Source organism: Cetorhinus maximus, chromosome 13, assembly GCF_964194155.1.
Source record: "Cetorhinus maximus chromosome 13, sCetMax3.hap1.1, whole genome shotgun sequence".
In the NCBI taxonomy this organism is placed as follows: domain Eukaryota; kingdom Metazoa; phylum Chordata; class Chondrichthyes; order Lamniformes; family Cetorhinidae; genus Cetorhinus; species Cetorhinus maximus.
This window is the reverse complement of record NC_135891.1, coordinates 42,641,137-42,785,315: the sequence shown is the minus strand read 5'-3', so window position 1 is coordinate 42,785,315 and position 144,179 is coordinate 42,641,137. Positions and strand designations below refer to the sequence as shown.

Below are 144,179 nucleotides of genomic sequence, written 5' to 3'. Positions count from 1 at the left end.
TGAAAAGGTGGCTTACAACACCTCTCCCGACCCAAGAACAGAGGCAGAGCAGCATTATAATAGAAGCCATGCCTCCACAAGGGCAATGATAGAGAGGACCATAAGTCTTCTGAAGATGCGCTTCCGATGCCTGGACCGTTCAGGGGGAGCACCACAGTACCCCCCAGAGCGGGTGTCACTGATAGTAGTTGCATGCTACACTCTACACAATCTGGCACTGGCAAGGAGGGATCCGTTGGAGGAAGAGGATCTTGAGGCAGCTCCACAGGCCACAGAGGATGAATCCAGTGGTGAGTCAGAAGAGGAGCATGGTGAGGAGAATGCTGAGGGTGTGGAGGCAGACCTCCCTATCCTTCAGGGAAGCAAGTACATCAAGGATGACTTGATCCAATGCTCTTTCAGCTAGGCTGCCAAAGATCTGCTTCCACCTCATGCCAGTGCTGCCGCCTCCATCCTGGATGTCTGAAATGACCCTTTCATTTGAACCCAAAGTCCATTCAGTGCAAGTCCAATAAAGTTTAGAGCCACTCACATCCAGCATTACATACTGGCATACCCTACACCAAAAAAGTACGAAGGTGAAGCGTACTTAGGCCATTATGACAAAAACAAAATTTATCTCATTTTGACAATCCAAAAAAATTAACTTAACCTTCTCTGGTCTTAATTCCCAGACCAGTAAACATAAACCAAACATTACACAACAGAAGGTCGCCCGTGAACAGTCCCTCTTCTGCTCATGGTGCCTTAAACTTATGTTTACGCGTGCTACGTCTTGTTGCCTCTCACTTCACTGGCAGCAGCATTGGAGACAGCCTGCTGACTCTGCTGCCTTGTTGGCCTTGAGGACCTTGGTGGTCATCTTCTGGCCAGCGGAGCCTGTGTTGGCCAAAAGATAACCATCAATATTACACTCCTCCTCATTTAACTCGGCTATATATATTATATTTTCAAGTACATACTTTTCAAGAAAACATAATATTTACACTGGGTAAGGAATTTCAGGTGGTTTCCTGGTACGTCTGGAACGTCGTAGCTCCACAACTTCAGGTTCTTTGTCAGGAACCTCCTTTTCTGGAACTGCCTGAACATCAGGTGCTTCAGTAGGCACTTGCAGTTCTGTATCCTCAACTATTACAGGAACGACAGGCATGTCAGTCCGTATCCTCAACAGGAAATGCAGACTCGGTCATGGTCACTGGTGGAACAAAATCTTGGTGATTTGTCTCTCTCTTCCTTGAATGATCCACATGTTTACGGATGATTCAGCCTTCCACCTCCACGTGGTAAGATAGAGGTCCAGTCACTGCACTTATTTCACCCTGTAACCACTTTGGTCCTTCCCCGAAGTTCTTCACATATACCGGCTCTCCCACAGTAAATTTCCTCTCACGACTATGACTCCTTTCTACCTTCCCCTCTAAATTTGGCATTTTTAAGCTCAATCTTGTTCTGAGACATCATTTCAACAATAGCTCCGCAGGTGTGACACCTGTTGTTGTGCGCGGGGTAGTTCTGTAATGAAAAAGAAAGCATGCTAAAGGCAAAATACTGCAGATGCTGGAAATCTGAAACAAAAACAAAAAATGCTGGAAACAGTCAGCAGATCTGACAGCATCTGTGGAGAGAAAGGCAGAGTTAATGTTTCGAGTGTGTATGACTCTTCTTCAGAGCTAAAGAGAAGCACAAAAGTTGTGAATTATATACTGTTTAAGGGAGGTGGAACAGGGGAAGCTGGATAGAAAGCCAGCGAAAGGTGGAGGCAAAGGAGATATTGTAAAAGATATCATAAACAAAAGGTCAAAGGCATGTTAATGGTGGTGATACTGGCTAAAGGAGGTGTTAATGGTGACATTAAGAGTACAAAGCAGAAATGTGATAATAGCCGAATCAGGGTAAGCACTCTGGAAAGGACAACATGAACAAGTGACAGATGGCCCTAGTGGGGGTGGGGTGAGGGGAAGGGACGGTGGTGGGAAAAAAGATCGAAAATATGCTAAAAGGTGGAGATAAAACAATGAATAAAAATGAAAATAAATTTTAAAAATAATAAGTAATAAAAATAAGTGGAAAAAAAAAAATAAAATAAACATTGAAAAAAGGGGATCAAAAGGGGTGAGGATGGAGGAGAGAGTTCATGTCAATTAAAGAGTTCATGGTCTGACATTGTTAAACTCAATGTTAAGTCCGGAAGGCTGTAAAGTGCCTAATTGGAAGATGAGGTGCTGTTCCTCCAGTTTGTGTTGAGCTTCACTGAAACGTTGCCAACAGGCCAAGGACAGACATGTGGGCATGAGAACAGGATGGTGTGTTGAAATGGCAAGCGCCAGGAAGGTCTGGGTCATGCTTGCAGACAGACTGAAGGTGTTCCACAAAGCGGTCTGGTGAATCTAAGGGAGAACAATAACATGTCATTAGTTTAAATCATCACACTGTCACTGTGCATGCCAGGCACCCTGGTGAGACAATGGAGATCTGCATCATGGTGCCATCGTCTTTCAACGATCAATGGGGACTCCAGTCCATCAATGATGAGACTACACAAGAATTTAAAAATAATGGAAATAGGTGGGAAAAGAAAAATCTATATAAATTATTGGAAAGAACAAAAGGAAAGATTTTTCTTTTCCCACCTATTTCCATTATTTTTAAATGTATTCCACCCATGGTTTATTTCACCCCACCCCCACTGGAGCTACCTTGCTTGTCCTGCTCTCCAATCTTAATTAGCACATTCTTTTAGAATGTGCATTCAGTTTGGGGAGAAGGCCAAAAATCGGTTTCACGATGTCATGAAATCAGTTTGCGATTGTCCGCTCTGCCTGTCAATGGCGGGTCATGTTTCCCAACGTTGGATGTTCAAAACCTCATTGTAACACATCTGCATATCGTCTTAAGCCTAGCCCACTGAAATAATACCCCCATATTGAATCGTCCACCCATGCCGACGTTTTTCACAACAGCATATATAAGGCGTGCACTTGGGGGGCTTCACTTCAAGAGGAACTCGGAGGTGAGTGCACAGTAACATTGCACAGCGCTCACCAGGGTCACCTGGTGGACTTCATGGTTGAGACGCCGCGCATTCAGGTGAGGGCACAGGTGAGTTGCTTTTTCCCAGCTGGCTGACAGTGTGGTGTCAGGGCAAGGGCTGCATTGCAGTTGAGGCGACATGGGGGGGTCAAGGGCTGCACTGCGGTTGATGGTGGTGAGTAAGCATATGTGTGGTGGCGGGAGAGGGAAGCGGCCGCACATTAGGGAAACCTTGTATAAAGTGACCATTCCTCCGCAGCTGAGACAGTTCAGGTACAGCCACATTGACATGCTTGGAGTTGGGCCTTTAGTTTATCTGCGCATTCAAGCAACGCAGGGCCACGAAATTGCCACCAAGAGTTCCAGAGCTTTTCACATCTCGGGCACAGGCTGAAAACTAATGAGTGTTTTAGTGGACTGCAGGACAGTTGGACGACTGGGCATGTTGTACAATCTCCTTGTTAAAGCTGGTCATGGAGCAGTCACTGGTGGAGGCGCTCACAGCCCCTTACAATGTCATCATCCCAGCTTGGACCAGTCTCCCCAGTGGTTCAAGCTAACAGTGCAGCCTTGCAGTGCAGGTTAGGAGAATGCCTGTGCCTGAGCACAGTATGCAGTCCAATGGGCAAAGCTGCTGCCAATCGATCAGGTGGAGTGGGGTGGAAGCGGGTGGGGTCTTGGGCAGCCATGCAGCGCACTAAACTCTGGCCATCCAAGTGGTTGCCAGCACTCTGAGGGATGCTTTAAGGGGTCTTCAGACTTAACCAAGAGAGGCTCTTAGAACATCCAAACTAACCCACGCGTCCCCTCTTTCATCCTGCAGGAGGAGTACATCTGGAGCATGGAGCCCGATGACTCGTGGTGTACAGAAAGCGGAGCCGAAGGAGAAGAGAGTGACAGAGGCGCCTGGCTGGGCAGAGGGGGGAGCATCACCCTCAGGAAGAAGGGACGGCTGGGGCTCCTGCACACATCACTGAAATGCACAAAGTCGTGTGCCGTCGTGAAGATGGCATCTGTGACCTCATGTATGCATTTGTGGTTGGAGGCTTGTGAGCTGTCGCAGGCTGGCGCCTAGCTAAACCAAGGGTCTATAGACACCGCCTTTCATTCCTGCAGATGACTGAGAACCAGTGTCGCCGAAGACAGCACATGTCTAGGGAACTGGTCGGTCACATCTGCCAGCTGCTGCAGGATTTGGTGCAATGGCGACATGGAGGGCATCCACTGCCAGTGGCTGTGAAAGTAACCTCGGTGCTCAATTTTTACACCAGTGGCTCCTTTTAGGGCTCCACAGGTGACCTCTGTGGGATATCACAAGCCTCCAACCACAAATGCATACATGAGGTCACAGATGCCATCTTCACGACGGCACAGGACTTTGTGCATTTCACCCGGGACCAAGAAAGCCAGGATGCAAGAGTGATTGGATTTGCCCAGTTCGCAGGATTTCCACAGGTGCAGGGTGCCATCGACTGCACTGTTGTGGCGCTCAGATCTGTGTTGCAATAAGGGGTCAACTATGTCAACCGCAAGGGATTCCATTCGTTGAATGCAGCTGGTGTGCGACCACCACAAACGCATCCTGCAGGTCTACATACAGTTCCCGGGGAGTGTCAAGGACTCCTACATTCTCAGTCAGTTTCAGATCCCTGAAGTCTTCCAGGTTCCAGAGGGGCTGCAGGGATGGTTCCTCAGGGACGAGGACTACCTGCAGAGTGCGTGGCTGATGATGCCTGTGCAGCGGCCTCAGACTGCAGCAGAGTGAAGGTATAACGAGGTTCATGCTGCAACTCGCAACTTAGTGGAGCAAACTATTGGGATGCTGAAAGTGAGATTGCAAGTGCCTGCACCGGTCTCGTAAGGCCCTGCAATATAGTCCACAGAGCATGTCACACATCGTCATCACCTGCTGCGCCCTTTACAACCTGGTGCTGCAACGGAGAGAGGAGCCGGCTGAGGAGGAGATGGATGTCTCTTTCCATGAGGAGGGCGTCAACAGGGATGAATGTGAGGGGGTCCTCAAAGGTGACAATGATGGGGATGAGGCCATGCCAGACGACGGCAGGCATGTTCGTGAGACCCTCATAGCTGCTAAATTTGAGGAGAATGATGACAACTTGCAGTGAGGAGACACCATAGACTCTCACATTGCACTTATGAATGATTGACTCCTGTCTGACTTATGGCAGCGCACATACCCTCTGTGATAAGGTTCTTGCCATGGAGACGCAGCAGAGGCCCTAATAGTTCTGTTCCAGGAGGATGATAACAACCTTCAGTGAGGACACTCCATAGATCTTCACATAGCCTCTGTGAATGTCTGACTTCTGTTTGGCTGAGGACATCTTGCTTCTGCTCTGTGATCAGGGGTATATCATGGAGATGCAGCCATGAAACTTTAAATGCACCTGATCCTCTGTCAGCCTTCAGCATCTGACCCCTTCAGGAACACTGCATCACTGGTCACAGATGCTGATGAGATGGGGGCCAGCCCCACATTAAAGGTGCTGAGAGCACACGGAGAGAATGATGGAACTCTGTGACGCCTGCCCACAACATTCTGGCAGCAATGACCAGCACCATTGAGGTGCAGGCATCAGTAATCTGTCCAATGAGTGTGAAGCTGACCATCACTTTGGTTTGAAGGTTACACAAAGCACAGGGAAGAGGCCCTGGTCTGAGACACCTGCCTTTATCCTGTACAGGAACCAAGCTTTCACATCTGAGTGACACAAACACTGCTCATCAGAACAAGGAGCCATAGGCAGGGAGACATTCTTGGGAGTTTATTTACAATAGTGAACATTCTGTATAAGTGATTAACACCTGTACAGAGGCGGTGCAACCACGCTTTCTTAGCCTTCCTAATCCTGCCGCTGCGTCTTATTGCTCCCCCAACATCAGCAGCGGTGGAGACAGCCTACTGGCTGCTACGCCCTTTCTGCAATGATTTTGGCAGATGTCGTCTGGAGGGCCAAGAATTGGAAGGCCCTGGCCTGCTTTCAGGGTCCTGCTGTGTGGCAGTGGCATCCTCCTCGGACTGTGGAGCTGGAGCAACTGGGGTCACAGGAAGAGGGGATTCGTATGGGCCAGACATCCCCAGGGACACTTGGGTGGATGGTCCCAGGGTGTGCACCTGCTGATCCTCCTCCCTATGGCTGCCTGAGGGCCCCTGGCTGGCTTCTTGAGGAGCAGGGGTAACTGGAGTGAGATCGAGCTGCCCAGCATCCCTCTTGCATACACACTATTAGAGAGCAACTATGGCGTCAGTGATGGAGTTCAGCCCACGCAGCAGTGTAGGACCGATGTCCTGGACCAAGTTCTCCATGGCAGCCTCCTTCCTACCAGTGTTGACTCAGTGCAATGCAATGCCGGCGATATCACCTCAGTCTAAGTGCAGACGGATTCCTCCATCGTGCCTTGCAATCTGAGGAGTGTAGTGGACATCTCTTCCTGATATTCCCGAGCTTGCCTTTGCAGCTCCAGCAACTGAGCTGTGACCAAGTCCAGAGGCTCGTCATCTGACATGGACTCAGCAATGATCTGTCTCCAGCAGTCCTCCGAGTGCCGGGGACCTGGGAAGTCCCTGCCTCTGCCTGCTGTGGATCAAAAAGTGCAATGTGCTCACCAGACTGTGATCCCGAGGCTAAAGCTAGGTCCCACAGAGGTGTGTGCCTCTGCGCTGGTGGACAGTGTGGGTGAGCGCTGTGACGGGACTTTAATGAAGGTGCCTTTAGGTTCTTCCGGGGCTTGATTGGAGGGCCTGACTTGTGGACCCTGTCAGTTGTTTCCCAGGTGTGCCTGCGAAAGCAAGGAGAGGTAATTAGTGCACGGCAGGGGACTGTGGAACAGGACACATCACTCAGGGCATAGTTGTCTAATGGATGTTGCACTGCTTGATCCTCATTTGGTAGAGCATCGCCAACCTCACCGTCAGCACAGGAATGGTCCAGATCCTCGCCAGCCAGCTGAATGACTCTGTTTTCAAAGTCCTTGAGGACATTGATTTCAGGCATTCCTCCACCAGTCTGCGCTCTCTCCCTCTTGTTGACTGCAAGCTTATCCTGCATGATTGGGGATGGAGGGGTGTAAGCAGGACACCTGCCAGGCCAGATGATAAGTATGCCTGGCATGTGTGGGTGGTGATTGGTCCCATGAATGGGATGAGGACAATGAAGGTGTGTGTGAGAAAGTGAATGGTGATGTCCCTTGAACTGGCAGTGAGTGAGATCCCTGTGGATGTGTGATGTGTTTGTGAGTGTGTGAGAGTTGAGAGTGATTAGAAGAGAGACTTACCCTGGTGGGATGGAAGAGATCATTCATCCTTTTTCAGCACTAAATGGCTGCCCTCTTTTGCTGGGCATTGGCACTGACTACCACTGCCACTGCCTCCCATGCTAGATTGGTGATGCTGCTGCCCATTCTGTGGCCAGAGTGGTAGAGGACATCACAGTGGGCCTCCAAAAGGTGCCAAGGATCACGTCATTAAACCTGGGGGCTACAGTCTACTTGCCTTTCCTGGCCATGTCTTCTTTGCAGCATCTAACAGTATGTCAGTACAGAGATTCACATATCAGTGATACTTTTGGGAGTCTGCTGGCACACTTCCTTTGCTAGGAGGAGTCTCCACTGGCATTATGTGTGACAAAACCAGGTTATTGAACCATTGTTTGTTGACAGAGTTGTGTGGGTGCCTGTGAGTGGACACAGAGCATCTTTTTGCAATTTGACATGCCTGGAAAACTCCACCCTTCTTTCATACACATCCAATAGAAGGATTCCGATTGGAAATCCCATTAGTCCCAGTACTGCTTCTGGAAAGGGTGGTGGTTGGGGTTGAGGTGAAGGAGGATGTAGGGGGTGGGGGGGAGGAATGGTGTCTAGGAGTAAAGTTTAGAAAAGCCTGGTTTAAGAAATACCCCAAATCCAACTAATTGCTGTGTTCTTTTCACAACACCCCATTACATCTGCCAAGCAACTCTGAACATTCACTAACAATGGATATTAGTCATGCCAGGTATTTTACATAACTAGAAGAGCAAAAATGGGCAGAAGTTCAGGCCCTAAGTTTGAATTCAATTGAAATACTGTCTCATTGAAGACAGGCATTCCCAACACTGCTAATTCCACACGCAGGGAAAAAAATTGTCAGGGCACAATCCCCAGGGCATGTCTGGCAAAGCAGGTCTTTTGCAAAGACCATTCTGCACCATCACCCACCCAACACCCTCCCCCCATCCCCGACCACGTCCTTCCCTACCCAAATAACATCAGGAAGCTAGCATAACCTACTTGGAAAATCCTGTCTTGCAACTTTAGTGCTGCCAGTGATTTTATATTTCTCTACATGTGTCTCTTTTTCTCTGCTTAATATCAATCTTAAAACTAATTACAGCACATGTTTTATTTGCTCAATTGAATAACAAAATGGGCATTATGATCTAGAGCTATAAACTTTACAACACAGCAGACCATTCAATGTCACTGAACAGTATTCCATTGGAGTGCATGTGATTTCCATTTGTTATGCCTGTGTGCCCAATTGATTCTCAGGCCAATTGCATAACATTGATTGATTGCCCTCAACCAAGTGTGTTTCTGAATGTTAGAAAAACGTTGATGGAAAGTGAAGGAAGAGAAGTCCTTCGCTGTGATCTCCAATACAGGAACAAATTTAGCTGAATTATAAAGTATTTTAAACACGCATTTTAGTCTTGAATCAAATCAAGTAATTATTATGGATATTTTGTTTGTATTCAGTTTTCAGGATAGTGTGTTTTACAATATTCGGGTGGTTAAATGATTTAAAGCATTCTAACATACTGCTAATGGACAGTTTTCATTATCCCACACTGAAGAGAGAGCCACTTGTTTTTCACAATTTACATTACACTTAGACAAGTCTTAGAGTTTTCTCTGATGATTCATGGGAGGTAAATCCTGATTTAGTGCAATAGGGCGTAGCGAATCGATAGCCCATTTTACAACTCTCCCAATATTTATTTCCGTTGACTTCCATAAAGTTGTAAAATGAACCGCTGACTCACTATTATTCATTTTGCACCATTTCACAAAGTCAAGGTCCAGAATCTTCCCCTCCCACCAGTGGGGTTCATGGTAGGTGGGGCTGGAGAACATGAGGGGAGAAAAAAAATCAGTTTCCCAACAGTGAAAAATGGTGGCGGCAACTGGTGGTCCCGACTGTCATGGCGGGGTAATGGTGGGCCGCTATTCCCACTGACGGTTGTCGAGAAGTGGATTAACATTCATTAATAGTATTCAAATCAGCATCAGACCAGAATATTCCCCTGCCCTGCACATCCTGTGCCTTGCCAATGGGAATTCACGCCAGTCCAATTCACAACTGGACCAACTGGTTCACAAGGCAAGACAGCACTTACCTGAAAAGCTGCGGCCTGGATCACCAGAAGGCCACATGGAGGTAAGGTATCTGACGACCAGGGCTGGGGGGAGTGAAACCGAGGGTACTGGTGGAGGGAGGGCACTGTAACTGTGCGAGGGGGCAGTGGGATACGGTGAGTTGGGAGGGTGAGGGTCCATCTGTGGTGGGTATAGGTCTCATCTCCATTATTGGAGGGCTCAAGAAGTTTAACACAGATCTTGGGAGTGGACAGGGTCATGGTGGGCACACTGAAGAGAGAGCCACTTGTTTTTCACAATTTACATTACACTAAGACAAGTATGATAGGTGTGGGCTCACTAGGGAGGGAAGGCATTTGAAGGGTGACAGTCATGGGCTCTAGGGTGATTGGGGGAGGTTCAAGGGTGACAGGTGAGAGGGTGAAAGTAACACTGGGGGGAGGGGGGCGGATGGCGATGGATGTGAGGGGGTGGGTTACAGAAGGAGGGTAGGTGGTGTTGGGGATAGCTTGGAATGTGACACGCATCATCCTCAGGCGAAGATGGATCTGGGTGTCAACATCCTCAATGTCCAACAGAAAAAATGGTAGGTGAGTGGAGGGTCATCGGGTGGGCGGAGCTGAAAGTCAGCTCAACTGACCAATTGAAGGAGAGCACTGATAATCTATCCTGACAAGGCAAAAGTCTCACTATAGCGTCTGGAGGTGGCAGAGGGAAGGGGAATAGTGTGACTCGGAGGCTTCTCGCACATGGCTCGCAAGAGCCTTGGCAAAGAGCGATGCCTCCATATGCAGTCATGATTCAGGGGGGCATAAACCAGCCTTGGCCACCCCACCCCCGGAAGTTGGGGGAGTGGTCGGGGGAGTGGGCACATGTAAGAATCCACCAGCAGCAAGAAAAACCCAGCAGACCTCTGTGAATTGCAATGATTCATTTTTTACAAAGGTGCAACAACTATTTACAATGATTGTACACCTGTGCCATCAATGTGAACTTAATACTTCTTAATTTTTCTTACCCTACCACTACGTCTAGGTGTTTCCCAGACATCTGCAGCAGAGGTGGAGGCAGCCTGCTGACCACTAAGCCCTGTTGTCTCTGATGACTTTGACGGGTGTTCTCTGCAGGGCCAAGGCCTGGAGGGCCCCAGTCTTCTTTGGGTCTCCTGCTCTGGGTCAGGTGCACCCTCAGTGGTCTCAAAGGCTGGAGCTGATGGAGTCGCAGTCAGAGGAGACTCGGAACGTGTGGACATCCTTGGTGAGTCCTGGGCGAAAGCCCCAGGGGTATCCGCCTGATGCTCCTCTTCCCTTTGTGTGACTGAGGGCCCCTCCCTGACTCTTTAAGGAGAAGGGGCACTTGAAGGGAGGTCGAGGTGCCCCATCCCCCTCTTGCGTAGCCACTGCAAAAGCTCACCCATGGCTACAGTGATGGGGTGGATGTCTGAGTGCATCGCCAGCAGAAACTGGATGTTCTGCCGGACCAGGTTCTCCATGGCGTCCGCCATCCTCCCCATGGAGATTTTGATGCACTCACATGTCAGAGGTGCTAAATCAGAGAGCAGGTGGACACACTTCTCCGCTCCACGTGCCACTCTGTTGAGGGCCTCTGACACCTCTGCCTGATGTTCCCCTGTGTCTGGCTGATACCCCAGGATCTTCTGCATGACCACTCCTGGAGGCTCATCATCAGACTTGGACTTAGCAAGGGCCTGTGCTCCAGCAGACCTCTGAGTGCCAGAGACCTTGGCTGTCACTGCCTCCTCCTGCTGTGGACGCGTGTCTGTGAGGTGACCACCAGAGTGTGAGGCCAGCCTCAACTAGATCCATGAGGTGTGCATCTCTGGGCTGGTGGAGGGTGCAGGTGAATGTTGTGATGGCTCCATAGGTGAAAAGTTGCCCTCGTCCTCTTCCGAGGTCTCCTGCAAGCCGGGGCTGAATTCAGTTGCAGGATCTGGCCTCACTCTCTTCCTGCTGGCACCTGTAATGGAAAGAGGAGAGAATGAGTGACTGCCTAGGCTGCCTCCTACATTGTACAGAGCCTCACCCTTGGGTTTTGAGAGTTGCAGAGATTAAGCATGCTTCTTCACTGGATGGCTGGGCAAGGCTGGCCTCGCCATCACCACAGGCAGGGTCACTTTCCTCCCTGGCCAGATCGGCAGCCCACTGTTCATACTGTGTGAGGGGCTGGGCGTCAGGCATTCTCCCCGCCGCACCGTCTTCTCCCTCTTGCGCCTGTTGTGTGCTGTCTTCTCCTGCATAAAGATAGATAGATGGATTGTGAGCTCTTCTGATGCAGGAGCAGGTTGCATGTTGCAAATTCTGTGGCTGGGAAGTGACCTTGTGACTCCCCAAAGCCAGTCCACCATCTGAAAGGGACAAGTGAGGGGTCTGTGGGAATGCTGACTACTTGCCTGGATAAGTGTAGCTCCAACAGCACTCAGGAAGCTGGGGCACTATCCAGTACTATGCAGGCCCTTGATTGACACCCGTCCAGCACTCTCACATTCAGTCCCTCCACCATCGACCCAGTAGCAGCTGTGATTGCTACGTGAACAATGTGCTGCTACTAGTCCTTAAGGCTACTTTGGCAGCCCCCACCAGACCCGCGAGCAGCATAGATGCTGGCTTTGCTATTGATGCCCACACCCCATGACAGATTCAGAAAATGGTGAGGTAAGTATAGAGAGTAGAGTGTTCACTTACCCTGGCGGAGTGGATTAAATCATTCATTTATTTTCTGCACTGCAGGGCAGTCCTTCTCTGCACTCCTGTGGCACTGACCACCCTGGCGACCACCCAGGCCACTGTGATGAGTCAGATGGGCCTCCTGCTGTTCCTCCTGTCGTCCACGGCCTGAAGGAGAGTCTCCAGGGAGGCATCACTGAACTGTGGGGCTGGTATTTGCTGCTTTCTGGAAGCCATCTCGATGTCCTGGACTCCTGGCGTGATGGATTACTTGCTGTCCGGGACCTTTTAGATATGGCGCCCAGACATGGCAGCGGGGCACACAACTTCCTGCCCGCCTGGCCACACCTTGCAACATAATCCTCCAGGCTGCATATTTAATTAGGTGAGCAGCACATGATTCGCCATGCTCACCATGGCACCCCCCTATCCACCCACCGCTCTCCAGTGGGAGTCCCTCCAACTTCCTGCTCCCGCCATCGGATTTAGGCCCAGTGGAAGTCCCGGCCAAGATCTACAGCAGTGGGTTTATTTGAGAGTAGGGGACGTACCAGGAAGGCCCCACAATTGGTCCCCACTCTGTGCTGAGATTGTTGTAACTCTTTTGAGTCAAAACAATAAACTAAATTAACAAAAACAAGGGAGAAATCAAGCACAGCCCCTAAGTCAGGTCAGCTGTAAAATCAAGGAAAAACTTTAAAGGAACCTTACAAACATCAAACTAAGATGTGATTAAAGGGGTCAACAAAACACCCCAGTCCCCGCGGTGCCCACCGGGCACGGAAGGCCTCGATGGTTCCGGCAGACACCGCGTGCTCCCTTTCCAGGGACACCCGGCCGCGAACGTAGCCGCGGAAGAGGGACAAACAATCAGGCGGGACTCCCCCCTCGATCACTGAGATTGTTGTAGTTGCAGTAACAGTAAAGGCATCACAATTGGTCTTAGTGACCCTGGATTAGGGAGATGAAAACAAACGAGTGATACCAACTGAAAGTAAATGCTTCCTGCCTGAAAGGTGCAAGGAAATTTACTAGACTTCTCCTGACTGCCACCATCACAGTACTGGCAGAAACCCCAGACAGACACATAAATCGGGTTTCCATTGAAATTGCGGAGGTTAATTGAACATTTCTGGAATAACTGTCAAAATTCACAGTGAGGAATGTAGAAGATACTGAAAGGAATCCAGGGAAATGCATTGCCAATGCCCAGTAGTTTATTATCATGTATTATAGTGAAATACTTGTTTTTTTCACAAATCTGTTCTATCTTTCCATTCAATTAGACAAAAGTCTCTGGGTTTGAACTTTCAGTTTAACTTCCTAAGAATATCTTAAATGAGGGGTTGTGTTCATGGAGTTGTCTTCATGGAGAGCAGATCCCAGAAATTGCAGCTGCACACTCTGTAATTTTCTATCGACTAAAATTCATGCACAGAAAAGGACAGGCTGTGCACCCACATCTTTTTTAGATGTTCTCCCTACAAGGAGAATCGTTCCCTTCTGTGGGCTCCAGGTCATGGAATCATCCTTAGAGCTGAATTTTCCCAGAATTGCAATAAGTGCGGTAGCGGGTAAAATGGGTTTTCACACTGTATCTTCCCGGCCCTGCCTCATTGTATATTCACTCCTGCAAACCACGCCATTCCCATGCTGGGCGGGCTCTCATTCACCCACTCACCATCACCTCGCTGTTGCATCACACTGGCCGCCGTCTTTAAAAGGCAGCTGCCAGCAAAGCGTTCATTGCCACCAGCTCACCACCACTGTCTGGGAGACATGGCCAGCAAAGGCAAAAAGACTGCAGCCCCTCGCTTCAACGACTGCTGGATGCCGCGGAGGCCCAGCGGGATGTGCTGTAACCCTGCTCTGGCCGCAGGCTGGGCAGCAATGTCACCAACCCGGCTTGGGAGGTGGTGGCAGACCACCCTGCAGAGGAGGACAGACACCCAGTGCCGCAAAAGGATGAATGATCTCCTCCGTTGCGCCAGGGTAAGTCACTTTTTTCATCATTCTCAACTCACACACTCACAAACCCATCACACATCCACAGGGCCCTCACTTGCTGCCAGTGCAAGGGACATCACCATTCACTCTTTCACACACACACCGTCATTGTCCTCATCCTGCCCGTGGGACCACTCACCACCCACACAGACCAGGCATACTTATCATCTGGCCCGGCAGAAGTCCTGATATACTCTCCCCATCTCTATCCATGCAGGACAAACCGGCACACAAGAGGAGGGAAAGGTCGCAGACGGGTGGAGGGATGCCGGAAATCAAAGTTCTGACAGAATTCGAAAACAGAGCCATCCAGCTGGCCAGCGATGACTGGTACTGGTCCTGTGCTGACGGTAAGGTTGGCACTGCTCTACCAAGTGAGGATCCAGCAGTGCAACATCTATCAGACAACCATGCTGTGAGTGATGTGTCCTCTTTCACAGGCCACTGCCATGCACAAATTATTTCCCCTTGCTTTCGCAGGCACATCTGCCAAACAGCCGACAGAGTCCATGACCCAGAACCTCCAAGAAAGCTCTGAAGAAACCTCTGAAGAGGAATCAGAAGGCACCCTCCTTGTAGTCCCGTCACAGCGCTCACCCACACCCTCCACCAGCGCAGAGACACACACCTCGGTGGGACCTAGCTTTACAATCTGGTGAGCACATCGCACTTTCTGATCCACAGCAGGCAGAGGCAGGGACTTCCCAGATCCCCGGCACTTGGAGGACTGCTGGAGGCCAGAATGTTGCTGAGCCTGAGTCAGATGACGAGCCTCTGGACTCAGTCATGTCACAGTTGCTGGAGCTGCAAAGGCAAGCTGGGGAACATCAGGAAGGGGTGGCTACTGCACTCCTCAGATTGCAAGGCATGATGAAGGAGTCCATCCATCTTCAGGCTGAGGTGATAGCGCAGGCATTGCAATGCACTGAAGTCAAAACTGGTAGGATGGTGACCGCCATGGAGACCTTGGTCCAGGACGTCACTGCTGCGTGGGCTTAACTCCATCGCTTATGCCATAGTTGGTCTCCAAGAGTGTGTACATGAAAGGGGTGCTGGGCAGCTTGATCTCACTCCAACTACCCCTTCTGCTCACGGAGTCAGCCAGGGGCCCTCGGGCACTCATTGGGAGGAGGATCAGCAGGTGCACGCTCAGGTGACTCTGGGAGTGACTGGCCCATCTGCCTTCCCTCTTCCTGTGACCTCCGCAGATCCAGCTTCACAGGCCGAGGAGGGTACCACTGCCACAAAGTAGGACCCTGAAAGCAGGCCAGGGCCCTCCAAGTCTCGGCCCTCCAGAGGACGCCCGCCAAAGTCATCACAGAGAGGGTGTCACAGTCAGCAGGCTGCCTCCACCTCTGCTGTCGATGTCCTGGGTGCACCAAGACATAGCAGCAGAGTTAGGACAGTTAAGGAAAAATAGTTGCACAGCCTGGGCACGGGTGTTAATAACTTGTACATAATGTTCACTATTGGCAATATATTCCCGAGGATATCTCCCTGCCTATGCAGTCCAGGGCCTCTTCCCTGTGCTCTGTGAGGCCTTTAGACCACAGTGATGGTCCAGCCTCACACTCCCTGGAATTACTGATGCCTGCACCTCGGCGGTGCTGGTCATTGCTGACAGAATGTAGCAGGCAGGCGCCACAGAGTTCTCTCATACTCTCTGTGTGCTCTCAGCATCTTTAAGGTGGGACTGGCCCCATCACTCCTGAAGGACTGGGGTGCTGAAGGCGGACACAACATCAGATGCGTCTAAAGTTTCACAGCTGCATCTCTGAGATGGCCCTGACCAAGGAGCTTAAGCAAGCTACCCTCAGCCAGACAGGAGTCAGACATTCTCAAAGGCTATTTGAAGATCTATGGAGTGTCCTCACTGCATGTCGTCATCATCCTCCTGCGATCGAGCACTATTAGGGCCTCCACTGCACCTCCATGACAGGAGCATTCTCACAGAGGGTATTGGCGCTGTGATAAGCCAGACTGGAGTCAAACGTTCACAACTGTGATGTGAGGATCTACGGGGACACCTCACTGCATGTCATCATCATCCTCCACAAATCTGGTAGCTATGAGGTCCTCTTGAATGCATTTGCCTCGTCTTGCCAGCCTCATCCCCGTCGTCGTCCTCCTCATCGGAGGAGATGTGCAGCTCCTCCATCTCCTCCTCAACCAGCTCCTCACTCCGTTGCAGCACCAGGTTGTAAAGGGCGTAGCAGACAACGACGATGTGTGACACCCTCTGCGGACTGTATTGCAGGGCTCCACCAGACCAGTCCAGGCACCGGAACTGCATCTTCAGTATCCGAATAGTCTGCTCCACCAAGTTGCGAGTTGCTGCATGAGCCTCATTATACCGTCACTCTGCTGCGGTCTGAGGCTGCCGCACGGGTGTCATCAGCCACGGCCTCTTGTCCCCAAGGAACCAACCCTGCAGCCTCTGTGGATCCTGGAAGACTTCAGGGATCTGCGAGCGACTCAGGATTTAGGTGTTGTGCACACTCCCTGGAAACCATGCGCACACTTGCCGGATGTGTTTGTGATGGTCACATACCAGCTGCACGTTCAGTGAGTTGAAGACCTTGCGGCTGATGAAGTCCAGAGTGTAGCGAAGGAGATCTGAGCGCCACATGAGTGCAGTCAATCGCACCCTGCAACTGTGGGAATCCCGAGATCAGGGTGAATCCAATGGTCCTTGCATCCTGGCTGTCCTGGTCCCGGGAAAAATGCACAAAGTTGTGTGCCATGGAGAAGATGGCATCCCTGACCTCATGGATGCATTTATGGGTGGCAGATTGTGAAATCCCACAGAGATCACTGTGGAGCCCTGAAAGGAGCCATTGGCATAGAAATTGAGAACCGCAGTCACTTTCACAGCCACTGGCAGTGGATGCCTCCATGTCCCCTTGGCGCCAAGTCCTGCAGTAAGTGGCAGATGTGAGCCAACAGGTCCCTAGACATGTGTAGTCATCAGCAACACTGGTTCTCAGTCATCTGCAGGAATGGCAGGTGGCATCTATACACACTGGGTGTCGCTAGGCGCCGAACAGCCATGGCAGGAGCCCTTGCTGCCCCTTCTTCATGAGGTTGCTGCTTCTGCCTTTGCGTGACCAGGAGCCTCAGTCGCTCTCTCCTCCGTCTTCTACAGTCTCTGTAGACCATCAGGCACACAGCTAGGTCACCAGGATCCATGATCCTGACGTGGTCCTCCTGCAGCATGAAAGAGACAGAGAGATGTGGTTATCATGACTGTACCTAGCACCTTTCCTGGCCCCTCAACACTTCCCGGCGAGTGCTGGTCACCCCTCAGATGGCCAGAGATGAGTGCGCTGCATGGCGGCCCTGTCAACCTGTGACATGGGGGACACTGGCCCAAACCAGGTTGCTGAGATTGCAAGGGGACTGTGAGCGCCTCCAGCAGTGACTGCTACATGGCCAGCATTGGCAAGGAGATTGCACAACGTGTGCAGTCCAACTGCTCCGCCGTCCAATAAAGTGGTGGAGGACTCGAAGTCTGTGCTGGGGGAGTGTGTGGTTGTGGTTGTGGAGGGGGGTGCTGGGTAAGATATGGAGCATTTGGTTGCCTTTTGGTACCTCCGGGTTACTTGCGTGGGCGGGCAGGCTAGGAGCCCGACCCCAGTCATATCACTGTGGCTGCGCCTGATCTGTCTTAGTTACAGAGGCATGGTCAGTTCATACAGGTGTTCCTAATGTGTGGCCACTTCCCTCACTTGCCTGTGCACAGGATGCAGCGCCAGGGCAGCACTTGACTTCCCCACCCCACTCAGCAGTTGCCTCCCAGACTGGCCAGTTCTTGCCCCCAGACACCCCCTACCCCTCAGTAGCTGCCTGCAGGGCCAGGCATCAGTTTCCCCTGCTCCCCTGTGCCCCTGAGGCCTGTAAACAACAGGTGAGCTGTGGAGAACACTGCCGCTCACTCACCTCAGTTCCCCCAAAGTGAAGGCCGCCAATGTAACCTGCGTGCTGTTGAGAAACACGTTGACGTGCTTTCCCACCGACATGGACGGACGATATGGTGGGGTTCCAAGAGCCTGGTGGGATGGCCTTTTAATTATATGCTAATGTATTACAATTAGTTCCCCGCCAACCGATGGTGGGAAACGTGGCCCACCGTCAGTGGGCTGAGCACAAGATCGCGCCTGCCTTCACACCGTTGTGAAGTGGGTCCTGCCATATTTTCCACGCATGCCACACATCACGCCCGCCGCCAGCGGGCTGAGAAAATTCCGCCCTTAGTATCTGAGCATTCTAGGACCATTAGAGCAGGGATAGACCGTTCAGTTTTCAGTTGCTCAAGCCTGATCCACGATCCAATGGGATTCTTATTTTAACTCAATTTATTTACCTTTTTATATCTTTATCTAGTAAAAAATCTATCAATTTCAGGTTAAAAATTATTATTCGGCTAGCGTCTATTGTTTTTTGTGGGAGAATTCCACCATTCTACCATCCTTTGTGTAAAGAAGTATTTCTTCACTCTCTCTCCTGAATGGCTTGGCTTTCATATTGAAGCTATGTCAATTTGTCCTAGTCTCCTCCACCAGTGGGAAAAGTATTTATCAATCTAATGTAGGGCTTAGTAGTCATTTTATGATTTTTTTAATGATGTTGGTTGTCTTTTTATGCCAAGACCAAATTGCAAAGTATGACAGTTGATCTTATTTGGAAAATGTCAAGGTGCAATTGTTAAATAATGTGGTTAAACAAGCTGTGATAAGGACAGAAGTAGTTAAGCATTTGATAAAGTAAAACATGGTCTGCCTGGCATCTTATGCTGAAATAGCAATTACATAATATCATGGTTTATAACATGTTGAAGTTTAAGGAACAAGTCATTGGGCGGAATCATCCAGATTTGCACTAAGTGCGGTAGCGGATGTGAAAAATGGCGGATTTTCGCACCATATCATGTACTTCCCGCCTCATTAATTATGCAACCACAGGAATCATGACATCTGGCTGGTGGGTGGCCTTTGAATTGCCCGTCACGCCATTACCTCACCATTTCCTCACTCTGGGTGCCATATCTAAACTGCAGCTACGCACACAGTTCTCAATGCTCGAAGCCCAGGATTGCTCCATGAAGACATGGTTCTGAAAGCCAAGAAGAGTTCAGTGACCTGTCACAAGAATGCCTTTGGAGACCCACCATGATGTCCTCCACCTCCACTCTGGCTGCAGGAGATCCAGCAATCTCATCACTCCAGCTTGGGAGGCGGTAGCAGTGGTGATCAGTGCCAATGCTGCACAGAAGAGGTTGGCCATCCAGTGCAGAAAGAGGATGAATGATCACATCCGTGCTGCCAGGGTAAGGCAACCATCTCATCACTCCAAACTCACACATTCACAAGCCCATCACACATTCACTGGCATCTCACTCACTGCCAGCTCAAGGGACATCAGCGCTCACTCTCTCACACACACCCTCACATCTCCGCCTAGTCTCACTTCTTCTGGAGACTGTCTCCTCAGCCTCCACTATCTTGAGGCCACTTGCACAGATCAACACATGCCCCACACACACTCTGGGATACCCCCCTTCCCCAGTACCACCCTTGCCTTGCTTCCTTTGCCTGAGGCCTCTTCTCCCCATTCCCCAAGTAAGCCCTAGTCCTGCAGTCACTGAAATAGAGACCTGCCTGTGAGCCCCCCTAAAAGTGATGTGGTGCTGTCTGTGAAGCCTGGTGCTGGTGACCACAAGTGCTGCCCGAAGCAAGGTAGGCGAATAAACCTCGAAGTCCCGACCGAAGAGCAGCTCACCAAGTGCATGTCACTTATGTATGTCGACATACCTGGATGATCCAGCATGTGGGCAGGGGGTGGGGGGGGTGTGGGGGTGGGGGGGGGGGTGATTTCAGTGAGCAGGACTTATAATGAGATGCTAAAGCATAGAAATTAGGTTCCTGACATGCGGCGGTGGGAAATGTGGCCCGCCATTGTTGGTTGGAGCGGACGGTCGCAAACTGGTTTCATGGCGGCGTAAAACTGATTTTTGGCCTTCTCACCATATTGTCTGCTCATGCCCGCCTTGATGCCCACCTGCCCACTGCCAATGGGAGTGGACGATTCTGCCCATTATGTTGAGAAGCTAATTAATGGTCTAACTATATGTACAATGCATTGTGAAAGCAAATGCGGACACATATCTTGTAAAATGTTTAGAATTTGTTGTACTAGGAAATGTTTTGAAATGCTATGAAGAATGTGACCTTTGGAATCTTTTGCAAAAATTGTTAAGAAGAGAACAGGGAAAGGTATAAGGCCCTGTGGACTGAAATGTAGAGATTATTACATCAGGCTAAGCTAAGAGAAATTTTAAGAGAGATTGGGATATGCCCTAACATGGTAGACCACCAGAAAAAAGGATAAAAGGTGAGGTGATTTGAGACGTCAATGCACACCGACAGAAGTATGGAAGATCATCAGTCAACAGGACACTTGAAGAGATGGTGCCACAGCTATCGGGGAGGCAAGGACCAGAAAGACACAGCTGTACACTGATGCCTACATTAAGTACCACATAGTTCAACCTGTGTTGCTTAATAAATCTATTGTCACTCACGATCACAGTCTGTATCTGTGTGATCCTTAGTCACAAATAAGTCTCAAATCTACGAATATAACACTACCCTATCAAGTCCTTTCAACAGCACTCCAGGAATTCCTCACCACACAGATTGGAGAGGCTCTAGAAGGCAGCTTGCTACCACCTTGTCAAGGGTGATTAGGGAGAGGTAATAAATGCTGGCTTTGGCATTGATGCCCACATGCTGTGAATGAATAAAAGAAAAAAATACTAAAAACCTCAATCACAACATCCATTAACCTTCTATATCTCAGAGAATACAAAACTATTTGAAGTAATCTCTCCTCATGATTTAATCCTTTGAACCCTGTCAATATTCTGGCAAATCTTCCCAGCATTCCTTCAAAGGTGAATATGTCCTTTTTTAAGGTTTGGTGCCCAGAGCACACAGGATTCTGGATGTGGTCTAATTAGGACTTTGTATAGCTGGAGCAAAACATCCTCAACTTAATATTTTAGCTCTCTAGTTATAGAGGCGAGTATTCTATGAGCTTTTTTGATTTTTTTTTGCAGCTGATTGCTACATTTTATTGATCTGTGCTCATGAAATCCTAAATCATTTTGGACCTCCACTATTCCTAGTTTTTAATCGCTTAAAGAATACTTAGCTCTTCTAGGCGCTCTGCAAGCTTATGGTTTAAACACTGACTTTTGTAAATTCAAGGCCTGCTGTGTCTCCTATTTTCTTTACAGCAGAGGGTAGGATTGTGGGTATCAGCCTGGGGAAGTCAATTTGATGTATCAGATACAGACTCTTCAAACCACAGCTCTGGTTGTGCAGAGAAAGCTTTATACTGTTCTTTTCTATTTTTGATTTATTTCCAATATTTTCTATCACTTTTTCTGTGATTTCCACCTTCTTGACTATTCACACTTGCTTTGTTCCTTTAACAGGCTGAGTTTTAATATAACTGAGCTGCTCGCACGGTAATGTGCCGGGAACCCATTTAAAATTGGAAAGGGTTTTGACGTGGCTCTTTAACTCAGGCATGGCATTCATATCCTGCTTCCAGGTTTCCAGACCAATTACAGAGGGCAGGCATGATGACAACCAAAATCTGTCAATGAGACATTTCTAGTCGAAGGGACCATGGTGGGGTCAGAATGGCTGAACTGTACGTTGATCCCTCAGGCTTCAGCAATTACAGGATTGGGAAGGAATGTGGGAAGGCTCAAGCATGTCAAAAAAGCTGATCTTCTGCTTATAAATCCTTTGCCGGGGCATCACCTCCTTTGAGCTGGATCTCTGTGTCAATCCCCCTCTGCCCTGTGGAGTGGCATGTGGCTGAGGCGAAGGCAGCTACTGCTGCTGTTGTTGTTCCTCTGGCTGCTCCTGTTGCTTTTGGTGTTTCTGGTGCTGCTCTTTTTGTTTCTCATCAGAGGTCCAAAGTAGAGATTGTCACAACGACGGACATGATCACTAAGTGAGAACCACCTATAAATTCACCAGCCAACCAAAGGCACATTGAAATGTTTAAAAGGGACCTGTTTTTTTCAAAATACAAGTAAAGAAGCTGATTAAAAGATGGCTGCCACAAGTCACCTGATGGTTGATACTGTAAAGTTGATCATTTCTCTGGAGAGTCTACATAAATTGCACTGCAGACCTGTTAGATGGAATTTCACATGATAGGGAGGGGGGGCAGGGTTGGGTGTCAAGAGGGGTGAGAGGGGTATCATGGCCCTCTTTAAACAGAGACTCTTGAAAGGAAGGCATTTAAAATGAAAAGTGCTGGACTTTTAATCCATTAATTCTGTGAAGACAATGGGAATTGCTACCCAACCGATTACACCCCACCAGACATTCAAAACCTCCTGTGAAGGATGAAATAACCCACCTCCTATTGATTTATATCTCAAAATGCGTCAAAATATCTCTGAGATGAAAGATCAAAACTGGAATTACTACAACAATGGATGCAAGACATGCTAATTGAATTCCCTTCTGGGAATATACAGAAATGAGTTTAAAATTAGCTCTGACAAACAGAAAAAGAACAAGCAGGAGGAAAAGAAACAAGACTGTCATCTGAAAATACAGCTGGAAGGGAGCAGTAAGATCTTTCTCTCTTTCTCTCTATCTGGAAGCAAAAATTATGTCTTCAACAGAGTGCAGACCTGAACCAAGCCCACTCTAGAATTCTACTGGAAACCACCTAATTTCAATGGCCACAATGCTACACAATCTATGCCTCACGGACAAGCAAAGGACTTACTCGTATATTCTTTTAACTTTTATTTGGGCTCTTAGCTTTTTTACTTCTGGGGCAGAATTTTACAACGGCAGGATTTTCCAGTCCCACTGAAGTCAATGGACATGTGAATTACACACCTCCACCACAACAGGGCCATAAAATTCTGCCCCTGACCTGTGTGTATGTTATTGTTGTGTCATTTATTTTTCTACGGTTTGAGTAACTAATAAACTTACTCTTTCTTTGACTCAAGAAAACCTGGTTTGATTAGCTCCTGGTTGAAAGTGAATACATTTGGATTGGAAAAGGTATCTATGGGGGAAATACATTTTTAAAAATCTTTATTGTGACAAACCGAGGGGGCTGAAATAACAAGGGGAGCCAGCTCATTCCTCCTCACCCGGTTGTAACAAGCCATTCCTATGCTGCAGCAAAGGCTGACAGCAAGGAAGATCAGGTCAGGGTAGGTGAGGTTCAAGTTGATGAAATTGCATCCAAAAAGTTGGAAATCACCTGTGAAACAGTGAAATCAGGCTCTCAGAAGTGCTATAAGCACAAGCCTTTCACAAACGTGGGCCACCAGCTTTGTAGTTCCACTATATAAAGCCTTTTAAGTCCGTCTGTTTCAGTAGACAATGACTCCTCACCGTATATTCACCTGGTTGACCCTGACGTGTTCCACACAGCTCAGGAAACCCGTGCACTAGCTGTTAAAGCCAGAATTCTGCATTAAGTGCACAATTATTTGACTACTTAAATATTGAAATTACTTTCCTGGCAACTGGGGGACAGTCGCTGATGGCTGCAGTCTGCAGGCTGACTGTTTAGAAGAGTGGAGCAGAAACGAGAAGCTCAGCTGGCTGAGAAGAGGGCCCAGAGAAAACAGAGGCCAGCAAATCATGAACCTTCACAGTCCACTATCTTCCTCTGTAGCAAATGAGTCGGAGACTCTCATGCCAGAGTGGGGCTCCTGAACTGCATCAGGCAATGCCTAACACAGAGTTGACCACCACAGTGCAAACCAGCATCTTATGAGATGGAAAGCTGATGCAGCTTCAAAGGGGTTTCCTACTTGTCTCCAAAGGCACTCCAGCTAAACCCAGTAGTGGTCAGCATCATGTAGAGTTCTTTTTGGGGCTTTATCCCCTTTGCCCACAACCAAACCCTCATCCCTGTCACCCCTAACCTCCTACCCCTGGGCAGTTAAAATTCTGCCCAATATCTTTTCATTGATTCACTAAGATTATCATGTTAAGGGATCTTAGTTTGTCAATTAAGCATTTTGCAGGACATTATAACAATTACCTTCCTCTCTTATGACTGAGTGACTTCACTTTTCCTAATGTGGTCCTGGGCCCTTTACTAGGCCCCCAACAGAATTTGCAACACCTCATTGCTAGCAACAATTCCTTTGGGCTAATGGTGGCTTATTTGTGGAATTCCTGGGATTGACTGGGAACTCTCCCAGACAAGAACTGAAAATGTAGGTTGCAGATGACAGAATTGTCTCCTCTCCCTGAATGAAGTTGCAGCATCCGCTCTCCACCCTCCCGGGCCACCAGAATTTTGGCCTCTTGCATTATCTCTCCCTTTCAGGTGCTCATTTACTAACTGTTGTTTTTCCGGCATTTTCTGTGTTGTTTTTGGCTTTATGTTAGATGCTCATTTCGAGGATTTACTGATTTTAAGAGCTATCTTTTACAAGAATTATTGAAAAATGTATTTTCATATGTTAATGAAGTTGTGGTTGCATTTCTTTTGTATGCTATTTCTGACAAAATGGTGAACATTTCATTAAGGCTTTTACAACTTAGCAAGAAACAACACCCACGGAAAACATGCTTATGATGCTGCTTATACACAGTGGTTAGATGGAATATTTCCTCATGATTTACAAACTGCATTTCCACTTGATTGCTGAAAGCCTGAAGCAATCTTGACATTTATTTTTCTCTTCTTCAATGGGTCATTCAGCCAGGATAATTTACTTCACCCAGTTTGTATAACATTATATAGTCTTTTGAACAGTGGTGGACTGTTTAAGATATTTAAAAAAATGTATCACATGCAGATTTTGGTACAAATTCAATTTATATAAATATATCTAGGATAAGAGTATCAAACAATACAGTAGATCTTCAAATTAGTAGTCTCTAATAATACAACCTTTGATTTAACATGAAATTATTGAGCTGTCAGTAAATCCCTGGATTCTGTTAACTGGGAAACTGGGTTGTATGCTCCACTGCCTGACTGTCCAAAATCAAGACAGTATACTGGAAAAAAATGAAAAGAAAGGGACATGGAGGCTTACCACTGCAACCCTGCCCTGTTACCATTATCAGTGATCTTCCTTTCTCTTCTCCAGCAGGGAATTTGGCCAGAAGCCTCTTCACCGGTAGAATCAGGAATCTGGCCATTCCTTCTGCCTTCTGCCTTTACACTGCCAGCCTAAGGGATTGCCAGGAGATGAATGGCAGTGAACTCTAGGATAGTGGCAGAATAAAGGTCCCTTTGCAGGGAGAGGATCCAGTCGTGTGCATTGCTCCCTCTCATCTGCTCCCGAATTGCTGAACGTTTTATAAGCCTCGGCTTAATCTGAGGTGGAATCAAGGTGGAAATTCTATCCGTCCAGGGCAAAAATTAAGGTATTGGGTGATTTTCCTTCACTTCAAAACCTTTGCCTTGTGTTAAAATGGGTGCGGGAATCTTTCTACATAATTACCTCATAATTAGCAAATGAATCCTGTGCACTCTATACCTGACCAGACTTGAACATTTCTTCAGATCACATGAAGTAATTTTAGACAGTTACACAATGCAAATGCTTTCACTTATCACCCAGAGGTAATGCAATAAATATGTAGGAACATAAAAAGTTGACGGTGAGAAAAGACCATTCAGCCAATCAAAGTTTATCCTCCAATATTTTAGCTTTCCCATCTAATGCTTTCTTGAATAATCCCAATATTTTTGCCTACTTTTACATTGGATGGTTGATTATTTAACTACTTTTCCTCTTCAGCAGCAGTTTCTATGGCTGGGATTTTTTTTCCTTAGTTAAGTATTGTTGGGCAGTGCCAGGTATTATACCTCATGTGCAAGCACGGCCAGCTACTGCTCAGGCAACTGAAGTCTGCAAAGCTTTTATTAATTCTTAACATTGCTGCTCTGGAATGCAATGAATTGTCTCACAATTGATTACATTATGTTGTGGCATGGCGAATGGTAAATGCCAAGCTGCTGGAATCCCAGAGAGAAACTTAAAACAGCTGCCAAAACATTTTTTGCAATTTGCATAGCGTGGGGAGCGGTTTTAAAATCAGGAAATGCTGTCCCCAGACTACTTGTGACAATTTTATAGTAAAGTAAACACTTATTAAAAGAATAAAGAAAAAAACCAATAAAACACAATTACACTTAAACACACAGATGGCTTCACACAGTAAACAGTATTTTAAAACAGCTCCACAAATCTTAACTTAACTACCCTGGAGCCCTTTTCTGCTCATCAACTATCCTAATAGATTTTAGAGTCTATAGGAGTCCAGTAATTTTTACCACTTTTTCCTCGGGGTGTTCTCTGAGGTTGGCAGCAACTGGTACTTTCAATCTGGCCTTGTTCACACTGTCTTCTGGGAGTTCTGACCAGCTACCCTACTGTCTTCTGGGAGACCTAAGCAGCTACCCCCTCACATAGGCTTCTGTATTTCCTTAAATGCATTCCTTCCCTTTGATCTCTCTATTATCCCAACCAATCTCTTCATAAATGCTTTCTTCCCAGAATTGATTAAATCGTTCTTTACTTTAGCTCTTAGACCTGTAAAAACAAACTTACCCTATCTTTACCTCACTTCCTTACACGCTTTTACAACCTGCATATACCCCTTTGAACTAAAACAACTCAATTCTGTTTTTGTTTTGGATTTCCAGCATCTGCAGTTTTTTGTTTTTATCTCTGTGTTTAATTGACTGCCACTCCTCTTCAAGAAATGGCTATCTTGAAGAAGTACTGCTCTGTTCTCCGACAGGATTTCCGTATCTCTCTTCTGCCTTGTTCCCCACCTTAAACCAGCTTATATTTCACCCCTCTCCTAATATTACTCAGTTCTGTTGAAGGGTCATGAGGACTCGAAACGTCAACTCTTTTCTTCTCCGCCGATGCTGAGTTTTTCCAGGTAATTCTGTTTTTGTTTTCAATTCAAAACTATTCATGTTATTGCTTTATGTAAAACTCTGATTGAAGTTCCTCTTGGTTCATTAACATATCAACTCCACTTCTTATTGTTGACTTTAGGCCCTTGCCGTCACTCTAGCTCTTAATACAATTACAGCCTGACTTTCAGTACATAAGAAAAATATTACAATTTATTGTTTTCTTGACAATTGGCTTGCTTGCCACTTGTAATTTAAGCTCCCTCCCGTGCCTTTCTAATAACATTGGATGTTGCATTACAATGTTGCTAAAGTGTTAATAAAGGAAAGTACCACAGGTGATATTCTCTATTCGGGTACAAGGAGGTATCATCGCCATGGGTTAATGCTATAATCATGTTTTTAAATAGATAGCTATCCATCCGTGTTTCTCCTTAAATTAGCTGTATTTTTGTTATGGTTGGAAAGTGTAGACTAAAGGACATTATTTTCATATGGTGGTTATACACTATCTAAAGGTTGAATAATAATGCTTCCTATGTTAGATATGCTTTGGTTTGTTGGTGGCACACAAAGGATTACATGTAGACAGTTGCTGAATACAGTATCTTAAATTGCTGTTATACTATCAATGACATGTCAATACATGGTGGTTTCCAGTTCACCATGACATATGTGTCATGGGATTACATTGGCAACCTGACCCCTTAGTGCACTGAAACAAGAGTTAGATGATAGTCTTCAAGAGATAGTATTACAGCACAAGAATTGTTTTACAACTCCAATTCATCATCAAGACACATCTTAAAAGTACTCAAATAATCCACTGAGGTTCGCTAAGAATTTTAGAAACAAGAATTTGTTGTGAGAAAGTAGAAGCAGCCGCTGTGCTTTGTTATCGTAAAAATTAGCTACCTCAATACTAGAGCTCTGTACATGTGCACAATTCTTTTTTGCTGGCCTTGCTAATGGTTATAATTGGAGCAACTTTTTTTTATTCATTGGATGTAGGCACCGTAGGCTCAGCCAGCATTTATTGCCCGTCCATAACTGCCCTTGTTCAGGGGGCATTTAATAGTCAACCACATTGTTGTGGGTCTGGAGTTACATGCAAGCCAGACCAGGTAAGGACAGCAGATTTCCTTCCCTAAAGGACATTAGTGAACCCAATAGGTTTTTACAATAATGGCTTCATGGTCATAATTAGACTTTTAATTCCAGATTTGTATTGAATTCAAATTCTACCATCTGCCATTGCAGGATTCCAACCCAAGTCCCCAGATCATTACCCTGGGTCTCTGGATTACTAGTCCAGTGACAATACCACTACGCCATTGCCTCTCCTAACAACAGTGTGACTTGGACCTGAGGGTCATATCCACACGAACAAATCTTTCCACCTCAACCCAACTCCATGGCCCACACAATTACAATAACATCCACAACATGTGGGGAGACAGTAGTGTAGTGGTAGTATCACTGGGCTAGTAATCCAAAGGCCCAGGTTAATGCTTTGGGGACACTGGTTCAAATCCCACCATGGTAGACAGTGGAATTTAAATTCAATTAATAAATCTGGAATTGAAGGCTGGTCTTAGTAATGGTGGCCATGGGCTGAATTTTGCTGTCAGGGGGCAGGGCCCACTTGCCAACGTGTAAAATGACACGGGATGATGTCAGGCGGAAACCCCAACGTCATCCCGCCCCATTTAAATTCTCAGGAAAGCGGGGGCGCAGCAAAATCAGCTGCGGGCCCACCGACCTGTCAATGGCCAATTGAGGCCATTGACAGGATCATTGAAACAATTAAAGGACCTGCCCGTCCAACCTTAAGGTTGGCGGGCAGGCCAGGAGCCCCGGCGGCAAATAGAAAAAACATGAAACCTCATCCACTGACGGGATGAGGTTTCATGTAGGGATTTAAACAGTTTAATAAAGTTTTAGTGTAATTTATGAACATGTCCCATTGTCACATGAGGGGAACATGTTAAGGAATTATTTTTTTCTATTTTTAATGTTTTTAAAACTGTCAGTGATCTCCCTGAGGCAGCACTTAGCCTCAGGGAGATGTGCGCTGTTTTGTGCGCATGCGCGAAAGAGCGCACTCTCGCTTTTGGGGAACCCCCCCCGCCCGCACAGGGAGCGCATAACACTTCTCGCTGGACGTCACGCTGGGCGGGCCTTAATTGGCAGGGCCTGCTTCTCCAGCGGGGATCGGCTCCCCACCCGACGGAGAGTGGGTCGGGCCCGCCCACCCGGCAGGCAGAAAATTCTGCCCCATGAAACTGTCATTGATTGTTGTAAAAACCCATCTGGTTCACTAATGTCCTTTAGGGAAGGAAATCTGCCTGGTTTGGCCTACATGTGACTCCAGGCTCACAGCAATGTGGTTGATTCTTAACTGCCCTCTGAAATGGCCTGGCAAGCCACTCAGTTCAAGGACAATTAGAGATGGGCAACATCCTTGACAGTGATGCCCTCATCCCATGAAAGAATAAAGGAAAAATACAACATGTTGCAGAACGAAGTTTGATTGCACATTCTCCTAACAATTTTCCTTCTCACCTGTGCTTGTCTGCATGCAGAATAAGACAACAAGTAATGCGTGAGACAAAGCAGATTTGAAGGTAATCTCTCCAAAGTCAGCTGGACCACCTAGCAACCCAACAAGGAGGTAGGGTTCCACCAGACTCTCAAGAGGTCCACTCTGACACACAACACGCGGCCATCTCATGAAACACTGTCGAGAATGGAGATCCTGGAAGAAGCATGATCCTACAGCCAACAACATTTATTGTCATTTAACAAAAGCACTGGTGCTAGAAAGTAGGCTGACACATGTGTCACTTCTTGAGAATTAAAATTTGGTTGGATCAAAATTCAGTTGTGTGAAGAGAGCATTCTTGCTATCATATAAGTTTGTGAATGAGCAGGGGGCTGCAATGGGATCAATGATACTTTATTTGCAGCTAAAGATGATGTAGGAGAAGGTGTTTTGAGTGGCGGAATTGTGCTGGTGGGACAAGGGGAGAACTTCCTAAGTTCTGTGCTGCCAGAAAGACCTCACATACTTCAAGTGACTTGTTGGAAAGTTGAAGGTGTTTTGCCTCTGACTTTCCATAGTTTGAAATTAATAGGTAGAAAAATGCAGGTAATGCATCCATAATTTTCTGATTAGACACCTGTCCCAAGATTTGGAAAGTTTTGCTCATTGTCTCTTGGTGCATTGGTGGGATGGGGACTTAAGAACATTATCAAGAACGAGCCTGGCAGAGAGCTCTAGAAGCCTGTTTACGGGCTTCATCAGCACAGTTGGTTCCTTCCACTTATATTCTTCATTTCTGTGTTGTAATTGGTCAATTTTCCCTCCGGGTGCTCCGTTACACCACTATGGATCGTAAAGTTGTATATCATTGAGCAGATTACGTTGATCTTGCAGACTTCAGCCAAACTATATTGTAGGTCAGCCCAATCGGTCATGGCATCTGAAGCATAGCTTCAATGATGATAGCCTTAGTTGCATATGTCTTATTCTGTTAAATCCCATTGTTGGTTGGCAGTTTACATAATCAAGGCCTTCAATTTTCGGTGGCCTGATGCAATTTAAAGACAGTATATGCACCTCTTAAAGTGGAGGTGCACCTGACTGCAAGCTATCTGAAGGCAGCTCAGGAGATGGCAGGACAAGCAGATGCTCCAAGTGGCCTGTCACTTTACTGTTAATGCAACAGAAGTCCTGGTACAAACCGTCAGCAGAAGAGGAGAGATTTTCTTCTTACCATGTGTCAGAAACATTCCCCATCAGACTGATGGTCATGGATACAGGTGGCCTGGAGGGTTTGAGGGGTGGGTGGGGGAAGGGGGTAGAGGGGTTGTCAGCACCAGGAGCATCATCACACAGACCTGGCTACAACATAGCAAGTTTAATGACCTGTTCATTGCTGCTAGGGTAAAACTCCTAACTCTGATCTTGTACCATTATCTGCTTCACCCTACATTACCTGAAGTACGAGCACTCATAACCCCTTCACCAGCGAACACTAGTACTCTTCTATAATCACCGTACCACACTTCACTCCACCTTCTTCTTCTCCTTCTGATACCGTGCTTGACACCGCTTGTTCTCCACACTGGTAGGGCCTTCACCTATTTACATTTCTGCCATTGTTCATAAACCAGCGCCACTATTCAACCTGGGCACATCCTCAAAGCCACCTCATCAGGCAACCACTAATACTCTGGCAGGGCTTAGAACAAAGAAGGTTAAGAGGAAATCTGAGATAGATGTTCAAAATAATGAATGGTTTTGATAGAACAAATAATGAGAAAGCATTTCCAGTGGCAGAAGGGTTAGTAAACAGAGGACATAGACTTAAGTGGGGGGGAATTTTACAGTCCCGCCGAAGTCAAAGGACTTTTGAATGGTTCGCTGTATTTTACGACCCCAGTCCCGCCATGATGGGGTCATAAAATTCCACCCAAGGTGATTGTCAAAAGAACCAGATATGACTTGAGAAAACATTTTTTTACACACCAAGCAGCTGTGATCCAGATACACTACCTGAAAGGGAATGGAAGCAGATTCAATAACAACCTTCGAAAGAGAATTGGACAAATAGTTGAAGGGTAGAAATGTACAGGGCTAGTGAAATACACTAGGAATAATTGGATAGCTCTTCAGCGTGCAAAGGCACAAGGAACCAAATAGCCTCCTTCCTTGCTCTATCATTCTGATTCTAAAATAAACGAATAGGCCTTTGATAAGAAATTTTACTGCAATCAGTGCTGATATTGCACAATGTGATTTCAACACCAAAACAAAGTTATTTTGATAATTTTGCTGGCCCAAAGCATTAGTGTACAAACCTGTTGAATGGCCAGATATCATGCAAAAGCTGCAAAGTACTCAAGGACATATATGGGGGTAGACATTGGTTTAAGCCCAATTTTGAGTACTGCATTCAGGACATAAGCCTGATCACATCAATGCCCAACCAAACAAGCTCCAAATTGGTTCCTCTGACTAAAACAGAATAGATGTGTTGCCAGCGCTACTCACACCGTTCATCGATAGTTCACCTAAGGGAGGCATCAATATTGATGTAACTGATGGCTTTTAAAGGCAGTCTTTATTTCTTTAAGGAGAGGTGTACTTTGGTCCCGGGTAACTATAACTTAAGATTGTGGATAATGGCAGGTCCATGAGAAGCTGCAAGGGTCCTTGTTTTTCTGGTACTGGCTTTGGATATATTGGTGGGGGACATTCATAGGAGGAGGAACATCAGGAAAGTATCAAGGCAAGTTGCCCAGCATGAGTGATATGTCCCCCAGGTTATGGTTATAATGCTGGAAAAACCTCAATGACCTTGAAAAGCTACCTAAGGTGGGCCTCCTATTCATATTTCTCAGTACATCTACTTAGCCTTGTAATACCTATCGCCCCAGCATTCATAACCCTTCCCTCCTTCGATGGGGCAAGAACAGAGCTGTGCCAGATAGACTGGAACGAAAGATTGGAGGGAAAAACTGTCGCTGAACAATGGGCTGCCTTCAAATAAAATTGGTCCGGGCACAGTCAAGGTATATGCCATTGAAAGTGAAAGGTAGGGCAAACAAATCTAGAGCTCCCTGGATAAAAATAGAGATAGAAATTAAGATAAAGAAGAAAGAGTGTGCTTATGACAGATGTCAGATAGAAAATACAATTGAGAACCCAGAGGAATACAGAAGGTTCAGAGGGGAGATGAAAATGCATATTAGAGAAGTGAAGTGGGATTATGAGAAAAGACAGGCAGCCAACATAAAGGGGAATCCCAAAGTCTTCTATAGGCATATAAATAGTAAAAGGGCGGTAAAAGGAGGAGTAAGGCTGATTAGGGACCTAAAAGGAAATTTACACATGGACGAACGGGCCATGGCTGAGGTAAAAAATTAATACTTTGCATCTGTCTTTACCAAGGAGGTCGATGCTACCCAGGCCATGGCGAAAGACGAGGAAACTCTGTCACTAGAAGGGTTCAAAATTGATAAGGAGGAAGTGTTGGATAGACTGTCAGTACTTAAAGTTGACAAAGCACCGGGACCAGGCAAGATGCATCCAAGGATATTGAACGAAATGAGAGTAGAAATTGCAGGGGCACTGGCCATAATTTTTCAGTCTTCCCTAGACTCAGGGGAGGTGTCAGAGGACTGGAGAATTGCAAATGTTACGCCCTTGTTCAAAAAAGGCTGTAAGAATAAGCCCAGCAATTACAGACCAGTCAGTTTAACTTCAGTGGTGAGCAAGATTCTAGAAACAATTATTTGGAATAGAATTAGCAGGCACATGGAAAAATAAGGGTTGATAAAGAAGAGCCAGCATGGATTTCTAAAGGGGAAATCATGTTTAACTAACTTGCTGGAGTTTTTTGAAGAAGTAACAGAAAAGGTTGATGAGGGTAATGTAGTTGATGTGGTGTACATGGACTTTGAAAAGGCATTTGATACAATGCCAAATAACTGACTTGTGAGAAAAGTTATTGGTCATGGACTAAAAGGGACAGTAGCAACGTCGGTACAAAATTGACTGAAAAATAGGAAGCAGAGAGTAATGGTCAATGGATGTTTTTCAGGCTGGAGGAAGGTTTGTAAAGGAGTTCCCCAGGGGTCGGTATTGGGACCCTTACATTTCCTGATGTACATTAATGATCTAGATCTTGGTGTGCGGGGGATAATTTCAAAGTTTGCGGATGATACAAAGCCTGAGAGTGTTAAAAACTGCAAGGAGGACTGTGTGGAACTTCAAAAGGACATAGACAAGTTGGTGGAGTGAGCAGATAGGTGACAGATGAAGTTCAGTGCGGAGAAGTGTGAGGTGATGAATTTTTGCAGGAAGAACATGGACAAAAATAATAAAATACAGGGTGAAATTTTGAAGGGGGTGCAGGAGCAGAGAGACCTGGGTGTATATGTGCATAGATCATTAAAGGTGGCAGGACAGGTGGGGAGAGCAGTTAATAAAGCTCATAGTATCCTGGGCTTTATTAATAGGGACATAGAGTACAAGAGCAAGGAGGTTATGCTGAATTTATATAAAACACTCGTTAGACCTCAGCTGGAGTATTGTGTACAGTTCTGGGTGCCATACTATAGGAAGGATGTAAACACATTGGAGAGAATGCAGAAGAGGTTTACAAGGATGGTCCCAGGGATAAGAAACTTCAGTTAGGAGGATAGATTGGAGAGATTGAGACTGTTCTCCTTGAAGAGAAAGCCAAGAGGAGATTGGATAGAGATCTTCAAAATCATGAGCGGGCTGGATAGAGTAGATAGGGAGAAGCTGTTTTCACTCATGAAAGGATCAAGAACGAGAGGGCACAGATTTAAAGTGATTTGCAAAAGAAGCAAATGTGAAGTAGAAAAAGCTTTTTCCCACAACAAGTGGTTCGGGTCTGGAATGCACTGCCTGGAAGCGTTGTGGAGGCAGGTTCAATAGAAACAATGTGCAGGGGTACAGGGAAAAGACAGGGCAATGGCACTAGGTCATAATGCTCATTTGGAGAACCAGTGGTGACACGATGGGCCGAATGGCCTCCTCCTGTGTCATTAACATTCTTATTCTGTGATTCTGTGACTACCCTTGACCACCCAACCACATCCCCAACCCAACCCGACTACCCTTTACTACCCAATCACCTCCCTGACCTGACCCATCTACACCCAACAAACTCCATTGACCAGACCTGACAACCCCCCAACCTGACTAACCCTCTCGACCACCTGACTACCCCGGACCTGTTTACCGGCTCACCCACCTACCCACCCTAACCATAGACACCCATCCACTAACCCACATTACCCACCTACCCACTTTACCCACTTTACCCACTTTACCCAATTTCTCCACTTAATCCCCACCCACCTACCCACTCTACCCACCTATCAACCTACCCCCTATCCATTCACTCACTAACTCACTTTCTCACACACACTCTCTCTCTCTCTCTCTCTCTCTCACTCACTCACTCTCACTCTCTCACTCTCACCCACTCACACTCTCACTCTCTCTCTCACTCACTCACACTTGTAAGTCATTGTTGAAGTGCTAAGTTAGTCATCACTTGCATCATTAGTCTGCATGAAAAGCCAATCAAATTGCATCTAATATGCTTCCAAAAATTGACACCATTCAAAGTCATTCAAAGTTTGGAACGTTCAAGATGTCACATTTCAAATCTGTTGCACCTCAGCTGTGTAATGCATACGTGAAGCAAAAAAAATCAATAATTGGTTCAAATAACTACAATATGTCAATTGGACACATTGACTGTTTTACATTCAAAGCATTAAAAAGGCACAGCTGCAATCATTGGACAGGAAAGCAAGAAGTAAGCACCTCAAAACCACCCAGGAAATCACCTTTTTTTTGTTTCAAACCCAGCATCCTGGAAATAGCAAACTAAACCAATCAATTGGACAAATATTTATTCCACTATTCATACCTGCTATTTTCTGACTCAATTTATACAGCTAAAAGTAACAAATAACAGAAATATGTTAAAAGCTTCATTCGCCCTTTTTCATTGTGGTATTTTTGGCTTCTCTGTTTCAGATGACTTGATTAGATGGGCTCTATTTTTCAGCATTCCAGAGATTGTTTTCATTTGCAGTGGAGGTTATATGTTTATGAGGTGCTTTGATGCAGAGTTCCAAGCTGTGACTCGAGTCAGACAGCAAGGCCTAGACTATCTGTTCAAGGTTTTGATCGGTGCAAACTTGAAAGTGGAAATTGCCAGCAGCTTCAGTTACAAGTCCACTAAGAAGTAAGGTGAGAGTTTCTTTTTCATAATAATGTAAATATATGAGAAAAAGAAGAAAGGCTTTGGGAAGGAAATTTCTTATTTGTAAATATTTGCTTGCTAAACAAACATGAGAAATATCCCTTGGGGATGGAGCACAGCACAATTCAAATTATTGAAGTCATGAAGTTTTTAGGTATGTCAAAAAAAATTCATCATAAACAAGTTTTGGCCAACTTGTTGATTAACAATGCTACAAATACTATGCCTGTGAGCACTGTAGCTATCAGCATCAGTAAAAAAAATGTTGCCTTATTATTATCTCAGGGCATCTGTGCCATAAACTGCTTCATAATTTTAAAAAAATACTAGTCGTCATGGGACACGGACGTCGCTAGCTAGACCAGCATTTATTGCCCATCCCTAAATGCCCTTGGAAAATTGCAAATTTTACACAAATAAATCATCTATCCATCAATGATGGTCCTAGGGACTGGGAGAAAGCTCAGAAATTGCACCCTAGGTCCAGGCTACACGAATACAATGTCACAGGAAATCTGGGAGTTTTATTTAAGGTTCTTTAAAGAAGGAGTGTAATTGAACACATCAGTTTTCCATTCTTTTTTCATGTTTTGTTTCATTGATTCCTGTATGTTTATGTATGATTTTGTGTGTGTGTGTTTTGCCAACATTATGGGTTGATTTGCTAAAGTTATTTTTTAATTGAATTTCACCACACCGTCAGGTTGTGTAACTCTTCTGAAATGGTTCCTCAATAATGCTACTTAATTTGAATGAAAATATTTAGAATAAAGAAATGTATCGAATAAAACAAGAAGTCTTGCGTGTAATATGCTTCCAGGGGTTTACACCATTCAAAGTCATTATATGCCAAAGTTTGGAACTGTGATGAAACAGAACCTAACACTGTATGTTTTTATTTAAAAAATCTTTATTGCTATTTCTTATTTTTAAACTGGACTTTTCAGCTGAACAAAGACCATTAAGATTGCTGACCCTTTGTCTGTGAGTTATCATCTGTGAGCCTCCAGAACAAAAGAATTCACTTTTTAGTTCCGGGAATGTTACACTTCGTTATGTCTAAGGAGCTTCTACCAGACCATCTGGGGACTGCACAGCCAAACTTCAAAGTGAGTTATTGGAAAACCATTTGCATTTGACAAACGACACTTTCTAGCAGAGTCTGTGAGACTACATAGACAATGGGTGGGATTTTCCAACCCCGCCTGCTGCCGGGATCATCTGGACCTGCTGAAAGTCAATGGACTTTTGGTTGGGCCACTGAATGTCCCATGGCAGCTCCTGCCATGACGGCGCTGGAAAATCCTGGCCAATGACTTCCCAAACACCAGACCCTCAACAAATAACACTTCTTTCAACCCATAATGGTGGAGGCATTATCAGCCTGAAACACAAAGCCAATTTCCAGACACTGGATAAACACCCTTTGTTGAAGACATTGTGGAGAGGTAAGATCACATGACCTAGGATAAAAGCAAAAAAACTGCGGATGCTGGAAATCCAAAATAAAAATAAAAATACCTGGGAAAACTCAGCAAGTCTGACAGCATCTGCGGAGAGGAACACAGTTAATGTTTCGAGTCCGTATGACTCTTCAACAGAACTAAGACTCTGGCTTGTTGAACAGGTTAATATTGCCTTCCTGAGCTACAAACTCGAGTCTGCCGTTTAACATCTGACTGGCAGGCCACACCGAAGCAAGCCTTGGATAGGCTGGACAGCTGGCCCCCATCTGACCTGACTCTGCTAGAAGTTTTATACATTGGAGAGAGTGCGAGAGGAGCAGTGGGGCCATTAACAGTGAGAGAGCAAGAGGGGCAGTGTGGCCTTTAACAATGAGAGAGTGTGAGAGGAGCAGCATAGCCATTAACAACGAGAGAGCAAGAGGGGCAGAGTGGCCTTTAACAGTGAGAGAGTGAGAGACCATTAAAGAGCGTGGAGAGCAGCTGATTGGTGAGTAGGATTGGTGAGTATTTCCAGTCTTTAGAGTAAAAGTAAGGCTTTAGCTTGTGTTTAGGTCTCGCGTTTTATTTTCTTTTTTTCTCTTTTCTTAAAAATAGCTTGTTGAGTATACTGGTGTGTAAATAATTACAATAAAAGAGCAAGGGATTCTTCAAGTGTAAAGAGCAGGGATACTAGAGTAATTAATTAAGTAATTAAATAAAATAAGATAGCGATTGCAGGACAGGTGATGTGTTGCTGCTGCAGCAGGTGGATGCTGCTGGACCAGAGTGAACAGATCCATAGTAAGTGTTTGCAACTCGAGAAACTTTGGATCCAAGTTAAGGAGCTGGAGTCTGAGCTGTCGACATTGTGCCACATCAGGGAGGGGGAAAGCTACCTGGACACTTTGCTCCAGGAGGCGGTCACAACCCTCAGGTTAGGTAATTCAAATTTTGTCAGTGATCAGGGACAAGAGGGTGTGACTGCAGGCGAAGCAGGTATGGGGACCCAGGGGGTAGTGTTCGAGGATCCTCAGCCCCACAACTGTCCAACAGCTACAAGGTCCTTGCAAGCTGCATGGACGAGAGCAGGGACTGCAGGGAGGATGTCCGAACTGACCATGGCACCATGGTACAAGAAGCCATTCAAGTGGGGGGAGGAAATAGGAATGTAGCAGCGGTAGGGGACAGTATAATTAGGGGGATGGATACTGTTCTCTGCAGCCATGAGCGTGAGTCCCGAAGGCTGTGTTGCCTGCCCAGTGCCAGGGTTAAGACATCTCCTCAGGGCTGGAGAGGAACTTGGAGTAGGAGGGGAGGGATCCAGTTGTCATTGGTACTAGCGACATTGATAAGACTAGAAAGGATGTTATGCTAAAAGAATCTGAACAGTTAGGAGCTAAATTAAAAAGCAGAACCTCCAGGGTAATAATCTTGGGATTACTACCTGAGCCACAGGCAAATTGGCAGAGGGTAAATAATGTCAAGGAGTTAAATGCGTGGCTCAAAGATTGGTGTGGGAGGAATGGGTTTCAGTTCATGGGGCACTGGCACCAGTACTGGAGTAGAAGGGAGCTGTTCTGGTGGGGCTGGCGTCACTTAAACTGTGTTGGGACCAGTGTCCTGGCAAATTGAATAACTAGGGCTATAGAGAGGGCTTTAAACTAAACGAGGGGTTGGGGAGGGTTCTGGAGGGGGGATGTGTAGGCTAACAAAGAAAAATGATATGGCGGCATTGCAGGGCAGTTACTTAGGTATTGATACACAGATTGTGACAGGAAGGGACAGAGTGAACAAACATAAAAAAACAGCAGCAAATAGGGTCAAAGGGGGAAAAAAATGGTAAAAAGGCAAAATTAATGGCTCTTTACTTAAATGCACGTAGTATTCCGAATAAAATAAATGAATTAACAGCACAAATAGAGGTTAACAGGTATGATCTTATAGTCATTACGGAGACGTGGTTACAAGGGGATCAAAGCTGGGAACTAAATATTCAGGGATATGTGACTTTTCGAAAGGACAGACTGGAAAGAAAGGGTGGTGGGCTGGGTTTGTTAGTACGAGATGAAATAAGTACGATAGCAAGAAATGACCTTGGATTGGAAGGTGTAGAATCCACATGGGTGGAGGTAAGAAATAACAAGGGGAAGAAGACACTGGTGGGAGTAGTCTATAGGCCTCTAACAGTAGCTATACTGTAGGTCAGAGAGTAAAGGACATAATGAGGACATGTAAAAAAGGCAGTACATTAATCATGGGTGACTTTAATCTTCATGTAGATTGGAAAAATCAAATTGGCAGAGGTAGCCACGAGCAAGAATTCATAGAGTGTATTCGGGACAGTTTCCTAGAACAATATATTGTGGATCCAACCAGGGATCAGGCTATTTTGGATCTGGTAATGTGTAATGAGGCAGGTTTAATAAATGATCTCAGAGTAAAAGATTCCCTACGAAACAGTGACCATAACATGGTAGAATTTAGCATTCAATTTGAGAGTGAGAAACTTGGGTCGGAAACAACCCTGCTCAACTTAAATAAGAGTATTTACAAAGGAATGAGGGCAGATTTGGCTGGAGTAGACTGGGAAAGGAGTTTAGCAGAAAAGACGGTTGATGAACAATGACAGATGTTTAAGAAAATAGTTCATGACTCATAACAAAGATATATCCCAGTGAGGAAGGGAGATTCTAGGAAGGGGATAAACCAACCATGGTTAACCAAGGAATTTAAGGATAGAATCAAATTAAAAGAAAAAACATGCAATGTGGCAAAGATTAGTGGTATCCCAGAGGGTTGGGAAAGTTTTAAAAACCAACAGAAGATGACCCCAAAAAAATAATGAAGAGGGAGAAAATAAACTTTGAGGGTAAACTAGGGTATAAAAATGTACAGTAAGAGCTTCTTTAAGTATATTAAAAGGAAGAGAGAGGCCAAAGTGAACATAGGCCCCTTACAGGATGAGGCTGGGGAAATAATAATGAGTAGCCAGGAAATGGCAGAGGAGTTGAATAAATACTTTGCATCAGTGTTCACAGTAGAAGACACTAATAGCGTTCCAAAAATACTAAATAATCAAGGGACAAAAGGGGTGGAGGAAATAAATACAATAACTATCACTAGAGAAAAAGTACTAGGGAAACTAATGGAGCTAAAGGCCAATAAGACCCCTGGACCTGATGTGTTGCATCCTAGGATATCAAAGGAAGTAGCTGCAGAGATAGTGGATACACTGGTTGTAACCTTCCAAGAATCCTTAGAATCTGGAAATGTCCCAGAAGATTGGAAAACTGCCAATGTCACAGCCTTACTCAAAAAGGAGGGAGACAAAAAACAGGCAACAATAGGCCAGTTAGCTTAACATCCATCACTGGGAAAATGTTTGAGTCCAATATAAAGGATGTAATAGCAGAGCATTTAGAAATGCATAATATAATCAAGCAGAGTCAGCGTGGCTTCATGAAGGGGAAATTATGCCTGACAAATTTATTATAATTCTTTGAGGAGATAACAAGCAGGGGATGTAATATATTTGGATTTCCAAAAGGTGTTTCATAAGGTACTGCACATAAGGCTACTTAATAAAATAAGAGCCCATGGTGTTGGGGGTAGTATATTAGCATGGATAGAGGATTGGCTAATTAATAGAGTATAGAGAGTTGGGATAAAAGGGGGCATTTTCAGGATGGCAACCTGTAACTAGTTGAGTGCCACAGGAATCAATGCTGGGACCACAATTATTTACAATATATATTAATAACTTAATTGAGGGAAGTGAATATACTATCGTCAAGTTTACAGATGACACAAAAATAGGCGGGAAGACAAGTGGTGAGGATGACACAAAGAGTCTACAGAGGGATATAGACAGGTTAAGTGAGTGGGCAAAAAACTTGGCAGATGGAATAAAATGTGGGAAAATGTGAGGTCATGCACTTCGGCAGGAAGAATAGAGGAGCTGAATATTATTTAAATGGAGAAAGACTGCAGAAAGCTAGAGCACAGAAGGGAGCCCTCGTGCATGAATTCCAAAAAGCTAACATACAAGTTCAGCATGTAATAGGGAAGACAAATGGAATGTTGGCCTTAATTTCAAAGGGAATGGAATATAAAAATAGGGAAGTCTTGCTAAAACGATACAAGGCACTAGTTAGAGCACACCTAGAATACTGGGAACAGTTTTGGTCCCCTTACCTGTGGAAAACTAGACTGGCATTGGAGGCAGTTCAGAGAAGGTTCACCAGGTTGATCCCTGGTATGGAGGGATTTTCTTATAAGGAGAGGTTGAGTAGTTTGGGCCTGTACTCATTGGAGTATTGAAGAATGAGAGGTGACCTTATTGAAACATATAAGATTCTTAGGGGGACTGACAGGGTAGATGCTGAGAGGTTATTTCCCCTTGTGGGAGAGTCTAGGACCAGAGGGCATAATCTCAGAGTAAGGGATCACGCATTTAAGACAGAGATGAGGAAGGATTTCTTCTTTCAGACGGCAGTGAATCTGTGGAATTCTTTACTGCATAGCGTTGTAGAGGCTGGGTCGTTGAGTATATTCAAGGCTGAGATAGACAGATTTTTAATCAGCAAGGGAATCAAGGGTTATGGGAAAAAGGCAGGAAAGTGGAGTTGAGGATTATCAGATCAGCCATGATCTCATTGAATGGCGGAGCAGACTGGATGGGATGAATGGCCTACTTCTGCTCCTATGTCTCATGGTCTTATGGCCTACAGAACTGATTCATCTCTGTGTGCCCCTTCATCTTGTGACATCAACGCCACCAGAAAAGAAAATTTTACAATACTGGTTTCCAACCCACCAACCTCCATGAAAGAATTCCTCATTGGACTTTGATTCTGCACTCTAAAACTTGTGTGAACCAATATTTATTTTCTCTGTGAACTCTGTACTGTAAAACCTTCTTTTCTTTATCCCTCCCTTTACTGTATGAGTGAGGAGAGAGAAGTTGCCGACACTCCTTTTTGCATTTTTCTAACGTATGCAATAAAATAACCTTCTGAGCTAATCCTACCTCGAGTTTTCTTTGGGGTTATTAGTAGAAATCGGATCACACAAAAACCAAGGGGTTGGGAAATATGTCACCACTTGTTCAAAAAAAAAACAATTCAAAACATCTTCTGCTTATGGACAGGTGGTAAGAGCAAGGATCAGTATTGTTTGAACTGACTCCCTACTGTCCATAACACAACATTCAAAATGTCACATGTCAAATGTGTTATCCCTCAGCAGCGTCATGCATACGTGAGACAAAAAAGGCATCATTAGTTCAAAAATCACTATGGGCAGGATATTGAGGTCAGCGAGAAGAACATGTAAAATGACGCGGGATGATGTTGGGCGGAACTCCCGACGTCACTCTACGTCATTTCAATTTTCAGGTCGGCAGGGCCTCAGCCGAATCAGCTGTGCGCCTGCCGACCTGTCAACGGCCAATTGAGGACATTTAAAAAGCAATTAGACTAGATAATAGACCTGCCCGTCCAACCTTAAGGTTGGCGGGCAGGCTGGGAGCCCTGGTGGGCTTCAGAAAAAATATGAAACCTCATCCACGGGTGGGATGAGGTTTCATGTAGGTTTTAAAAAATTTAATAAAAGTTTACTTAAAATGATGGACATGTCCCAACTCATGTGACAGTGTCACATGAGGGGACATGTCAGGGAAATTTAATTTCTCTACATGTACCATTTTTAAATTTGCTGCCGATCTCCCTGCAGGGCAGCACTTAGCCTCAGGGAGATGAGTGCACTCCCGGCTTAGGGAATCCCACCCCCCCCCCCCCCCCCCCCCGCCAGCCCACACAGGGAGCGCACAGCGCTTCCTGGCAGATGTCATGCTAAGGCCCACCCACGTAAAATGGCGGTGCACCCCCAATCGGGGGTGCCAATCAGAGGCGCGCCTGCACGCGCCCACTACTGAACTTCCCTCCCGACAGGACCACAAAGCCATACAATCCAATTATGTATTTTTTTGTTGCCAATAGCCATAACTCTAACTGTTGAATTTGTAGAAGAGTTCTGATGAAGATCTCATCTGAAAATGTTTTGAGATGTAGCCACGAACTCAACTACATCCACACACATTGACATCAATTATGCCGGAATTTACAATCCCGAAATGTGAATTGCAGGACTGATTATAATGACCTTTTAACTATGTAACTAGTTATTTCATTGGCAGAGAAAAAATGATGAAACAAATTGTATTTACAAGTATTTTAGAACTATTGTTTAATTTATGAAAGCAGTTAAAATTGAATACTTGGGAGAAATTCTTAATTTGTATTCAACTTGTATTTATGTTGGTGAATAGACTTATATGCCAATGTGTACAGCATACAATTGGAAAACTGTCCTTACTGCCAAACACTTAACCCTTCAAATACCATAAATAATGTTATTCATCCTGAGTGCTGTTTGATTTCAGGGGCTTCTGATATTTTCCATGCTTGCAAACAACTTATGCATATAAGAGATTGACCTGGCGCAAACAGGAATAAAAACAACACTCAACAAGTTAGGTGGCATCTGCAGAAATAGAAAAAAATATTTTAAGCTATAGTGAGCAATTTACCTGGAACAATTTTGTCAATTTGTTTCAGGATCTTGAAAAGCTCAAGGTTCCTTCTTCGTAAAGGAAAATAAACCCAAACTTCCTAACTTTTCCTCTCAACTGAAATCCCTGATATCTGGAATCATCATAGGACAAGGGAATGTCCTATGGAAACGTATGGGCGTGGTAACATAGTGGCGATGTTCCTGAACTAGTAATCTAGAGGCCTGAACTATTGATCTGGAGATATGAGTTTGAATTCCACCTCAGCTGGGGAATTTAAATTCAGCTAATTAAATAAATCTGGAATAAAAGCTAGTATCGGTAACAGTGATTGTGAAACTACCTAGTTCAAAGAAGAGTGTAGAAGACCACATCTGGAGCAGCACCAAGTGTACCTAACAATGAGGTGACAACCTAGCGAAACTTACAACACAGGGTTACAGTGGAAGCAGCATACTATTGATAGCTAAGCAATCAAAGCAACTGGTGTATGATGGTCATGAACAAGTTTTGGTTAACTTGTTGAATAACAATGTTACAAATGTTACAATTACTATTCCTGTGAAGTGCTGTAGCCATCAGCATTAGTAAAAAAATGTTGCCTTATAATTAAGTTAGGGCATCTGTGCCATAAACTGCTTAATTTAAAAAAAAACATATTCGTTCATGGGATGCGGGCGTCACTGGCTGGACCAGCATTTATTGCCCAACCCTGACTGCCCTTGAGATATTGCAAATATTACACAAATAAATCATTTATCCATCAATGATGGATAAACTGGCTCTATGGGACCGTAAGAAAGCTCAGGAATTGCACCCTAGGTTCAGGCTACCCAAATACAGGAAATGCCACAGGAAATCTGGGAGTTTTATTTAAGGTTCTTTAAAGAAGAAATTGAACACATCAGTTTTCCATAAATGATGAACATTCTTTTATCATGTTTTGTTCCATTGATTCCTCTAAGTATATGTATGATGTTTTGTGTGTGTGTGTGTTTTACCAACAGTATGGGTTGATTCACCAAAATTATACATTAATTGAATTTCACCACACTGACAGTTAAACTAATGAGAGGAGGAGGCTCCATGAACATCCGCATACTCAAAGATGGGGGAGTCCAACGTTTGAATGCAAAAGATAAGGCATTTTCAATCATCTTCAGCCAGATGTGCAAAGTGGATGATCCATCTCAGCTTCCTCCTTCAATCTCCAGCATCACAAAATTAAAAATACAATGAACTCAATTCACTCCACGTAGTATCAAAAAACTATTGAATGCACCAGATACAGCAAAGGCTATGGTTCCTGGCAACACCTGGCTGTAACAGTGAAGACTTGTGCTTTAGAACTAATCAAGTCTTTACTCAATTAGTTCCACTACAGCTACAATAGCACCTACAAGACAAAATAGAAAATTGTCTAGGAATATACAAAACAGGACAAATCCCAGCCAACCAATTACTATCCCACCAGTTTCTGCTCAATCATTATAACCTATTCATTGATGCTCAGTTTGGGTTTTGCCAGGTCCAATCAGTTCCAGACCTCATTGGTCCACATGAGGATAAATGAGCTTAATTCTGGAGGTGCATTGAAAGTGACTGCTTTTGACATTAGGGCAGAAAACAGAGAGTATGCATAAATGGGTCTTTTCTGATTGGCAGGATGTGATGAGTGGAGACCCTCAGGGGTCTGTGCTGGGGCCTAACTTTTTACAATTTATATCAATGACTTAGATGAGGGAAGACATGGTAGCTAAATTTTCAGATGACACAAAGATAGTTAGGAAAGTATGTTGTGAAGAGGACATAAGGAGGTTGCAGGTGGATATAGATATGTTGAGTGAGTGGGCAAAGATCTGGCAAATGGTGTACAATGTGGGAAAATGTGAAATTATTCACTTTGGAAGAATAAAACAACAATATTATTTAAACAGAGAACAACTGCAGAATTCCGAGGTACAGAGGGGTCTAGGTGTTCTAGTGCATGAGTTACAAAAAGTTAATATGCAGGTACAGCAAATAATTAAGATGCTAATGGAATGCTATCCTTTATTACGAGAGGAATTGAACATAAAAGTAAGGATGCTATGCTTCAGTTATACAGAGCATTGGTGAGACCACATCTCGAATACTGTGTGCAGCTTCAGTCTCCTTATTTAAGGAAGGATGTAAATGCATTGGAGGTGGTTCAGAGGAGGTTTGCTAGATTGATACTTGGAATGAGTGGGTTATCTTATGAGGAAAGGTTGGACAAGAAGAATGAGGGGTGACTTGACTGAAGTATATAAGATCCTGAATGGTCTTGAGAAGGTGGACATGGAAAGGACATTTCCCCTTGTGGATGAGTCCAGAACTAGGGGGCACTGTTTTAAAATTAGGGGTTGCCCTTTTTGGACAGAGATGAGGAAAATTTTTTCTCTCCAAGGGCTGTGCAACTTTGGAATTCTCTGCCTTAGATGTGGGTGGAGGCGGGGTCATTGCATATTTTTAAGGTGGAGATAGATAGATTCTTGTTAGGCAAGGGAATCAAAGGTTATCGGGGTAAATGGGAATGTGGAATTCAAAACACAAGCAAGTGAGCTATGATCTTATTGAATGGCGGAGGGGCTGAATGGCCTACTCTGCTCCTATTTCACAAATTCACATGTTTGCATGTCTTTGACTAAGTATGGTATCAAGAAGCCCTAGTAAAAAAGGAACCAATGGGAATCGAGGGAAATTGCTCCACTGGTTGGAGTCATACCGAGCACAAAGCAAGATAGTTGTGGTTGATGGAGGTCAACCATCTCAGCCCCAGGGCACCACTGCAGGAGTTCCTTAGGGTAGTATCCTAGGCCCAACCATCTTCTGCTGCTTCATCAATGACCTTCCCTCCATCATAAGGTCAGAAATGGGTTTGTTCACTGATGATCGCACAGTGGTCAGTACCATTTGCAACTCCTGCAATAATGAAGTAGTCCATGTCAATATGCAGTAAGACCTGGGCAACATTCAGGCCTGGACTGATAAGCTTCAAGAACATTTGTGCCACACATATGCAGACAATGACCATCTCCAACAATAGAGAATCTAACCACCTCTCCTTGACATCCAACAGCATTACCATCACTGAATCACCCACCATCAACATCCTTGGGATCACCACTGATCAAAAACTTAACTGGATCAGACACAAACATTTTGGTTATAAGAGCAGTTTAAAGACTGAATATTCTATGACTAGTAACTTACCTCCAAACTCCTCAACATCCACAAACCACAAATCAAGAATGTGATGGAATATTCTCCACTTGCCTTGATCACTTCAGCTCCAAGGACTCTCAAGCAAGTTGACACAATCCAGGACAAAGCAGCCCTCTTGTTTGGCATTCCATCTACCATAAACATCTATAAGATGGACTCCAACAACTTGCAAAGGCGTCTTTTTTCAGTACTTTCCAAACCTGGCAACCTCTACCACCAAGGGCAGTATGTGCATGGGAACACCACAATCTGCAAATTCCCCTCCAAGTCACAAACCATTCTGATTTGGAAATTTATTGCCATTTTTTCATCTGCCTATGTCAAACTCTTTGAACTCTCTGCCTAAGAGCACTTTACCTACACCACACGGGCCACAATGTTTCTTGATGGCATCTCCCCACCACCTTCTCGAGGGCAGTCAGGGATGGGCAATAACATCCCATGAACGAATTTTTAAAAAAATCCAGACGCCGCCACGCTTGTTCAATGAGAAGCTGAAAGAAGGTTCGAGTCAATGACAAGTATTTCCAGCAAAGTTTGGTATGCAGTATATATGACAATCTTGAATTACGTCACTTGAGTAGGAACAAAGTGCCATTATATGGAGCGTCAGTGAAACAGAGGCGGGCGTGGATTCTCTCAGCGTTCGCTCTGCATGAAGCGGGTCGACTCTTCGGGGAAGTCGTGATTGAGCAGTCAGTCCTCTCCTCTACTCGCCCAGATTGCGCTAACGGTGTTCTTGCAGTCGTCTTGATTAAAGTCGGTGCCAATTTTGCAGGAAACCTTACAAACCTAATATTGGTTCTGAGAGGCGAACACCTCCCCGTTAAGGTAAAAATTCACACCAACTTTTAGTCATTATATCCATTTCCCTGACAGATATTTTTTCTTTAGTTTTCTGTTTAGTTAATTTATTTATTTCGGTTCTTTTTTTTAAAAAAAAAGCTATTTAAGTAACAAAGTCAAATTGCATTTAGTTATTTTTTAAATTAGATTTGTAAAGGATGAGGATGGAAAATAGCATATGGGGAACTGATAGACAAATATAAGCAGCAACAGTGGAAATGAGTGGATCTGAACACGAATGGAACTTGTTGTCTGTATTGTGGATGTATAGGAGGGACTGAAAGTACCTCGGTTACGGCTTGATTTTAATGCTGACCTGCGTTTGACAGGTGTCCCTGGGCGATCAGAGGAGAGACTGTCACTCTTCCACTTTCACACGATATCAAATCGGTGACATTCATTTCACATTGCACTTCGCAACCATTCATGTCCAACTAAAATGAACGAGTTCTGCGACTGATTTTCAGATTCAAATTTGCCCGCAGCACCCCCAACACCAGCCAAAGAGTGATATATAGTGCCTTGTGCTGCAGCTGGGCTTAGAAATGGGGGCCGGGGAAGGGGAAGGTGCCAATGGTGGTAGATATTCAGCAATAACTGCATCGGTGATCTCAGAAACCATTGATTTGAGATGGTCAATGGCAGTGAAAGTGAGAAAAGGTGATGGGCACGTAGGAATCACACTGGGAGCTGGATTATGTGCAAAAATTGTCCTTAAAACTGAACAGGCACAAGAACGCAGAGAAACCACGTAAGTATTCATTAGAATATTAAAGCACCGCTATCAACAATTGGTATCTAGATCAACGTACTTCAGGTAAAACGCTAAGTTTACATCATGGAAGATTTCACACATTCTTGCTGTCCCTAAAATGCTGATTTTTTTTCTGTTTCTTTTTATTCGTTCTTGGGATGTGAGCATTTCTGGCAAGGTTAACATTTATTGCCCTTCCCTAATTATCCTGGAGAAGGTGGTGGTGAGTTGCCTTATTGAACTGCTGTAATTCATCTGATGTAGATACACCCACTGTGCTGTTAGGCAGGGAGTTCCAGGATTTTCACCCAGCGACAGAAAACAAATGGCAGTATAGTTCCAAGTCAGGATGGTGAGTGGCTTGGAGGCGGTGGTGTTCCCATGCATCTGCCATCCTTGTCCATTCCTCAGATTTTGACGGCAGTTTGAATTCACACCTCCAGCATTGCGTTCCTGGAATTCAGCAGTGAAACAGTCTTGATAATGAGTAGCAGCTCATTTAATGTTAAAGAACATGAGTCCCAATTTGAATCAAAGCTCCCAGCTACATTCTCAGTTTCCTCTGGTAAATGATTTGTTATGAGTGGTGATAGATGTATGTTTAGAGGTGTTCACACAGAGCACATTAGGATGAGTGATGCCATGGTTGCTTAAAATTTGTTCTTGGCCATGGAAGATAATTGGCATTCATAGCAGCCAGGTCATGCTGTGGGAGCTGCATGTGGACAACAGGCAGGCAGATAACAGAGAGATGGAGAAAAAAAGTTGGACAATAGAAAGGGAGTAATGAAAGGATTGAGTTTGCAGGTGTACAGATAGATGTTCAGCACCCTTGACCTCTCGGAAGTGCAAGGCTTCAGCAGGCTCAGGTTGACAATGATAGGTAATCATAGACACCCACAGCCTTTCAGAAGAAGCGCTGCTCCTAACTGGACCTGCTTGCTCTGAATTACCCATCAATGTGGAAGTCATGACTGCCTTCAGTTTCCTTCTCTTTGGCTCCTTCCAGAACCATAAACATATCAAGGGTCTCCCAATCAGCTGTACATAAATACGTGAGGCAGGTGATGGATGGATTGTTTGCCAAGGCTGCTAGTTACATCAACTTCACCTGTGACAGCAATAGCCAGAATGAGCAGGCAGTCCGACTTGATACAGGGTGCCATTGATTGCACACATGTGGCAAGCTGAGGACCACTACGTTAACCAGGAGCATTTGTCCACCACAGGAGCTTTCATTCCACCAATATGCAATTGGTGTGCACCCACAAGAGAAAAGCTTCATGCAAGTGTGTGCCTGATTCCCTGGGAGTTGCCATAATCTGCAACAGTCCAAGGTTCCAGACACTTCACTGCGAGTAGACTTAAGGGGTGGCTATTAGTCAGTAAAGAATAGCCTCTGGTATGAGGGAAAAAAAGCAAAATTGTTGACCTACCCAATGTATGTCCTTAAGAACAAAAAATGTTCTGTGTCAAATCAAATTGTGATGTCCTGTGGAGAAACTTTCTTGAGCAGGGCAGCTTCCTGCATCCATTTTATACGGGCAAGGAGGGTGGAATGGAGGATGGAAGTTTCGGTGTGGGACTGGTGTTCTTTTCTTTTTTAGTGAAGTTTGTACTTGCAGACTTTGTTTTCTCCCCTCATCTGTCGTTAAATGCACCTCATTTTCTGGCCTTCACCACAAAGATTTGCACTGCCAGTGGGGCATTGTAAAACTGGCCCTAACATGTCTGCACACAAAATGTCAACAAATCAGGTTGCTTCAACAAGCTAAACCTGGTCTGCAGTTTAATCAGTGAAGATGCACACATTGAAAACTAATTTACTTTGATACATTCTTGTCACATCAGATCCTGTTTCTGAGGCACACAACTAAAGATCAGAATAAATTGTCGGAGAATTGAAATGCACTTGAGAAACATTTTTGCTTTGTAATGACAAATTGCATAATTCATTAAATTGACTGAATAAAAGGCATCATAGTCTACTTCAAGTATTTCAAAATCTTACACAACATTATAACATGTAAAGCATTTAGCTGCTGGAAGCATTGACATTAAAGTAATTGCGAAAATGATTTGTATATTCGGATAAGCGGGCTGTATTTTAGCTTTACAACGCACTGGGAACAGAAGAGTCTGTTAGCACATGGTAAACCCAGAGATAAGTACAGTGGATCAGTCAGTGGCTTTTTAACTCCACACTGCATTATATTCAAATTACTTAGGATAAAACTGTTCCCATAGGTGAAAGGATCGAAAATGAGAGGGCACAGATTTAAGGTAATTGACAAAAGAAGCAATGGAGACATGAGGAGAAACTTTTTCACGCAGTGAGTGGTTAAGGTCTGGAATGTGCTGCCCGATAGTACAGTGGAGGCAGGTTCAATTGATGCAGTGAAGAAGGAATTGAATTATTATCTGAAAAGGAAGAATGTGGAGGGCTATGGGGAGAAGGCAGGGGAGTGACATTGGGTACAATGCTCATTTAGAGAGCTGGTGCAGACACGGGGCTGAATGGCCTCCTGTGTTGTAACAATTCTGTGATTCTCCGATCATATTATTTCCAGGTTTCCTGAACAATTAATGTGAGTGGACATGATGATGGCCTACTGTATGAGGTGATTTCAACTTCATTTTTCAAAGGGACAGTCCAAACATGCAATTTGATGGTGTTTGAGGTTGGAAGCACAACAGGAAGTGCCATAGCAGAATTAAGTCCAGATGTTCAAAGACTGTGCTTTGTTTTAGTGACATCTCCTTGGGTGTGCTGCTGAGGACTGTAAGGGCCTGCAGGATTATACTGTTCTTTACTGAAGGGAGGAAGAAACCTGCCAGTGAAACCAAGAAGGTGAGGATGGAAGTTGGTGCGTGGTACTGTTAATAAGACGTAATGGACAACTGCATCTCTGCAGAAGCAGCTGATGAAATAGGTGAGTTTTCCTGACCAGTTTCTTATGTCTCCCAGACGGTCAGTTAAAGAAGTAAAAACAAAAAGCTAAAAGCTACTGCAGATGCTGGAAATCCAGAACAAAAACAGAATTACCTGGAAAAACTCAGCAGGTCTGGCAGCATCGGTGGAGAAGAAATCAGTTGACGTTTCGAGTCCTCACGACCCTTCGGCAGAACTGAAGTATAGTTAGGAGAGAGGTGAAATATAAGCTGGTCTAAGGTGGGGGGCGGGGGGAGAGAGAAGTTGAGGGCGGGGTGGTTGTGGGGATAAGCAAGCAATGATAGGAGAAGATAATCAAAAGATGTCACAGACAAAAGGATCAAAGAGGTGTTGAAGGTGGTGATATTATCTAAAAAAAGTGCTAATTAAGAATGGAAGGCAAGATACTGATACTGATGATAAATTATTTTTTCAATAATTTATATAGATTCTTCTTTTCCCACCTATTTCCATTATTTTTAAATCTAAAACTAAAACTTTGTTAGTCTTTCCACCCCACCCCCACTAGAGCTGTACCTTGAGTATCCTGCCTTCCATTCTTAATTAGCACTTTTTTTAGATAATATCACCACCTTCAACACCTCTTTGATCCTTTTGTCTGTGACATCTTTTGATTATCTTCTCCTAACACTGCTTGCTTATCCCCACAACCACCCCGCCCTCAACTTCTCTCTCCCCCCGCCCCCCACCTTAGACCAGCTTATATTTCACCTCTCTCCTAACTATACTTCAGTTCTGCCGAAGGGTCGTGAGGACTTGAAACGTCAACTGATTTCTTCTCCACCGATGCTGCAGACCTGCTGAGTTTTTCCAGGTAATTCTGTTTTTGGTCAGTTAAAGAAGGGAGCCAAGGCAGGAATGAGTGGCATCACCATCTTCTGCAATAGTAGAAGAAGCAACCTAGTCAGCACCATCACATCAGTCAAGTGCACCCTTCACCAGCACAGGTACATTCACCTCAGTGGGGCCTTGCACATGTTTAGAGTGAGCAAGTCATTATGGAGGAGGTGAGAGAGACAGAGGCAGCTGGGGTCAGTCCCCCTGGGAAGATAGAGGGCAGACGCCGCCATGCTCAACTGGACAGAGATGCAAATCTTTGGGAGTCGCACATGGGGTGTGTCTTCCTGGAGCAGTGGCGGAAGATGCGCGCCCAAATGTCAGAATTCCCTGAGGCAATTGTGCAAGGTCTTGGGCAGAGCTTGGAGGGGTCCATCCATGACATGTGTGTCGCTTTGTCTCAGGTATATGAGCACATGAGCTTAACCAGCCAGAAAGTGACCATCCTCTGGGAGAGCCAGATGTGGCATCAAGCTGAGTGAGTATAGGAGCAGCACACTGACAGGCACAGCACGTATACCAGATTCTGCAGCATTTAACAGTCAGTGGCACTGATGGTGAAAAGATGTATGAACTGAATATCAGGCTGGTGGTTGCCCCTCTTGTTCAAGGACCACATGAAAGGGCTGAGGCAGGCAGGTAGAGGGGCCACCCCTCAAGGGGCACTGTCATCCTCTGCAGACCCCTTGTCATCGCTGACTGAGGCATTGTCAATGTAGGAAGGCCCTGTGGCTGCTGCTGGTGGGGCAGCCTGTTGTCCACACTGGCACCGCAACAATGTGGCTGGCTGCTACAGGGTTCTCAGCGAGCGAGCAGCCTGCCTCCTCCTTAGCCATTGGGGGAGGATTCCATAGGAGCAGCCACAAGTGGAGGGTGCCATGCTGCTGATCCCACTCTGTGGCTCAGTTAGATGGCCTTTATTATTGGAGGTGATCTGTTAAAATGACTCAGTGTAATGAAAAGGTGAATGGTTGGACACCGACTTGAGCGATTCTAATGAATGATAGTTTTAAGGTACACAAATGATAACGTGGGGGAAGGACGCCAATGTGTATTAGTTGAACTAGTGTGACAGTTGGAGACTTGTCTTCTAGGTAATATGGGGGGCAGTGGACCCTCAGTTTTCTGTGCACCTTACATTCACCCCTCCCTCTGAGAAAGGTGTGTTACTTGTCTTCCAGTACTGGGTATTCTGAGGAGAAACAAGCCTGAATTAGTGTGGACTGAGCCTCTCTTCCATCTTGTTCAATTCTTTGAAGCTTAGCGGACCTGTGGAGTTCCTTGCAAGGCTGGGTCATCCTGCTCCATTACTTCTTCCTTCTCCCCATTCTCCAAGAAAGTGTTCATCACCTCTGCTTCTCCTTCATCAACCTAATACACCTCTCTGAAGGGCCATGTTGCGAAGCGAACAGCAGATCATTACAATTCAAGAAGCCTCTGAGATAGTGCCCTGTAGAGTGCACCCTCTGCCACACCCCTCCCACCACCAACCCAACTGGTCAGGGCACCAGAATCACATCTGGAAAGGATGCAGAGGTTAAGAGGTTCAGTGTCACTGTCACTTTGACTGGTAAGGTGTGTCAACACGCCCGGCAAGGACTGAGGTGGCCTTGCACCGATGCACACAATTCTGCCACCGTTTGCTTTGATAGGCGCATCCTTCAGTTAGCAATACTGATACTCTGTCAGATTCAGGAAGCTCTTGGGTTGTTGTATATCTTATGTGGAAGGTATCACTTTCATTCACTCCCTGCCCCTCGTGCAACAACTCTGTGTGCTTCAGGACCAATGGACTGCATTTGCTGTAGGAGCAGCTGCTCCTCATCATTATTCATCCCCAGTACTTCAAGTGGCTGAGCCTCATGTCCACAGATGGCCTTCCAGAAGCTCTAATATAACTACCTGTATCCCTTGCTATGCCCCGCCTATCCCTGTTGGTTCACCAGTCTTCAATAGGCCCAGTGCCTACTAAACTAACTCTATGTGACTTCTGCACACTCAATGGCCACTGTGTGCCATTGCACAAGCAGCTTTCTGAGCCTTCCTCCTTTCATGCACCAATATTAAATGGGTGCACCTCCATGACTGACTTCCCTGTATGATGCTGCCTGCTACTCAGGGAAGTAGTTGCAACTGTCTATATTCCCTGTGGCTGCAAACCAAAATCCTAACAAGCTTTTAAACTGGTTTGTTTTCATGATGAGTTGATGAACTGTCCTGTTCGGTGAGATGCCAGTGTTCAGGTCCCAGTGCCTCTTCCAAAATCCCTAGGAGGCAGGACGATGCCAGAAACTCAGCATGCTGCTTGAGGATTTGAAATTCTGGCCTCACCTGCCTCCGGACCTGCCTCAGCAGCCAAACCAAAATTCAGCCCTTTTTGTCCTCGGGGTAACTAGGGTAACAGGGTGACCTGGCAATAAAATTGGCTTGGTTAGCGTTGCCCATATCCTGAGAACATTGATTTTTAAAAAACTATTATCTTGTATCTTTTGTTGTATCTACAATGATCGTAACACGATGATTTGCAGCCATTCTGAGTGATACTTGATTCAGTGGAATTATCATTGCCTTAGATTTGCATTGTATATATCTGTTTATATACCTGCAATATTTTATTTGCCTTTGCAATTGTTTATTTCCAAAGCTCATGGGAGATAGTTATTGAGTAACAATGTTGCAAAGTGGCTTTGCAATTTAGGTTCATAAAGGATATAAATATATTAAGCCAGCACGAGGATTGGTGTATGCTGTCAATATAGTTTTAACGCTAAACTAAAGTCCACACAGTCCCTGATCCACCAGCAAAACCTGGCAACAGGTAGGAGTGTGGCTTTTTTGTGAGGTAATGTTTACTATTGTAGCGGGGGAGGTGAGTGGGAGTCCAGCGTCCTGACTTCTGACATCGGAGTGGGGCCAGAGGCCCTCTGCGGCGCAACAGAGGCTGTTGGCCCAGGAGCACGACGGGCAGGGGAATGGGTCAGCCACATGGGCAACCCCCTCAGGACAAGAGGTTAAGTCTTCAACAGGCTGGGGGCTGAGCCTGAGTCTGGAGCGTGGGCTGAATAAGTGTTGGAGCCTAGAGCCTTGTGGAGAGAGAGGGAGAACAGGGCAGCAGTCAAGAGCAGGAGCAGAAGTTTGAGACTGGTGAGTCGCAGCATTGAGGAGCCAAAGCCACAAATAGGGCTGACCAAAGCCTCTGACGGTGGCTAGAAGACGGGGAAGTGGAATTGTAGTGGGGGAACTGCTGCTGGAAACCTAGGCACACTGCCTGGACAGCACCCTTGAATTCAAGAGGCCACGAGGAGAGGGAGATGCCTTTCATGTTAGGGATACAAGACAATCTGGATCACACGGTCACGGGAAATTTGCAATTGGAGCTCCAGCAATCGAACTCTGCTATCCAGCTGATTAAAGGTCAGGAGTTGAGCTCTTGATGGTATGTTGGTGGATCTGGAGCACTGGCCGTGAGTGTCCATTGTAAATAGTTCATTTCCCTGAGTTAATGTAATGTAAGGCTATCCTCCTCACTATTTGCCACCCAATCTATGTTCGTGTCCATAGGTTCTGGAAGGTTGAGCATATAATGAGCCAGTGGAACAGTGATGAAGTGTGTCACTGTGTGCACGCTAACTGATCCACTGTCCTTGTTGTTCGTTTCAGCATCATCAAAGCATGGCCGCCAGGAGGAACTGCAGATGCCCCTCTCATACCTGAGGCCCCTCAAGTGTCACCTGCGTCACACCATTTCTGTGAAACAGGCACCAGCGCAGATACTAGCACCCCGGTGGGCTTTGCAACATTGGCGAGTGTCCTGGGGCACAGTGGAGAGGGCACTTCACAATTGCTGGAGGAGCTGGCAGAAACAGAGAGTGCCGATGGTGATAGTAGTCAGAGGACTGCAGGGGACCAGGCACATGCTCAGTTGGTGCCTGATGATGTGCCTCTGGAGTTGGCCGCGACGCAGCAGCTGCAGGAAATGCGGCCGGGTGTGCGGGAGTTTCTGGGAGTGATACATGAGGCTGTGCTTCACTTGCTGTCCATGGTGGAGGAGTCCACGCGGAGCATCACTGATGCAATGAGCCTCATGGCAGAGCATCATGTTTCCTCCATGGAGAGAGTGGCAACTCTTGTGGAGAGGTACCTCCAGGAGAACAATCAGGTTCTCCTGGGGTGACGCTCGGACCTGCAAGCCCTCACAGCGCCAGTGGCCACAGCTGGTTAGTGCCAATGTAGGAGATGGTGTGGGCTTCAAGCTTCCCAGCTCGATGCCCATCCATCGACAGTGAGCAGGGAGGTCTGGAGCGACCTCACATCAGCGCAGCAGCTGCCTGTCGTATCTGTGGGCTCCTCTCATGGCGCTCCGGATGAGGGCACCAGCTGCTCCGCCCCTCTCCAGTGAGACTGCTCATCGGTTGAGGCTGCAATGACTGGGGAGATGCCAGCTGTGCAACTAGCAGCTCCCTCCCAGGTGGGCCCAGCACAGGCTCCATGGGCCAGAGGATGACCGTAAAGGTCATCAAGGCCAACAGGACAGCAGAGTCAGCAGGCTGTCTCACAAGCCATTCCGAGCGATGGGGCAGCGCCAAGACGTAGCACCCGCAAACAAAAGCATAAGGCACCTTAGGCACACCAGGGGTTTCTCACTGGTGTTCTTGTGTTAGTCCGAGATTAGGTACTTGTAATCTTTTTCTGCTTGCTTAACGTTTTGTTTTGGATTTGTGAGAACATTTTGAGAACAACTTGATTTGTAAAATAAAAATCAGATATGTGACCATGGCTGAGGGTGGTTCCTTTGTTCTACATGTGTATGTTTAAGATAAATGTCATGAGTGTTTGTTTGGACATTCAAGTTTATGTCCAAAGCCCTTAGTTCCTGCTGATGCCCTGGCAGATTTAGCACTTAGGTGCCGAGTATGGATGTGCCAGGCAAGGCTGGTCCTGCTGATCCATTTGTGTTGACCTAGCTGAAGGTTCATTGGATTAAAGTTTCCCAGGTGTCACTGCCTCCCTGGTGTAGTCCTGGGTCAGTGTTTAGCCCCTCAGTATTTCCCTGTGCTTCCTCATCCTCAGAATCAGTGCTGGACTCATCATGTGCAGCCGCATCCACTGCATCAACGTCTTCATCGTCCACTGCGTCCCCCCTTTTCAGCACAAGATTGTGTAGAGCGCAGCATGCTACCACTATCACCAACACACCATCTGGGGGTACTGGAGTGCGCCTCATGAGCGGTCCAGGCTCTCTCCACCACAGCCCTTGTGGAGGCGTGGCTCCTATTGTAGCGCTGCTCAGCTTCTGACCTTGGATGGGGCAGAGGCGTCATGAGCCACCTTCTGAGGGGATAGCCCTTGTCACCCTGCAACCATCCATCAAGCCGAGCCAGAGCACTGAAGAGGCCCGGCACCTGGGAGTGTCTAAAGATGTAGGCATCGTGGGAGCTGCCTGGGTACCTTGAACAGACTTGTAGAATCTGCATCCTGTGATCACACACTATCTGCACGTTCATGGAGTGGAAGCCCTTCCTGTTGACGAAGGCACCGGGCTCACCTGCTGGTGCCTTGATGGCCACATGTGTACAGTCTATTGCACCCTGGACGCGGAGGAAGCCAGCAATGGCCACGAAGCCCCTGGCTCGCTGTGCCTGGCTTGCCTGATCCCAACGGAAGCGGATGAAGGTCAATGCAGGATAGTGGCGTTTTCTGCAGCCCCTTCCACCTTGGACTACCTCTTGGTCCTGCACCCCTTGTGCCTGCACCTGTCCTCCCAAAGGTGGTTCCCCTAGAGGCTGAATGTGCACTCCTGGCCTCCTCCTTATTCTAGCCATCCCTTCCTCCTCAGAGGAGCTGCTTCTGGTGGACATGCAGAACCCATACCCAGGCTAAGGGGAGGCATCCGGAAAGCTGCAGGCCCGCTAAAGATTACTGACTGCAGAGTGCTGACCTGAAGGTTCAAAGTACACAGAAAGCTGCTGGAATTCATTCTGAACTGCTGCAGATCACACAGGCAAGTTTAATTTCTCCAATAAATACTTCACAGACCAGATTTACGATCCCACTGAGCCCTCTTATCCCACCCATGGAAGAGGTTCATTTAAAAAGTCTGTTACCCGCCTGCCCATTGCACCCGTGCGCCAACTCGAAGATCACACGAGCGCCTGAAAATCACCGTTGATTGGCGAATTAATGGCCTTAACTAGCCCATTAATCAATGGCGGGCGTGGGTCGAACTTCATCGCCCACCCGCCCAGCAAAATATCGCGATGACACGTGGTGACATCGGGACACTCGCCCAGTGTCACCGCACGTCATTTTACGTGCAGACGTGAAGGCCCGCCCCCTCCGCACGTCAAACAGAAAATTCTGTCCCATGTGACAGAGTCACATGAAGGGACATGTTCTATGACATTTTTATTTTCTTCATTGGTTTTTTTAAACAGTGCTTCATCTCCCTGAGGCAGCTCCGTGCTTCAGGGAGATTGAAGCGCACTTCCGCGTGCATGCGCAAAGTTCGAGCTAGGCCCACTCGTCCTCCTCCCCCCCGCCCGCACAGGCAACACTCAATGCTGCTGCATGCATTCCACGCTGGGCGGGTCTTAGTTGGCCCACCAGCATGAAATCGCAGTGCGGTGCCGATTGCAGGAGGTGGTCGGCTTCCCAACCGCCCTCGCCCACCCCCACCAAGGGCAAAATTCTGCCCCAGGTGTGGATGAATTGTATCCCAGCCTGCTAAGGGAACAATGAAGCAAATAGTAGAGGGTTTGACCATCATTTTCCAATCCTCTCTCGTTACAGGCGTGGTGCCATTTGACTAGGGGACAGTTAACATTGTACCGTTGTTTGAAAGGAGAGAAAGGGATAGCCTGAGTAAATACAGACCTGTCAGCCTTACCTTGGTGATGGACAAATAATTGGAAAATATTCTGAGGGACAGTACTAATCATCATTCAGAAAAGCACAGATTAGTAAAGAGCAATCATGATGGATTTGTTAAGGGAAGATGGTGTCTGTCAAACTGGATTGAACTTTTTGAGGAACTAACAAGGAGGATCTAAGAAGTAGTATGTTTGCTGTAGTCCACATGGATTTTACTAAGGCTTTTGACAATGGTGGACTGGTCAGAAAACAAAACCCATGGGATCCAAGGAACACTGCATGCTGAATCCAAAATTCACTCAGTGACAGGAAGGGAAGGGTAATAGTCCACATAAAGCTCTTTCTAGTGGGGTTCCACAGGGATCAGTTCTAGGTCCCTTGCTTTTGCAGGATATATTGATGCTTAGACTTAAATCTGAAATTTGCAGATGATACAAAAATTGATCATGTGGCCGTTATCGAGGAAGGAAGTTGCAGACTGCAGAAAGATGTTGATGGACTCATCAAGTGGGCAAAAAGATGGAAAAATGGAATTCAATCATGAGAGGTGTGAGGTAATGCATTTGGGGAGAGCAAACAAGGCAAATGAATACTCTGATAGGATACTGAGAAATGTAAAGGAACAGAGAGATCTTGGAGTGCATGCCACAGATCTCTATATGTACCAGGGCAGGTAAATAAGATGCTTAAGAAGGCAGATACAATATTTTTCTTTATTAGCCAAGGGCTAGAAAATAAGAGCAGGGAGATTATTCTAGAACTATATAAGATATGCGTTAGACCATACTGGAGAATTTTGGCTATAAGTAAAAGCTGGATATGCTGGGGTTATTTTCTTTGCAGCAGTGGAGGCTGAGGGGAGATTTAATTAAGGTGTGAGGAGCCGAGATTGAGTGGATAGAAAGGACTTAATTCTTTCAGCAGTGAGGTCATTACCAGGGAGAATAGATTTAAGGTAATTAGTAGAAGGCTTAGAGGGATGTTCAAGAGAGGCTCATGAGGGTCTTGAACTCACTGCCTGAAAGAATGGTAGAAGCAGAAACCCTCATCATGCTTAAAAAGTACTTGGATTTTCACTTGAAGTGCTGGAACCTACAAGGCTAAGACCAGGAGCTGTAAATTGAGATAAGGTTGGAAAGCTCTTTTTTGGCCAACACAGACACAATGATCTGAATGGTTTCCTTCTGTGTCGTTAACTTTCTGTAATATGGAACAGAATTCTTCTTCCTGGCCCACAAGGAACAAAAAGAATCATTATCAAATTGTGTTTTTCATAAAAATCTTTAGTAGTGTTGTTAAAGTGCAAGATCTATAGCAACCACTTGACCGTTAAAGGTCCCGTTTACCCATGCTAAAATAAAGTGAAATATTTATTTTATTATTGATTCAGTGATTCCCACTTTCCTAACAAAATATCTATGACCACATAACTCATCTGTTAGTTATGTGCTTAATCTTCACGTTATGTCTTTGACAACTGAGCTTATTGTGCTGTATTTTGATTTTCCAGTAAACTGACTTATAAAAATATCCATTTGCGAATGAAATGTCCAATTCAGGCACACAAAATAAACACAGCAACTTGCATTTATGGAGCATATTTATATAGTAATATGTCCCAAGGTGCTTCACAGATTCACATTGCTGATAAAGAATCACATAAAAACATTAACTGGTCTTTTGAGTTTACAGATGCGGAACTATCCGCTACATGTTTCTGCCATGTTCTATCTTTATTTCCTAATTAATTTCAGATTGTTTATCTATCCACAAAGTAATGATCAAATCAATTCATTTTTTTTTAACTTGTAGGTAATTTAAGAATTTTTTAAAATTTAGCTAATAGTTTAACAGTGCTGGGGCCACAATCATTTACAAAATATATCAATGACTTGGATGAGGGCAATTAATGCACTATCACCAAGTTTGCAGATGACACAAAAATAGGTGGAATGGCAAGTGGTGAGGATGACACAAGAGTCTACAGAGGGATATAGACAGGTTAAGTGAGTGGGCAAAAACTTGGCAGATGGAATATAATATGGGAAGATGTGAGGTTATGCACTTTGGCAGGAAGAATAGAAGAGCTGAATATTATTTAAATGGAGAAAGACTGCAGAAAACTGCAGCACAGAAGAATTTAGGAGCCCTTGTGCATGAATCCCAAAAAGCTAGCATACAAGTTCAGCAAGTAATAGGGAAGGCAAATGGAGTGTTGGTCTTTATTTCAAAGGAAATGGAGTATAAAAATAGGGAAGTCTTGCTAAAACTATGCAAGGCATTAATTAGATCACACCTAGAATACTGTGAACAGATTTGGTCCCCTTATCTAAGAAAAGATGTACTGGCATTGGAGGCAGTCCAGAGCAGGTTCACTAGGTTGATCCCAGGTATGGGGGGATTTTCTTATGAGGAGAGTTTGAGTAGTTTGGGCCTGTACTCATTGGAGTATGGAAGAATGAGAGGCGATCTTATTGAAACATATAAGATTCTTAGGGGGCTCGACAGGGCAGATGCTGAGAGGCTGTTTTCCCTCGTGGGAGAGTCTCGGGACAGAGGGCATAATCTCAGAGTAAGCGATCGCCCATTTAAGACAGAGATGAGGAGGAATTTCTTCTCTCAGAGGGTAGTGAATCTGTGGAATTCTTTACCGCAGAGGGCTTTAGAGGCTGGGGTGTTAAGTATATTCAAGGCTGATATAGACAGATTTTAATCAGTAAGGGAATCAAAGGTTATGGGGAAAAGGCAGAAAAGTGGAGTTGAGGATAATCAGGTCAGCCATGATCTCATTGAATGGCCTACTTCTGCTCCTATGTCTTATGGGGCTGCACCTTCTGCTCGGCGAGCGGGGGGCGGGTCCGGCTCACCGACGTGTAAAGTGACGCGGAGTGACGTCGGGCAGGCGTCCCGATGTCACCCCATGTCATTTACATTTTCAGGACAGCACGCGTGGAGCCAAGTCAGCTGCGCACCCGCCGACCTGTCAACGACCACTTAAGGCCATTAATAAAATAATTGAGGTAATCAATGGGCCTGCCCATCCTACCTTAAGGTTGGCGGGCAGGCCGGGAGCCCAGGCGGGCTTCTGAAAAAAGATGAGACCTCATCCACGGGCGGGATGAGATTTCATGAGGGATTTTAAATGTTTACAAAATGTTGAAATAAAAGAAATTGACATGTCCCAGCTCATGTGACAGTGTCACATGAGGGTACATGTCAGGAATAATTTTTTCACACTTGTAAAAATTTTTGAAATTTCCAGCCATCTCCCTGAGGCAGCACTTTGCCTCAGGGCGATCTGTGCCCTCTTTTGCACGTATGCTCAGGGAATCCCCCCGCCCACACAGGGAACGCACAGCACTTCCAAGCGGTCATCACGCTGGGTGGGCCAATTAAATGGCGGCGCCCCCCCATGTGGGGGCGCCGATCGGAAACCCACCTGCCAATGCCCACTTCCGCACATCCTCCCCCGATGGGGGGAAAATATTGCCCATGGTCTTGTGGGTCTGACATCAAATCTGCAATACTGGTTGACACATTTACCTGAAGCCCCTCTCCCACTATTTTAGTAAAGGTGTTAACCAATTTAAACTAAATATATTAACACTTCTGCCAAAGTAGTAGAAATTTCAGGTCAACCTGTACAAAAGCATCCCATGACATAATTTACCAATGCAAAATCCTGAACATCCACCATTTTGTAAGTGGAGAAAACAAAAGAGGAGGAAACGGATATTTAACCTCATTCCAAAGATAGAGGACAGTATGGTACGTGGTGTATGACAGGTGGACTGCGCAATCGAATGGAAAACTGAGGTCAGTTGAAAATATGAAGCAGCAGACAATTTTTTAATACAAAACCAAAATGCTGTGGATGCTGGAAATCTGCAATAAAAACAGAAAATGCTGGAAATTCTCAACAGGTCTGGCAAAATCCTTGGAGAGAAAAACAGTTAACTTTTCAGGATGGTAACCTTTTATCAGAACTCATCTTAAAAATCAAATCTAAAGACATTTAAAAAAAATTATTCCAGGGATCCCCAGGTTTACTGCAAGGTTTACTCAACCAGCTGCTATAGGTATTAAGTGAATGCCTCAAATGTAAGAATTTTCCTCCCCTTTGCCCTTGAGAGGTTCATTGTGCTTATATGAAATTGACATATCAGTAAAAGTTACATTTTCCTTCAAACTAGTTGTACCAATTTGTTGCATGGTAAAAGTAAAAAAAAAACATAATTATTTTGACCTATAAGTGCACAATAGTTTGGAGACCACTCAGTTTCAGACAAACCTTGGAACATGAAACTGTTTCTCACTTTGTGCTGATTCTTGCAAAGGATATTAAGAATTGCTCTCCAATTTTGATGTGTTTATTTCGTATTTTTCTTCAGGTTATCATAAAATTCAAGAGTGTGTCAAAAATATTTCATTAAGTGAGTTAATATATGAAGTATGCAATTACTTAGCAACAGCACAATCTCTTTGTTCACAAGGGCAATAACGTGATCAAAATTCTTATACTTTTTATGTTTGGAAAAAGGTACAGCAGAAACATTGGCCTTTTAACTATTGGCAGTAGTCCCAAAATTCTATTATACTAATAACCGGAGTATGGACATTGTCAGTTGTGGCAAAGCTTACCTGCCAGCTACATTGTCACTTGCCTCTGTTCTCCTAAGGCTGTTATGTAATCAGTAAGACATTTCAGCTTTGGGACCTTATTTAATGATATTATTATTTTCAAAATTGATTTCTCAAGCATTTCCTCCTTCCCTATCCCAGAGTCCTCAATACTTTTCCAAGTGCATGATTTATTTTCCTTTATGCAGCAATTATTCCAGACATGACCTTTATCTAATTTCTCAGTTTTAATGTATATCATTGTTGGGTCCTGGTCACTAGTTTAGTTGAACTAAGGGACCCGGGTTGCAGGCTTGCTTCGGGATGAGCGAGTTAGTACCATAAACATAGTAGATCAGTAGATAGTTCTTCTGTAGAACACATTCTATTTATTTACAAAGGAACTCAGCAGCTACACTTGTGTACTTACAACTCAAACCGTCACTACATTACAGACTCTAACTCCAGACTATTAACCACTGACTACAGACTACTAAGGTTGCCTGTGCTACTCTGTCATTGGATAATAAGGTCATGTGATCTTCCATTATAACATTCTTCTTAAAGGTATATTACACATCAGATTACCACATCCCTCCCCCTTTACTCAGAAATATATTTTACAGTTACAATTACAATTTTTCTCAAAATATCAAATTGTTTACACAGATAAATAATTTACAAATTCAGTCTTTCTGGGGGGTTTCCTTTGCGTGTAGGGTGTCTCAGCTCTAAAGCTTCAGATGCTTTGGCAGGAACCTCGTTTTCTGGTGTTGTCCAAAAATCAGGTTCTTCGGTGGGCACCTGCAAATCTTCAACTCTTGCAGGTACAGGCGATCCTTCAGACACATCCTTACTCAGCTGAGATCTTTCAACAGGAGATGTTGACATAGTCGTGAACACTGGAGGAATCATTTCCTGATACTTTGTTTCTCTCCTCCTTATATGATCTATATGTCTCCGTGTAATTCGGTCTTCTACTTTCACGTGGTAAGAAAGAGGTCCAGTGACTGCACTTATTTCACCTGATAACCACTTAGGTCCTTCACCAAAATTTTTCACATATACCGGCTCTCCTGCAGTAAACTTTCTGTCATGACAATGCCAGTCATGTACATTTTTCTGACTTCCCTGACTCCTTTCCACCTACCCCCCTAAATTTGGCATAATTAAGCTCAATCTCGTCCTGAGATGGTGTTTCATCAATAATTCCGCAGATGTGACACCTGTTGTTGTATGAGAGGTGGTTCTATAATGGAAAAGAAAGCATGCTAGCTTGGTCGCTATGGAGTCTCCAGTTAATTTCTTCGTGTCATTTTTGAATGTTTGAACTGCTCGCTCAGCCAGTCGATTCGAGGAAGGGTGGTACAGTGAAATTTTTACATGAGTAAGACTGATATACCATTGAAACTTAGCACTCGTAAATGCCATACCGTTATCTGATATGACCACTTCTGGTAGTCCGTTGATGGAGAAACTTTGTCATAGCTTGTCAATTGTAGCAGAAGATGTTGGTGACTTTACCTCATATATGTCCATCCATTTTGAGTGAGCATCAACAGTAAGGAGAAACATTGTTCCCATAAAAAATCCTACATAGTCAATATGCAGTCGTACCCATGGCCTTCCTGGCCACTCCCATGAGTGTAACGGAGCTGTTGGAGGTAACTTTTGCACTTGCTGACACTGCATACAACTTCTCATTAAGCTCTCTATTTCTCCATCCATTCCAGGCCACCATTGATAGCTGCATGCTATGGTCTTCATTCGGGTGTGCATACCTGGATGTGCACTATGTACTTCAGTTAACAAAGGCTTTCATCCTTTTGGAGGAACAATCACTCGAGCTCTCCACAATAAGATACCATCCTGGCTGGTTATCTCATATGTTTTGTGAAAATATGGTTTCATTTTGTCAGATTCCTGTTCTTGAGACCAACCGTGAAGAACTTGTTCTCGTACTTTGGAAAGGATTGGGTCTCGACTTGTCCAATCTCTGATCTGTCTAGCACATACTAGATAGATCTAAGAAGTTCAATAATAAAACGAGTTCTTGAGGAAGTGGAACATCCTCATTGTTTTTTTTCAAAGGCAAATGACTAAGCGCATCAGCGTTTGCAATCTGATTTCCAGGGCTGTGGATGAAAGTATACTCATACGCTGCCAGAATCAATGCCCACTTCTGTATTCTTGCTGAGGCTGTGGGTGGCATAGCCTTGTCCTTGCTAAACAATCCTAGCAAAGGCTTATGGTCCAAAATGATAATAAAATAATGATAGTGTACATACTGGTGAAATTCCTTGACACCAAAGATGATTGACAAGCCTTCTTTTCCTATCTGTGAGTATCCCTTTTGCGCTATGTTGAGCGTTCTTGATACATATCCAGTAGGTCATTCTGAGCCATCATCCATTCAATGGGAGAGCACTGCTCCCACTCCATAAGGGGATGTGTCACATGTTGGAACTAATTCTTTTCTTTGGTCAAAATGTACTAATAGGGTGGATAAGTGCAACAGCTATTTCACTTTTGTGAAAGCTTCTTTCTATGGTGTTTGCCAAGACTAATGTTGTTTTTCTTGAGTAGGTAACACAGAGGTGCCAGTTCTGTTGACAAATTAGGCAAGAAGCGTCCATAGTAATTGATCATCCCCAAGAATGATTTGAGCTCAGAGTTGTTCTTTGGCGCTGGTGCATCTCTAATGGCTCTCACTTTTTCCTCAACTGGGTGGAGGCCTTGTGAATCTACCCTGTGACCTAAATAAATTATCTCTGTTTCACTTGGAATGTGCACTTTTCTTTTTTTAAACACACTCCCGCCCGTGAAAAACACTTCAAAACTTCTTCCAAGTTTGCCACATGCTCCTTTTCAGTGAGTCCTGTCGCTAGAATGGCATCTAAATAAACTACAACATGAGTCAATCCCTGCAGTAAATTTTCCATTGTCCTCTGGAATATGGTGCATGCAGAGGATACACCAAAAGGCAAGCAGGTATATTGGTACAACCCTTTGTTGTATTAATTGTGACAAACCTCTGGGAAGCCTTCTCTAACTCCAATTGTTTATAAGCATGGCTCATATCAAGCTTCGTGTAGGTGGCTCTACCTGCCAACTTAGCATACAGGTCTTCAATTTTTGGTGTCTGTCCAACTTAGCCACTATATTGACATTCAATTTGTAATCTCCACAGATTTGAACACTTTGGTCAGGCTTAAGTACGGGGACTATTGGAGCTGCCTATTCCGAGAGCTGCACAGATTGTATCACTCCCAGTTTCTCTAATCTATCCAATTTGGTGTCTGCCTTTTCCCGCATTGCATAAGGTACTGGTCTTGCCTTCATAAATCAGGGGGTAGAGTCTGGATCAACATGAATTTTTGCTTGTAACCCTTGGATCTTCCAGAATTCATCTTGGAAAACTGAGGCATATTTTTGTATCAGCTCAGGTAACCCACTGGCTCTCAGCTGGAAGATCTCAGTCCAGTCCAATTTAATTTCTTTCAGCCAGTTTCATCCAAGGAGACTTGGCCCCTCACCTGCTACCACCATCAAGGCTAATTTTACTGATTGACTTCCGTACTGTACAGTAACCCTGCTTATGTCTTTGATTTTGATGTCTTCTCCCGTATAAGTTTTCAATTCGGCATCTGTTTCTTCCAAATTTAATTTACATTCCCTATGATTCAGCTATTTAATGGTATGCTCACCAATCACCGTAGAGGAAGCCCCTGTATCCACCTCCATTCTGATAGGCCTATTATTCACCCTCACTGTTACATAGATTGGTTCTGTTCTTCCTACGTTTAAATTATACAATGAATAAATATCTGAACCTGTTACTTCAGGCTCTTCTGTGTTATGAATCTCCTGGGTTTTTTTTGATGGAAAGTCTGCCTGATTCTATCCTTGCAATGTCTCATGAGGTGTCCATTTCGATGACAGTAAAAACATTCGATTTTCTTAAACTTCAATTCATCACAAGGTTGTCTGCTTCCACCTCTGTTACCATTATTCCATGTTTTCGCTGCTAAGTCATTTCCTTTTATTTGTCTGTAAGCTGTGGCTGCTTCCCGCTTCTCATCACAGCTATACATTTTCGTGATCTTTTTGGCTGGGGCTCCCTGCCCAACATGGAGGATGGCGTCATTTTGCGCTCCCTGTATGACTTTTGAGTCCCTCACTGTGCCTTCCATAGCCAATGCTCTTTCCTGCACCAACTGAAAATCCAAATTTGTTTCAGACAGTAATCCCTTCTGAATCGTATCTTCATTTATACTGCACACCAAACGATCTCTAAGCTTTTAATTTATAGATGTACCAAACTCACAGTATTCTGTTAACTGTTTTAGACTTGCCACATAACAAGCAACTGTCTCCCCTGGAGCTCTATTTCTTGAGTTAAATTTGAACCGTTGCATCATTACCAAGGGCTTGGGCTGGTAATGACTCTTCACAAGGTTCACTAAATCATCAAAGCTTTTTGAATCCGGGGCACTGAGTGCCATTAAACTTCAGATCAATCCATAAGTCTTACTCTCACACGTGGATAAGAGGATTGCACGCTTCTTCTCCTCCCCCACAATGCCGTTAGCTTGGAAAAAGAATGTGAGGCATTCAACATAATAAGACCAATCATCCACTGTTGGGTCAAAAGGATCAACTCTTCCAAACTTCGAGGGGACTGCTTCACTGATTGGGACGGAAATTCTACTTACAATTACTGTGTGAGGCACAGCCTGATTTTGGTTCACTTGATTTCTTTCCTCACTTTTTCTTGCTGATTTTCACATCATCGCCAGTTTGCTGGGTCCTGGTCATGAGTTTGGTTGGACTAATGGATCCGGGTTGCACACTTGTTTCGGGATGAGCGAGTTGGTACCATAGACATAGTAGATCAGTACACAGTTCTTACATGGAACACATTCTATTTATTCACAAAGGAATTCAGCAACTACACTTGTGTACTTACAACTAAAACCTTGTCCCTACATTACAGACTCTTTCTCTGGACTACTAACTACTGACTACAGACTAAGACAACTAAGGTAGCCTATGCTACTCTGTCATTGGATAATAAGGTCATGTGATCTTGTTATAACATTGTTCTTAAAGGTATATTAAACTTCAGATTACCACAATCACGTAACCCAATCCTGCATCACTATATCATTCGCTTTGTTATAATTTGAGTCATTAAAAAGCTATGTAGGGAGTGTGTGCAGTGAATATTATACTAAACACAAATCTGAGCCCCTGGCTAGAGATCTGTTTGCAGACAATCCCAAAACAGGCATCAAAGGGTGTGCAGAATGTGTACATTCATTCTATGCCAGGAGTGAGCAGTATTACATATTGCTTAGACCACCCTGTCATCATTAATGGGCTCCCACCTGAAATTGGCATTAACCTCCCATAGGGAATGGGTCTAATGTATGATTCAGGCTCCTTTACGAAATTGGTTCATGACAGACTGCAGCATTTGCTATCGAGGGAACCGCTGGAAGCTGCCAGATAAGTAAAACAATTTTTATTTCCTGAATATCGAGCCTTCAAAAATTGGTGGGATCTGCCTGGCTCCACATTACAACTGGCCACTGCCAGCCACCTTTCCTTTCTTTTGACCCCCCAGAAGGATCCACTTGTCCCCTTTAGCCATCAATCCCAGCAGCTGATCTTGCTGTCCTTCTAGCCTCTCTCCTGCCTCCTTGCACAGAAGCAAACTGCTTCAGGACTCTAACTGCTGCCTGCAGCTTGCCAGCACTTTACTAATGAGGCAGTGGACCAATTTTTTGCAATCTTGCCACCGGCCTCTTTAGGCTTATGCAGCAGACACTGCACAAGAATCGCACCCTGACTTCATTTTGTTTCAACCACCTGTTAGTAGTATTGAACTGCAACAATGTGTGTGGAAATACCTGACCGCTGTTCTTTAATGCTTAAATCTGTGAATGCTGAACAAAGACTATTTCACAAAAAGCACTAGTTAACCTGATAAGAATTAACACAGGAAGTAATTGAGGCAGCGATCAATGTATCTTTTAAAAGAAGAATAGATAAGCATTTGAAGTAGAGGCTGATACCGAGATATTGGGAGATAGCAGAGCATGGGATTAGTTTAGGATTGCTCTTGAACAAGGCCCAAATAACTTGTTTAGTTCTTAATACTGACTTTCAGTTTGCTTTTATCATACACTACTGGCCTTAGATCAGTAGCTATATAATGTGTTTTGCAACCATCAGTACATTCGTACTGCTTTGATCTGTAGATCACATTCTCACAGCCTGGAGAGAGCTCCAGAGCTATACATTTACAAAGATGTGCTGAGCATTTACCTGATATTAAAAATGAGGTTAGGTTGAAAAGCAACAATTTCCTGTTTGATGCTTTCTATTCCATGACAATGTCATTTTTGTAGTTAATAGCACAATAATTTGTAACATACATTGTTGTTAGAAGCTGAAAAAGAGAAGACTGATTTTTGTGTTCCATTTTGGCCACCTAAGTTGTTCACATCTTGTGGTAATTTGGGAGTTATACATTCGTGTCTCCTGTAGGTGTTTCAGTGAAACTTATGTTCGGTTTCCCCATGCATTAGTACTGCCAGTCATGCACCAGGGCCGTTGGCAAGTATACATTTAATCTTCTGGTGCTCTCATAGTAGTTTGAGGAGAAATTTGGCTCAGTAATGCCTGTGTTTAGGTCCTTTGCAGCTTCTTAAATGACGTCCAGGATGCATGCACACACTTCCAATGGGAAGTGCAGCAAAGACCATCTTAGTGAAAGGGTTTGCATGCACTAAGGAACAATCAATGACAGTGTGCAGAACAGGCAGATAATGACATCAGACAATGTGGAATGCTGATCTGAAGCCCATGTTGCCATTTTCAAATGCCATGCCCCAGCCCTGACTTAACCTGATGGACTGCACACCCACATCAGGATCGTGAACTATTTACAGGTCAGCAGCTGGATTATTTCTTCTATCTGCTCATGCATTTGCATCCATTTTTGGAGCTTTGGTTGCCTAAACTTTCAGTGGTCTACAGGAAGTGGTTTGGCTGGTGCTGAAGTACTTTTTGTTGATTTAAAAGCTTGTACTGAAGTAAGTTGCTTCCTGATGCTGGTGGCTTAGAGGCTGTCCACTTGGAATTGAATATAACTGTAAAAATAAACAGAGGTTATGCAGAGCATGGCAAACTGCTAGAAGAGGAAGAAGTAGGGGAATTGGAGGGCACTCATCAGATTGTTATATTCACCAAGGGTTTTTAGGGAGCAATTCTCTTATCTCATTATCAGCAATGACCAATGGTTGAGATTTTTTCATTTCACTAAAGAGGTCATGGATGTGTAGTATAATGGTCTGGCACATATAGGGTTAATGTGGGACTGAGTACAGTACCGCCCACACAGTGATGTAACAGAGCACAAAACCTTCACCCAGAGTCAGTTGAGTGTTGGACAGAGCTGTGTGTACCAACAAGCATGGAGACAGCTCCTAGCTTGTATCCTTTCCTATATATTTGTAAAGAGTCCTAAGAGTCAATAAAGACTTACAGTTAACCTATGTATGACTATGAAGACTTCTTCAGACCTACCAAACTGTAACCAACACCCTACAACAGAATGAAACCTGCAAAATGCTACATCCACAGCTACAACCATAAAACAGGGCAAGAACTGCATTGTCTGTGGCTGCCAAAGTGGCTCTGGCTCTTTTATACACCTGGCTCCTTCTAGGCAGCTGCTGGCAACATAAGCAACATCTCACAGTTTACAGTAAACTGCTGCATAAGGGAGGTCACTGAGGCTCTCTTTATAAAGGGAGACAGCTTCATCTCATTCCCACTTGCCAGAGGCAAGCAGACAGAGCAAGCATGAAGCTTTGTTCAGATTGCAGCCTTCTCAATAGGGCAGGGTGCCATTGACTGCACACACATTGCCTTACATCCGTTTCCTGTCAAATTGGATATTTTCATGAACTAAAAGGAATTCCAGCACTGTAAGAGACCCTACAAGTCTCTTTGACCACTGGTATCCATAGCCATGATGGCAGCAAACTGGACTTGCAGAGCAACAAGCAGAGGTTTCATGACCTCAGTTGGAGCTTCCACTACAGCACCCAGACATTGGGTAGATTCAGCTGTATTGGGGGCTGAGACATTGTCTATCAAACATTACATCATGGCTGGGTCTACAAGTGTCATGAAGTTAGCAAGTGCTACCATGCTAGAAAATATTGGCTCCAAGTCCTGTGCCAGGTTGGAGCCAGACTCCTCCACGCTCCTTGATGGTGACAACAGGTTCTCTAGCAGGCCTGCCAATGCACTGAGCATTTCTGTGTTCATACCTATCAATGTTGTCCAATAGACTGCCCCATCATGGTGCCTTCTGCAGCAGAGCACGTCTGTCACCTCACCCTCTGGGCAACTGGCACACGCACTATCCCCTGCCTTGCGGCTGCTTGCTTTTCCCTGGTGAGTCATCACATGAAGATCCCGACTCTATACAACCCTCTATTTGCAATGCTAGAATCTGAGCTGGTGGCTGTGAGTGTCAGGTCACTTGATGGTGCTTCTTCCTCAGAAGTGTGTTCTGCTTCTTGCTTTTCATTCTGAGGCTGCACTGGTTGACCAGGTGGCAGATCCTGGTTCCCTGAAAGCATAAATGCACAAGGGGAAGATTGGGGGAAGAAAGGTGAAGGATGGGAGTGCGTGGATGGCTGGAAAGCAAGGGGTGCATGGTGACACCACCTGCAGTTTGTACATCATATCAGATGTTGTGGGAGGATGCTATACTGAGGACTATAGCTCAGTATGTCAGAGTTCACTGGAATAATAGTGCACTGAATTGGCCAAGCAATTGGAGGAAGAGCCTTTTGCTTTGAGCCTTTCACTTGATATCTGTTTTTGATTCACAAAATCCTCTGGGTCGTTTTTGATGCGGCAGAGAATTTTAATGTATTCCATTTGTGGAAAAAACTTTGTCAATTTTGCCCTACATCTGTTTTTCAAAGTTTTGCGAAGAGAAGGCAAGATTAGAAACAAACAGAAATATTATGGAGTTTTTAACATTTTCAGGTTGTCTATATTTAATTTATCTCTTTGATTGTAGGCTGTTACATAATCTGCAACAAAAGTATATTTTTGAAAAACACACTATTGTGTTGAACTCACAGTGAGGTATTAGCAATTAAAGTTAATGGGTTTGGATTTTATTTCAAATAACTTAAAAAGTAGCAGATGGCAGAATGCAATAGGAACTCATTAATGAGTTTGCTAAATTATAATTGCTCAATGCAATATTATTATGAGGGCTATACTATTTTTAATATCTTTTATAAATAATTTCTTCATATTTTATAGTTGCAGAATGAAGTTTTATGTTGCATGACATCGCACACTTAACATGCTTTCAAGAAACACACTGGGCAAAATTTTGCCCTCGTTGGGCAGGTTTGGCGGGGGGTGCGGGTGGAGCGGTTGGGAAGCTGACTGCCACCCGTGATCGGGGCCGGACCTCGATTTCATGCTGGTGGGCCAATTAAGTCCCGCCCAGCGTGAACGCCGGCTGGAGAACCTCCGAGAAGGGGCGGGCGGGGGTGGGGGCCTGTTGTCCACCGGGTCCAATGGCGACCTGGCGGCCGGTTCAAAAACGGCGCAGGCAGCCCCAGGGAGGCTGCCCGCATCGGAGTTGCTGCAGCACCATGGCTGCAAACGAGGATGCAGAGACCAGGCGGGAGGTGAGGTTGGCTGGGCACTCAGCCCCCTCTTTTTCCGATGAGAGCCTTGCTGCCCTCCTGGAGGAGGTGGCTGCCAGAAGGGATACCCTTGTCCCCAGAGATAGGAGGAGGGAGCCACTGCACCTCACAAAGAGGGCATGAAAGAAGGTGGAAGGCCAGGTGAGCAGCCACGATGTGGTGCGTTGCTGGAAGCACTTCAATGACCTGCTGCGCTCAGGAAGGGTGAGTACCGTGTTGACGTGGGTCAGTGTGTTCAATTGTTTTGGGCTGGCCGTCCCCCCGTGGAGCTCAAGGGTGTTAGAGCCTGAGTGCCAACTGTCAATCACGCTGGAACTGGCCAAGAGGCTGAGCCCTGGCTGCTTCGACTGAGTGTCGTGCACCTCGAGAGCCACGACTCGGATGTGCCCTGAAAGGTGCTCCTCAGCAATGGCGCTGCAGGTAGAGAGTCGACTAATCAATGCTCCTTTGTCCATTCAGGAGAAGATGACCCATAACGATATTGAGAGGTTGCGGACTGGTCGGGGACCCCCACACCTCCTCATCCTCTCCCGGTACGAGCAGGAGGCCTTGGAGCTCGAGAGGCGCCATGCACCTCGGTCAAGCAGCAGCGGAGAGGCTGGGGTGTAAGACGAAGGTAAGAGTGCAGTGCACAGAGGTGAGAATTTCGGCTTGTGCAACCATTCTAGCATCGTCTCTTCATTGATGTGAGCCTCGAACCTGGAATCCCCATTGATCATTGAAAGGTGAGGGCACCATGATGCAGATCTCCCTTGTCTTGTGTGATGACTTTAACTAATGACATGCCCTTTTTTTCCCATTTAGGTTCACCAGCGGGCGTTTGCCCTCCAGGCCCTGAAGGGCCACCCCTGACACTGGAGGTGTCCCCAAGAACCTGCATCACAGCCACTCTCTGAACCAGGCACCTGCGCAGATACCAGCATCTCGGTGGGCATTAGTTCAGTGGCTAGTTTCTCGGTGCACCTTGGTGAGGGCACTTCACACTCGCTTGAGGAGCAGGCGGAGGCAGAGAGTGCCCAGGACGCCGGCAGTTGGAGTACTGCTGAAGACCAGAATAATGCTCAGTCGAAGGCAGATGATGAGCCTCTAGAGTCATCCGTTAAGCAGCAGGTGTTGGATGTCCAGCAGGGTGTGTGGGAGGATCTGGCGGAGATCCAAGAGGGTATGCATTGTGGAGGAGTCCCTGTGTAGGTGAGCACTGTGTTGACCCTCTTGGCTGAGTGCAATGCCTCCTCCATGGAGAGACTGGTGACTCTCATGGAGAGGCAGCTCCAGGAACAGAATCAGGGGTTCCTGGGGTTGCGCTCAGGCCTGCAAGCCCTCACACAGGCACTGACCTCAGCTGGTCACTGTCCGTGTATGAGATGGATGGGCCACCCAGTATCCCAGCTAGGTGCCCATCCATCAATGGTGAGCAGGGAAGTCCACAGAGACCTCACATTGGTGCACGAGCTGCTTGTCGTCTCTGCGGGCTCCTCTCAGGGCGCTCTGGAAGATGGCAGCAGCTCCTCCACCCATCTGGCATCTGATGAGGCTGCGGTGACTGGGGAAATGCCAGCCATGGTACTAGCCGTTCCCTCCCAGGTGGGGCCAGCACAGGCTCCACTGGCCAGAGGACGGCCGCCAAGGTCATCAAGACCAACTAGGCAGCAAAGTCACTAGGCTGTCGCCAAGGCCGGTGCCAGCAAGGGGGAAGCACCTAGATGTAGCACCCATAACCATAAGTCTAAAGCACCTTAAGCACAAGAAGGACTGGTGACGGGTGATCTTTTGTTACCCCATTTTGCTTTTCTTTTTTTAATGGTGTGACTACCAGTATGGATATTGTTCTATTCAATACTGTGATTTCCAACATTAAATTACATTTGCTTTTGTGTTATTGGCCTGAGTATGCTTCATCTGTTTTGTAGGTGCAGGGTAGGCCAATATGTAATGCTGGATGTGGGTGGCTCGAAACTTTATTGCACAGGCACTAAGTGTATCTTGGGGGCCAAGGAAAGGGTCATTTCTGCGACCCAGGATGGAGACGGCAGCCCTAGCATAAGGTGGTAGTTCTTATCTGGCAGCCTAGCTGAAGGAGCATTGGATCAAGGCATCCCGGGTGCCCCTGCCTCCCTGGAGGCTACTGAGAGCTGGCTCCACGCCCTCAGATTCTCCTCACCGTGCTTCACTTCTGACTCACTACTGGATTCATCCTCTGGGGTCTGTACAGCTGCATCAACATCCTCTTCCACCAGAGGCTTCCCCCTGGCCAGTGCCAGTTGGTGGAGAGCCCAGCAGGCAACTACTATCAGTGACACCCACTCTGGGGGGTATTGCAGTGCGCCTCCTGAACATCCCAGGCATTGGAAGCGCACCTTGAGAGGACCTATTGTTCTCTCTACCACAGCCCTTGTGGAGGCTTGTATTGTATGTGACTTGTATTGTCACGCTTCTCTGCTTCTGTTCTTGGGTGGCGGAGAGGCGTCATGAAGCGCCTTTTCAAGCAGCCATCCATCCAGTCGGGGCTGGAGCGCTGAAGAGCCTCGGCGCATGGGAGTGCCTCAGGATGTAAGTGTCATGGGGCTGCCTGGGTACCTTGCACAGACCTGCAGAATATGCATCCTGTGATCACACACTATCTGCACTTTCATGGAGTGGAAGCCCTTCCTGTTGATGAAGGCACTGGACTCACCTACTAGCGCTTTGATGGTCAGATGTGTGCAGTTGATGGCACCCTAGATGCAGCAATCATTGCAAAGCCTCTGGCTTGCTCAGCCTGGCTGGTCTCGTCCGGACAGAAATGAATGAAAGTCAATGCCTGCCTGATGCGAGCTTCTGTCACCAACTTGATGCAACTGTGGACAGCTGATTGGGAGACTCCACACAGATCCACTGATCCCTGGAAGGAGCCAGAGGCATAGAAGCTGAGGGCCACTATGACCTTTAGAGACACTGACATGGGGTGTCCACCCACAAAGTCGGAGCTGATCTCAGGCCTGATCATCTGACAAATGGAAGTCACTGTCTCCCTGGAGAGACAGTCTCCTTTGGCATTGCATGTCGGACATATTGAAGTAACTGCATCATCACCTGTAAACCCTGGCAGCAGGATGGTGGCATCTTCTGCGGCCTCTTCCGCCTTGGACTACCAACTGGTCCTGCGCCCCTTGTGCCTGCGCCTCTCTTCCCACATGTTCATCCCCTGGAAGCTGACATGTGGCCTCCTCTCCCTTCTGTCTCTCTCTTCCTCCTCAAAGGTGGTGCCTCCAGCGGAGAGCACAATACCTATTACCAGGATAAGGGAAGGCTGTCTGATACCTGTAAGGGTCCACACAGTCTAAATCCTCAGGGGGCCAGGAAGACACCAATGATTCCAGAAATGAAGCCTGGAAATGCTAAGAATGAAGCCCCAATCAGAGATTAAGCTGCCAAGTCTCAATAAGTCACCAGCAGCAAGTTATCTCCATAACTCCTCACTACTCACAGTGGCAATGCTGCTGACCCTTCTTATCCCGCCTGTGGATGAGGTTTTGCAAATTGTGGGCTGGCTGCCTGCCTGTTTTGCCTATGCGACAAGTGAAAAATCACACGAGCTATGTTAAATCGCCGTCAGTTGGGTTGTCAAGGGCTTTATCTGGCCTGTTAATAAATGGCTGGCGTGGCTCTGAATCCAGCGCACACCCGCCGATTGTAATATTGCTCGGATGCGTGATGACGCCGGGACGCTCGCCTGACGTCATCGCGTGTCATTTTATGCTCGTTCGGGTCGGGCACGTGCCCTCCCAATGAGCAAAAAATTCCGCCCACTGTTAGCACAAGTTTTAATGAATTAAAATAATTAACAATATTTGATTACTATTTAATAGTGAAGTGGTTAGCTACAAAACGGAAGTGCCAAGGAATGGTAAACTGTAAACAAAGCTGTAAAATACTTGGGGGATGTAAGTTTTACCCTTTATAAATCTGATTCCGTGAATGCTAATACGCGTGTGGGGAAGCTTAGTCCGCGGAGTTTTACAGCAGCGGGATTTTCCGCTCCCGCCGACGCCAATGGGAATTTAGAATGGCTCGCCGGATTTTATGGCCCTGTCCCCACCGCGACGGGACCGTAAAATCCCAGCCAGTGTTCCCTTTATTTTTCTGGATAACATATCAAAGAAAATATTTTTACCAGCGATCAGTAGTGACCATCTTTTTCCTTTTGTGAATGTTTTGCTCATCAAATTTAGCTGATTGTATAATTGACAATAATAATGCTGCTGCATTACTTTGTTTAAATGTGCAATGCTGAGGGATTTAGTTCAAATTTGCAATTGCAGCCCTGTCCAAAAATGATAAGATATTAAGTGAAGGATAATATTGTTCCCATAACTAGCCAGCAACAAATAAATTACTAAAGGACTAAACTAGGCAAGGCAATATAAACACTTTTTCCTTTTATTAGGGAAGTATAGTTAATGGTACCACAGCTCTACAGCAATGAAACAATATAACCAGACCATCGATCCTCTTCAAGATATGACAGGACCATCACTACAAAAATTTCAAGTTCTTAAGCTGCACCCTGATACTTAGAGCAGGGAAGCAAGAAACTGCTGTAAGTACCGTCCTACTTAACACACTCTCGGGGTGAAACTCATCTTGGACAGTGGCAGTTAATTCTCATCAGTGACTTTAAGAACCATTTCACGTTACTTGCCCATAGAAAATTGGGCAAGGTATAAAACGGGCTGCTGATTTGCTATTCCCCGCTTTGCATTTTGCCCAAGACGAATTTCACCCCCTTTAAGTTTGTGTCCTCTATTACTTTTTATCTTTATGGAGTATGAGCAGAGTAGCTGAACACATCACAGTGCTTAGTTTCGTCTCATGTGCACCAAGGTTACGCCCAGTTCCTTGGTGCAAAGGTAAGAAATCAGTGAATGCCAGATCTCTACTCATTTGTGTTAAATGGGATAGATTTCGAACAGATCTAACAAGTCAAGACTAATGGTCCACAGCATCCATGAGGTGCTGTGGGCCATCAACAGCAGCAGAAATGTACTCAACCACAATGCGTAACCTCATGGCCTGGCATATCCCCCACTCTACCATTAGCATCAAGCCAGGGGATCAACCCTGGTTCAATAAAGCGTGTAGGAGGGCATGCCAGGAGGAGCAGAAGGCATACCTAAAAATAAGGTGTTAACCTGGTGAATCTATAACACAGGACTACTTGCATGCCAAACAGCATAAGCAGCAAGTGATAGACAGAGCTAAGTGATTCCACAACCAATGGATCTGATCTAAGTTCTGCAGTCCTGCCACATCCAGTCGTGAATCATGGTGGACAATTAAACAATTCACTGGAGGACGAGGCTCCACAAATATCGCCATCCTCAATGATGAGGGAGCCCAGCACATCAGTGCAAAAGTTAAGTCTGAAGTATTTGCAACAATCTTCAGCCAGAAGTGCCGAGTGGATGATCCATCTCAGCCTCCTCCAGAGGTACCCAGCATCACAGATGCCAGTCTTCAGCCAGTTCGATTCACTCCACGTGATATAAAGAAATGGCTGAAGGCACTGGATACTGCAAATGCTATGGGCCCTGACCATATTCCAGCAATACTACTGAAGACTTGTGCTCCAAAATTTGCCACACCCCTAGCCAAGCTGTTCCAGTACAGCTACAACACTGGCATCTACCTGTGTGGAAAATTGCCCAGGAATGCCCTGTACACAAAAAACAGTACAAATCCAACCCAGCCAATTACTGCCCCATCAGTGTACTCTTGATCATCAGTAAGGTGATGGAAGGGGTGATCAACAGTGCTATCAAGCAGCACTTGCTTGACAATAACCTGCTCACTGATGCTCAGTTTGGGTTCTGCCAGGGCCACTCAGCTCCTGACCTCATTACAGCCTTGGTTCAAACATGGACAAAAGAGCTGAACTCCAGAGGTGAGGTGAGTGTGACTGCCCTTGACATCAAGACAACATTTGACCAAGTGTGGCATCAAGGAGCCCTAGCAAAACTGGAATCAGTGGGAAAACTCTCCATTGGTTGAAGTCATACCTAACACAATGGAAGAGGTTGTGGTTGTTGGAGGTCAATCATCTCAGTTCCAGGACATCACTGCAGGAGTTCCTTGGGGTAGTGTCCTAGACAGATCCATCTTCAGCTGATTTATCAATGACTTTCCTTCCGTCATAAGGTCAGAAGTGGGGATGTTCGCTGATGATCGCACAATGTTCAGCACCATTCGCAATTCCTCCGATACTGAAGCAGTCCATGTCCAAATGCAACAAGACCTGGACAATATCCAGGCTTGGGCTGACAAGTGGCAAGTAACATTCGCACCACACAAGTGCCAGGCAATGACTATCTCCAACAAGAGAGAAACAAACCATCACCTCTTGACATTCAATGGCATTGCCATCACTGAATCCCCCACTCACAACATTTTAGGGATTACCATTGATCAGAAACTGAACTGGACTAGCCATATAAATACTGTGGCTACAAGGGCAGGTCAGAGGCCAGGAATCCTGCGGTGAGTAACTTACCTCCTGACTCCCCAAAGCCTGCCCACCATATACAAGGCACAAATCAGGAGTGTGATGAAATACTCTACACTTACCTGGATGAGTGCAGCTCCACCAACACTCAAGAAGCTTGACACCATCCAGAACAAAGCAGCTCACTTGATTGGCACCACATGCACAAACATTCACTCCCTCCATCACCAACACAGAGTGACAGCAATTTGTACCATCTACAAGATGCACTGCCAGAACTCACCAAGGCTTCTTAGACAGCACCTTCCAAGCCCACGACCATTACCATCTAAAAGGACAAAGGCAGCAGACACATGAGAACACCAGCACCTGGAAGTTCCTCACCAAGCCGCTCACCATCCTGACTTGGAAATATATCGCCGCTCCTTCACTCCCTCCCTAACAGCACTGTGGGTGCACCCACACCACATGGACTGCAGCAGGTCAAGAAGGCTGCACACCACCACCTTCTCAAGGGCAATTAGGGATGGGCAAAAAATGCTAGCCTAGCCAGCGATGTCCCATCAACAAATTTTTAAAAAATGTGTTCCCTAGGGATTTCTGAGGTTTAATAGACAGGAAATTAGGTGGGATATGTCACAGGCACCTGGTTCACCACATTTGATCCTCCTCTGTTCACTTCATCCGGATGTTTATTTCCTTCCCAAATATAAAACTGGAAAATGTGCCCTGGACGACTCCTTGTGGAAGCGGCAGAAGCACTCCTGCCATATCCTATTATCTGTTTAAATAGATAATTAGGAAGTCCAGGATTCTAAACGATAGTTTATTTTCCATTTACTTTAACAATAAAGTGAGTGAAGATAATTTAAATATCTGCTTTATATAACTTTCTGAGTTTCTATTCTTCAGGGGTGGAAACCATTTTGGAATAACTAATTAGTTAAAAAATATGAAACCTTCCTTTGCAGATGGGAAATACCAGTGAGGAAACTAACATCTTCCTGTCATCAATATCAAAGGAAGAAGATATTATTTTTGGAATAATTTATTCCATGTATGGTAAGAGCCAGTTAATAACATAATAAGCTACATTAGGCATTTTAATATACTCTGATAAATTTAATGTTGTAAATTTTAAATGGTCAGATTAGGGAGGAGCATCAATAATGGCTAAATTATTGAATTCAAAATGAACTCTGCGATGTGGAATAATTAAGAAAAACAGCAATTAGATTGATTTCCAATGTAAATAATTAATTTCAAACTTTTGGCCAGACATCTCACTGAATATTAGTTTAACCCCAGCACTTTGCAGCATTATCTTGTTTTGCAGAGAATTTAAGAATAATAAGATTCCGCTAATAACATTACAATGTTAATTCTAACAATGAGAATGTAATTGTATATAATTCCTCTTAAGTATAATTACATAATAATTTATACACCCCAATGCCATGGAAGCTCCTTACTATGTGATCTGAATTAGTCTGTGGAGAATCTATTAGTGGATTGAAGCATTATTCAGAATGAATTACACATCAGTATTATTTTGTTTCTATCCTGATGTTATTTTATAACAAAGTACTTTAATGCAATGACACTAACTATATTTTCAATTAGTCATTATACAAACTGCCATAAGAATTTGACATTTTTTATAGAAACCATCTTGTTTAATTTGAAATTTATAAGCATTGTAGCTAAGCCTCATACATTTAATACAAAATTTATTAGGCCAGATCTTACAAAGGGCGGCAATCACAGTCGGATCGTCACTCCGCTCTTTTTACTTACACTGAAATGCAGCCGCACCTTTCCCGCCCAACCTTTCAACTGGGGCCGGGGGAGAATAGTGCAATGCAGCGGGTTCCCAACTCCTTCAGTTGAGTACAGGAGAGCTGGGAGAAAGGAAGCCATGCTCCCTCTTTACAGTGCTGGCTGATGTAAAGCAGGGAGGTTTAAATGTTCAGCCACCTTGCAAAACCATGGAGAAGGTAAGTGGGTAGGATGGGGGGGGGGGGTGGGTGCTGGGGCGGGGGGGGGTGGGTGCTGGGGGCGGGGAGTGGGATGTAGGTCGGATGGTCGGGGGTTGAGGGTTGGCTGATCTGTGGGGTGAGCAGTGGGGTTGGGCAGATGGTTAGTGGGGTGGGGGCAGTGTCGAATGATCAATGGATCAGTGCAGAGGTAATCAGTGAGGGTAGGTCGGGTGGTTGTTGGGGGTTAGTTGGCGGGGGAGTGGGTGGACTAGTCAGGGTGGATACTAGTCGGAGTTTTGGGAGGGCGGGCAGGGGTTGGGAGTGTAGTCGGGGGGGAATAGTCAGGGAGGTAGGGGTTGGTCGGGGAGTCGAGGGTGGGTGGATATTCATGGGGGGTTGGCCGGCTAGTCGGGGGTGGGGTGGGGGGTAGTTGATGGGCGGGAGGGTAGTCGAGGGGTGGAGATGGTAGTCAGTGGGGTGGGTGGTGTAGTCGGGGGCTCCAGTGGGTGGTTGGGGGGGGTGTCAGTACTATAGTTACCCAGGAGTTAGAAGAGGTTTAATTTCTTCTACCCTTTCCTGGGCCTGAATTTTGTGCCTGTTGGGCAGGCACAATCTACTCCCAGCCAATATTGGGGAAGAAGCGTGATTTCACACCAGATGGCCAATTAAGGGCCGCCCAGCATGAAACATGGCATTTGTTTGGAGAAGCAATCCCGGTGGGGGGAAGGGGGGGAGCGTGTTGGGCACCAGGTCCAATGGGGACCCAGCGGGGTATTTAAAAGCAGCAGAGACAACATCCTGAAGGCTGCCAGGGGTTACATAGGGAGCTATGCTGCCAAAAAATTAAAGCTTGGGATATAATTATGGCATCTGCACCAGCTGGGCATACCAGACAGGAGGGCAGTGCAGGTGGGCGCTCTGGCCCCCCCACTGCCCCCCCCCCCCCACACCCACTGCACACCCCCCCCCCCCCCCCCCCCACCACCACCTGTTCTCTAATGAATGCCTATGCATTCTGGTCGAGGAAATAAGTACCAGGCGTGAAGTCCTAATGCCATGGGATGGCAAGAGGCCACCACACCTCACCAAGAAGGTTTGGATGGAGGTGGCAGCTCAGGTCAGCAGGCATGACGTGGTGCACCACACCTGGATACAGTACCACAAAAGGTTTAACAATCTTCTTTGCTCCGCAAGAGTGAGTACTGAGTTGGCATGGAATTGTGTATAGATGTGGTAAGGGGTGGCCATTCACCATGGTGCTCAGGGGCACAAGAGTCTGTGTGCCAAATGGCACTGAAACCTGCGCCAGCCAGGCCACTTGCCTTGAGATGCATTAATCTGATGTGCACCTCAACCTGGATCTCAGGGGTGGTGGGCCAGATTGGAATGGTGTTGTGGGTAGAGGTTGGATTAATGAATTCCCTTCTACCCGTTCAGAAGAGAAGCCATAATGCTGTTGAGCAAACCACAAATGGGTGGTGGGATGGCCAACCTCCTCATAATGATCAAATATGAGATGGATGCCTTGGAGCTTGTATACCATCATGGAGCAAGGTCTCCAGGTCGTGGAGAGGCAGAGGCCTCAGAGGAAGGTAAGAGTCCCGTGGCCAGATGTGAGACTGGCGGAGAGTGCAATAAATGTAGGATCACCTTGTCTCAAATGAGAATTTTTAAGGAAGGGTCACAATTAATTGTCCAATCACAATGTCTCTGTGAGGCAGTTGTCCATGGTGTCAGTCTGTCTTGCATGCACATTGACAATGTGATGATTTTCTGTACTGACATATTGTCTTCCTCCCTCAGATGAGCCATCCTCAAGAGGCTGCCAAGACCCCAAGGACCCACCTTTACCACCCAAGGAGGACCCCCAGCTAGATCCACCCACATCACATCCTCTCTCAGAACCAGGCACCAGCGCAGACACATGGATGTTGGTGGGCATTATTTTGTTGGCTCAGATGGTAATTCACTGCTGGGAGGATACGGCACACTCACATGAGGAGCTGGCAAAGGCAAAGAGTCCCCAGGGCGCCAGCATTCAAAGGATTGCTGGAGGCCAGGACCATGCTGAATCCGATGCAGATGATGAGTCTCTGAAGTCATCAATCAGGCAGCAGATGCTGGATGTCCAGCGGGATACGCAGGAAGATCCAGCGGAGACGCCTCAAAAAAATTCCACCCTATATGACTCAGTGAGGATTCTTCAATCTGATTGGTTGAAGAGCCTCACTAATTCTGGCCCTGCTCACAGACACCACAAGTCCCCAGTAGAAGGTGTTGGATCAGACACCAGAGCAAGCATCCACTTGTGGACAGCTGTCATCGAGGTGAACAATGAGTGCCGTTCCTTCACTGCTGATCAGCTCCTTTTTATGTGGTGTGTTTCAAATTACAAATCGAATCATGAATAGCAGTCAGCTGTACCACTCATGTTCAGCTGCAGCAACCCATCAGCTTAATAATCAATTTTTATTCCATTCATTTACCCACAGAATAGGAATGCTGTCAAAAATATGATTAGTTAACCTGATGTTATTCATTATTCATAATTCTTTACACATAACACACATGGTTCTTGAGAAGAATACATCCCTATAACTGGAAAAATGCAATACATAATATGTGTAAAGTTACAATTAAAAACTCATAAGTTATTGGACTTGTGGGGCAGAAATTTTCACTCGGCACGCGCCTGACTGCTCAAGTGTGAAATGACGTGCGTTGACATTGTCAACAGGCAGTTCTATGATAGTTGGGGCGGGGGGGGCACGCTGCCATCTCAGGCATGTGCCCGCTGAAAACGAAAAGGCCTGTTAAGGTCATTAAGTTAGCAACTTTTCGCTGCCTGTCCAATCTAACATTTGGCAGGCATACGAAAAGGCCAAGTGGCCTTTGCATTTTTTTGGAAACCTCATCCACGGGCGGGATGAGGTTTCCAAAAGCAAATAAAAATAAAATAAAAACTTAATTTTTTCATTAAAAACATGAACCTGCTCAGAGGCACATGAGGGGGCATGTTTTATTACATTTCTATGTTCTTTATTTTCTTTTAATATTTCCTCATCTCCCTGAGGCAGCTCCATGCCTCAGGGAGATTATGCAGCGCTCAGTTGCGCACATGCGTGAAGTTCACACTCGGCCCACTCACTCTCCTCCGCCCCACTGCGCAGGCAGTGCTCAGCACTGCCGCTCACGTATCACGCTGGGCAGTCCTTAATTGGCCCACCAGCGTGAAATCGTGGTGCGGTGCACGCCAAGGGTAAAATTCTGCCATTGATTTGGTTTAGAATATGAAAATACATAGGCAGTCACAATTTATAGGAATTAATTGCGTCATTTCCAAAACTGACACATCTAGCAGTCTATCAATTCATGGATTCTGAGGCTCTGTTTAGAGCTCTCTCACCCTGTCTTCACTTACCCACATTAAAAACTAGGCACGCTGAGTTGACCTGTAGATCTGAGCGCCAGATCCACAAATTGCCTTATCCAATGCTGTAAGAGCTCTTCTGCTTTATTGGAAGTCTATCAAGGAACATTTGAGAGCTAATTGGACCCCTTTCATTTAATTCAATCTGATGTAGATTGGTCCTATGCTGAAGTCACTAATTTATAAAAATGGACTCTTGTTATGTGCTCTGTTGTAAGATATGTATAGTTTGGTAGGGTTCATGAAGGAGTCCTGAGTCTTGTATAGTTTAAGTGCTTACTAACTACTGGTAACTATATTCATATGTACAGTAAAAGGTCTAAGCTAGGAGCTGTCTCCATGCTTGCCCCTGTACATGTCTCTGTCCCATACAAGACTGCCCTCTAGATTTGGGTTATGTATTCCTTTACATCGCAGTATGGGCGGTACTGTACCCAGTCTCAAGTTAACTCTTTCTATGTCAGACCCTTATCCTCCATACTCCTCCCTTTAAAAGATATGAATTTTTGCATCCAAAGTTGAGTTTGTTTTAGCTATTTGGACATTTGCATCCACATTGTTATTGGTGCATAACTTCCTCCTAGCTGTCATTTACCTCTACTCCTAACATCAGACCCAGGAAGACTTCTATTACCAGCTTCAGTCCCAATGCCTCAGCCCAAGTAGGTCCCAGATTATTTTCACTTATAGTTGCCAGCTTGTGAGAAACCAATGCCATTCGAACCCATGGGCAGAATCTTGCCCTCATCGGGTGGGCTCGGTGGGAAGCTGACCACCGCTCACAATTGGGGCTGGACAGCGGTTTAACGCTGATGGACCAATTAAGGCCTGCCCAGTGTGAAACATGCGCTGCAATGCTCAGCGCTGCCTGTGTGTTGGGGGGAGGAGGGCAAGTGCGGAAGTTCGCGCATGCATGAAAGTGCGCACAGGCAAAGCTGCCTCAGGGAGCTGAAAGTGTAAAAAATTAAAAATTAACAGTTATAAAATGGTAAAATGCATGTCCCCTCCTATGACTCAGAGAAGGGACATGTTATTAATGAAATGTTAAAATTTTTATTTTATTTTTAATTGCTGTTGGAAACTTCATTCCACCTGTGGATGAAGTTTCCTAAAAAGTGCAAAGACCGCTTGGCCCTTTGGTTGGACGAGCGGGCAGCAAAAAATTTCTTTCAATTCCACTTTAATGGCCTTAACAGGCCTTTTAATTGTCGGCGGGCGTGTTGCTGACTCCTGCCCGCGCCCGCCGACCAAAATATCGCGCAAATGCATGATGTCATCGCACATCATTTTATGCTTGTTTGGGTCAGGTGCGTGTGTAATATTCTGGCCCATGTCTTACCTCCCTTTACATTCCTGCTCCAGTTCCAATAACTTTGCGATCACACAGAATGAGCAGTTTATCTGTAAGAACGCAAATAAGATAAAGAGTAAGGGATCAGTAAAAGAGAATCAAAAGGGAAGGAGATAAACGTAGAAGTAACAGGGAGAGAAACAGAATTAGTATAAGCGAGAGAAGTGAAGGAAAGAAAATCGAAAGTGGTAGAAATGAAAGGAGAGGGATGCAGAGCTGATAGGAAGAGAAAATGAAGTAATGGAGAAAGGAGAGTGGCAAGGAATGAATCAGAAGTGAAGAGAAAAGAAATAAAAGTTAATAGGGAGAGACGGAAAATGCAAGAGAAGAGAGAGAAAAAAACAGGAAAGGGTGAATAACATTGTAAGCTTTAAATTTAATGTTTTGCAGACTTACTTGTACCTGGATCAATATTTGTGAGATTAAAAAGCTTTGAGAATTTTCTGACTGGCCCTAGCCCATAAAAAACATGATGTGGCCTGAATCATGAAAACCCTGCTTTAAGCTGCTAATATTATGTCCTGTCTGTGATTTTTGCTTCTGGCCACCTTAAACATTTGCTCAATCAGGATTGATGAAATGGAAACACTGGAAAGACACACAATGATTGGAGAAGCATAAAGATCTTGTTATATTCTGAAACTTTTATCCGCAAGTGATTGCAATCATCCAGTTCCTGCCAAACTAGCGTGTGGGTATGCTAGTTTATTGTAGTGGTATGTGTCTAGTCTCTGGTGTTCTGGTCAATGAGTGGCATTGATTTCTGGTAAGATGCCTAGTGTGCAAGCAGTTGCCATTGATATAGCATGGAAATTGAGTTTCATGATAGAATTCAGACAATTCTCAATAGTTCAGTGGCAGATGTATAATTTAACATGTATCTAAATACCTAGTGGTTTATTAGTATATGTTCCAGACTTTCAGATGCTAAACAAACTAATTTTTCCATGTCACGGGTGTCTTAATATATCAAATTTGGATCTAGTGAATCCAAATTTCAGATACTTCATGATATATTTTCCAATCATTGGGCATAAAGTGTTGAACCCATTGTAAAAGAGTGGGTCAACATCCTTTGCTTCAGATTTCCTCCCATTTAACATCTGACCCAATTTTCTGGATTAGGTTTGCACTAAGACTTATTGTGCTGTGTTCTGGCTGCAGCAGGGGCAGAAAGGGGTGAAAGAAGAGTTAATGAGCTGGAAGAACCTTGAAAAATGGGGCAACCGGCCAGAGAGGGTGACCCGAGGCTTTTTGATGCACCACTGAATGCTTTGTTGCAGGAGGTGCACAGGGGGAGAGAGACCCTTTTCCTTCAGGGGACCAGAAGTCCCTTTAGGCAGGCACTAATAAGGCAGTGGAAGTAGCCATCATGGTCAATGCCAGCAGTCAAGCCCTGAGGAGCTTAATGATGAATAGACAAGGTCAAGTCAATACATCTTCATATCCCATTTATTTACAAATGAATCACTAGCCTCATTTTCTGCTCCATTCACCACACCCCCTTTATTCACATACTGATAATCCTCTATCAACTACAACTCATGCTCAACATTCTGTCTCACTTCACCCTTACACAATTAGCATGACTGCAAGCTTCACAGTCACATCTCACAGGTTGCACATGCTGCCAGCTATTCAACTGTGGCAGGCACATTACCCAAACACAGTGCAGCACACTGACATATTTCTTTCTTGCAGGACAAGGTGGCTCATAATCAGAGGCATTCAAAGTGGAGCGGGGGAGGGGTGGCACACAGAGCAGCATTTCCTCATCCCAATGGAGGAGATGCTGTTTGCTACCAATGGAGTGTCTACAACTGAGGCTGGAAGCTGATGGTATATCACTAGTTAGTCTTCCTTCTCACATTCCACTTCCCCTCATCACATACTCTCTTCTGCAGATGGTGCAGCCACACACCTCTTATTTTCCCCAGCTTCCTTCACTCCAACCCTACCTTTTTGCATTTGTGCTTTACAATCCCCAAGAACTGCTACTTTGGGAAGAACTGGTGCAGAAGCATGAAGTCCTAGAGGAAGAAAAGGCTGATGAGGGAGGAACATCGTCACTCACTTGCAGACAACAGCTCAGATATTGACACTGTGTGTACTTTAGAGAGTAGAACAGGGGAAGGACCTGCACTTTGTGACTGACTGGGCACAAGTGGGCTGCAGCCAGGCCAGGAGGAAAGGGTAGCATGGTTGCTAACTCACCAGAGGGTGAGCTCACATATGAGTTTTGCTGCAGAGGAGTCAGATGAGGAACGTTGATGAAGCAATGAATAGAGAAAACCTGATGGATATGCACACAGAAATGTTAGATGCATTAGTAGGCTGGCCAGAAAGCCTGCTATCAAGGATCATAGAGGAGTCCAGCTCCAACTTTGCAAACGGCTTTGCACAGAGCATGAAAGCCATGCTTTCCAGCATGCAAGTGCTGGCCAACTCAATAAGGACACTTGAAGACCCGACCATGATACAGCACCTATTGGCTGATGTCTCAGCTTCCATTGCCGCACAGGCAGAAGTCACCCAACATCTGGCTGTTGTAATGGAAGCTCGGACTAAAGTAAAGAATTCTCAGATAAAAGCAAAATACTACAGATGCTGGAAAACTGAAATAAAAACAGAAAATGCTGGAAAAACTCAGCAGGTGTGGCCACATCTGTGGAGAGAGAAACAGAGTTAACGTTTTGAGTGCGTATGACTTCGTCAGAGCTCTGCTGCCAGACCTGGTGAGTTTTTCCAGCATTTTCTGTTTTTATTTATCATACTGAAATCTCAGTTTGTTGCCATGCAGGCTTAGACTGCTGCCATCTTGGCTGTGGATACGACTGCTCAAAGGGGCTTTCAGAGTCTCACAGCAGTCCAGCAATCTGCTGCAGCAGACTAAAATTTTTGAGTCCCCCTCCCTGGGGAAGTGGCACTGACTCCATGCAGCATTATCCTGTTGCTCTCTTTCAGCATGACCGCATTTGTCATCCCGTCACCACCACTCCACCGTGCCTTTGCTGTAGCCTGTCAGCCGGCCAGCCTAGACTGCTGCCGCCCATGACAAGGTAGTGCAGCCCAAAGCTGCACATTCTAGGCCCACAGAAGCTCGATGTCACCCTATAAGGCCATCTGCAGTTCCCCTAATGAGAGTAGCATCCCAAAACTGCCATGCTGCTGTCACTGGGGTAGCATGGAATTAGAATACTAGGACAGGTAAAGGCAGCCACAGGACAAGCATTAAGAGAATGTACAAGGGTGATTAGTTGATTTTTGTACAGAATATTTGATGTTTTGGTGGATAATATTGGTATCGAATTGTTGTATTGTGATGTATTTATTTCACAATTTTGGCTGTGATGTAATAGAGCGATGGTAAGGTGTGGGGTTGTTGTACAGTAGGGTTTTGGGGTTGTATTCACAGGGCCCAGAACAGTATGAGGAACTCACGGATAGCCAGCCCATCCTTACCGAGGAGGCATCAGCTGCTTCCTCCTCTTCCTCTTCCTCCTCCTTCTTCTGAAGTGTTCACTGAATCGCTAGTGGCGAGGGCTGATGTCTCATGATGGTCAGGCTCTGAGAGGATGCAGCAGACCACCATAAAATGCCACACCATTCTCCCGAGTACTGGAGGGCTTCTTCAAAATGGTCGAGGCATTGGAAGCATTGCTTCAGCTCCCTAATTGTTTGCTCAATGATATTCTCATGACAGCATGACTCTCATGCTGGCCACGTATGGTTGAGTTGAAGAGTGGAGTCATAAGCCAGTTGTGAAGCAGATAACCCCTGCTGCCCAGCAGCCACCCTTTGGTTTGACATGATGACTGAAAGATTGAGGAACTGTGAACAGGTGCAGAATGAAAACATCACTAGTGCTGCCAGGATCCCAGGGCCTTCACCAGCATGATATGCTGAGCATGCTCACTCAACAACTGCACATTCAATGAATGGTAACCTTTGTGCTTTTGGTACACCTCAGATTTGAGATTTGGCACTCATAAAACTATATGTGCAGAGTCAGTGGTGCAGTGCACCATGGGGAAGCTTGCTATCCTGTCAAAGCCATGTGCACACTCCATTAGCTTCCCTGTTTAGAGAGAACACGATGAACTCCCTCCCCTGGCAGAAAGCCTCTGTCACCTCTCTAATGCAACAATTGATGGTGAATTGGGAGGTGTTAGATATTTTGCCTGCTTTGACCTGGATGGATCCTGACACAAAAAAAATTCAGGGCCATGGTTATCTTCACAGTGATTGGCAGTACTGTCCTCACCCTACTCCAAGGCTGCACGTCTGGTTCCAAGAGGCGGCAGAGTTTTGTGAGAATCTCCTTCATGAGTCATAGGTGACACACACACTACTCCTGGTTTAGGTGGAAGTAAGAGAAGTGCTCCTGGAAGACTTTAAGTGGATAAAAGAGTCCTTCAAAGAGTCCTTCTCCCTTTCCTCCTCCTCCCTCTACAGGCAACTTGTTCTCTTATTTGCTGCTTCTGCACCACCTCCCTCTCATGGTCTAGTCCAAAGTGGAATGCTACTATAGCAGCAATGATTGAGAGTAAGTAGTGTGCCCAGAGCTCTTGCAGTCAAAACCAAGACCTTTTCCACATTCAACATCACTCTCTGCAGACTTCACTGACTGTAACAAACTCCTTAAAACACCGTTACTTCCACAAACTCAGAGTCATTAGAAAGTAATCAATAATTAACCTGCTAGTTGATGATGATCCTTTTAAGTAGAGCTAGTGAGGTGCGTCTCAGTTCATAGCACCCTCACCTTTGAATCAGAGGGTTGTGGGTTCATGTCCCACTCCCGGAAACCAAGAACTGTGATTGTACTTGAAAGAGTTGCAATCTGTGACTGTTGATAACTCGAAAGAGTTTCATGTTGCAGAATGCATTTTCAGCTGTGTGTGTTTAAGAGAGTGCATTAACTAAAGCAGCGAGGTCCTAAATGGCTGCACTGGTATCAAATCAGCCTTACACGCTGACTGGCATCATGATCTGCTTACTCTGCATACACCCAACTCCTAATGCATGTGTTAGCACCTCCCCAAGATGGCACTTAGGGTGGAACACACCAGAAGTGAATGTGACTGGCAGGGGTACCATTTGATACCAAAATGGCACCTGTAGCCCCAAAACTAGGGGCACTATAGAATCCAATTTTGCAGCAATTATACCTTCCTGCAAACATTTTCTTTGGCTTATCAATTCAAGAAATTCAGTTTGCCTACTTCAGTTCGTTAATCTAAAAAAGCATTTCAAATAATCTGTTCTTGTTATTTTACAGTTAGTTGCAGATTTGATTCTTCCATGGGGTGCCTGCATGTTGGCTAGACCAGCATTTGTTGCCCATCCCTATTTTCCCTTGAGAAGGTGATGATGAGCTGCCTTCTTGAACCTGCAGTCCATCTATGCAGGTACACCCACAGTGCTGTTAGGTAGAGAGTTCCAGGATTTTGGCCCAGCAACAATGAAAGAGTGATGATATAGTTGCAAGTCGGGTTTGATAAGTAAATTTAGTCTGTTTAACAAGCTGAAGCTAACATTTATAATACACAATTATTTCTGTTATAATTATGATGTTTATCAGATTGTTATGTTTTGGGACCGTGTTTTAAATTTTAGGTAAAATGAAGGGGGTCATGTGACCTGTTCTGAAGTCTGCCTGACAGCAAGCCTGGGTGGTTTGATTGTTAGAAATTAAAGGGGTCCCAGATTGCTTTACTGCGAAGGAGGTGCAAGCTATTTACATTTGGAAACAATGGCAGTAGCCTTTGTGCTAACAGTGGATAGACTGTGATTCTCCAAAATCCCAGAAAAGTGTTGAGAGTGTTGTGTTGTACTTTAAACTGTCCATTTACTTTCAAGACAAAAGAGAGTTGTTGTCTCAAGGATAGCTAGTCAGCATTTCTAGCTGGATACAAGGCCCATGTGATTCATGTTGCCATAGAGTTGGGCTTTGTGAGGGGAAGCTTCTAAGATAACCTTGAACATTCATATACAAGGTTAGCCTGCCAGGATCCAGGAGAGAGAGAGCAGCAGTAGGCAGCAAGATGCTGTGTTTCACCACAGAGGAATGTGGGTGGGATCTTGCGCTCAGATTGAAAAGACTGAATTAATGAGGAAGTAAAATGAGGCCAGAAGATTCGCCTAGCTTACTTAGAAGTAGAATCTCTGGGGAAAGAAAGCACACTGTTAAAAACAGTTCTGAGATTAAAAGCACCCAGGTTGGAAAGAAAAAGAACAGAAGTAAACCCTCAGATGCTAAGAAGTACCTTAGCAACTTAGACTGGTTCCAGGAGAACTTAATTTCTACTTATAGGACAGTGTAAAGTACATCTGTGAAGTATGTTTTCAGTTGTGCTTAAAAGGAAAAGGAGTACGTTCTGTTTTGTGATTTAAAGTATAAGCTGCCTACGAAGATAGTGTTTAGTCATGGGGTGCTTTAAGCCTTTTGTTACAGTAAAAGTCTTAAAAATTGAAATCTTGTGTCATTCCTTCAGCTATTAACTGGAAATTCAAATTTCTTTCTAAAAGTTTTGGTCCCTATGGAGATCAGAAGACTTCAAAGTGAAAATATTTTAATTAATTTGGGTTTGACATGTAATGTGACTTGGCCCAGACATCCCACCTACAATCCTGATTGTTGAACTTCAGTTAGGGAAGCCCAGTTTCATTTTAATTCTAGATATTTCGAAAATGATCTGAAATGCACAATTTGCCTATTTGCCACAGGTAAAATGTCTTAAATTTACACGTAATCACTTAGCTGCCTGGATAAATGTAAAATTTAAGTCGTAAATTGCTAAAATGTAAATTTGAGGTTTGAATCAAGGAGAAAGAGAATCCAGAAAAAAAAGGTTAAAAAAATGGATGGAAGAGCTCGAATAAAATAAACAATCTATTTCTAGTGCGTTTTTAGTGGGTTTGAAATTAGGATTGTTTATTTTTAATTGTTATAAGTGACATATTTGTTCCAGGATGCATGCTGAATGACCACTGCTCTTAAAGTACCTGCATGCTGTTTTGTGATAGGTCATATTTGATTGCTTTTACCCATCACCATTTACCCATTGACACAGGCTTGTGCTGCCATGTGGTGTTCAAGTTGTTTGTCAATGTGAAACCTGCAAATAGTTTTTATTCTAGTGAGAGAGGGTCTTTGCAGTGGTCAGTCTCAATCATGTCCATGTTGAGGAGTACCTCAATGAGGGGCCTGGTAGGCCTGGATTTAACACGTTGGAAGGAGGCTAGGGGTCCACAGATTGAACAATTTAATGACCACAATCTAGCAGCAAAGCTCTGTTGCAACACTACGCAGGTAATAATCCTGCAGCACTGCTGTACATCAGATATTTAATCCAGTTAAGGTTCATGAGATCAATCTTGCTGGGAACAATTTTACTTGCAAACAAGGGATTATTGTCAAGATCCAGATATCCTGCACCTCATGTGGGCAAATACTTTCTTTCCCTGGGAATTGAAGTTCAGCACCCCCACCCACAACCCCATCTCCTTCCTAGTTAAGCATGCAGGAGGAACCCATTCCTTCACTCCTGTACTAAAAGTCATGCATTACCCTCACTTCATTTAAGATAATTTTGAAGGAAGAGATCAATAGGAGTATGTTATGCCTGTCATCGCTTTCATTTGTGCGAACACTTAAAAAGTATAAACTACTGATACATGTAGTATGGATACTCCCAAATGTTATGTCCAAATTTTTTTTAACAGCAAAAATATTTAATTTTCAGGTCAAGGGTGAATTGTGAACTTTTGGTACAATTTCAGTAAGTTAATGGTTCACAGCACACTTCTGGTCTTAAAGTGTGATTCACGGTATTTCAGTAAACTGGAGCATAATTAATGGCAGAAGATAATGGTAGCCTTCTAATTTTATCAGTATAACTAATTAGCAGATAGTCTATACAGTGCTTGCAGCTGAGACAAATACTTAAGGGCCTGAATTTTCAGCTCGGCGGGAGGGCGCGATTGGCGGGCCCAGAGGCAGTTGGGAAACAGACCGCCGACCGCGATCGGCCCCCGACCGCGATTTCACGCTAGTTGGCCGATTAACAGCCAGGCAGCATGAAACGTGTGCTGAGAAGCTCAGCACTGCCAAGGTGGGGCCAGGAGGAGGGTGGGCGATGATGTTCCCATGGGCCCGGGTGAGCGCTGAGAGAAAGCTCCCTGAAGGCAGCAAGCTGCCTCAGGGAGCTGCAGACCCGAAAACCATGAAATAAAGTTTTGAAAATCAGGACAAAAAATGTCCAAGCATCACAATCAGGCACCTGAACATATGGCTGATAAAAATGCTGTCCATAGATTTTTATTTTATTTAATAATGGAAACCTCATCCTGCACTTGGATGAGCTCTCATGAAAAATGCAATGTCAGCCTTGCCGATTCACCCATCCGCCAACCGTAAGGTTGGATGGACCATGAAAAATCAGAGTCAATTGTGCCGTTGTTGGGCTTAATTTGCCCTCTGAGTTGTTGGCAAGCGCGCTTCCAACTTTTGTGCATGCCCACCGGACAAAATATCGCGTGAGCGCGGGATGACGTTGAGATGCTCGCCCAACCTCTTCTCATGTGATTTTACACCCAATTGGGTCAGGGATGTGCCCGCCTGTGGGACGTAGAATTCTGCCCAAGGCTTTAGAATAAGCATCAATTCTTTAGAAACAGATTCTCTTTAGTTGATCCTGTCCTTATTCATTATTGACACACTTACACTTCCAGCAAGGAGTGTGATGAGTAGCTCATCTCTCTCCCTAGTGATGTGGAATTGACGAAATTATAGCTGCCCTATCAACACTTCAACTGAGATCAATTAAATCATCTGTGGGATGAAACCTGGAACCTTTGTATAGCTCAATAATCAATATCTTAACTAGCTAAGAGATTGGGAAGCAGCTGACAATCATTTGCAAGTGTCAAACTGCATTTAATATATGAAAAAAATTCATAAAGAATGAACTTGCTTAAGATCTCTTATGCCTCATTGTAGAGCAACTAAGCCAGTTTCTTTCGTCCACCATCAGAGAAATTACACTTTGGAAGACAATGCTTATTTCATATATTTATTTGGTCCAGATCGTATCCATCAGAAGAATCTTGCTGTCAGATATCGGTAACAAATTATTTGAAATGTTTGTAAAGGCGGATTAACAGACTGTATAATAAAAGGAAAATACTAAAGACGCTGGAAATCTGAAATAAAAACCAAGTGCTGGAAATACTCTAAACAACTATAAGACTCATGATGATTTAGGGAAAAATTGGTTCTTCATACTGCATTATACAAAAGGCATTCCCAGTTAATTCCATTTGATTTCAACGAGCTTGGACTGGATTGCAGTGGGGTCAGGAGTGGGTTAGGCAGGTCTGGCAGCATCTGTATCTCCCTCTCCACAGATGTTGACAGACTGGATAATTGACAAATATAATTTTGATTGCTGAAGCATTCCAAGAAAATACTTCAGTTGCTTCATAAAGAGGCATAAGAAAACTTAAGCTTCATTCTTTAAAACAAAATCGATGAAAAGCGGTTGACTCCTGACCTTGGAAATGATTGTTATCTGTTCTCCCAATTTCTCAGTTAATAAAGATGGTTATTAACTGAGATATACAAGATAGGAAGATCCAAGATTTGACCCCCAATATGTGTAGCGTTAAATAAAATCAGCATGAGTGGTGATAGTTATCTTCAGTGTCCTTTGGTTAGGGAGAGAAATACGAACTAGGTGTGAGAGGTTGGGAATAAGGGAAGGAACAGGCTTGGCTGTAATTGAATAGCCTATTCATGTTTATAAGTATGATCACAGATGACAAATTTGTTACTTAGGCAAGGTAATGGAGGATGCCAACCGCCTTCTTCTCCTTCAGGTACCTTAGAAGGCATTGGCAATCATGAGCTTCCATTGGATTGGTCCATTATTATGCTTGGCAAAGTACTGCAGTGATTAGCCGTTGCCTTCTGCAGTACAGCTGATCAGGAAACTCTCCTGCTCTTTACTATCTGACATCAGGTATATTGGAAGGATTTACAGGCTGATCATCAACCTGCTTGGCCATATTATGCATGCACCTTCCATGAGCATTAAGTCCTGAGGTGGGACTTGAACCTGGAGCTCCTGGTCCAGAGGTACGGTTGCTACCACCATGCCACAAAACCTCATGGTGACTACCTTATTTATTCTAAATAAAGAATGTAAATAAACTATGAATCGATTACAAAGAGATGCCTGGAATATGTAACTATATCAGACTTATGACATTATAGCTAACAGGCAATGGGGAATATTTCCTTGATACAGGTGATTTGATTGTACCATGTAATGAAAATACAAACAAATGCATTAAAAATGAGCCAATTATAGGGAATAATCTTGCTCATATTTAAACAATAAGGTTATGCAATTCAATGATGAGGTGATCGACCATCTACTTTGTGATTATCCTATGTTAAACAATTAATAAGGTGACCAGATTCCCTGAACTAACTTTGTTAGTGTCAACGTTAAAGTTATTGTTATATTGAGAAAAAGGAATCTTAAGTCAAAGATATAAGAGGAATCAAATTCAACATAAAATTTTAGAGCTGTTGGTCTGGATTTTGTGGTCAGCGGTGATGAATGGCATTTATTGTTCATTACACTGATAGTTACCAATAGATTTTTCATGGGTTTTTAAGCAGCAGCTTTTGGTTACTAAAGATCCTTTCAAGCATAGCATCCTCTACAGGGCATGTGTGAGCAAGGCAAGCAACAGCATGTCTCTTCAACCAATCAGATTGAAGAATCCTCACTGAGGCAAGCAGAATCTGAAACAAGGAAGTAAAAATTAGATTATTTAATTCAATGTAAAGCATGTACAGAAAGTGAAATTAAGTTATGGAAAGAAAGATGGATTCAGAAAGAGAAAAATGCCAGAAAGAAAAATGTAAAAGAAAATAATTTTTAATTTTTGAAGAATCTCTGACAATAATTAAAATCTGAAGGAATGAGGCTCCACATCTGTAAAAGTAACCTTTCAGTACCAATAAGATTGTTTGGTTGTAATTAAGACTTATGCAGTTAAAAATTCACTTACATCTGAATACATGGCTGTTAACTTTCTCTTGTGTTTTTTTTAATTATTCATTTATGGGATGTGAGCATCGCTGGATGGGCCAGCATTTGCCCGCCTCTAATTGCCCTTGAGAAGGCAGTGGTGAACTGCCTTCTTGAACCACTGCAGTCCATGTGGTGTAGATACATCCACAGTTCTGTTGGGGAAGGAGTTCTAGGATTTTGACCCAGCGACAGTGAAAGAACGACAATATATTTCCTAGTCAGGATGGTGAGTGGCTTGGAGGGGAACTTCCAGGTGGAGGTGTTCCCATGTGTCTGCTACCATTGTCCTTCTAGATGGTAGTGGTCATGGGTTTGGAAGGTGCTGTCTAAGGAGCCTTGGTGAGTTCCTGCAGTGCATCTTGCAGATTGTACACACTGCTGCCACTGTGTGTCGCTGGTGGAGGGAGTGAATGTTTGTGGATGTGGTGCCAGTCAAGCGGGTTGCTTTGTCCTGGATGGTGTCAAGCTTCTTGACTGTTGTTGGAGCTGTACTCATCCAGGCAAGTGGGGAGTATTCCATCACACTCCTGACTTGTGCCTTGTAGATGGTGGATGGGCTTTGGGAGTCAGGAGTGAGTTACTCGCCACAGGGTTCCTAGCCTCTGACCTACTCTTGTAGCCACAGTATTTATATGGTTAGTCTAGTTCAGCTTCAGGTCAGTGGTAACCCACAGGATGTTGATAGTGGGGGATTCAGTGATGGTAATGCCATTGAATGACAAGGGGTGATGGTTAGATTCTCTCTTGTTGGAGATGGTCATTGCCTGGCACTTGTGTGGTGTGAATGTTACTTGCCACTTGTCAGCCCAAGCCTGGATATTGTCCAGGTCTTGCTACATTTAGAAATGGACTCCTCCAGTGTCTAGGGAGTTGTGAATGGTGCTGAACATTGTGCAATCATCAGTGAGCATCCCCACTTCTGGCCTTATGATGAAAGGAAGGTCACTGATGAAACAGTTGAAGATGGTTGGGCCCAGTACACTATCCTGAGGATGTCCTGGAGCTGAGATGACTGACCTCCAACAACCACAACCTCATTCTTTGTGCTATGTATGACTCCAACCAGACCAGTGGGGAGTTTTACCTTGGTACCCATTGACTCCAGTTTTGCTAGGGCTCCTTGATGCCACACCTGGTCAAATGCTGCCTTGGTGTCAAGGGCAATCACTCTCACCTCACTTCTGGAGATCAGCTGTATTGTCCATGCTCTGTCTGAAGGAATGAGATCCTATGCTCGTAAAATGTATTTTTCAGTGCCTGAGAGATTGTTTTGCATTAATTAAAATATATCACACTATTAAACGTGAATGAAGAAGCCCGTTTGCTGGATATCCATCACAAAAGTACTCCAACAATGTGCCACTGCATGTAGTAGTAATCTAAAATCTCTGAGCATACATACGGATGCTATAAGTTACTGTTCAGTTTTCTCCTTCATAATGATGAGCAGTGGTAGCCTCAATGTTATTTCTACTGCAAAATCCAAGCCATTGTAATTTAGCAATATTAACCAGATATTTTTAAGTGAATTCCATTGGAGGGCAATGGCAAAAAAAATCTTCCTGTTGTTCGGCTGCTGTAAAATATATTGATGTTTTTAGCGAGTACCAATTTTATGAATATCCTAATTTGAATGTTCTAATTTACATTATGTAACCCAACTGGTCCAATTATCAATGTTTGTCAACGAGGGAATCACAGCTTTGCAAATGTAGTAAATTGCCAACCCTTATATCCCAAGATAACTGCATATAAAAAATTTCATGACTGCCTTATGGTAATCTTTCCAGTTTTACAGAGCAAATATTACTGCATTGTGATGCATGAAATTCAGCATTTGTAAGATGATATGTTAGAATAGTGTGGAGCATTTGATTAGCTGTCTTATTAGGTAATTAGTATGATAGTATAATAACAAGCATGGATTGAAAACTCAATATTATCTTTAACATAGTATAGCCCTCTTTAAATATGAAATAAATTAAATGTATCAGAATTTCATTCTACCTAGGGAGACAGGATTACAAGGCCAGCAGTGCTAATTGCATCTTTCTATACAGATATTGGTGACAAAATTCAGCTCCACAACGCCTATAGTTTCAGTGTTACTGGTGCCATTACGGTTCCAACCATATGGTTCACACTTCCACACAGCTTGAACGGATTTCATTTTGTCAACGGCAATAGTGCTGGCCTTAGGAGCATACACTGGAAGTAGGCATATCATGACACCAGTCAGTATGTAATGCTGCCATTTTTGACCTCACCTCTCCACTTAATTCTCTCTTAAACAAGCTCGGCTGAATATGCATTCAGCAACAGGAAGGATCCCCATCAGCACAATTTAATGGGATCAACTACTTTCAGGTTAGTTGATGATTGATTTCTACTGTTTCTATCTGAGTTTGTAGAACTGCTGTGTGTTTTGGGTGCTGATTAACATTGATGAAGGAATCAGAGAGTGGTGCTGCATGTGGTGTGGGCATTAGTTCTGATTTCAAGGGTTCTGGTCAGTCATTGTTCTGCTCCCAGTCTTGGGTTGCTATTGTTACAAATGCTGTACTTCTATAGACTATTATGTTTTAAGCTGTCTCCTTTAATTCAAGGTAAAATGGAATAGTGGGGTATGTGGCTTCCATGAAATCTGCCTGGAGACAAGCTCATTGCCAAGTCTGGTTGCCATTGGGGCCAGGGCCTAGGTCAAGATTTATTGAAAGTAATGTGAAAACTTTTAACACCTGGGCACAAAGGAAAAAGGTACTGGCTTTGCTGCTGCCCAGAATTTCAGACTCTTACAGTAAGTCAGACCAAGGTATTTGGGGAGAAGATTGAAAGCAGGTGCTGCTATGCTGGGCAGAAGAAAAGGTTGGCTTTTGGGTTAACCACAAAGCAGATAATTGATGGGGGCAGAATCCCTGTTTGAGAAAGCAAGTATTGTGAAAGCTAAAGACCATAGAATCACCAGAAGGTACCTTGCAACAGGAAGTCCATTCGAATATGCTCAAAGGGTTGAGTGAAGGAGACTTTGTTTAAAAGGACACTGGCAGATTCACCCTGGTGAAGCAGAAAGAGATCCTGTTAGAGCCAGGAGAAGGTTTGCACTTCAAACTCAAGGCTCCATGTTGCGGTGTAATGTATAAAAGTGGAGTGGAGCTTTTGGCTATGTTAAGAAGTTACCAGGGAATGTCTTTTCTGTAGTTTAGTGTATTAGTTGTTACTAAGTAGTGTTCAATCTATGTTTCTTTTACGGTGTTTGTCACAGTAAAAAGTCTTAAAATATGAAATCTTGTCATGTGATCCTTTGAATCAGTCACTGGGAAATTCATATCTCTTAAAATTTATCAGTGTCTACAGGGATCAAAACGCTAACTGCCTTGGCCTGTAGCATGAGAGGGAGATTGTGCCGAGACAACACAGTAGAGGACAATCTGCTTATAGAAAGAGGTGGAGGAGGGGAGAAGGGCTCGCGGCAGAAGGCCAAATCCAGCTAAGGTCTTCAGAGGGCTTTTTTCTAATCTTAGCCTAAGCCATGAACAATGCAAGTACACCTCCATTTTATAAAGGAGGCACTCATTGAAATCTGTTATCTCTTGCAAGCAGACCTGCAGCTTGAGAGCACAGTAAGGAAGGATGCTGCCATTGGCTGTGAAAGTTACCATGGTCATACATTGGGATCCTTCTGGAGTGGAGCAGGCAACAACTGCAATGCTTCCCACTTTGCTGTCCACTACTGCACAAGGGAGGTAACTAATTCTCTTTATGCCAGGAGAAGGAAGTATATCTCTGACTAAATAGAAGCAGGCAGAATGTGCACGTGGCTTTGCTAGAATAACGAGCTTTCCCATGGTGAGGAGTATGCCATTGACTGCACACATGCAGCTTTGGAGTTGCTGTATCTAAATGCAGGGATGCACAGGAATTGCTAAGTTTTCCATTTCCGGAATGTACTGTTGATGTGCGATCATGCTCAGTGTCATGTCCATGGTTCCTTGCAAGAGCAATTCAACTAGTTGCACTCTCCACGCTTTCCCCACAACCTTACAACCCTTTTCTCTTCAGGTGTTTATCCAATTCCCTTTTGAAAGCCACAATTGAATGGGCCACCATCATGCTCTAAGGCAATGCTTTACAAATCCTAACCACACAAAGTGAAAAAAATTGTTTTTTCATGTCGCCTTTGTTTCTTTTTCTTCTTTCTTCCCTCAGCATCATTGGATGTATCCCATCCAGTCCAGGTGACTTATCAATGTCAAATGCAGTCAGCCTTTCTTATGCCTCCTCTTCATCAACTTTTAGCCTATCCAGTATCTCAACTGCTTCCTTTTTCACTATGACTTTAGCAGCATCTTCTTCCTTGGTAAAGACAGATGCTGAGTACTCATTTCGTACCTCAGCCATGCAATTCGTCTCCATGCATAGACCTTCACCCCCTCCCCAATCCCTTTTTGGTCTCTAATTGGCTCCACCGTTCCTGTTACTATCCTTTTACTATTTATATTCCTATAAAAGACTTTTGAACTCCCTTTTATGTTTGCTGTCAATCTCTTCTCATACTCTCGTTTTGCCTCTCTTGGTTCAGTTTTCACTGCCCGTTTGAATTTTCTATAATCTGTCTGATTCTCGATTGTATTATCAATCTGACATCTGTCATATGCTCATTGTTTCTCTTTACCTCACATTAACTCTTTCATCATCCAAGGAGTGCTGGTTTTTGTTGCCCTACCTTTCTCCCATGTGGGAATATTCTTCATCTGTACCTAAATTATTTTCTTTTTGAATGAATTCTTCCATTGCAGTTTTGCCTGCCAATCTTGCCTTACCCATGACCAGTCCATTCTCAATCAACTGAAATTGGTCCTCCTCTAATTTGGCATTTTAAATCTAGATTGTTCCTTGCCTTTCTCATTGCTAATCTAAACCTTATGATACCATGATCGCTGTTCCTTAAATGTTCCCCTACTGAGTCTTAATCCACTTGATCCATCAGAATCAGTTCCAGCAATACCTCCTTTCTCGTTGGATTGGAAATGAACTGACATAGAACATTCTCCTGAATACACGTCAAGAGCTCTTCTCCCTCTCTGCACTGTACATTATTGCTATCCTCGTTTATATTAGGATAAGTAAAGTCTCCCATTATTTTGCTCTATAGTTCTTGCACCCTTCTGTAATTTCCCTGCAAATGTGCTGCTCTTTATCCTTCCCACCCAGCATAGAATACCACCTGGGTGTATAGAACACTCCCAGTACTTACCAGGCTGTGTGCCACGATTCATCGTGATCTGCTACATCCTGGACAACGCCGTTGTCATTAGAGACAGCATTTACTATCAGGGAAATGGAAAATAGCTGAGGAGGAGGAAGGGAGGAAGCAACTAACATATCCCCTTTCTAGCCGTGCTGTCTGTGTTCACCTCAGCATCCTTGGATGCATCTCCTCCAGTCCTAGCTATTTATTATTGTTTGAGGCACTAGTCAACACAATTCCCCATTCAGCAACACTGACATGCCTTACCTACTCTCTGTCACTGACCATCACTGTGTGCTCTTGACCACAGAACCTTTCCAACCCAACTTTCTCAAACAAACTATCCAATATTCCACACAAAACTCAGCTAATCACCCTTGCGCATTCCATTAGTGCCTGTATTGTGGAAGACTTTGCTTGGCCTACAGCACTGACACACTGCTACCCCAGTGTGCAGTGGCTGCAGTGTGACTGGCAAAAGACTACTGACTTTCACTGAAGGAGACTGCTGATGGTCTTGCAGGATGCCCTTGAGGAGCTCTGACCCGAGAAGGCCTGGTTTCAAATTGCACCATCTCGGCATGGACGGCAGCTGTTTAGGCTGGCTGGCTGACAGGAAACAGCAAGGGCACTGGTGGTGTGGCAGTGTTGAGCAGATGAATTATGTTGCCCTGAGAGAAGACAGCAGGTTCGTGCTCCACAGAGAAACTGCCACTCCCCAAGGGCAGCACATCTGCAATACAAGTAATTAGTTAGAGGAAAGAGTGCTGGACTGCTGTTGGGCCCTGTAAGCCCTTTGAGCATGACACTTTCATGTCACCAAGATGCATTTGTATGACCTCAGTCTGAGCTCCACTGCCGCATCCAGACATTGGATAGCTTTAGCTTGTGCTGCAGTGGAAGTTGATATATTGACCAGTCACTGCATCAGAGTTGGATCATGGAGGTTTTCAACAAGTTGGCTACCACTTCCATCCTGGAAAGGATGGGCTCAATGGTCTGCACCAGTCAGGATGGTGCTAGACTCCTCCATGCTGCTTGCCAGTGTCAGCTGGCTTTCTGACAGGCCCATCAATGCACCACATATATTGTTGTGCATTCCCAAAAGTCCTTTTGTGTATTCTGCTCCAATAAAGTCCTCATAGTGAGCCTGTCAGCAGCAAATATGAGTGGGAAGCAGCCTGTGATTGGAGGAGCAGTGAGCTGTGGGAAGGTGAGTGGCAGCAGTGCCAGACCAGGAAGGATGAAGCCAGGGGGATGGTGAGGCCAGGGGACACGTGGCTGGGGAAGCAAGACCAGGGAGGAGCAAGTCCAGGGGATGCCAAGGCCAGGAACAGGGTTGTAAACGGTGCTGCAAAAGGGGAGATAACAGTTTTAAACTTTTCAACAAAGCAATCCTTATTCAGCTGGGAAATCTTGAAACCACTGAGGTAATGAATTCCTTGCAAATGAGTGTGGAGTCTCCAGCTTAAGGTTGCATAAGTTTAGGAACTGCTATATGGTGTCAAGGAAGCAATAAATTGTAATATTTTTCTTTTGGTAATAACACTGTCATATTTCTTATGTACTGAAAGACAGGCCGCTGAGGGTTGTAAATATGGTAATTGGAGTAAGAGCCAGAGTGACTGCAAGAGTCTAAAACCAACAGTAAGAAGTGGTTTTGATATGTTAATGAACCAAGAGGAACTTCAATCAGGGTTTTACATAAAACAATAACAGGAGTAGTTTTGAATTAAGTTGTTTTAGCTCAAAGGGGGATGGATATATGCAGGTTGTAAAAGGTGTAAGTAAGTTAGGTGAAGATAGGGTAAGTTTGTTTTTGTTAAGTCTAAGAGCTAGAGTAAAAAAACAAGTTTCATCAATTCTGGGAAGAAAGCATTTCTGAAGAGACTGGTTGACACAATAGAGAGATCGAAGGGAAGAAATGCATTTAAGGAAATACTGAAGCCTATGTGAGAGGGTAGCTAGTTAGATCTCCCAGAAAACAGCAGGATAGCTGGTCAGAACTCCCAGAAGTCAGTGTGAATAAGGCCAGACCTGGGGAGCCAGTTGCTGTCAGCCTCAGAGGCCACCCTAAGGGAAAAGACACTATGTGGTAAAAATTACTGGTATTCTATAGATTTTCAAATCTGTGAGGATAGTTGCTGAACAGAAAAGGGAAAGGTTAGCTCTGAGGGTAGTTAAGATCTTGTGGAATTGTTTTAAAGCACTGTTAACTGTGTGAAGCCATTCTTGTGTTTAAGCGTAATTGTGTTTTTTTTTTGCTTTTTATTAAATAAAAGTGTACTATAAAATCATCACAAGTAGTCAGGTACATCCTTTTCTGATTTCAGAACCTCTCCTCATACGAACTGTGGAAACCATTTTGGCAGTTGTTTCAAGTTTCCCTTTGGGATTTGAGCAGCTCAGCATTTACCATCAGCCATGCCATAACAAAATTGGAGGCACTTTGTGGGATATTAAAAGAATAGTTCCTTGATTGGCTTGGAATTGGTGAATTTAAAGGCAATGAGAGCAAGGAATATACTGAACCAGGAGTGGTATTGTGAGATTTTAAAGTGGGAGACTGCAAAATGGCTTTGGCAGTTGCTAAGACTTCTCTGGGAGTAAAAGGTATAACCTTGGATGGTTTACAAAAGGTAATGAAAGCTAAATTATTAGAATTGGCAGATAAGTTACAATTAGGGTTACCTGCGGGGGTAAGGAAATCAGACATAATTGAAGGTATAGCACAGCATTTAAAACTGGAAAGGATACCTGAGAGACCAGATTCTTCAAGGGGTGGATCATTGGAATTGGCTCAAATTCAATTGGAAATAAAAAAGATAGAATTGGGAGAAAAGGAAATGGAACAAGCATTTCAAAGGGAATAGGCAAAAAGGCAGGAGACAGAAAAGGCAAGAGAACAAGAAGAAAGAAGACAGGAAAGGGAATTTGAAATGGCAAGGTTAAAAAAGGAGGAAAGAGAAAACGAGAGAGACAGAGAATTCCAGCTTAAAAAGCTTCAGTTGAAAAAGAGACACCAGAAGGTGTGGAAGGGCTTATTTCCAGATCAGAACCCAGTGGGAAGATGTTTAAATTTGTACAAGCTCTTCCAAAGTTTGAAGAAAGAGATGTCAAAGCATTCTTTATCGCATTTGAGAAGATAGCTAAACAAATGAAATGGCCAAAAGAAATTTGGACATTGCTATTACAGAGCAGGTTTATAGGTAGAGCTAATTAGGTATATGCATCACTGTCAGAAGAAATATCTGGGGAATATGATGCAGTGAAGAGTGTCTATGAGTTGGTTCCAGAGGCATACAGACAGAATTTGCAAAATGTGAAAAAACAGCCTGGACAGACTTAAATTGAGTTTGTAAGAGTCAAAGTAATTTTGACAGGTGAATAAGGGCATTAAAAGTAGAGGGAACCTATGAAGCCCTTAGAGAAGTTATTCTTTTGGAAGAATTTAAAAATTCACTTCCTTCAGTAGTAAGAACCCATGTGAAGGAACAAAGGGTTAAAACTGCTAAGCAGGCAACAAGGTAGCAGATGATTATGAGCTGGTCCATAAATCTAAATCATTTTTTCGATACCCTTTTAAACCTGAGAAGGATAGAAAATGGGAAGGTAAGAGGAAGGTAGGTAGTCAAGGAAGAGAAGGAGAAGCTGGAGATTCTAAGGGGATTTCACCTCAGAAAGGAGGGTGCTGAGAGTGGAAGGGATGTAAGAAAGCTTAAATGTTTTCATCGTAATAAAATTGGCCATATAAAGTTCATGTGCTGGAGGTTACATGGGAAACCTTGTGGAATGATAGGAACTACAAAAGGTGATGTAAAGTCAAAGGCTGTGGAACAAGGCAAACTGGTAGGTGTGAAAATGGGTTCACAGCCCATTCAAAGGAATGTTGCAAGGCAGGTTGCAGACATGTTTAAAGATTTCATCTGTGAGGGAAAAGTCCTGTCATGTGTACAAGGTGGAGTTAGCAAAGGTATACAAATTTTAAGGGATGCAGGAGCTAGTCAATCCTTAATGTTATGAGATAGTGATATTTGATGTCCAGAGGGAATTTTGCAAGATAAGGTATTAATAAGTGGAATTCATGGAGAAACAGAAAATGTCCCATTGTCTAAGGTGAATTTGAAAAGTAGCTTGAAAACAAGTAAAATGATTGTAGGAGTAGCGGGGAAATTGCCTATTTCAGGGGTTCAATTTATCTTAGGAAATGATTTAGCTGGGTCACAGGTGGTGTGATGGCTATTGTAGTTGAGCAGCCTGTGGAAAAGCAATCCACAGAAGTGTTGCAGGAAGAACACCTGGTTTGTTTCCAGACTGTGCGGTGTCACGATTACAGACTCATAAGTTGAGACAGAAGGAGGAGGAGCCTAGAAGACAGGGCAAAGAGACTGAAGTGCAATTAGCTGATATTATGTTTGATAAGATTGTTCAGGAAGACAGAATGGAGGAGAATGAAGCTGAATTGTTTAGCTCAAGGAAATTGTTAAGAGTTACAGCGAAAAGATCCAAAAATAAAGCAGTTATACCAAACAGCTTATTCAGAAACTGCGCTCCTGGTCTATCAGCGGAGATTTTCCGCACCCGCCCGCCGCCGCGATCTTCCGGTCCCGCCGCAAGTCAATGGAATTCTGGCTGGGGCGCTGCCTCCCTGTGGCGGGTCCCACCCACGACAGGGCTGGAAAATCCCAGCCTATGTATCAAAGTTCAGGGAAAGATTGAACAGAGCATGCAAATTGGCTAAAGAGTATTTAAAAATATCATAGGAAGTGAGGAAGACAGAAGCAGATAGGAAGGCAAAGACTCATAGCTTTGTAGCTGGGGAAAAAGTGTTAGCTTTGTTGTCAGTATCAGGCGAACCGTTAAAAGCCAGGTTTAATGGGCCTTACCAACTTGAAAAGAAATTAACTGAAGTGAATTATTTGGTAAGAACTCCACATAGAAGAAAAATCCAGAGGGTATGTCATATAAATATGGTCAAAAAGGACTTCGATAGGGAGGATAACCAAAAAGAAAAAGTATTAGTAGTGATGAATCAGGAAAAGGAAGTAAGGATGGAAGATTCTGAAATTGACTTTCCTCGAATTCAATTGGACAATGAGCAAGTGCTTAAAAATCTGAATGAAATACTGAGTTACCTTCCAGATAAGAATCAAAATGACTTGAGAGTGCTTTTACAGTCACTATCTGTGGGGATAAATTGGGAAAAGCAAAGGTAACTGTACATGATGTAGATGTGGGAATTCTGTTCCAATCAGGCAACATCCTTATAGGTTGAATCCAGTAAAATTATCATAAGTGCAAAAAGAAATTGAATTTATGCTCAAGAATGACATTATTGAGTTTAGTTGCAGCAGTTGGAGTTCACCTGTTGTGATGGAACTGAAGCCAAACAGAACACAAAGACTGTGTGGATAATTGAAAGTGGATGCAGTGGTGAAAGCAGATTCATACCCTATTCCACGTTTGGAAGACTGCATTGAGAAAGTGGGACAATCAAAGTTCTTTACAAAGATTGACTTGCTGAAAGGACATTGGCAAGTACCTCTATCGGAAAGAGCAAAAGAGGTTTCAGTTTTTGTAACACCAGATGGGCTCTATCAGTTCAAAGTCATACACCATATTGACCTGCAAGAGAGACAAGTGTGTAAGTGAGGATGGTGCAATGTGTTTGGGTGATGAGGCTGCTATGGTTGAATAGCTGGCTGCGTGTGCAAACTGACTTGTGGGTGTATGGTTTGCAATGGTGCTAAGTGCATGAGCCTGAGATGAAGCTGTGAATGTGATGTAGGAGGTGTGCTTGACAGAGACTGTTGGCAGGTGATTAAAGATGTGTGGTGAATGGAGCAGTATGTGAGGCTAGAGGCTCTTTTGTAGGGATGTGGCATTTGAAGGTAAATTCACTGACCTCGACGACTCATGTGAGGTCATGAAACTCCTTCCTGCACTGCATCAGGTCCTTGGGGCTACACTGCTGTTTTTAACAGTGATGGCTATCTAGTTCTCTGCCTTCTCAGTGTCTGTCTGGAGTGTCACCTAGACCTTGTAGATAAAGGACCCCTGTCCTGTTCACCTCCTGCACCAAGGCCTCCAGTGGTGTGTGAGAGAACATTGGAGCACACTCTTTTCCCTGTTGCACCATTTCATTATACTTCCTGTACAGAGGCCCTTCCCCAGCCACATCCAGCAGTTACTCCTGCCAGAATGCACCTCCCCTTTAAGAGGTGTAGGTTGGTTTTAAGTAGTGCAGGCTGACTTTAAGTAGTGCTTATCTAGCATAAGTTTGATATGCAGCAACTCAGCAGTGTATTTATTGATGGGTTGCATGCTCCTATAATTTAAATTAGCAGGCAGTATGAAGTTTGTGTGCTGTCTGCATTGGAAGGAATGGGTGTGGGTTAACCATGCATTATGATCCCCAATCCCATTATTTGGCCTTATCCAAAGACTTAATCTGTATCAATCTGTTATCTGAAGTATATTGAAGTTCTTAAGTGTTAATCATTGACAAGCCATATAATCGAAGTATACCTAGAAATCTGTGGCCTAACTGAAGTATCTTTTTAGGCAGTTATGTCAATTCATTTGACAAATTGTTCAATACCAAAGATTACCCTGGTAGCTATAGGTTACTAGGAAAATAGTGATGGTATATTGAACTGAACTCTTTAACTGAAATGTTTGCAATGCATAAAAGAAAAACCTTCAAATGAATTGCAATCCATATAGTATGGATTACTTCACAGTTATTATAATACATATGGACAGGATTTTCCACACCCGCCTGCCGCTGCGATCTTCTGGTCCCGCCGCAAGTCAATGGACTTCTGGCTGGGGCACCGCCTCACCCACAGCAGGTCCCACCCGCAACGGAGCCGGAAAATCCCGGCCTATCTTATCTTGCTAGTGTGTATTTTTAGTCTATTGGAAGTCATTTAATAAATTAAATCTGCATTTTGTTACAAACTGACATTTTAATTGACTGGTACCTACTATTATAAATGAAGCTCAGATGAAATGGAAAAAATATTTTTTTCACAAAACTATTTCCCTTCGGATTAATCAATTTAGTAACTTTACACATGAATGGAGATGGTATGAAGTGAGATAAAACCAACAACTGACTAACTTTAGCCTTTTCTTGTATTTGGTGTTAATTGAATTGTACTCACATCAGAATGTTTTACTTTGTTGTAGTATATCTTGGAGATTTGGCAAGAGAATGATCTAAAAAGAAAAACTAATAATGACGGTGTTTCAGTGAATTGACAGATTAGCAATTTCAACTTTCAATCAAGATTTTATCCCACACTTCTCAAGAATACACAATGGAATGGGAAGCATAGGGGCATCAAAATGAATACCTTTTTAATGCTTTATAGTTTCTGAATGTTCAAATTAACAGCTCAAAATGGCCAGAAATAATCATGCTTCAATAAATGTTGAGGGCAGACACACATACTTTATTTGGATAGGGAACTTTATTTGGATAGGGAACAATATCTTGGTAATAGTTTGGGTTTTCTTTTTCTTCTTTCCTTAATTTCCTTGCACATTGACCACCCCTGAGAGACTTGGAAGGTCACTGTCTCCCACGTTTCATCTTATGCCTCTGATTCACTAATCATCCAGGATTAGCCTAGAGTCTCCAGGAAATGAGCTTTAATCTGCTGAATACCGGTCGGTAAAACCCAGGGGAAATATTTTAGGGGAGTTATAAAATGTTTTCCTTTTCATTTTCTTTGAACACTTTAATTTATTAGTTATAGAAATATTGGAAATGGGAAACTGTTGTTTGATTATGCAGTCCTGTTGGAGGTGGGAGATCCTGCATTGAAACCCCTGGGAATATAGTCAACTTGTTTTGGCAATTCCAACTGTTAGATGGTGAATATCCCTTAGTCCTGGTGAACATTTCTGCCTGAAAGCATATCTCAGGAATTATTATTATATTTGCAAATACATACTATGATGTAGGACAGCAGAACTACTGAACTTGGTTGATAGTCTTGCCCTCAAACTCTTTCAGTGTTATTCTAAGTGAAAACAAAAATTCTTTCCTGCTGCTCCTTCACTGTCTCTTCTCCTCCTGTGATTGAACGTCCCATCACAGATGCCTGGATTTTGCAGTCAGCAAAAGTGAATAAATGCTGCTCATATTCACATAGAGAAAAGCTGCCCACAAAGTTTTAATGGACTCTAGAGTGTAGACTTCCTCTTTTCTGATGTCAGTTTAAATTTGGCCTTCTATAGGGGATCTGTAACAGAGCAGGTAGCAAGGAGCCCGATTAACCAATCAGGTTGAAGAATTCTCACAGTTAGCAAAGCAGGAAACATAAGTTACAAAAAAGCAAAATTAATGAAATTACTATGGGGCATACACATGGGATTAAGGGAGGAACCGAAATAGCAAAACACAAACTTTATTTTTTTCCCTAAAAAGTCTGCAATATTTGAATTAGTGGTTCTCAAAATACTTTGACCCAGGACCACTTAAGTGGGGAAAAAGACTCATAGATCACTTAACAGTGCTACCCAACTCGCTTTTGCTTGCCACCACAAAAAAAAATCATCAGCGTTAATAGGAAGATTGGCGTTGCTTTTGGTGAGACACCAATGAGGTGATGCCTGGTTCTAAACTGGAGAGCTTCAATCTCATTTCAGGCTCCACATTTAGCCAGTTCATCTTTGTTTTCAGCCCCACAAATGTTGAAAGTCCAATTTCACAGTTGGATGTTATAACAGTAGCATAAATCTTGCTTGTAAAACTACATTGATGTTGCTCGCGCCGTGCCACACACACGAGAGCAAGTCTGGTTGTGTGGCATTACAAGTGGTGAGAATAAGGGTTCTGACCTGTTCTCTCATATGCCTTCAACCGTGGCATTACATGTCTGTTACTCGTATTTTGGACCAGCGCATGGACCGACTGGAGGACCCTCATGAACCACACTTTGAGAACCACTGATTTAAATTTTCTTCTGAAGGAATGAGACTCCATTCCTGTAAAATTAAATTTTCAGGGCCAGAGAAGTTCTTCAGAAGTAATTATTACTTAGTACAGAATTAAAAGCACAATAACCTCTGATGGAAAAAGTCTTAAATTTATTTTTTAAATAAATCGCTGGCCAGGCCAGCGTTTTTGCCCATCCTGAACTGCTCCTGAACTGAATGGCTTGCTTGGCCATTTCAGAGGGCAGTTAAGAGTCAACCACATCACTGTGGGTCTGGAGTACATGTAGGCCAGACCAGGAAAGGTTGCAGATTTCCGTCCCTAAAGGGCATTAGACCAGTTTTTACAATAATCAATGATAGTTACATGCTCACCATTACTGAGACTAACATTCAATTTTCGAAGATTTTTATTTTTTAATTGAACTTAAATTTCCATGAGCTGATATAATGGCATTTGAACCCATGTCCTCAGAACATTGACATTACCATTAGACCACCACCTCCCCTCAAATTAGCAACAAATGCAAAAGTACAGCCTTTGGAAGAGTAGGCAACTTCCGGATATCCACATTCAACTGCACATGTGCAGACACCAGAAATTGCTGTCAGCTTTACCCAGTAATTACAGCGAGGGCTGACAGCTTCACCATTATTACTACTGCCCAGGCCATTGTTTATCTGGTGGTCAAACCAAGAATTCGCACAACTCACACATTACGCGTAACTTAGATCAAATATCAGCCAAGTTAGATGTCAACTTTCTGCCTAATAAATGGAAGCTTATGCTTCACTAGCAGTTGTGCATTTTTCAGTTTATACTTGCTAAGGCAAACTTGGTTCATGGACAAGCATAAGTTTTAAAAGGTTTTGAAGCAAGTGCCTTTGCTTGGAATTATGTATATATGAAAATATTCCTGTTGCCAAGTGCTTTTAATATTAACTGTAGAAAGATAATCATTGTGTTTTCACAGGTTTTTTATCCGTGTTTGGAAACAGCATTCTCTTGTTTATAGCATACCGGAAAAGACACATCCTTAAACCTGTTGAATATTTCATTGTAAACTTAGCTATCAGTGACCTTGGAATGGTATTAACTCTATTACCACTGGCCATACCATCATCTTTTGCACACAGGTAATTAAAACACACCAATTAATTCATACCAAATTCAATTTGAGCATTTCAAGAGTTGTTGTCACTAACAATGTAAGGATCTGCAAGGAATTAGATCAGAAGAATTGCTGGCCCAGATTTGTCCAATTCAGTTAGACTTGGCTGAACTTTACACATTATCTTAGTTTCATAAATATAATACAACATTCTCCAAGATTTTATCTTATGGAGGAATAGGAAATTTTAACTCTTTTCTAGTCCTTTAACAAATATAGACCTGATGTAATCAAATAACAGAAAGAATACATCACAAAACACATATGGGAAGTTGAAATTTGGACTGCAAAATTTGTCTCTGTAGTTTTTATGTTTTTGATGCTGTGGATGCTGTCTTATATCCAAAGTGGCGTCTACACCATGTGTACTCAATTCTGGACCAGGCCATGCTGCAGATTCCATTTTGGGTAGGTCGCTAGGAGTGTGCACTGGAAGTATGACTGATGTCAGTCAGTGTGTAAGGCTAATTTGACCCTATCAGTGTCACTTCAGAAGTCTATGCTCTGGCCAACCCTCACACAGCTGAGCATCCATTCAGCATCAGGAAGGGCTTCCTGTCAGTGCCATTTAAAAAGATCATCAACCACACTCAGGTTAGTTGTTGATTGATTTCTGCTGATGTTGCTGGGCTAATAGAAGTATTGGGTGGCAGTTTGTACTGTCATTTAAAAGTGGTAAAGTGTACATGGTGTGGCATGTGGTGAAGGATTTGGCTTTCATTTCAAGGGTTCTGCTCAGACTGATTACTACCAATCATGAATTTCGTGGTTTCCATCCCTGTTGCCCTGCAGAAGGATAGGGGTTATAAGCAGAGATGACACAGAGGAGGACAAGCTGCTTTTACAAAGGATAGAAACGAACAGGATAAGGTCATAGGGGTTGATTCACAAAGTTATTGCTGAATGAAAAATTATTTCTTACACATTTTTCACAATACTTTTATTTTTTTTTTAACACTCCATGTGTTGCTTATTGTGGGAAACTTCAAAAAATCTTTATATAAGTGGAAGAGCAAGAGAGCTGAGAATTGAGGTTCAAGTAAACTAATCAATGTATAGATGTAGAAAGTAAGTGAGAAAGAAATGGAGGTATCTACCCGGCTATGTGGAAAATTGCCCAGGTATGTCCTGTACACAAAAAACAAATTCAACCCGACCCATACTGTCTACTGCCCAATAATCTCTCGATCATCGGTAAGGTGATGGAAGTGGTGATCAACAGTGCTATCAAGCGGCACTTGCTTGGCAATAACCTGCTCACTGATGCTCAGTTTGGGTTCCGCCAGGGCCACTTAGCTTCTGACCTCATTACAGCCTTGGTTCAAACTTGGACGAAAGAGCTGGACTCCCGAGGTGAGGTGAGAGTGATTGCCCTTGAAATCAAGACAGCATCTGACTGAGTGTGGCATCAAGGAGCCCTAGCAAAACTGGAGTCAATAGGGATCAGCGAGAAAACTCGCCACTGGTTGGAGTCATACCTAGCACAAAGGAAGATGGTTGTGGTTGTTGGAATTCAATAATCTCAGTTCCAAGACATCACTGCAGGAGTTCCTCAGGGTAGTATCCTAGGCCCAACCATCTTCAGCTGCTTCATCAATGACCTTCCTTCCATCATAAGGCCAGAAGTGGGGATGATCGCTGATAATTGAACAATGTTCAGCACCATTCGCAACTCCTCAGATACTGAAGCAGTCCATGTCCGAATGCAGCAAGACCTGGACAATATCCAGGCTTGGGCTGACAAGTGGCAAGTAACATTTGTGCATCACAAGTGTCAGGCAATGACCATCTCCAACAAGAGAGAATCTAACCATTGCCCCTTGACATTTAATGGCATTACCATTGCTGAATCCCCCACTATCAACATCCTGCGGGGTTACCATTGACCAGAAACTGAAGTGGACTAGCCACATAAATACTGTGGCTACAAGAGCAAGTCAGAGGCTAGGTATCCTGCGGCAATAACTCGCCTCCTGACTCCCCAAAGCCTGCCCACCACCTACAAGGCGCAGGTCAGGAGTGTGATGGAATATTTTCCACTTGCCTGGATGAGTGCAGCTGCAACAATACTCAAGAAGCTTGACACCAAACAGGACAAAGCAACTCGCTTGATTGGCCCCCCCTTCCACAAACATTCACTCCCCCCACCAGCAATGAACAGTGGCAGCAGCGTGCACCATCTACAAGATGCATTGCAAGATCTCACCAAGGCTCCTTAGGCAGCAACTTCCAAACCCATGACCGCTACCATCTAGAAGGGCATGGGTAGCAGATACAATGGGAACACCATCACTCCTCCAAGCCACTCACCATCCTGATTTGGAAATATATCGCCGTTCCTTCACTGTCGTTGGGTCAAAATCCTGGAACTCCCTACCTAACAACTCTGTGGGTGTACCTACACCATAGAGACTGCAGTAGTTCAAGAAGACAGCTCATCACCACCTTCTCAAGGGCAATTTGAGGTGGGCAATGGATGCTGGCCTAGCCAGCAACAACCACATCCCGTAAATGAATTTTAAAAATGCGAAATACTGTTTAACATTAGATTACAGAAGTGCTTAACAGCAGATAAAATACAAGAGAATAGCATATAGAGAAGGAAAACTGTATGAATATATTTTGGGCTGGATTTAAAGAAGGTGATGTGCCTGTTTTGCCACTGGCTGGAAGGCTGGCGGGAGCACTGCAATGTCTATTTTATGAAGGTCCACCAAATTAAGTGCCCAAATTAACGGGCCTTCCCCAAGATCAGTGGCCCTGGGAACAGAGGTACCGCCTGCCGAAAGCTGCCAGCCAATCAGAGACCAGCAGCTTTGTTGAACGGCAGCACCACTGGGGAGGTAGTGGCTGCTACTGGTAGTGCACCACCTGAGGCCCAGGATCATTGGTGGATCCCAGTGCGTGAAGGCGGGAAGGGGCATTGCAGAGTTGGGGTCACAGGGGAGGGGGTCAGCAGCAAGAGCAGGGGGTGGCTTTCAGCAGGTCCTCACTTCCCAATTTCGCTTCCCTCCACCAGGCCTTTGAACAAGGGATCCCCCATGGGAGCCTGCAAGCAACCTCGACAGGGTTTGCTTGTCATGCTCCCCACATGGTGAGCCTCCCGCCCCCAACTGATATAATGCCATTGATGGTAGTATGAGGCCCTTAAGTGGACATCCATTGCCCACTTAAGGACCTCAATTGGCAGTGGAGTGTGAAGGTCATTCATGGGACTTCCTGCTGTGGATTTAATTGAGGTAGAGGCAGGAATGTTGCAGGGTTACCACCCGCCACCATCTAGCCTGATTAACTGTCCCCTTAACACCAAACTTGCCATGGGGTAGGGCATTAAATTCCTTTGGCTCTTGGTAACAAATAATATCTTCCAGTACAATCATTTGATTCAGCGCTTAATATCAAGGATCAATCATCAAGCTGAGTTCGAAGTTTTTGGCGTATTTATGAGAGAAGCACGAAGCATCTCCAACTTGAAATGAGAAAACCAGATGCGAAAAGGAAGTTTGACAACTTTATTCAATTAAAAAGTTTGGCATATATATCTCAGAAATGTGAAGCATTTAAATTAAGTCATGCCCTCCTTAATCCAGGATACAGGATTCTTTAACCTTATAAATACTCTTGCAAGATGACTAACAGAACATCTTTCTTCCAGATGGTTGTTTGGCCAAGGATCGTGCATCTATTATGCTTTCTGTGGTGTGTTGTTTGGTATCTGCAGCATTACTAACTTGACGGTTTTGAGTGTTGTCTGCTGTATGAAAGTCTGTTACCCTGCATATGGTAGGTTCCAAATTCTTAGTATTTAGTATTTGAACAGCTTTACAGTGTATATTGAATTTCAAATACAATTTCATGATTATTTGCAATAATACATCAGCCCTAGACTGCTTCATCTACAGAGAAGTGCATAGAATTTGCAGAAATAGACATTCAACACAACTGGTCTATGACAGTGTTTATTCTCCACATAGCTGGGGGGCCCTGGTGGTGTAGTGTTAATGTCACTGGTTCAGTAATCCAGAGCATCAAGCTAAAGTTCTGGGGACACAGGTTGAATTCCACCATGGCAACTGGTGGAATTTAAATTCAATTAAATAATCTGGAATATAAAGCCATTCTCAGCAATGGTGACCCTGACAGCTATCACCCCGATGCAATTTTGGGTTTCTAATAGGTTAAGCGTGCCATACACCAGGTTCACCCAGTGGAGTTTAGAGAACTTTTGAGTAAAGGTAAGTCTGGAAATAACATAACGGCCCACGTGTAAGCGATTTTTCGTGGTCCATCCAACCTTACAGTTGGACTGGCTAATCGGCCAGGCAACCTTTAAATTTTTGATTAAACCTCATCCAAGGGTGGGATGAAATCTCTGTTAGGATATAAAATAATAAGAAATATCTTGGGACAGCATTTTTACGAAGTATGCTTTCAGGTGCTTGATTGTGCTGTATGGACATTTTCTTTTATTCTGTGGAGGTCTGCAAGCCCCTGAGGCAGCTGTCTGCCTTCAGGAAGCTCAGTGGGAGTGCTCACCTATTCCCATGGTGACATCGTAGCCCGCCCTCTTTCCACCCCCACCCCCACCCTGGCAGCGCTGAGCTTTTCAGCGCGTTTCATGCTCGCTGGCCTTTAATTGGCCAGGAGGGTGAAATCGCAGTCGGGGGTTGATTGCGATTGGGGTCCCATTTCCTGACCTCTCCCGGGCCCACCGATCACGCATGCTTGACGAGGGAAAGATTGAGGCCATAAAGTACATAAGAGTACAACTTGTCTTCGAGTGGCCTAAACAGCAATTATTAAATGGAAACACTAGAGGACTTCTGCAAATGTGAAAAAGTTGGCTAATTTGTGTGATCCTGCCTGCTATCCCCCCCCACCAGTCCTCTGAGCTATTTCCTGCCTGACTAGCTCCAGACATAAACCCACCTTGTTGAAGACTTGTTAATGAGGTCTGGCCAGTGCCCTTCACCCAATGACCATCTAAACTGGTAATTGGCTGCACTGTGTTGGGTGTGGAGTTGGGGGTAAGAACATGCTGTTCTTTGATGGCATTTCCTGTAGATTGCAGCAGGCCAGGGTCAAATTTAGCCATTGATAGATATTTTGAAATTTAGCTTTTCTGGGAGATGATGGAATATTTATGAAATACATTCCCTGAGGAAAGTAAAGAGGTGGGGAACAGCTCAAAACTGAATAAATTGAATGGGCTCTTTGAAAGGATTGGGTTTTGATGGATCTTTCAATGTGCCAAAGTGTTTTTGTGCATCATGTTGTAATTAGTGCTTCCTGTTTGATTCTAATCCAGTGTTTTTACATTTTTATTCTATAACAGGCAACAGATTTACATCAGAATATGCGTGTCTCCTGACTACCTGTGCTTGGGCATATGCTTCCATATTTGCCATTTCTCCTCTAGCAAATTGGGGTCATTATGGCATGGAGCCTTATGGGACCGCTTGCTGCATAGACTGGAAAGCACCAAATACAGATTCCAATGCAATGTCCTATATCATGGCACTCTTTCTGTTTTGCTACATCTTCCCCTGTGGTATAATCACTACATCATACACTCTCATCCTGTTAACTATAAAAGAATCAAGAAGAGCAGTGCAACAGCATGTATCCCCACAAACAAGCACAAGCAATGCACACAATTTAATTGTAAAGGTAAGTCTGGAAATACCATAAAGTAATGAGGTGAACAACTTGGCTAGAAACTCTTAGCCTCTAGTAAGGTAAAGACAGCATTAGAATGACTTGTGGGAGGAAGAAATTGGGACACAAAAAGTTTGAGCTCAGTGTCTGCTCTTTTTTTATGCACAATGAAATGCTTGGTGCATTGGGGAGCCTGCCAGACAGCCTGCACACAATGTCAAGGGACATGAAGAGGTTTGATACCAACTTGGCACACGGTTCTGTGCGAAGTGGAGCTCATGCTTTTGAGTGTGGGACTCCATTAGTGCACTTGTGGACTCAACCATGATGGCAGCGTTTGATGATCGATGCATCAACCTCCATTGTGACACAAGCAAAAGCCATTCAACATCTTGGTGCTGCCATGCAAGCTCAGACTACTGCCATCATGGTTGCAAATACAGTATTCAAAGGGACTTACAGGGTATCACAGCAGTCCAGCAGCCTGTCCTCCAACAGATTACTAGAATTGCTGCGGAACTCATGGTGACAAAGTTGCGCACATGCAGCAGACCACCATGAATCTTAACACCCACACTCTGCCGAGTATAGCAGGGCTCCTCCAGTGTGGTCTAGACAGTGGAAGCATTGTTTTGGCAAGCCAATGTCCTGCCCTATCACATTTCATGTGGCAATGTGGCTTTTGTCAAAGGTGTGCTGCTCATATGTGCTTGAGTTGTGCACCAGAGTGATGAGCCATGTTGACAAAGGATAGCGCTTTGGTTTGTTGTGTGACTCAAAGTTAGACTGCTGTAGACAGAAGACGTTATGACTGCTTTCAAAATACTGGGTATTAAGCTGCATAATATGCTGTGTGTGGTCACACCGTCAGCTGGATGTTGAAGAAGTGAACCCCTTTGTGGTTATGGTACATCTCAGTGTTAACATGTGGCACTTGCAAAACGACAGTTGTATCCTGTATTATGGGGAAGTCCGCAATTCCCGCAGAGCAACATGCTGTAGTCTGGCAAAAGAGAACAAAATGTATTCAGCTCTTCTGGCCTCAGCAACAGCAGACAGCACACTGCAAGATGTTGCAAATATCATGTACTCCAGCCTGGAAGGAGCTAGACGCATAAAAACTCATGGCTATGGTCAGCTTCTCAGCCACTGGCTGAGGTGTTCTCATCCAGTTCAGAGGTTACAGTTATAGCTGCAGCAGGTGACAGATTTCAATGAGGACCTCTTTAGTAAAGCGTACTGTTCCTTGCTGAGGTTCAGGTCGGAAAACTGGACAGGTATGGTCACTTCTCCGCCTTCTCCTTCTTCCAGCAGCTGGTCCTGCTCTGTGTTGCCTCTCCTTTTCCCTGTCATTTTGTACTCTAAGGGGAATGCAGACTATTGCACCCATGTATGGTAGCTAGTAGTTGATGTAGAATCCTTGTAGTCAGGACAAAGTCCTTCAGTAGCTGCCACACCACTCCCTGTAGACTTTAGCAACTTTAAATATCTCTAGAAAGCACCAAAAGCTTCTACAATTACAGCAAGAGCCAGTAGAAACCAATAAGCAATTAACTTGAAAGTAATGATGTCTCCTGTAAATAGTGCTGGTGGGGATTCCTTCCTCCTATTGAATGTGTGATCAGCAGTGCATGCTTAAGAGATGGTGTTGGCTAGAGCATTGAACTCCAAAATGGCAGCGCTGCTATCAAATCAGCATTAGCGGCTGATGGACATTATGATCTGCCTATTCTGCATTCTTCTGGCAGACAATCCCTGCATGCACTCTAATGCCATCAACAAAATAGTGTCCAGTGCGGTTCACAGCAGAAGTGTGCACATGTCACAGATGCCATTTTGAAACCAAAACTGTACATGTAGTGCCAAGAAACTTGATGCTAAGCAGATGAATTTTGTGACATATCATTGTTGTTTCTTTTGGGTTTTCCTTATCCTTATTCATAGAAAATATTTTTGATGATTTTCCACTGAGTAGATTTTCAGCTCTGATAGCCTAACATTTAGCATCATCTAAGCAGAGTGCAGAAAAGAAAATCAGGCAGGGAAGATTACACAGCCCTTAAAGAACTGCTGGATTTTTCTTCCACTAAATTCAATGGAGGAAAAGTGAAGCAACGTTCTATTAGGGTCACAGGAATATAGGATCAGTAGACCAATTAAGCCCTTGAGCCTGTCATGTCATTGAGTGAGATCATGGCTGATCTGCCACTTAACCCTACATAACCACCTTTGCTCCATAACCATTAATACATTTGGCTAACAAAAATCTATCACATTCATTTCTTAAATTAACAATTGCACTTTGTGGCAGGGTTCCAAACTTCTACCACCCTTTCTGTGTAAAAGTGTTTTCTAATTTCACTCCTGATAAGTGTGGATTTAATTTTTAGACAATACGAACCAGGAGAAATAATTTCTCCCGATTTACCCTACTTATTCCCTTAATATCTTAATAACTTCCGTCAAATCAACCCATAACCTTCTAAATTCCAGGGAAATCAAGCCTTGTCTGTTTTATCTCTCCTTGTAAGCTTAAGCCTTGAAGTTCATGTACCAATCTAGTAAATATATGCTGCACTCCCTCCAAGGTCAGTATATCCTTCATAAGGAGCGATGCCCAGAACTGCTCACAATAACTCCAGGTGTGGTCTAACCAGGCCTTTGAATAGCTGAAGCATGACATCTACCCCCTTGTATTCTAGCTGTCCATTTATAAAGGCCAGCATTCCATTGGTCTTTTTGGTTATTTTCTGTACCTGTTGATAAGATATTAAGGACCTGTGCAACTGGACTCCAAGTCTCTACTGATCTTCATTGCTTCTAGCTTATCACTATTTATCTTTCTATCTTTTATGGTCCAAAGTGGGTGACCTCATATTTGCCTACATTGAAATCCATTTGCTACAGTTTTGCCCCTTCACTTAATCTATTAATATTTCTTTGTAATATTATGCTTCCATCTACACAACTTACAATACCACCTGTCTCTGTGATTGGCAGATGTAGATAGCTGGCTTTCTATTCCAACATCTAAGTTGTTAATGAATACAGTGAAATGTTGAGGCCCCAACACAGCTCCTTGTGAGACACCACTAGTCACACATCCTGTTAATTATCCCTACTCTCTGTCTCTTTCCACTCAGCCAATTCCCTAACAGGTCAATAACCTGCCTTCAATTCCATGAGCTTCAAACATCCATAGACATTCCTCTGTTCACTATTTCAGTTACCTCTTCAAAAAATTCTATCAGATTCATCAGGTGTGATCCACCCATGAGAAAACAAGACTGGTCTGCCAGGTTTTTCTTTCTGCTCTCCACCTAGGCGATGCTTAATGCCCGGGCACTGAAGGGGAAACACATCCTCAGCATGGTCTGAATTTTCCGGGCCCATTGGGGACAGGCTGGGGGGGCAGGAGGGCTAACAAAAGGCGTTGGGAGGGGAGCCCATTATCTAACCACTGTCATGCCATATTGCCAGCGGCAGCAAAGATGACAGTTCAGACGCCTACCAGGAGGCCAACTGAGCCACTTAATTGATCAATTCACAGAATCACAGAATCACACAGTGCAGAAGAGGCCCTTCGGCCCATCGAGTCTGCACCGGCACGTGAGAAACACCTGACCTACCTACCTACCTAATCCCATTTACCAGCACTTGGCCCATAGCCTTGAATGTTATGACGTGTCAAGTGCTCATCCAAGTACTTTTTAAAGGATGTGAGGCAACCCGCCTCCACCACCCTCCCAGGCAGTGCATTCCAGACCGTCACCACCCTCTGGGTAAAAAGGTTATTCCTCACATCCCCCCTAAACCTCCTGCCCCTCACTTTGAACTTGTGTCCCAGGATTCAGGATGACTTGCTGCCTCCGCAGGCATTTTACCTATGTCAGGAGGACCTGCTGCCATGTGGGGAGACTGCCCACTGAAACCTGGTGGCCAGTGGGATTGGGTATGGGCACTCCATAGCCCACAGAAGGTCTCCACCAGCAATGGGTGCTGTCATGCAAACTTGCTGCTGGTACTTCACAATTCTACCACCTCCCCCCCCCTCCCCCCCCCACCCACCCCCCAACACACACACACACACACAATTGCTGAGGCCAGGCTACCTAGCCCCAGCTTCCCCCCCCATCTACCTCGATGCTCATCAAGGGTTTTCGGCCATTGATGTGCCTTCTACCTGCCTGAGCAATGACTATTGCTAGCAGTGACACAGCTGGCTCAGCTGATTTGCCAGATTTTTTCTGGGGGCTGGAAGCTCTTGGGAGTGGGCTACCATTCTTAACTGAACAGTGGCCCCGCCTGGCATCCCATTAATTAGCCTCTACCAGAAATATGCTAGCCTGGATCCCATTGCCGATTGAAGTGAGGTCACCTCCCACTTGTAGCGGGGCTTGCCAGCAATTGACAACATCCAGCTCCATTTTCAGGCTATTCTTGTGGATGAGCAATATGTTGTAAGAAATGTTGTAATGCAACAGTTTCTTGCCATTTCTCCTCATCTAAAGAAGCTATCTTTCTTGACTATTTCTCCTTGAAAGCTTCAAAGAAACTCCCTGATTGGAACAAGGTGGGATTATTAATGCTTTCAAAAACATTATCAGGACTAATCAGATTTTAATAACAGGAAATGCTGGAAAAACTCAGCAGGTCTGGCTGCATCTGTGGAGACAGAAACAGAGTTAACGTTTTGAGTCCATGTGATTTTTCATAGCTTTTGCTTTATTTTAGATTTTAATAACTGCCCGATCATTTTTTTTAGATTGGCAAAATTCTGTAATTTCATATGAAGTTTAGACAAGATTTCTATCATTGAAACTAACTCGTTGTGCACTGTGATTGAGTTAAAGATGCTAACATCAACCTTAAGCAAAAATGCTTCATTTGTGTCACAATCATTACTACTGTGAACTAAAGTAATGTGACCATTCACTTTTCATTAATTTACAGTTGAGTGTGACTGTGTGCATCGGATTCTTCACATCATGGACACCATATGCGGTTACAGCAATGTGGGCGGCGTTTGGGAATGCTGATGAGGTTCCACCTCTAGCGTTTGCTCTGTCAGCTATATTTGCAAAAACCTCTACCTTATACAACCCAGTCATCCATCTGCTGTTTAAACCGAACTTTCGGAAGTTTCTGAGCAAAGACATGGCACATTTAATCGATCTGTGCAGGCGGCAAAGTGGACCTTGCAGTAATGGACCAGATCTGTCTTTAAAATCAGTTTGCGATCAGACCACATTGAATTCTTGCAAACTTCCAAATGGAATTGTGGATCTGCAGGATGCCTGCGACACATGCACTGATACATTTGAACATTTCAGTAACCATCCAAAATCTCAGAGTTCACAAGGATCCTCACCCAAAGCCAGTACTGATATTTCAAGTGATAATGGTACAGCACATGAACAGATGAAAACTACCCTTGTGGTGCTAACTGGAAACACTTCATCCGAAAACATTGAAGTTGCAATAGACACACTGCCCACCAAGCTTACTAAGGATCTAATATAACACTATGATAACATTTCAATACATTTTTTTTTATCGCATTAAACACTGAAAGCATTGTACAGATCCACTGACAAAGTATATTTCAGTATGGTGAAGATGTATAAGATATTTATAAAAATCAAGAGATGGTATAAATTGTTTTGTCATAAAGTTTGCAATTTTTAGTACTACTTTAATTCTGTATATTTGGAATAAGTTTTTAAAGTGTTAACACATCACATGAAATTAAAACAGTAAATAGGGTTTATGAATGTGTTATTGTGTTTGTATGTTAATATCACACCAGTTTCGCCCTGTGTACGTAGCAATATGTTGAAACATTCCATGAGCACTGAGTGGAATTTTAACTCTCAAGAACAGGTGAGTTGGGGGAGGATAGACTGTTCAGTAAAGTATTTTTAGATTGTGACCACAATCCAGCTCCAGTGAGCCCACTTTCGTGTTTAAAGATGGCATTTGAGCAACCTAATCACTGAAGCCAGGACTTTAACTAGTGTGGTAGTGAGTGTACTAATCACAGCAATTACTTTCCTTGAGAGGCATTAATTAATTTTTCAACTGGATTTTACTTAGCTCTAAATTTAACATCTTCAGCACAAGTTTTCTAGGGACTTGGGAAACAGAGGTGAGGTGCTGTCAGCTAACTATCTTCTGTTCTCCGTCAAATCGCTATACAGCTCTTTATTCCTTTTCATGTGCATGATTTTTTCTCCCTCCATATTCTGTTGTTCTGTTCCATCTGAATAGTTATTCATCCGTAATATTTTCAGATCCTGATGTCCGGCAATGCCTGAAAAGTTGACATGTCACCTCTTTACACCGAAGTTGTGCCTGACTTGCTACACATTCCCAACATTTCCTGTTATAGCTTCACTGACATATTGGCCAGAAGTTGCCGGGTCCCTGTCGGCAGGTTTGCAAAAATTCTCCAGGCAGCCTTCCTTTTTTTAAAATTCATTCACGAAATATGGGCTTCACCGCCTGGGCCAGCATTTGTTGCCCATCCCTAACTGCCCCTGAGAAGGTGGTGGTGAGTTGCCTTCTTGAACCGCTGCAGTCCAAGCCGCTTACCCGCCCGCTCCCTAAGTTTTATAGGGGTGGGCGAGTCCTAAGATGGCCTGCCCACCTCACACGCAATTAGGCCCTCAAGTAGCCAATTATTGTCCACTTGAAAGCTATTTCCCACCCCGGCTGCAATTTTGAGACTGGCGGGAGGTGGTCAGGGATGTAGGGGAAGCCCAGCAGGTAATTGATCAGGCCTCGGGTGGAAAAGCAGGGGACAGTCACCTCCATCAGTGTCCCCCTCCTCCCCTCCCCCAGGATGTTCCCTCCCACATTGGTCTTTCCAAAACCACCCCCATCCTCCCTCACATCCCTCCACCACTCAGGGCCTTCGTTCCTGTCCCCAGCACGAGACCCCCAGACTTACCTTTATCCTGGGCTCGAAGATATGAACATACAAATTAGGAGCAGGAGTGTGCTATTCAGCCCCTCAAGCCGGCTCCACTATTCAATAAGATAATGGCTAATCTGATTGTGGCCTCAACTCCACATTCTGCCTACACCCGATAACCTTTAAATGCTCTCAGCACTTAGAATCTGGGGACTGCCTGTAGTCTCAGCAGTGACAAGTACTCCCAGTGGGTTGGGACTACAGAGCTGTCAGCCATTCAAATTGAAAGGGGGAGGTGGGACTTCCTCCCAAATGAGGGGCGGAAGTTCTGTCTCCAGCCAATTAATGCTCAAATGGCCACAAGGCTGCAATCATTGGTTGGGATGTGTTCGCATTGCCCTTTTTGTATAGAAGTTGGAAATGCTGCCATTTGAAAAATCCTGCCCATTGTGTTGCTTACTAAGTGGTTCGCTAAGGATCTCCTAGTATTTGCTGTCCACATAATGATGACCCAAAACCACACTTAGCACAGTGACTATCATAATTTGAAGGCTAACAGTATCATCTAGAGGATCATTGGTGAATTGAAAATGAAGGGTGCTGGTTCAGTAAATGAGAACTTGGCATTCAGATCAGCTATAATCAAAAATCAATTTTATGCAAGGTTAATGAATTCAAGTAGAATAAGAATGAGCTTGTGCACCATTAGTCAATTAATATCACAGCACTGAAAGCAAAGATCATTGTGAATACTTATAGGTGGAAAACAGAATATCATCATTTGAATATTTAATTTTGACTTAAACTTTTTGATGCATTATTCATTTGTAACAAGTTATTTCATGCTGGTAGAGTCACCTGCTGAGTTATTACATTTGGTGTTTTTATGATTTCCAGCATCACCTGAAAACAGGGTTCAGGAATTTGACCAAATTGCTACAATGAACATGTTAAAATTTCACAATTGGTTATCAATTGGCTGAAGAAACTGCCTTTGGAAATAGTTTTAACTAAAAAGAGACCAAATTTTATTAATGTAGGACATAAAACAAAAAATGCTGGAAAAACTCAGCAGGTCTGACAACGTCTGTGGAGAGAAAGACAGAGTTAACGTTTCGAGTCTGTATGATTTCTTTAGAGCTTTTGACATTTTTTGTTTTTGTTTCAGATTTCCAGCATCCGCAGTATTTTGCTTTTATTAATGTAGGTCCTTGTTTTAAAATGTGTGATATCAGTATAGTCACTGAACGAAGTTTATAAAACAACAGATGCAAAAATATTGTCAAATTAATAAAACATTGATAAGAGATAATGTAGGGGTTGAAACAAGATAAAAAGGAAGAAAATATGGAAGTAAACAGAGGAGAAAAGAAATGACAGGCAAAGCAGAAAAAACATTTTGATAACTTATTTAGGATTCAAGTGCTAATTTATAACATGATATTAGAGCAATAAAGCCAGCATCTCTAACATTATTGTTCCTCTAATAAAAATGATTCTTAAGCAGCACAGTATATGAGCTGAAATCTTAAACAAATAGCAGTACAGAAATACAGAACTCCCAGGTGCTGCCAGTGTTGTAGGGATTAAAGTGATAGTAATGATTAATGCTTTGGCTCTTGGGTCTTTCGGTCACAGTGGCATTGGTTAAGCTACCATGATGACTTACATTTGGAAATTAAGGGTCGTACTATACTAGAATTCTAGCTGACAGCTTCAGTTATTTCCTTTAGAGTTCAGATAACCAGACCACAGAACTATTATATCATTGTAAGCTTTCCCAGAATAGTGAGCATTATTGACTGGATTCAAACGGCCACAGGTGCTCTCAGTCAATCTGATGAGTTTTTCCATTAACTCAATATGGAGGTGCTCTATAGTACTCAGAAAATGATCTTCCTGAAGTCTGCCAAATTTCCAGTTCAATCATGACTCCCTTTATTGTTAATCAATGACTGTTTCTGCTTGGCTAAGTACTGTTTTGGTGTCTGCAACAACTAACAGGTGAGTCATGAGCAGCAGGCAGAAACACTAAAATGAACTTGCCAGTTTTGCACTAAACATTGGATTGAAAGACTTCTTACTTTACTGAGATCTTCTGGTAACCACCCTTAGTAAGTCCTTGCAAGTTTAAGGTGGATATGCCACCACCTGTGCAGGATCCATGAATCAGGACCTAGTTTTGTTTTGAACAAGACAATTAGTTGTGAGAAATTTATACGGGCCTGATTTTTACTCTGTCAGTGAATGGGTTTTGAGTGAGTTAAAATCTCACCCATACAGTGAACAATCTGTTTCTGCCACTGTCATGCTGAGAGTTAGATGGGCTAAAGAATATAATGCCAGCCTACACACACTGTTATAGAATGCATGAATAAGCAGCTCAACTCTTTTCTCCTTTTGACTTGATCTGATGAATAATTTTGGTTCTTTATCATAGGAATTGCCAAACCCATTAACCTGCCTGTTCATTTTGGAGTGTACTTGCTATGGGAATAGCAATCTGACATTGTCACAAGGCACTGACAGCTATAAGAATCTTCATTATAATCCATTAAGACATTTCCCCATTTGACTTCACTACTTGTTTAATATGCAATTTTCTCATTTTTAACATGGTTAAATTATCTTGAAGTGTCTTTCTTTTCTTTAACTATTTTTGCATCTTTATATGTTTGAAAAGGAGAGAGTTTAAAATAACATCAAATTTGGCCATATGATACCAGAGTTATCAGCAGCGATGTTCAAAAGTGGACACATGCTATTATCGTGTAAAATCATGCTGATGTTATGGTGCATAGTCACCAAAACAGGCTACACCAAGATACGAAACTGAATTAATCTTCTAATTCGTGGCCTAATAATGGAAAATATGAACTTGAAAGCTTTTGGATTGTTGTGGAAACTCACTATTTTTTCCTTCAGGGAAGGAAAGTTGCTTGTACTAACCTACATGTGATTCCAGTCTCAGTTACATGCAGTATTGTCATCCAGATTCCCTGAAAACAATAAACCTCACTTTGTGATCAACTGCAGATTCTAAGCTGAGCAACAGTTCAGGGCCAACATGAGCACTTGCTGAAGTAGGTTCCACTCAGACTTGTGGAAGCATTGCAGCTGGTACTTTGTTAGTTTCACAAAACTGCAGCATAACTATAAGAGGCTGAAGTTTCCCAGATGCTGGGTCTCTGCCATTTCTGGGTGCATCCACATAAATGTGTAAGGAATAAAAGTTTCTAGGATGAGAATTCCCACTCGTATTCCTCAGTCAGGACCTGGTGTTTGTGTGTTGTTGGTGTGCTGACTGAGTGCAGGGGTATCAACCTTCAATGGCTACATAGGCTTACTGAGGAGGAACCAGTACAAAACCAATATATTGGTCTTGGATGGGTGCAGCTCAAATTCACCAGAATGATACTCAGGCTAAAAAATTATTAGGACCGATTGCATCTACTGGGTTTGTATTGCCTTAAGTATAGAAGTAAAGGAGGTGGCTGGGATTTGTCCTGACTTGGTGGGGATGTGAAGGTGAAGCCGGAAGCGAGTGGGGAAGGCCCTCTCACTCCAACCTTCGTTTGCGAAGCATTCTCACACTGACTCCGTAGGCCTGCAGGCAGGGTCACCAACCGCTCAGCTTCGTTAGGCAGGTTTTGAGACGGTGGCAGCATCATCAACAGACACAGGAGGAAGTGCTGTCAGCAGGCCTGCAAGAATCCGGCAGCTTCTGACCCCCAACAGTCGGCAGCCTGTGACTCCCAACAGTCAAGCAGTCTGTCCCCCCCAACAGTCGGCAGCCTGTGACCCCCAACAGTCAAGCAGCCTGTGTCCCCTAACAGTCGGCAGCCTGTGACCCCCAACAGTCAAGCAGCCTGTGCCCCCCAACAGTCAAGCAGCATGTGCCCCCCAACAGTCAGCAGCCTGTGACCCCCAACTGTCAAGCAGCCTGTGCCCCCCAACAGTCAGCAGCCTGTGTCCCCCAACTACTGTCAGCCTGTGTCCCCCAACAGTCAGCAGCCTGTGTCCCCCAACTACTATCAGCTTATGTCCCCTAACAGTCAGCAGCCTGTGACCCCCAACAATCAGCAGCCTGTGTCCCCCAACAGTCAGCAGCCTGTGTCCCCCAACAGTCAGCAGCCTGTGTCCCCCAACAGTCAGCAGACTGTGTCCCCAAACTACTATCAGCCTATGTCCCCTAACAGTCAGCAGCCTGTGACCCCCAACAATCAGCAACCTGTGAATCCTAACAGTCAGCATCCTATAACCCCCAACAGTCAGCAGTCTATGGCCCCACCCCCCCAACAGCCGGCAGCCTGCGATTCCCAACAGCCGGCAGTCTGTGATTCCCAACAGCCGGCAGCCTGTGACCGCCCATGATTTTACAAGGAAGCCCCAGTGGAAGCCACTTGTGGGCATGGCAGAAATAAGATCCCGTGTGGCTCCATGGCTCAGTGATGAATCCCCCCATGTACTCCGCCAGGCTACTCGGACAAGGCAGGTAGTTCTCTCCCCCAGAGACAGAAAGAGGAGATCTCCTCATCTAACCAAGAAAGACTGGATGGAGGCAGCAGAGGAGATCAGCAGCCATGGAGTTGACTGGGGAATGTGGCTGCAATGCTTCAACTGGATCAATGACCTTCTCTGCTCTATAATGGTGAGTGACAAACCTCAGTCCCCTTTGGCGGTAGCAAATGGATAAACAGGCTGTGGATGCTAGGGAGGTGGAGCCCACCATGTTGGTGCAATGACTGGAAGCTGCAGCATTTCCTGAGAAAGGAATGGCTGCAGCTCTGTCAGGGGATGCAAGCCTGGCCCTGTTGACCCTCACAAAGTTGCTTCAAAGTGGCCCAGTGCCACATGCACGCCACTGGCCACAGACACAGCAACTAGTCTACAAGGTGATTAGACATTGTGCCTACTCAGGTGTGGGCACTAACATTATTCTTCTGTGTTCCTGCAGGAAAAAAAGGGCCCAGAATGCCCAAGAGGGTGCTCAGATTGGGGATGGGGTCCTGATCATTGCCATCCTAACTCCAGGGAGGAGGAGAAGGTATTGGAGCTGGCAAAGTATCAGGGTGGCCCTCCATTGCAGATAGTGAGACCAGAGTGCAGCTGCAACTGGGTAAGTTGCCTCATCACAGGGCATAAAGGAAGCCTTAGGTGAGTACGAGGGATGGTGTTCTTTGTCCTCCAAAGTACAGACATCAATGTGAAATGCAGGCTACACTGCGGGCTTCCAATCTGTTCTCTCTTGCAGGTCAACCACAGGAACAGAGAGCTGCTGTCTCCAGGGAACACTTGTCCACCACAGAGAAGGATGAGACCTCAGGTCACATCATTCCCGCACGCCATCCATCTCCCCCATCCATAATTCACCAATGCAGATATTTTCACCTTGGCTGGTACGTGCTTGTGATTAGATTCAGGACCACAACCTGTTAAGACCACTGCATGTGCCTGATCAGCTGTTAGAGACTGTGATAGCCGAGGCCACTAAGAGTCAGAGGACTATGAGAGGCCAGGCTCACGTTGAGCCCCAGGCTGGTGAAGTGTCTCTGCAGTCGTCTGTGAAGTGGCAGATGCTGGTAGTGCAGCATGAGGTACGTGAAAATCTGGTGTATATTCCAGAAGGTATCCACACCCTGGCTCAAACAGTGGGGAATCCGCCCAGGCCATGAGTGCTGCAATCTCCCTATTGTCTGCATGTGTGGCAACCTCTATCAAGAGATTGGTGACTCATGGAGACCCAGATCCAGCAGACGAGTCAGTGGGGTAGAGTATGAAATCTGTAGCAAGAAGAATTGTAGTTCATGTGATTGAGACTCACCTAGTCTGTCCAACCATTATGGTAAATATATATATATATATATATATTTATCATCAATAAATGCTCAAGATTAATTAACATGGTCCATCAAGCTTTGAGACATTGGGACCAGGACTGATGGGAGACAGCTTGTTTTCTCAAAACTGCTGAACTGTGAGAAGTAATTTGTTCTCAGACAATCTGATTGGAAAAGGACAAAGACAGGTTATTAAAATGCTTTAAAAACAGGCCTTGAGAGTCTGGAAAGGCAGATACAGGTCAATCAGTGTCCCTTAGACGTGATAAACTCAAATAATTGCTTGCCAGTAACCGAAGCACTCAGGCTTCTTATCAGAACAATTGTCCACTTAGTCAATCTGAACCGAGTTCTGCTGAAGGACATCAGAAAGTGAGATTTCCCCCCAAATTAGCACATGCTGATCTTAACTGTATAAAAGATAGTGACTTTTAAATTTTGGTGCTGCCTGTCAAGACAGAGGAATGATCCAGTCAATCATTGAAACCTAGAATCAACATGGAACTGACCAGTCATGGGTGACTTGTAGGTGCAAGCCTCTTGTACCTCCATATTTCTGTATGTTTTTTCACTTGACTAACAGTGCATTGTATGTATTGCATTGCAAAAGAGTAGTAAAGATTTTTGATGGTTAATTTTGTTGTTATTTCTGTAATTCTCGGGAGAGAAATCTTAGATCTGTTAGGACTGAGAAGAGTATTACAGTGGATGTTGGAGATGTACACAGCTCTGCATTCCATCGCCTTGCATGAACTCAAGGGTGCAGTGGCAAGGCGAGAGGGGATGAGGCACTTGGAGTCTCCACCAAGTGCTCATCCTTAGGTCAGCAGGGAGGTACAAATGCGCCATTCAAGGGAGGAGTACTGGCTGCCTTCTGCTTCTGTGGAGCTCCTCTCAGGGCGCTCTGAGTGTGGACAGCAGCTCCTCAGCCCCTCTGCCAAAGATACCAATGCCTCAAGTTGCCACGGCAACAGAGCAAGGTCCTGTACAGGAGCCCCTCAGCATGTCGGGGCCCTCCAGCTTCTCAGGCTGCCAGGGGACGACTACCACGGTCACCCAAGCCACGGGCAGCAAGGTCAGCCATCTGCTTCCATCACAGGTGGCAATGAAGTGGGAGCACCACATGCAGTTCACATAAAAGAATTAGGAAAACACACTAGGTGTACCTGGGCCTTGGCGGTGATTAGGCAGTTAATGCTTCTATGCTTGTGTGTGATGATTAACATAGTAAATGTCTGGTTTGGTTTTTGAAAGTTTCCATCCAGTGTTGGTGGCCCTCTGGCATTGCAAGAGTGATATGTCTCGACCCAAGGGCTGGCTGATGGGGGCGACTACAGTGTGTGCATCATGTTTTGCACATTGCAGAAGCACTAGGTGCTAGTGACTGAGTGGATCTGGGCTTCCAGCAAAGTTGAGTGACTTCTGGGTGCTTGTAGTGTGGATCTTTATCTGGCTAGATGACTGGTGATGTCAGACAAAATGTGTGAGTATAAGTGCCTCCTGCGCCTTCATTGCATCTATATCGTGGAGCCCCCCAAGCAGCTGAGTGCATGTATCAGAGAACTGGACCATGAACCAGTGTTGGTGGCCCGCCGGCACTGCAAGAGCGGTATATCTCGACCCAAGCGCTGGCTGGTGAACCAGGTGTGTTGGTTGGTCGGATAAAAAGGAATACCTATGCCATCAGGACTGTTGTGACCAGAGCGAGAGAGGGTTCATAGACGTGCGCCTTGTCAGTGTCAACCATGTCCATGGACTTCGGCTGCTGATGAATGCGATTCAAGGGCCGAAACAATTGAGTGGGAAGTGAAAGATCCTACATAATGGAGCCAAGTTGGAAAGCATAGCTCAGCTGGCAGCTTTAGATGTGTTTTGCAACATCGTATCCAATTGGTTTCCTTTTATCATCATCACAGTAGAAATTACACTGAGTTTTGCAGCGCCTAACCTCAACAAATTGCATCCCTCTATCAGAGTAATTCATGGACGTCTTGTGAGAATTTTTTTTTCACTGGTGCAGTAGAGGCTGCTCCTCTAAAGGAGCATAGGAAGTTCATGTTAGGAAGCTTTACTCTTAAGTAAAACATGCCATACTTGATCAGGAAGTCATTGAGGTCCACTGACCATCAATAGTCAGCAAGGTGACATTCATCAGCTAATTAAAATAACATTTAAAATGGAATGGAGAACAATTTGAAATTCATCCAATTATTTTTTCCATTTCAAATTCAACAGTTGAACAGTGAGTGTTTAAGGTTGTTTAATCTAGGTTTAAGGACAACCCAGCATTATAAAAATGTTCACATACTGAAGTCTCATTCAGAAAGAACTGCACATAACAATGACTTATTAATTGTAAAATACTTTGCATGTAGTAAACCATCCCAAAATAATTTAACAAAGGGGAAAAGGAACAGATGAAGTGCCTTTGTGGGAGCATGAGGACAGTTGATCAAAAGCTTGGGGGAAGGATATGTTTGAAGGCAAGGAAGGAGATACAGATGTGTAGCAATTTAAGGATGGAATTTTGGATGGTGGCTGTAGACTATGAAGGTTGGAGTCATTCTTAGCACGAAAAGAAGATTATTGTAGTTGTTGGAGGCCAATCATTTCAGTCCCAGGACATCACTGCAGGAGTTCCTCAGGTTAGTGTCCTGGACTCAACCTTCTTCAGCTGCTTCGTCAATGATCTTCCCTCTATCATAAGGTCAGAAGCAGGGATGTTCGCTGATGATTGCACAATGTTCAGTATCATTCGCAACTCCTCAGGTATTGAAAGAGTCCATGCCCATATGTAGCAAGACCTGGACAATATTCAGGCTTGGGCTGATTTGTGGCAAGTAACGTTCATGCCAAGCAATAACCACCTCCAACGAGAGAGAATCTAACCATCTCCCCTTGACATTCAATGGCATTACTATCGTTGAATCTCCCACCATCAAAATCCTGGGGGTTGCCGATGACCAGAAACTGAACTGGACCAGCCATATAAATACTGGCTGGAATTTTACAGCCCCTCGAGGGTGGGACCTTTTGGTCCCATCAATGTGAATGGAGATTTCAATGGCTCACCAGCCCTGCTGGGGGAACCCGCCGCGCGGGGCGGTGTCTGGAAAATTCCAGCCACTGTGTCTAGGAGAGCAAGTCAGAGGCTGGGAATTGTGCAGCAAGCAACTCACCTGACTACCACAATCCAAAAGGCACAAGTCAGGAGTGTGATGAATTACTCTCCGCTTTCCTGAATGAGTGCAGCAACAATAATACTCAAGAAGCTTGACACAATTCAGGACAAAGCAGCCCACCTTAGATTTTCACTCCCTCCACCACCAGTGCACAGTAGCAGCAGTGTGTATCATCTACAAGATGCACTGCAGGAACTCACCAAGGCTCCTTTGACAGCAACTCACAAATCCATCATCTTTATATCCTTGAAGGACAAGGGCAGCAGATGCATGGAACACCACCACCTGCGAGTTCCCCTCCAAGTCACACATCATCCTGTCTTGGAGTTACTGTCGTTCCTTCAGTGTCTCTAGTTAAAATCCTGGAACTCGCTTCTTAATCACACCAGATGGACTGCAGCAGTTTAGAAGGTGGTTCATGACCACCTTCTCAAGGGCAATTAAGGATAGGCAACAAATGCTGGCATTGTCAGCAATGCTCACATTCCATGAAAGAACAAAAAAAGTGGAAAAAAAGGATTGGGGTCCACAAAAGGTTAGTGTCAACAGATTAGAGGATAAGAGAGGGATTGGAATTCACAGGAAATTCACAGGAGTTGGATGGTCTAATCACTGGGAACAGGGATAAGGCAGGGAAGAAAGGTAGCAGTAATGACCATAGGCCATTTGAGAGCTAGGTTACAGAGGAAATTAATTAAGGAAATGATCTGTTCCCTCCCTTTAAACCTCCTGCTGTAATGGTTTGCAGGTGCCAGCTGGAGAGGGTAGCTATGCTGAGTCTTAAGAACATAAGAACATAGAAATAGGAGCAGGAATAGACCATATGGCCCCTCAAGCCTGCTTCACCATCCAGTAAGATCATGGCTGATCTTGACTAAAACTCTATTCTCCAGCTTGTTATCCATAACTCTTGACTCCCCCATAGTTCAAAAATCTATCTGTTTCAGCCTTAAATATATTCAAGAAATCAGCCTCCACAGCTATTTGCAGTTGAGAAATCCAGAGATTCACAACCCTCTGAGAGAAGGAATTCACCCTCATCTTTGTATTCATAGGGAAACCCCTTATTCTGAAACTATGCCCCCTAGTTTTAGCTTCCCCCACAAGGGGAAACAGCCACTCAGTGTCTACCCTGACAAGCTCCCTATTCTATTTCTCAATAATTCTTCTAAACTCCAATGAGTATAGGCCCAACCTGCTCAATCTTTCCTCATAAGACAGCCCCTTCTATCCAAGAATTAACCTAGTGAATCTACTCCGAACTGCCCCCAATGCAAGTATATCCCTCCTTAAATTAGGAGACCAAATCTGTATGTAGTACTTTAGGTATGGCCTTACCAACACCCTTGTCTTGTACTTTAAGTGCGTCAGCACTTGGTTCATTTGTTCACAGATAAACAGCCATAATTTATTGGTGTTTATACAAACCATGATTTAAAAGCATCTGCTGCTACAAATAATTTCACATTGTTCAAAATAGAATGGCGTCCTTTACTGGACCAAATAAATATTTGCACTCCTTGCACCCTTACAGCTCAATCTGTGTGTTGTTCAAGCACAGGACATCCAGTTATGTATTACAACAAGGCACTTGAAGAATGCACAAAAATGCGTATCATGCCCGATGAGGAAAACATTTTTTATACCCTGTGTAGCAAGACGTTTCTTACAACATGTTACCTACACATTGAAATGACATTTTTCTCAGCTTTTTTGATGGTGAGTTATTCAGTACAAATGAAAAACAAAACACAAAGGGCGGAATCATCCCAGATTTGCACAAAGTGCAGTAGAGAGTGGGAAAAAATTTATTTTACCAGCCGGCTGCAATGGTGAGTTTTCGCATCGTCCCATTCCCGCCTCATTAATTATGCAGCCACAGGAAACACGCAGTCTCGCTGGCGGGCGGCCACCGATTTGCCCGTCATGCCGTTACTTCACCGCTTCCTCACGCAGGATTCCATATTTAAACTGCAGCTGCACCACGCTTCTCAATGCTTGCAGCCCAGGACTGCTCTGATGAAGACATGGCCCCAAAAGCCAAGAAGAGTGCAGCCCCCCGATTCAGTGACACATCACTGGGATGCCTTCTGGAAGCCATGGAGACCCTCTGCGATGGCCTCTATCCTCGCTCTGGTCGCAGGAGGCCCATGAGTCTCAACACTCTGGCTTGGGAGGCAGTGGCAGAGGTGATCAGTGTCAACGCTGAACGCAAGAGATCAGCCATCCAGTGCAGAAAATGGATGAATGATCTCATCTGTGCCACCAGGGTAAGGCAACCATCTCATCACTCTAAACTCACATACCTATAAGACCATCACACATTCACTGACACCTCACTCATTGCCAGCTCAAGGGACATCACCACTCACATTCTCACGCAAACCCGCACATCTCCATTTGGCCTCATCTCCTCTGGAGGCTCCCTCCTCAGCTCTCACTACCTTGAGGCCAATTGCACAGATCAACATCTGCCCCCACACACGCCCTGGGATATCCCCTTCCCCAGTACAGCCTTCAACCTGTAGTCTCTTCCCTTGCCTGAGGCCACTTTCCCCCCTTCGCTGAGCAAACCATAGCCTGTAGCCATTGAAAAGCCCCCCCTGCCTTATGGCTAGACTGATAGGTAGAGACCTACCTGTGAGCTCCCTTAAAAGTGATGTGGTGCTGCCTGCGAAGCCTGGCACTGATGACCGCGAGTGCTGCCTAGAGTAAGTAAGGCAAACAAACCTCGAAGTCCTGAGCGAAGTGCAGCTCGCCAGGCACACGTCACTTATTCACAGTTATGAAACATGTCGGCCTGATGCCCAGGTGTTCGAGCGTGGGGGGATGATTCCAGCGAGCAGGGCTTATAATGAGATGCTAAATTAGGTTTCCAACATGCAGCGGTGGGAAAAGCGGCCTGTCATTGATGGGTGAAGCAGATGCTTGAAAACTGGTTTCACAATGGCGTGAAACCGATTTTTGTCTTCTCGCCATATTGTCTCATCCACCCTTCCATGATACCCGTCACCAACGGGGCCAGAAACTTCTGGCCAAAATGTGTAAAAATTGCTATTAGGCAAATCAACTACTGGGATGGGCAATTCTAACCTGCCTGGCTAAAGACATCAGGCCAGAATTTGCTGCAAGAATAACATCAAGTTTGTGGCACATGCCATTAGTAATGCATTAAAAATGATAGTAATTTGTAGTGTGGAAGAGATAGCATGAGTTGTGAATCACCAGAAATTGTTGGACACTTTGCTGTTAACTAGACAAAAACCAGGGCTCACTATTAATTCTCACAATGTCAAGAAATTGCTGCACTTGTGCTGTAAAAATGAATGAATCTCACCATAGAAAGTTACAGCTGCTATTTCACTGTGTAAGGGTTTTTAATGAGGTTACGTTTCCAATAGCCTTCTCTTTTTAAACCAGCTAGCAATTAGCTGTTCTTTGCATAAAATGTGCAACTAATGCCCAGCTGAGCATTATCAATTTGCAGCTCCAGCAATTTGCAGCAATAGATTAATTGCTGAAGGGTGAGGGAAAAAATCTAAACCCAGGTGCTCACCGCGCGATTTCCCAAATTCAGGGCCATTACTACTAGGAACCTCTGAAGTGGAGCAGTATATACGAATCGCTCGATAATCCTGTCATTTCAGAAGTTGCAGGCCTTGAGGGAAATCCTCCATGTAACATAGCTGTCAACAGTATTAGATAGTAGGCTGCTAATGTTAGTGTGCTACCAAGGGCATCAATTTATTCAGCAATCTGCTGCCAGTTGGTTTTCACACAGTGATGCAGAGTGATCAGATCATTATATGGTCAAGGGTGCTAATTATATTTCTGTGCAAGGAAAATAAAATGTTAGCAATTTTAAAATCATCTTACACACTTAGTCCAAGAAATTCCATGCAGCTGGGCTATCTTGCTATCTGGTATTTTCATGTTCACTGATTTTTCTTTGCTATTAATTATTAACCATTTTTGTGAGCTGTTTTCTTCTTTAGCCTATTTTACATGGTGCACATTTAGTTCAGTAGGCGCTCCTCTGCTTTCCTCTATTTTTGTTGGGGGCAATTTTATCCAAGATACGGTTGTTGAAGGGTACTTTTTGACCAAGATTCCGTTCTTCACCTCCATGAATTCAGGTCTCATTTTGCTACATTATTGCTAACTGTAAGAACTTATTATTATTAATATTTATCAGGTGGCTCAATTTCGGTTTGAAATGTACGCCAGTGTTCGGGGAAACAGAAAATACCACATTCACACATCACTAGTAATTTGCCAAGAGCATCCTGAATTAATGCCCAAATATCATAAAGCCACTGGAATCACCAGCCTGTCCATATTAAAACTCAATTTAAAAAAAAACTCAGGTTTTTAACATAACGAATAAGCATTCTTGTAGATTTAAAATTATGACACCCTATTCACAGCCTAGAGAATATATTTGTTGAGTATTCGCTTCACATCAAATCAGTAGCATAACTCACCACACTTATTCAGGTATGCAGCTCCAATTGTACATCCTTTGCTACACTTTTGTAATTAAGAAATTGACATTTCTACTTTGATCTCTTTCATGTGATAACTTGTAATTAATTAAATACACGCAGAAAAGCTGACTTTTTTTCATTTGACTTTTGGCTTCAAATCTACAAACATGCAATTAATATATGCCAGGTGAATGTTAATTGGAGGTATTGTGGCGCAGTGGGTAGCAACCCTTCCTCTGAGGCAGAAGCTCTGGGTTCAAGTCCCACTCCAGGGCCTAAATCTTTAGGCCGGTGGGCCCAGGATCAGCTGGGGAAACGGACCACTGACTGTAGTTGGCCCCCAACCGCGATTTGAGGCTGGCTGGCTAGTTAACAGGGTGAGGGTGGGAAGAGAGTGGGCGATGATGTTTCTGCGGGCGTGGGTCAGCGCTGAGAGAAAGCTCCCTGAAGACAGAGAGCTGCCTCAGGGACCTAAAGACCTGAAAAATCAAAAAGAAACTGAATGAAAGTATCCATGCATCATAATAAACCACCTGAAAACTTAGCTACTGGAAATGCTGTCCACAAAAATTTATTTATATTTTGTTTCTTCACGAAAACCTCATCCCGTCTGTCAATGAGGTTTCATGAAAAATGTAAAGTCCGCCTAGCTGATTTGCCTGTCCGCCAACCGTAAGGTTGGACGGACCACAAAAAATCGGAGTCAATTGCTCTGTTAATGGGCTTAATTGCCCTCTTAATTGTCGGCGGGAGCGCTTCCGACTTTTGCGTGTGCCCGCCGAATGAAATATCACGCGAGCGCGGGATAACATCAGGATGCTCATCCGACGTCATATCGCGCGATTTCACGCCAGATTGGGTCGGGTATGTTCCCGCCCATCAAGCTAAAAATTTTGCCCCACTTGATGGCCAAGGAAGGCACATTCAAACAGGTGGAGTATCAACCTGCAAATCCTCCCAACACATGCCAATGGCAGGCAGTAAGAGTGGGAGAGATTCCAGTTCAGCCACCTGATGGAAAGAAGAATGGAACCTCTACCATCATTATCCATAGCTCCGGATTACAACATCCATGTAAAAGTGTATGTTGCCACAGCAACTTGGACTCCATGCCCGAGGGACCTTTATATACTGCTCAGTTGGCTGGATGGCCAGCGTGGATCAGGTTGGTGCCAACAGCACTGGGTTCAATACCTGTTCCAGCTGGGGTGGATTTGGGACCTGCCCCTTGCCCTACCCATAGTGGTGATCATGGCACTGTGGGTCAGACCTGCCTTTGAGCAGAGAACTGAAGAAATGTTAATTACAAGAACTGGTAGTTTCTCATGTGACCATGTTTTTCTGCCATCAAAAAGTGCCCTGCTTGACTCCAGTGCATATACTATTTGGCTAGGGCTGGGTTTTCCAGTTCCAGTTTGAAACAACTGTTTCCATCTGAGATTGATGCTAACTGGACCAATGTCCTTAAACACAGTCTTGGATGGTCAGACATTCCACACAATGTGAGAAGAGATGCAGAATAAAAGTTGCTTCTTCCCCTTCTGCATACCTGCAGTATTAGTATTCCCATAATGTATTTGGAGGTTGCAAAAGCATGCTGGCTTTCCATAGGGGAGGATTAGGGGGTAGACCCATAAAAATTCAAGGTGAAAAACCTCTTGAGTTCAAAAGTGAAAACAAGCAATAGATAACTCCAAGAGCAAGCAAATTATACATGGATGCCAGGTTGCCCTGAGGTGACTTCAGGAAGATTGAGTCAAAGTTTAAGTCACCTTCTGATTCTGGCTTCCCTCCAGCAGAAATGTCTTTAATGTTAGAATCCTCCATTGCTGTTCATGGAAGTTAAAAAAATAGAGCAGCAGAAAGATCATTCTTGTTACCCAATCCAATAGAGTGGTCTGACCTCTGGCAAATGTGGTCCCTGGAGAACTAAAGTATAACAATACACCCAGAATATAGAGGAGGTTCAGACAGCATAGGTCAGAGGGGAGAACTAGTATTGGGATAGGTTAAAGGAAAGCAAGTTGATAGTATAGCCATACCTATAACTATTTAGAACCCTATTACATAGGTGCTACAAATCAGACTACTTTGGACTCATACTGTTCTCCTCAAATACTTCAAAAAAATAAAATCTGGTTTAAAAAATGGCACTACTGGTGTCTAAAATTGGGCATTGGAAATGAAGAGTAATGAAAATCGTATATACATTTCAGAATAGCTATCAAAAGCATCAACAATTTCAGCAGTAATATTCCTGTACATTACAGCAAAGGTTATATGCAGTGAAACGTATGTAATTTAATCACTCAAATATCACAGTTGAATACACAGAATCATACTGAAACTGTTGGCTTTTAAGAGCTTAATTACAAATGTTCCCTGCAATAGAGTAGATCACAACATATAAACTATATTACCAGGGTAAACTGTTCACATGCAATTTATAATTTATATTATAATTTCAGGTTTAATAAATAAATTGTAAGTGTAGATAAATAGCTGATGATGTTTACTTATTATTTTGTGTTAAGGCACTCAGAGAGGGAGCAATGTGCCAATAATAGATTCAAATTGTAATATATATACCGAGAAAATAAAGGATAAATAACTGACTAGCAGCATGCTGTAATGCAATTGGGCAAATAAAAATTCTGCCAGTTTTTTATAGAAGCTTAATATCTGTGTGTAATAATACAGTAGCAATGGCTAAGGTTAAAAGTATAGCGTATGCTGTAGCAGTATTGTCACTGGGCTAATAATCCAGATAACACAGGGTAATGCTCTGGGGATTCAGGTTCGAATCTCACCATAGCAAATGGTGAAATTTGAATTCATTTAAAAAAAATCTGGAATTAAGAGTGTAATGATGACCATGAAAGAATTGTCGATTGTTGTAAAAACCATTTGATTCACTAATGTCCTTCAAGGGAGGAAATCTACTGTCCTTACTTAGTCTGGCTTACATATGACTCCAGACCAACAGCAATGTGGTGACTCTTAAATGCTCTCTGAAGTGGCCTAGCAAGCCACTCAGTTCTCAAGGTCAATTAGGGATGGGCAATAAATGCTGGCCTAGCCAATGACATCCACACCCCATGAACGAATAAAAAAAAATCGGGGAATAGGCTGACAATCAATAAACTGCTATGGTTCAATTATTGATACAGATGAAACCAAAATATTACAAGGATGGAACAAAGAAATAGCTAAGCAGAATTGGAAGAATACAAAGATATGGCTATGATATTGAGGAAAAAAAAATTCAAACAGTGAACACAGCAATTTGTGGATGACCAAAGTAAAGTCCTGTTTGGGAAATTGTGAAGGTACGGCCCTGGTAAAATTTACAAGTTCATTATAAAAAATAGGTTCTCTAGCAAGCCAAATATTCACAGGTTAAGACCGACCAAATTAGTCACAATATGAACCTAAATAGAATTTACTTTTAAATCAATTTCAAATAATTGATGTAATCTGGAATATGTGGGACTTCACATAAAATATGGCTAATTGGCTTTGCAGATTGCCATTCCATGAAATTTTTCCACTTTGTTTTGTAAGCCCCAATACTAGCCATTTTGTGTATATTGACCTTGGTATCTAACATCCAAAGGCAAGGATCAAGTTTTAACAGCCATTTCAATATTTGTTTGTTCATTGTTATTCAAAAGCCAGGCTGTCAACTGGAATATTCCTAATTTTGGGCATAATATTTCATGCCAACTCCTATCCCAATGGTAAGATAAGATCACTTCAGTTCTTTCAGATTATCATGATTTCAAATAACATTGTCTTGAGAAACCATAAAAGGATTATTAGAGTAATATTTGCTCATTTCTTCTGCATTACTCATTGGTTCATAAACATGGAGGAGACACAAATTAAACCTACATATCCAAGAAAAGGAGAATCTATCATTAATATGAACATGATACTTGAACATTATCTTTGACCACTCCCATATCCTGAATAACAGGATCTTCCACTTGTAAAGGTGAATGATGAGATGACTCAGAACATCTGCTGGTATGCTTTCTACTCTAGCAAAGTATTACTTTACAATACTACTTTGGATCCTAGCATCAGTAAGCTATATGGTCAGCAAGCAAGTTCCATTGTTTGTTGATGTAACAGACTATGTAGTATTGTTTGCCTAGATGCACACTGATTCATCTAGCGCTATGACCTGGAGACATTTCAGAACCAAATTTACTGCCTCATTTCCAATCTGGTCGACATATTATTTCTTCATCTATTTGCTCAGAATAAATCCTCCTATAGATGAACACCCCATCTTAACAGATTTGGATCTATTGTAATCATTAGCTACAGGTGTGGATTCTGTAAGGGGTATGAAAGACAGAACATTCCTTTTCCATGCCACCATGTGATATGCAGGGCCAAGATCCAATTGATTCTCACCAACTGATGACGGATTACTGAACACTGACTCAGTAAACTCAGATGTAGGGGGGCTCTACAGATGATGTTGGAAACTACTTTGAATAAAATGTTACCCCTAAGAATTTTCTTTCCCTTTAATGAACTCGATATGCCATTGCACAATAAATAGTAGTTTGCAATATTTCATATA

General features: G+C 44.3%; 1 protein-coding gene across 2 annotated transcripts; it reads left to right on the top strand.

The window, feature by feature from the left end:
- Positions 1–47,786: 47,786 nt before the first annotated feature.
- On the top strand, positions 47,787–125,085 carry LOC144689184 (opsin-5-like). 2 transcript variants are annotated; one of them, XM_078556303.1, is made up of 6 exons: positions 47,787–47,971; positions 81,231–81,321; positions 113,302–113,464; positions 117,155–117,282; positions 118,835–119,169; positions 124,111–125,085. In XM_078556303.1, the coding sequence occupies exons 2-6, from the start codon at positions 81,231–81,233 to the stop codon at positions 124,678–124,680; spliced, it is 1,287 nt and encodes a 428-aa protein (XP_078412429.1). In that variant the 5' UTR covers positions 47,787–47,971; the 3' UTR covers positions 124,681–125,085. The 2 variants fall into 2 exon arrangements, with proteins under 2 accessions (XP_078412429.1, XP_078412430.1); XM_078556304.1 differs by lacking the exon at positions 47,787–47,971 and having other exon boundaries at positions 81,254–81,316.
- Positions 125,086–144,179: the final 19,094 nt, after the last annotated feature.

Bases quoted from the DNA above. Each gene is read 5' to 3' on its own strand.
- LOC144689184 (XM_078556303.1), top strand. From the start codon at position 81,231: ATGGGAAATACCAGTGAGGAAACTAACATCTTCCTGTCATCAATATCA. The intron at 81,322-113,301 runs GTAAGAGCCAGT...GTGTTTTCACAG, and splicing joins AATAATTTATTCCATGTATG to GTTTTTTATCCGTGTTTGGA. The intron at 113,465-117,154 runs GTAATTAAAACA...TCTTTCTTCCAG, and splicing joins CCATCATCTTTTGCACACAG to ATGGTTGTTTGGCCAAGGAT.